Source organism: Pristis pectinata, chromosome 20 (assembly GCF_009764475.1).
Source record: "Pristis pectinata isolate sPriPec2 chromosome 20, sPriPec2.1.pri, whole genome shotgun sequence".
NCBI lineage: Eukaryota > Metazoa > Chordata > Chondrichthyes > Rhinopristiformes > Pristidae > Pristis > Pristis pectinata.
The window spans coordinates 2,922,603-3,066,781 of NC_067424.1; the positions used below are offsets into that span (position 1 = coordinate 2,922,603).

At 41.6% G+C, this 144,179-nt stretch overlaps 1 protein-coding gene and 1 long non-coding RNA gene across 4 annotated transcripts; one reads left to right on the forward strand and one right to left on the reverse strand.

Annotated features, from left to right (window-relative positions):
• Positions 1–21,868: 21,868 nt before the first annotated feature.
• Positions 21,869–111,854, reverse strand: rassf5 (Ras association domain family member 5). Of its 3 annotated transcripts, XR_007957883.1 has the most exons (7): positions 111,387–111,854; positions 86,562–86,683; positions 35,289–35,399; positions 32,514–32,811; positions 29,413–29,528; positions 23,930–24,056; positions 22,874–23,014 (listed from the first exon to the last, which is right to left on the reverse strand). XR_007957883.1 is itself a non-coding variant. In XM_052034773.1 (6 exons), the coding sequence occupies exons 1-6, from the start codon at positions 111,802–111,804 to the stop codon at positions 22,865–22,867; spliced, it is 1,215 nt and encodes a 404-aa protein (XP_051890733.1). In that variant the 5' UTR covers positions 111,805–111,854; the 3' UTR covers positions 21,869–22,864. The 3 variants fall into 3 exon arrangements, 2 of the variants coding, with proteins under 2 accessions (XP_051890733.1, XP_051890734.1); XM_052034773.1 differs by lacking the exon at positions 23,930–24,056 and having other exon boundaries at positions 21,869–23,014; XM_052034774.1 differs by lacking the exons at positions 23,930–24,056; positions 86,562–86,683; positions 111,387–111,854 and adding an exon at positions 70,210–70,739 and having other exon boundaries at positions 21,869–23,014.
• Positions 111,622–117,419, forward strand: LOC127580840 (uncharacterized). The gene is made up of 3 exons (XR_007957884.1): positions 111,622–111,756; positions 113,528–113,614; positions 117,277–117,419. It is a non-coding gene; the product is annotated as an uncharacterized LOC127580840 (long non-coding RNA).
• Positions 117,420–144,179: the final 26,760 nt, after the last annotated feature.

Genomic DNA, 144,179 nt, shown 5'->3' on the forward strand with positions numbered 1-144,179 from the left:
GGAGGGGGAAGGGGGAGGAGGGGAGGGGGGAGTGGGAGGGGGGAGGGGGGGAGGGGGAGGTGGGAGGGGGGAAGGGGAGGAGGGGGAGGGGGGAAGGGGAGGGGGAGGGGGGGAAGGGTAGGGGGAGGGGGGAAGTGGAGGGGAGGGGGGAAGGGGAGGGGGAGGGGAGGGGGGGAAGGGAGGGGGAGGGGAGGGGGGGGAGGGGAGGAGGGGGAGGGGAGGGGGAGGGGGGGAAGGGGAGGGGGAGGGGGGAAGGGGAGGAGGGGAAGGGGAGGGGAGGGGGAGGAGGGGAAGGGGAGGGGAGGGGGAGGGGGGGAAGGGGAGGGGAGGGGGAGGGGGGAAGGGGAGGAGGGGAAGGGGAGGGGAGGGGGAGGGGGGGAAGGGGAGGAGGGGAGGGGGGAAGGGGAGGAGGGGAGGGGGAGGGGGGGAAGGGAAGGAGGGGAGGGGGAGGGGGGGAAGGGGAGGAGGGGAAGGGGAGGGGGAGGGGGGAGTGGGGGGGAGGAGGGGAGGGGGAGGGGGGAGTGGGGGGGAGGAGGGGAGGGGGAGGGGGGAGTGGGGGGGGAGGAGGGGAGGGGGAGGGGGGAGGGGGAGGGGGGAGGTGGGGGGGAGGAGGGGAGGGGGAGGGGGAAGTGGGAGGGGGGAGGTGAGGGGGAGGGGGGGAATGGATTGGGGTAGGAGGGGGGAGTGGGTTGGGGTAGTAGGGGGGAGTGGGGGGGTGTGGGTGGGGGGGGGGTGGCAGCGGGCTCAGGTAACCACTGCAAAGCAAGATTAGAAATTAATCTTTTTCAGGAAAGTGGGCAGCTAAAAGCTGGCATCTGCCCTTTTAATCGCCTGGCCTTTGATTTTGTAGACGGTGACCCCTGCGGTCAGTGTCCCAGGTCATCCACCGTATCAATGATGTAAACACCAACACATTCCCCAATCTTTGGACTTTATTCCTTGGAGCTTAGGACAGTGAGGGGTGACCTTATAGAGGTGTATAAAACCACGAGGGGCAGCAATATGGTGAATGCACTCAGTCTTTCTCCCTGGGAAATGGAACCAAAAACTAGAGGGCAGAGGTTTAAGGTGAGGAGGGGAAGATTTAAAGGGGACCTCAGGGGCAACTTCTTTACCCAGAGGGTGGTCCGTATATAGAACGAGCTGCCAGAGGAAGTGGTTGAGGCAGGTACATTAACAACATTTAAAAGACAGTTGGACAGGTACCTGGATAGGAAAGGTTGCGAGGGACATGGGCCAAATGCAGGGAAATAGGACTGGCTCAGATGGATACCTTGGTCGGCATGGACCAGTTGGGCCGAAGGGCCACTATCTATGACTTACTCGATAAGCATCCTGAATTGTTGGATGTTTCCATACCAGCACCTCCCAAACCCACCAATACCCACAGATTCCCCTTGTAGTCCCACCACCCTGACTGAGAAATATCCCACCGTTCCTTCACCGTCGCTGGGTCTAAATCCCGACCAGCACGGCGGGAGCACCTTCACCAGAAGGACTGCACTGGGTTCATCCCCACCTTCCCCAGGGCAGTCAGGGTGTGTCTGAATGAGGAGCCCAGGGCTGGACATGGGAGCGTTGGTGAGATAACAAACTGGTGCAAATCATTCTTTCCAGTGAGTTGAATTACCACTTACCTGCGCAGTACACCAGCCTGTCCCCACCGCTCCTATATCAGTTACTCTCCTTGTTTTAAGATTAATATTAAGATCTTTATTAGTCACATGTACATCGAAACACACAGTGAAATGTATCTTTTGCGTAGAGTGTTCTGGGGGCAGCCCGCAAGTGTCGCCACGCTTCTGGTGCCAATATAGCACGCCCACAACTTCCTAACCCGTACGTCTTTGGAATGTGGGAGGAAACCGGAGCACCCGGAGGAAGCCCACGCAGACACGGGGAGAACGTAAAAACTCTTTATTGACAGTGGCCGGAATTGAACCCGGGTCGCTGGCACTGTAATAGTGTTACGCTAACCGCTACACTACCGTGCCTTGTTGTTTGCATATCTGGACGTTCTGTGTCACCTGTAAAATATTATCCCCCGTAAACACGTCCGACTCATTAACTGAACATCAAGAGCAGCAGTGTTCGAAGACCAGTCCTCGACCCCAACAACTAGTCCTCATCACCAGGGTCCCTTTAATCCCCTGGTCTTTAATCTTCCACATATCTGTTACGTGGTACTTTGATATTTTTTAACACAATCAGACACACTTCCTAATCACTGATCAAAGAGCTTGTTAAACCGAGTCAAACACCACTTGCCTTTGACTCCCTGCTGAGCTTTAGTTCTGTCCTTATCTTTCCAACTGCCAGTTAATTTTGTCCCCCATTACCGTTGCTTTAGAAGTCTGACTTGCAGTTACTGGCTTCATCCTCTCTCCTTTGAGCAGGCACACTCTTTTTTGTCCTCCAGTCTTGTCCCGCAGTCTAACCTGTCTATACCCCTCGTAATTTTATACACCTCAGTCATGTCTCCTCTTAACCTCCTCCACTCCAGGGAGGACAGACCCAGCCTCTCCTCAAAACTGAACTGCTCCATCCCAGGCAACATCCTGGCGAATCCTCTCTGCACCTTCTCCAGTGCAGTCACATCCTTCCCATAGTTAGATTAGATTTCTTTATTAGTCACATGTACATCGAAACACACAGTGAAATGTATCTTTTGCGTAGAGTGTTCTGGGGGCAGCCCGCAAGTGTCGCCACGCTTCCGGCGCCAATATAGCATGCCCACAACTTCCTAACCCGTACGTCTTTGGGACGTGGGAGGAAACCGGAGCACCCGGAGGAAACACGCAGACACGGGGAGAACGTACAAACTCCTTACAGACAGCGGCGGGAATTGAACCCCGGTGGCTGGTGCTGTAATAGTGTTACGTTAACCGCTACACTACCGTGCCTGCCGTGTGGTGACCAGAACTGCACGCAGTACTCCAGCTGCGGTCTGACCAAGGCTTTATAGAATATTGGGATCATTCTATAAAATTCTATATTGGGAGCAACAGAGGGGTGGAGCCAGCAGCTTTTTTTAAAAGTTGTTTCTGATTGGCTAAGTGTGTGGCAATTACAGCAGGTAGGGTAAACCAGAGTGGCCATTGTGTGAGTGGGCCAGTGTAAGGCTGGGGAGCTGAGGCTTTGGTGTGAAGAGGTGGAGGCTAAGGTTCTTTTTCTTTCTTTATTATTGCACAGGTAGAGCATTGGGAACGACACCCAGGGCAGTGGTGTGCTCCTCTTGCATGATGTGGGAAGTCAGGGAGACCTCCAGTGTCCCTGATGACTACACCTGCGAGAAGTGCATCCGGCTGCAGCTCCTTACAGACCGTGTTTGGGAACTGGAGCTGCAGCTGGATGACCTTTGGATCATTCGGGAGAATCAGGGGTTGGTAGACAGTAGTTACAGTCACACCTCAGTTGCAGGAGGCAGGTAGCTGGGTGACCGTCAGGAGAGAGAAAGGGAGTAGGCCGTCAGCGCAGGGTACCCTGTGGCCGTTCCCCTCAATAACAAGTATATCGTTTTAGTTACTGTTGGGGTGGGGGGGAAGGGGGGGGGGGAATTGACCTACCGGGGAAAGCCACAGTGGTCAGGTTTTGGGCACTGAGTCTGGCTCTTGTGGCTCAGAAGGGAAGGGGGGAGAACAGACAAGCGGTAGTGATAGGGGATTCAGGACAGCAGACAGGAGGTTCTGTGGATGAGAACAAGACTCTCGGATGGTATGTTGCCTCCCAGGTGCCAGGGTCAGAGGTGTCTTTGGATCGAGTCCACAGCATTCTTAAGGGGGATTGTGAGCAGCCAGAGGTCGTGGTACACATCGGTACCAATGACATAGTGATGAGGTCCTGCAAAGTGAGTTCAGGGAGTTAGGTGCTAAGTTAAAAGACAGGACCTCCAGGGTAGTGATCTCAGGACTGCTACCCGTGCTACGTGCCACTGAGGCAAGAAATAGGAAGACAGTGCAGTTTGACATGTGGGTAAGCAGATGGTGCAGGAGGGAGGGTTTCAGATTTTTAGATCATTGGGCTGTCTTCCAGGGCAGGTGGGACCTGTACAAACGGGGCGGTTTGCACCTGAGCTGGAGGCGGACCGATATCCTAGCGGGAAGGTTTGCTAGTGCTGCTCGGGGGAGGGGTTTTAAACTAGAGCTGCAGGGGGGTGGGAACCAGAGTGGCAGGGCAGCAGGTGGAGGGGCTGTGGGGAAAGTAGATGTTAAGCCTACAGGCAAAGATGGAAACCGAAAGGGTGAGTGTGGTGGGACTAATGTTCTGAGTTGCGTCTATTTCAATGCGAGGGGTATTGTAGGTAAGGCAGATAAACAGAGTGTGGATCCCTACGTGGAATTATGATGCTGTAGCCATTAGTGAGACTCGGTTGCAGGGGGGGCAGGACTGGCAGCTCAATGTTCTGGGGTTCTGTTGTTTTAGACATGATAGAGGGGGAGGGAGGACATTATTCATCAGGGAAACTGTCACAGCAGCGCTCAGAGAGGATATACTGGAGGGCTCGACTTGAGTGGAACTGAGGAATATAAAAGGGACGACCACGTTAATAGGACTATATTATAGACCTCCCAATAGTCAGCGGGATTTAGAGGAGCAAACTTGTAGAGAGATAGCAGACAGTTGCAGGAGATATAAAGCTGTGATAGTAGGTAATTTTAATTTTCCACATATTGACCGGGACTCCCATACTGTAAAAGGACTGGATGGGATCGAGTTTGTCAGATGTGTTCAGGAAAGTTTTCTTAATATGTAGAGGTCCCAACTAGAGAGAGCACGATACTGGATCTCCGAGGCAGGGCAGGTGACAGAAGTGTGTGTAGGGGAACACTTTGGATCTAGTGATTTAGTTTCAAGATAATTATGGAGAAGGATAGGACTGGTCCTAAAGATTCTAAACTGGAGGGGCGGCCAATTTTGAGGGCATCAGAAGGGATCCGGCAGGCGTGGATCGGGGTAGGCTCCTTTCCGGCAAAGAGATGCTTGGTAAGTGGGAGGCCTTCAAGAGTGAAATATTGAGAGCACAGAATCTGTATGTTCCTGTTAGGATAAAAGGCAAGGCTAACAGGTTTAGGGAACCTTGGTTATCGAGGGATATTGAGGGTCCTGGTAAAGAAAAGAGGCATCAGACATAGGCAGTTAGGATCAAATGAGGTGCTCGATAAGAAATGCAAGAGAACACTTAAGAGAGAAATCAGGAGGGCTAAAAGAGGACATGAGGTTGCTCTGGCAGACAGGGTGAAAGAGAATCCCAAGGGTTTCTATAGCTGTATTAAGAGCAAAAGGGTAGTAAGGGACAAATTGGGTCCTCTTGAAGATCAACGTAGTCATCTATGTGTGAAGCTGAAAAAGATGGGGGAGATTTTAAATGGATGTTTTGCATCTGTGTTTACTCTGGAGACAGACACAGAGTCTATAGAACTGAGGAAAAAGAGTAGTGAGGTCACGGACCGTATCCGGATTACGGAAGAGGAGGTGCTTGCTGTCTTGAGGTGAATTAAGGTGGATAAATCCCCAGGGCCTTACGAGGTGTCCCCACAGACCTTGTTGGAGGCTAGTGCAGAAATTGCAGAGGCCCTGACAGATACTTAAAACATCCTTAGCCACAGGTGAGGTGCTGGAGGACTGGAAGATAGCTAATGTTGTTCCATTGTTTAAGAAAGGCTCTAAGAATGTCGGGAAGTTATAGGCCGGTGAGCCTGACGTCAGTCGTGGGTAAATTATTGGAAGGTATTGTAATGGACAGGATATATAAATATTTGGATAGACAGGGCCTGATTAGGGATAGTCAACATGGCTTTGTGTTGTGGCAGGTCATGTCTTACCAATCTAATAGAGTTCTTTGAGGAGGTTACCAGGAAGGTTGATGAGGGAAGGGCAGTGGACATTGTCTACATGGACTTTAGCATGGGAGGCTGCTCCAGAAGTTTAAGTTGCTTGGAGTTCAGGATGAAGTAGTCAATTGGATTCAACGTTCGCTTAGTGAGAGAAGTCAGAGAGTGGTAGTAGATGGGTGTCTCTGTGACTGGAGGCCTGGAACTAATGGTGTGCCGCAGGGATCGGTGCTGGGTCCGTTGTTGTTTATCATCTATATTAACGATTTAGATGATAATGTGGCAAACTGGATCAGCAAATTTGTGGACAGTGAGGAAGGCTATCAAAGGTTGCAAAGTGATCTGGACCAGCTGGGAAAATGGGCTGAAAATGGCAGACAAGTGTGAGGTGTTGCACTTTGGGAGGACAAACCAGGGTAAGACTTACACAGTGAATGGTAGGGCACTGAGGTGTGCAGTAGAACAAAGGGACCTGGGAATACAGATCCATAGTTCCTTGAAAGTGGCTTCGCAGGTAGATAGGGTCGTAAAGAGAGCTTTGGCACATTGACCTTCATAAATCAGGGCACTGAGTTCAGGAGTTGGGATGTTATGTGAAGTTGTACAAGACATTGGTTGAGGCCAAATTTAGAATATTGTGTGCAGTTCTGGTCACCTACCTACTGGAAAGGTATCAATAAGCTTGAAAGAGTGCAGACAAAATTTACACGGATGTTGCTGGGACTTGAGGACCTGAGTTACAGGGATAGGTTGAATAGGTTAGGACTTTATTCCCTGGAGCGCTGGAGAATGAGGGGAGATCTTATAGAGGTATATAAAATTATGAGGGGTATAGACAGGGTGAATGCATGCAGGCTTTTTTCCCCTCAGGTTGGGTGAGACAAGAACTAGAGGTCATAGGTTTAGGGTGAAAGGTGAAATATTTAAGGGAATCTGATAGGGACTACTTCACTCAGAGGGTGGTGCGAGTGTGGAACGAGCTGCCAGCGGAAGTGGTGGATGTGGGTTCAATTGTAACATTTAAGGAAGTTTGGACAGGTACATGGATGAGAGAGATATGGAGGGCCATGGTCCAGGTGCAGGTAGATGGGACGAGGCAGAGAAAACCAGGCCGGCATGGACAAGATGGGCTGAAGGGCCTGTTTCTGTGCTGTTAGTGCTCTATGACTCTAATTGCATTCGCCTGAGTGAGCAGAGGTCCTCCGATTAATGTCTCATCTAAAGATAGCACCTCCAACAGTACAGCACTCCCTCAGCACCATTTTGAAAGGTCACCCTATATTTCCATACCCAAAGCTATCGGACTCGGAAGGAGAGACGTTCTATCATCTTGTTGCCATGTTCTGTGTTCAGAGCTGATCTCTGTTTCCGCCAGCTCAGTCCCCTGGTGTTGCCATCTGAGGTAGGAGATGATATTGTGCTTCTGAACAACAATGGTGATAGAATTCCCCCTGAATTAGCTGCCACATTTAGCTCACAGGGACGGTTCAACTAACAGATGGTTTTCCTGGTTCCCAAAAGCTGAATTGTACATTGAGAACCAAACCATATGGATCATCCACAAATCTTTTTACTCAAGAACGAATGTAAACTAAAACAAGGACTAAGATAAGATATCTTTATTAGTCACATGTACATCGAAACACACGGTTGAAATGCATCTTTTTGCATAGTGTTCTGGGGGCAGCCCGCAAGTGTCGCCACGCTTCCGGCGCCAACATAGCACGCCCACAGCTTCCTAACCCGTACGTCTTTGGAATGTGGGAGGAAACCGGAGCACCGGAGGAAACCCACGCAGACACGGGGAGAACATACAAACTCCTTACAGACAGCGGCGGGAATTGAACCCGGGTCGCTGGCGCTGTAATAGCGTTTATGCTAACCTCTACATTGAGATAAAGATTATTCAATTCTGTTTCCACATTTTCTAGGTACCTCTCTTACAATTAGACGGGAACCTGAAAACCTGAACGGAATGATGTTGTTAAATTCATTCATCACTGCCAGTGTCAAGTGGTCGTTGATCCTAGGTGTAGAAATCCACCTCATCAGATTAATCCCATCATATCAAATGGGAGGTACTATACTTCCCGGATTTTTTAATAGAAAAATTTCTTGTTTCTTATAAAAATACACACAGCACAGATGAAAACATAAATGAACCAAAGCACAGATTTCAGACCATGTGCTTGTTTTCTACCATCACACGTTAATGATACATAATATGATGGAGGAAATCTAGAGGATGAGTTCTATAAGATTCCAATCACAACAAAATAAAATTCTGGCGCACACTGTGACTATTTGTGTCTTATCTGATGTGGAGCAGAAACTTAAGTTATAGTACATAGAACATTACAGCACAGTACAGGCCCTTCGGCCCACAATGTTGTGCTGACATTTTATCCTGCTCTAAGATCTATCTCACCCTTCCCTCCCACATAGCCCGACATTCTCTGTCATTCATGTGGCTATCTAAGAGTGTCCTAAATGTCCCTAATGTATCTGCCCCCACAACCTCTGCTGGCAGTGCGTTCCACGCACCCACCACTCTCTGTGTAAAAAACTTACCCCTGACATCCCCCTTATACCTTCCTCCAATCACCTTAAAATTATGTCCCCTTGTGTTAGCCATTGTCACCCTGGGAGAGAGTCTCTGACTGTCCACTCGATCTATGCCTCTTATCATCTTGTACACCTCTATCAAGTCACCTCTCATTCTCCTTCTCTCCAAAGAGAAAAGTCCTAGCTCACTCAACCTATCCTCATAAGACCACATAAGACTCAAATTATCCTCATAGAAAAATATTTTTAGATCATTTTATCCTTTGGCAATTTAATATACAGGCCCAAAACCAGCCCACACTGCACCCACTTCTGGCCACTGGTTGTACTACAATGGCCCCAAAGAGGAGGGAGGGAGCATGTGGACATTCATGGCCAGAAATATTGGGAACAGAGGCTGACCCAGCCCCCAACCCGAGGTTGGTCCTTGACCTGCATGTCCTTCCTGACTCAGACCCATAGCTGCCTACTGTTCCATCCTGACCTTCCCACTGTGGAGTCGCCAACACCAATCAGCATGAGGGTGTGTCAGTGATGTTAAAATGAAGCACAGGGTCCAACATCTGGAGACACCCAGGCTTCCCAGGGTCCATGTGGAGAGACCCAAACCTCCAAGGGTCCAACATCTGGAGAGGACCCAGGCCTCCCCATTCAGAGCCGGTGGTGTGAGGTGTACACTCCTACCTATGGTGAGCCCAGTTGCCAGGCTGCATCCTGTCAAGTCAGGGATTGGACACATAATTCTGTCCACCAGAGGGTGTAAGATTCACACTCAGTCCCAGAGTCATCAGCATCAGGATGCTAAATAAACAGTGAAACCCTTGACATTTTGTCAATGAAAGGGTGAGTTATATGCTGCTGGGATATTTTATTTATCGATGGTTTGACCTTTTTTGGTGGTCACTGCTGGAATCTGATCAGGAAAAACAGAAGCTGTCTCAGGAAATGGATCTAATCCACCCATGGGCTCAGAAAGCCTTTTGTGTTCCTAGAGGCATACAGCATGGGAACAGGCCCTTCGGCCCACTGAGTCTGTGCTGACCATGGGGCCCATATTGACCCAAATCCTACACTAAGTCTGTTTGATTCTCCCCACATTCCTGTCAATACCTCCCAGATTTTACCACTCACCTGTGAACTAGGGGCAATTTACAGTGGCCAATTAATCAAGAAGTAAAGAGTCAACGTTTTAAAAAAACAAAGGTTGCCCATTTGTGAAAGAAATGAAGCATTTTTTTCTCTCGGGGGCCATGAGGAACTCTCTTCCTCAAAGGGCGCTGAGATAGTTGTTGAATATCTTTCAAGCATGGATTCTTGATAAGCGAGAGGTGAAAGGTTACGGGAGTGGACAGGGCAGCACAGTTGAGGTTACAGTCAAATCCAACATGATTTAGTTGAATAGTGGGCCAGTCTCAATGGGCCGAGTGGCCTCCCCCTTCTACTTCGCAAGGGTCACCAGTCGGTAATTTATCGCACTCTTCAGCGAAATCAGGCGTCAGAAATTTTAAACTACAGAAACTGCTGCAAATGAAGCACCTGCATGAGAGGTGACACCTCAGTAAAACGCTCTCTGTTCTCTGACACCCTCTTGGTGTTAATTACCCGGTCAGCGTTGTGTCAGTGGCAGGTTTGATACCCACTCTGGCGCTGTCCGTGTGGAGTTTGCACATTCTCCCTGTGACCGCGTGGGTTTCCCCCGGGTGCTCTGGTTTTCCCCCCACATCCCCAAAAACGTGCAGGTTGGTGGGTTAATGGTTACCCCTAATGTAGGTGGATGGTAGAATCAGGATGGTTGTTGGCCACGAGAGAGAGAATGACCTACAGGAAAATACGTGAGGAGATGGGATTGTGTTGGCACTCTGATTCTCTCTCCACAGATGCTGCCTGACCCTGCTGAGTGTTTCCAACATTTCCCAGTTTTGTTTCAGATTTCCACCATCCTGCAGCTTTTTTTTTTAAATTTTCTTGGGATTGATGGGAATGCTCTGAATGGATGGGCCTGAATGGCCATGCAAGGAACTGTGAAACCATCACACAACAAAAAATGTAATATTGGAAGGTATTAGAGACTCATCAAGGTATTTGAATATTTGTCTCTTTTTCATAAATTCTACATTACTAACAGTTTGACAGAGGAAGTAGGTAATGATTCCATTTGGGGATTTCAGCGTGCAGTGTGACGAGTTAGTGGCAATACTTGTCAGCAAACAAGGAAGTTGTGTGTTTTAGGTTTCTGCATTTTATTCACCGACACAGCCCACATTGTACTTTGGGTGCAATGTTCAGTCAGAATCCTCAGTGGTCCCTGAGACTGGTTGGTAAGTGACTCAGTCACTGTAGAACGAGAGGTGTCCCGGGGCAAATGGTTATCCTTGAACCTGGCATCACAAGAGAGAGATGATTCGGTCATTAACATGTGTCAGTTTGTGGGATCTTGCTGTGCACAGATTGACTGCCATGTTCCACCCATTTTTTTTTTACAAAATGTTTATTCACTAAAAGCACTACAAAAAACACCCAACATCAAATACAGTACATCAAATACAGAAAGAAACTAGGCAAAACTAATACCTGCGCAACACTACGCCCACCACCGCAACACTCAGTACTTCATACAAAATCGTATTGGAGTCGTCCATGACACACGCGATCCCGAGGGGCCCACCGAGCGCGGAACTCAGCCAGGGTCCCCTCGGAGACCGTGTGCTCCCTTTCCAAAGACACCGCGCGGCGCACGTAAGCATGGAAGACGGGCAGACAGGCCGACCAGCCGGAACCCTCGGCCGCCCGCCGCCGCGTCCTGTGGATGGCCTGCTTGGCCAGGCCCAGCAGCATGTTCCGCCCATTCTACAGTGTAAGGGCATTGGGGAAATTCTGAAAGGGGTGAGAAAATCATGGTAGGAATACCTCCTCGTCACATTGAGCAACTTCAAGATGCAGCTTCTGCTTTCTCCTTCTCCCCCTGCCCTCCTCCAGCCTCCACTGACCTGCCCATTGAAGCTGCTGGTGGAGAAAGGGATTGCGGAATTTCACCATATTAGAGTGTATGGCCGAGAAAACAGGCCCTTCGGCCATCACGTCTGTGATGACCTTTACGCCCATCTACAGTAATCCCATTTTGCCCGCATTAGGTCAGTATCCCTTCTGTGCCTTGCCTGTCTGTGTCTTTCTAAATGCCTCAAACACAGTGATTGTATCTGATCCCACCACATTCTCTGGCAGGGAGCTCCACGTATCAACCACTCCCTGTGGGTGTAACAAAAAACCTTTCCCTTGAATCCCCTTTAAACTCCTTCCTCTCACCTTAAACCCATACTCTCTATTTTTGATACCCCTACCATGGGGAAAAAGGTTTTAACTACCTTATCTATGCCTCATAATCTTATATAGTTCTGTCAGATCACCCCTCAGCCTCCTTCACTACAGGGAAAATAAACCCAATATCTCCCCATAACTGAAGTCCTCCCAATCCAGGCAACACCCTGCTGAACCTCCTCTGCACTCTCTCAGTGCAACCACATCCTCCTATAGTATAAATGTCACACAATGCTCCAAGTGCAGTCTAACAATGTTTTTTAAAGTTACAACATAACATTCCAACTCTTTTATTCTATGCCCCAACCTATGAAGGCAAGCATGCTGTATACCTTCTTTGACCTGTATTGCCACTCAAGGACTCCTTGATCTTTCAATTTATTGGTGTTCCTCAGTGCCTTACTATCTGCTGTGTATGTCGTACCAATACTTAACTTCTCGAAATGCATCACCTTGCACTTGTCGGGATTAAATTCCCACCTGCCGACTCTATTAATTTACTGTAGCCGCTCCATAGCTTCTTTTGGAGAAGTTTCTTCTCTCTTACCCTCTGCATGAGTGAGCTGGAGTTGCAAAATATTTCTCTGTTCAAACCGGTTTACACAATGCAACTCAGATGTGACTCAAACGTTGTGCCATTACAGCACATTGGTCAATATTTCCCCAACAAGGACACTGTGGTGAGTTATTAATCTCTGACCCAATAGAAATGGTGTTGGCAGAGTGAAGATGAGGGGTGATTAACTGTCCCAGGCCACAGTTAGGGTAATGGTCCCTGGACCAGCCCGACAGCCAATCCCCAATGAAAGGTTCGCTTGCAAAGCTTATCAGAGTTCTGCAATCCATGACTGATTGTCCACACTGTGGTTAATATTATACTGGAAGTAATTTCATGGTCACAGTCACAAATTCGGAAGTTAAATGTGCTCTGATGCGATGGAGAAAATTGAACCATTTTTTCATGAAGTTGCCCCTTTTGCTCAGCAAGATGCATTGCAGATAAAGCAACTGGGTTTGCAGAACATGTTTTGAAAGTGTTTTGTGAAACAACTTCTGCTTTTCAGCAAACTCAGTTGGAGCTTCCCACCTATACTGCTCAGTTTGTTTCCCTTTGTTCAACAGTGAGACCTGCTAGGCACATCCCACAGCCCTGTCACTAACCACACATGACACAGAGGAAAGAAGCTTCATCTGATCTCAGCCACCCATAGTAGATCACCGTCTCACCCTATCAGAGATATCCCCCTCCCTCACTTTCTCTGCTACCTAAACTGACCTGTTTCTCTCTTTCCCAGTTTTCATGAAGGGCCCCGGACCTGAAACTTGATCAGTTTCTCTCTCCACAGATATAGAGGTGTACAAAATTGTAAGGGGTATAGATAGGGTGCAGGCTTTTTCCCCTCAGGTTGGGTGAGACTAGAACTAGAGATCATAAGTTTAATGTGAAAGGTGAAATATTTAAGGGGAATCTGAGGGGAACTACTTCACTCAGAGGGTGGTGGTGCGAGTGTGGAACGAACTGCCAGCAGAACTGGTGGATGTGGGTTCAGTTGTAACATTTAAGAGAAGTTTGGATGGGGTTCACAGATGAGCGAGGAATGGAGGGCTGTGGTCCAGGTGCAGGAGATGGGACTAGGCAGAAACCAAGTCGGCATGGGACTAGATGGGCTGAAGGGCCTGTTTCTGTGCTGTAGTGCTATATGACTGTGATCCTTCTATAATTAATAAGGTAAACACTTGAGTTTACACAGATAATGTGCGACTGCGTGTGACAGTAGGAATATATTGAGAATATGGGTGTAAGGGTGCTGTGGAGATAGTTTATGGACTTGTATTGCAAATCTCAGCTGGATGTAGCAACTGAATTCTGAATATATTTTCGTTGCAGTTGGAGCTCAGCTGCAGATCAGGACGTTTGTAAAATGTCAGTGAGGACAGAAGTGGAATCCACAACAACTTTCAACACAGTTCCTTTCCTAGCACTTTCAACACTGACCTACTTGAATAGGAACAATCACTGGAACACGGAGACCAAAATACCCTTCAAAGGCAAAATCCTAGAGCAGGAAAATGTGCAATTCATCAACTTTGTGTCATTAAGATTTAGACGAGTAGAATCCCCACTTATATTCCAGATGTGTTAAAATATTCATTAAATATTAAATCTCATTTTAATTGTTAGTGTTTTATTTGCTTGAGAGTTTCTAAAGTTGTGTTATTACTGGTTGTTACAAAATAAATCATAATTTGTCAGGGTCTCGGGATAGAAATTGGTAGGAAAAAACACACATTTCTCATTTGATGTAATTTAATTAATTAAATAAACATCTTACAGCACATAAAACGCTCAAGGGAGATATGTGTTTTTTCTCTCCAGACGTGGAAAATCCTCCACTTTCTGATGGAGTTCTATAAGAAACTGTAACTAACTAATTACAGTGATGAATTTCCCTCACAGCAGCAGAATCAACATGTCACATGCAGCCCTCGTAGACAAATCCCTTTTTGTTGCTCTCCTGGAGTCGATTGAGCCATTCCAACTATAACTGGTTTGGGAAGGTTTGCATAGGGTAAATATTAATTTCCTGACCAGGAGAGTTTAAAAAAAGTGTAAAAAAATGTGGATTCTTTTCACCAGAACGGTCTACATTTTCTTTCAGCTTAAACATTAACTCCAAATGATACTGCCAGGAATCTTGTAACCTTTTATATAAAAAAAAAAGTCCCAGCAAGTTTCATGAACGTTTCCACATTTTGGCATTGAGCTTTGCTTGTTGCAAGGTAGCTGGAAAAAGCAACAGTGGAATCTGAATTAGTTGACTTTGGTCTGACTTACATTTGGAGCTGACTTGGAATTTCAACCCATGAAAATCTTCCACTCTTTAAAGGCCATTTTGCAACTCGACCTTCAGGACTGGAGGGTTTGAGGTATAACGAGAGGCTGGATAGACTGGGATTTTTATCCCTGGAGAGTAGGAGACTGAGGGATGACCTTATAGAGGTTTATAAACTTATGAGGTGCATAGCCACTGTCTTTTTCCTAGGGGAGTCCTAGGAAACTAAAGGAGACAGGTTTAAGGTGAGAGGAGAAAGATTTAAAAGGGACCTGAGGGGGAACATTTCCACAGAGATGGTGTCAGGTATACAGAACGAGCTGCCAGAGGCAGTGGTAGAGGTGAGAATGGGTATACATTCTCAGAGGCAGGTGCAATAACAACATTTAAAAGACATTTTGGCAGGTATGTGGATAGGAAAGGTTTAAAGGGATATGGACCAAATGGGACAAGTTCAGGTAGGCAACTTGGATGAGTAGGCATGAGTAGGGCCAAAGGGCCTGTTATATGGGCCTGTTGTATAGCTCTGACTTCTTTAAATGTTGCACATTGAGTTAGCCAAAAGTTTCGGGAAGTGATAACAATCAAACAAGAATAATTTATCTTGAAGATCTCTTCACCAGATCTGCACATTTTCAGAAAATGATCTGGTGTCAAAACTGACCGGAAAAGCTGTGGCAGCCCAGCTGGACGTTCACAGCACTGGAAAGAATTGGTAGAAGATGCAACTTGCGCCTAGATAAACCTTTGCAATACCTCTTAGGATCTCTTTCATATGATTTAATGTCCAATCTTCCCTCTCTCTTAATTTGAGACAATTTTTAAAGACTATGACATAGAAATTGGTGGCCAACGTCTGGCCCACCCAACTCCTGGCTGCAGTAACAGTAAAACTCTGATAATCTGGCACCCTGTGAACTGTTCGTGCTGGACTGGCAGATTTTCTGGACCATTGGATGTTACTTCTATTAATACCCCAATATACCTTCAATTCATTTTTTATAGACATTTGTGGTATAATAGATTTCCCAGTGAACCAGGGAGTGGGGGAAATGGCTCCCTTTAAGTTTACTGGGACCCTGTAGTGAGTTTTAAGGGAACAAAGGAAATGGTAGCTGTGAAAAAGGGAGCAGAGGAGCAGGAGCTGTCGAGGCAGGTGCTGAACATCAGGATTTCGAACACATTGTACAGTGGATTATTGGCATTTTACTGTACTGGTTTCAAGGTCTTTCCTTAATGACACTATTGGTACTGCTTCCAGGTTAGAGTTTAAATACAAATCCTGAGATCATGATGCTCAGTGGACCACTGCTACACAGAGAAAACTCCTTCCCACACTACTGCCAGATCCCATGCTGGAAGTAACTCACCTTCTCTTGACATCTTCCGTCCTTCCTCCTCGCTTTGCGTCCAGGATGACTTACTTCCACTCCAGTTCTGTGGGAGTGATGAGCACAACCAGGAATCCACAGACTCTGCCACAGGTTGGGCAGGAGGTGTTTGATGATGGGTTGGAGTTTGGAAGGTGTTGCTCTGCTACTGCTGGCTTCCCCTGCTCCTTATAAAAGGAGTTGAAGTGTTCAATGACATCCCAGGTGCTCCAAGCGAGCTAAGGATTATCAAAAGTTGATGCAGATGTTATATTTTTTCAAAGATGTTTACAACATCCTTGAAGTGTTTTGTCTCATCCTGTAATCTCTTGCCCTGACAGAGCTCAGAATTGAGTATATCTATCTCAGGAGTGATGTTGAGCATGGAAACCACACAACCTGTCCATTAGAGGCGGCTGAATGATCTTAGAGCCTCGGTGCTGGGGAGATTGGCCTAGGAGAAGATGCTGATGATTGAATCTATTGATGGTCAGAATCACACTAACTCTGGGAGTAGCTCTTCAGCTACTAGCTGGAGGCAATTGTGGCAGATACTGGTATCTTGTGGCAGAAAACAAGGAACCTCTCTGTAAATACAGTACTGCAATCGGATTTGCTTCTTTTCTGGAAGATGGTCATAATTTTGATATGAGTTTCCTTAGCATGTCTTTCTCTTCCCAAATGAGGATGAAGACAATGCGAATTCGTATCAGAGGTTCTCACTGGGGATACCACTTGCTCCCAAAGGTTCGTTTTTTCAGTTGGATATGGTCTTGTTGGTCTGGGGAGGCCGCAAGAATGGAGTGTATCGTGGGAAGTACTTTCATGTCAAGGAGTCTTGGTTGAAGAAGTTCTTCAGAGTGCTCTTCCAGCAGCCCCTGACTGTCTCTCTGTCCTTGATAAACTTGTGTGTATGGTCCATGGGTGGTGTTGACACTGCTGAAGAATCCACTGATGTAATCCACACATCCATAAATGGCAAATGTAAGGCTCTAACCACTTAGTAAGGTTGAAATCAGCCAATGCATCATTCCAGTACAGGATCTGCACAGAATTGCAGATGTAAACGTGTTTAGCACTAATTTTAAGGAAATGTATTTTTAACTTTTAAATGCTTGAGACCTTTTATTTTCCCAGGGTCTCCTGTGATACCACACCCCCTCTCCTTTGGACAATCAATGATTGAGCTCTCGATCACATCCCACCCTTTCGTGCCATCAGCAGCAGGACCTTTGCTTCTCCTTCCTATTTCCAGCTCAAGCGTGTGTGGGCACATTAACCATCTCGTTGGTGGAGAAACACTAATTCACCACAGACCAGGAACTGGTCCTGAGACTTGCTGGTGTACAGGGTGAATTTGGAGTTGGTGAGGATTGTGAGAAGGCATGTCCTTATAGCTAGATGGTGGACTCTTCCTCAAGACGATAAGAAAACTGCTGGGCCACTGTGTTAATAAATAAAACTCTACTGTAAACAAGCATTGAGAGTTCTAAAGGACTCTTGTTCAAAGTTTCAAATTTATTAAAAGAAAAAAGTCATCAAATATAATTCTTGTGTAATCTTCCAGTTTTTACAATTCTGTCAAATATATTTTGTGATGAAAAAGGACCTGATTCCATATACACTATTAGCACCTTGCCAGTAGTGATGTCTGAATCCTGCACAGTACAGAATTTTGTTGAGCATTGCTTTTTTAACATTTACAATGTGGTTTCCATTTCTTCCCATAGAGATTTATTGACAGCAGTATCCTCAGTGCTATGTTGCAGAGAGAAATGACTTGTCAATAATTCATACTCATTTATCTCCCCAACATATTCTACAGTATCAAATAATTAATAAAACAAAGCAAGTTCGTGGTCTTACTGGCCACTTGTTCCACTGGGGTCAAGTTCCTTTCTCTAGAGGTTATTTCATGTTGTAAAGGGTAATTATTATGCTGGTTTAGGCATTTGCTCCTAGCAGCAAAAAATCACAGTCTGTAAAATACATAAATTACAAAAAAGGTAGTAACGTAACATAACCACACCTTACAGTCTGCTTAAATCTGTGTAACGCTCCCAAGTTATGGTCATTTACAAGCTTTCCATGATGGGGGCAAGATTCATGCACAAAACGTAGAGCTTACTCTTCAGGCAAGAGCACAGAATCAGGCCCTTGCTTTCTGGAAGAACACTGTTTTGATTCATTTCATTCTGTACAAAAATATGTGAAAATAAATTCAACATGATTTGATGAATAAAACTTCCTGATTTCATCAAGTTGTTAAAAAATTAAATGGGCAGGTCTTATGCCTATCTGACACTCCTTAAGTTCTAACATCCTCTATATTTTATATTAGGAAACTAATTTATGTAACAAATAGTAAACAAAACGATTTTAAAAAAGCATATAAAATCTATTTCAAATATCTTTTGGAACATTCCTTATAATCTGAGTTTGTACGATTAAGACACTGCTAATAACAGGATTTTTTTTTTATATAGGATAATGTCAGTTTTTGCATAACTAAAGATCTGCCAATGAAATTTTCAGTTTGTATAGGCAGTAATTGCCAATTTCATTAATTGATCTCTTAAACCAGCAAAAATCAGACACTCTCCTACTAGTCACTGAATCAGATATTTTATGATCAATCATTCTTATGGGGTAGGTACAAATATCAGCAGAATTATTCAATAGTAGATTTGTTCCATTGTTCAAAGGTAAATTTATAAAATAAATTAAAATGCACAATATACACATTTGCATTTCCCGTCACCGAAGGCAAATGCTTTCATGCTGTAATTTTTACAATATGCAGTTACTGTAATCAAGCAGCACTGGCAAAGACATTTCCTACAGACAGATAGAACATTTCTCAAAATAATACTGAACATCACTGTCCGATCACCCAAGGACATGCCCCAGAAGCATTCTACTGTAATTTTGGTCAGGATACTGGCTGAATTCTCTGCTCATTTTCAAATGGTGCTGTGGATTTTATTTTTACTTCCACTTTATGTCCACAAATTATTTTCTAATGGTTTACTAATTTTCAATTGTTCTCTCACAGACTGGATCTGTTTACTCCTTTCATACAACAAGAAATATATATTTAGCTTATGATAGCCTTATAGTAGTCTTTAAATACACATTTAAATTAAAGAGGTCGCTTACAAATTTGATCATTCAGGTTCTTATTGCATCGGAAAATGTCTCAGCTGAATTGTTCAAAAGTTGGAAGTTAAGTAAATTTATTAAAAAAGGGAAAGATTTTAAAAAAGATTTGTTATGCATTTGCTCTGAAGAAAAGTTATGGGAGGAAGCTATGTACACAAGATGTTATTTCTTTCAGAAATCCTTATTTCCAAAATGTGATAATACAGGGTGAAACACTAGTCCGGCATCCTTGGGACCTGACTGGTGCAGGTCCACAGAAAATGCAGACCACAGAAATTGCCCCTGATCATCTTCCTCTGAGCAGGAGAACTTCTTTTTAAGTATCGACAAACCCACCCCCAGGTCATGTGGGGGTCCGAGAATTGCCTGTAACCCAAAGTTTATGTAAGTTGGAAATGCTATCAGCTGGGATTGCAAAAGTTGTACTGGTAGGTTAATTAGCGACAGAGTAATACAGATCTTAGTCATTTTTAGATCTTAGTTAGAATAGGTTAATTAGTACAGATCTTACTACAGATTCAAAACATGCCGGATCACGGGAGTTGCCGGACTACAGAATGACGGATTAGAGAGTTCCAACCTATAGTTGCAAGGGTGCTGAAGACTTCTGAACAGTCTCAAAGAGTACTAAAACATTTAATACGCTGAAAAGCTGACAAAAACAACATGCAGGAAATACTCAGCAAGTCAGACAGCATCTGTGGAGAGAGAGATAACTAATGTTTCATCGGATGAAGGTTTTGAGAAACATTCATCGACATGCAACATTAATCCTTTCTCAAAAAGCTCAAGCTTAAGGCAAAAGTTTTAATCAGTTAATCTCCCATTTTGTTGCCAACATAATTCAGAACCATCAGATAGATTCAAGCCTTGTATGCTAAAAATCATAGGAATATATTTTGGAAAAAAAAATTCTGCAAAGAACTACTTATTACACCAAGGATAATAATCCTTTATCATACTAAAACCAAGCCTGGAAGTTTGAAAGCTCAAAATTATTAAATCTGTTGTACTCTCAGATGGAATAGAAATGAATTAGTTTATGAACAGTACAGCCTAAACAACACAGCTATACTCACCACTTCATAATCTGAGGATATGATGAGCAAAGAAAAAAGCATTTTTGTTCTAACTATGCCAGCAAGGTGGGGAAATATAGTTAGGTTTTGGGAGTGGATATGCTTCAGTGTAATGTTTCATACCCAATATTGACACTTTTCACTCTGACAATGTAACATCAAAAGGGTAAAGTAAACAGGCATTTTGCTCTGCTAAATCCCTGTCCAGGTATTGAAATGTATCTGGAGAAGCACAAAGTGCATGATAATGCCCTGACACCATATCTGCCCGATTCTCTATGCTATTAACATCAACAGGCTGCCAACTCACAGCTGTCATTTTGCACCACTGCCCTGTATAAAAAAACAAAAACATCAACGTAAAACGCAGTTTCATTATGAACGCAATGGAAAATAACACACAATTGCATAATATGAATATTTTTGGTGAATATACTAGGGCAAGACATAAAAAAAATACTCAGGTTGCTTGGCAGTGATAACATTTATCAAGAAGCACCTCTCCAAAAGGCCTAAAAAAAAGGACTTAAATCTCCAAGTGTGGCCTCCTCTACATTGGCAAATCCAAACACAGACTAGGTGACTGTTTCACAGAACACCTGCGCTCTGTCCGTAACCGCGATCTGCATCTCCCCATTGCTGGTCACTTCAACTCTCCCTCCCACACTATCACTGATATGACAGTCCTCGGCCTCCTTCATACCTTTGACCCATCCCCTGGTGGATCTACTCTCCCCTCCTCCCCCGCACCTGCCTATCACTATCTCTTACCCGCACCTGCCTATCACCACCTTGTGCCCACCCCACCTCCCCTCTTTTGTCCACCTATCACTGCTATGCTTTTCCCTGATATATTGGGCTTCCCCTTTTCCTATCTTCAGTCCTGAAGAAGGGTCCTGACCTGAAACGTTGACCGCCTGCTTTTCTCCACGGATGCTGCCTGGCCTGCTGAGTTCCTCCAGCATCAGAGTGTTTTTCATCTAGATTCCAGCATCTGCAGAACTTTATTTCTCTTAAATTTCTTAAATTGTATCCAGAATTGAACCAGGTGCAGGTTCATGGGTGACATCACTGTTTACTGAATCAAGCCATGTAGCTGTAGACTGACTCACAGTTATCAAATTTAATATTCTTGTTTCAATCACAAGCTTCACCCTCCTGATTTTGTTAATCTCCTTCAGTCTCCTGAATTTTCTATTCCAATAAACTCCCCCCTTTATCACCCATCAATGGTGTTTCAGCCGCACAGAAGTTCCCTCCTTAAATCCTTCTGCCTCTCCACCTCTCTCTCCTGCTTCACTAGGCTCTAGGTTATCTCTTCTAATTATTACTTCTTTGGCCCAGTATCTGTTTGCCTTAGGCTTTTCTGAAGAACCTTGGGGAGCTTTATTGAGCCGAAGACATTATGTACATGCAGGCTCTGTTGAAATTAATTTTAACCAGCCAGTACCATTAAAACACCCAGACTAGATCTGCAGAATTATAGATAAAACTTCCTCTATCCTGTTCCTTAAAGGGTCTTGTGTGAGAATTGTACTTCCCACACAAATTATCCATTTGGCCTTTGAGAAAGGTTACAAAATTACTACCACACCCTAATTCAAGATCTTTGAATGCAAAAATAAAACCTTAAAATCCATAAGCAAGAGCTGAATTAAAATCTAGGTCCTAGAAGTAAAAGGGGGTGCTAAGTAATAGTATTAACCAAAAAGTGGCCTCTCAATAAAGTTTATTTTTAAATTAAACTGCAATGTAAGAAATACTACAGTACAGAAGAAGTTCAAATGCACACTACCCTATGCAGATTTCAGCAGATCACTTGAATAAAAAATGCCAAACTATCTCCTGATAATTAGAAATAGCAACTGTAACAAAAAATGGATTTATTCAAAAAGTTAAGGAAGATTTCTACCATTACATTTTTTAAAATTTATTTTCTGAATATTTAGGAATTTATTACTAATGGCAAACCATGTATGTCTTCCTTAAATGTTTCATGTAAAGAGGTATTTAGACACTTCTCTGTTAATAGAGATCATCACTATTTGGGTACTAATGAATGGTACAAGTCTCCTTAAATTATCCAGTTAAGGTGTACTCATTGAGACCAATGTGAATACAAGATGGGATTCTATCCAATTATAATGAGCACTCAGCATGCAACACTTGATTAAAGATTGATTTTTGTTTTAGAAAAGAACAAGAATAATTTTGGTATAACATGCAGAAAGAAACTACCAACATTGAGCACTCATGAAGATGCTCCAAATAGTGACTTGGTGCACAGCAGAACAGTCAGTACAACCCTTTCAGCACTGAGTATGCACTCTGCAGCCTCTGAATTCCATGACAATTTCTACCAGACCTAAATATACAGATAATTTCCTATGTTGAGCATTAAGATGCGAAGGTAGAGGTTTTCAAATTCACAGTAGACTTTAAAGATGACTCAAAAACATTTTGTCTTCAGTACTCTAAGGGTTATTTAAAATACATTAGGAAAAAGCGACAGTTCCTTTGGTTAGTCCAAAGTGGTAGCTCTGCACAGACAGCAATGTTCATAATCTGTCGCCAGGGCTGCAATTTTAGATCTACAGCAATGTTTGTTGATGCCTTGTTGCACTTGTCCCTTGAGATAATCCGCTCAAATGACCTGAGCAATATCAAAGATAGATTCATATTTATAGTTAGGTTTCTCTGTGATCCAGTTATCCAGGTTTTCCAGCTGCCTTCAAGGCTTGCTCCAGCTTTTGACGAAATGTGATGTACTTTTGCTGTGCCTGATGGATACGTTCCTTTTCTTCTTTCTCCAGTATAATGAGGAAATTTTGCAATTCGGGCACACTGAAAGCATCCCACTGCAGAATTGAAAAAGTTCCTCAAAGTTAATAGGATAATTCTAAAGCATTAATTGATTATATAACAATTATTAAAGCAACCTTGGATTAAAATACGCACAATTGAATGAGCAGCTTGTTCAACGTCCCAGTGAATGGGCATGATATGTAATGATGGCTGATTCAATATTGCCTATTTACAGTCTTGACCGACGTTAGACTGATAATGTAATAAATATACAGGGATCCACTTATGTAAACACCGAAGATACTGAAGTTTAGCAATCCGAAATGCATCAAAATAATTACTTTAAATATTTTCTCTAATGTTTCTTCCCTTTTCTGCTGAAAGTAGTAGAGCATGGTTACCATGATAACCCTTCAAATATAAGCTAACGAAGAATTTCATAGAACCTCACAAGCTCTGTTCCTACCAAGTACTCAGAGTAAGAATACTTGCTAATAGGTTATTAATCAGGAAAGAAAATAATGTTTTGATTTAAATTGCACTACACTACACTAGTACAGTCTGGACAATGAAGCTAAAGTTCAATTTGTTCTAACATAACTCCCTCATGTATTTGAAAACTTTGCATATTACAATACCGAGATAAACATGACTAGCAGAGCAGAAATCAACTTCTGCCATCTTTTCTGGGCCTTGTCAAAGCTTCGCACCTTGATGTTTACAACAATTTTTTAATGCTTAACTTGTTCAGAATGTGACAAAGTAAGCCAGCAAACTTGCAATGTTTTGAAATACATTATTCAGTTTAAAATAGTTGACATGTTGTAATAGAAACCTGTAATACCAAACAAGCCTCGAGATTAAACAGGATATTTGCAAATTTGTTTGACAAATTACCAGTGAAATTTAGAAAGACAAAAAAGTGGTTTTCCAGAGGGATTAGTAATGGATCATTACTGTTCACTTACACATTGAGAAACATCAAAACTTGCAGAGACCACATCGTGGATACGATAGATATGGTGAATTTTGTGAATGTGGAACTTGCTTCCATTATAAGTGCTTGATGCGGGTAATAGATGCATTTAAAGGGAACTACATAAGAAGAAAAAAAAATGTCAAAAGGAGTTGAAGTAAGGTGGCTGGCGGGGGCTGTTGTAGTGGAATGCTCATATGGAACATAAACACTGGCAAAGATCTGTTGGACAGTGATCTACTGCTGTGAAAACTTGCTACTGTGCTTGAACTCGTGATAACACATGCAAGAATAGGCAAACTAGAGAAGCTTAGAGAGGAAGCAAACAATATAGGCAAAGAAATTGAGAACATACTGACAACTGACATGAAAGGGAACCCCAACATGCTCTATAGGCATAGAATTAGAATTGGTTTATTATTGTCACATATACCAAGGTACAGTGAAAAACTTGTCTTGCATACCGATCGTACAGATCAATTCAGCACACAGTGCATTCAGGAGAATTTAGATTTAAGAGAGTAGAGTGATTATAATAGAAGTAATGAGTGGATCTGTGGAGAGCAGCTTGCAATGAGTCGCCATGCTCCAGTGATAGTAAGAGGACAGTAAGAGATGGATTGGGGCCTCGTACAGTCAAAATGGACACCTATTGATGAAGGCTGAGTCTAAGGCTGAGGTACTAAATGAGTAATTACATCTGTCTTCACAATTGTTAAAGTTATATAGTAAGTAGTGGAGGTATAGCAAAAACCACCTGTAGTTCAGTAAGTCACCAAGAGCAATGGAATGTTTCTTGAGTTACTGAGGGATGGGAGGAAATGGCCAAGATACTGCCCGTAACTCTCCACTCCTCCTTAGGTTTGGGGATGGTGAGACAGGAACAGAAAATTTCACAAGTTCCATCCTTGTTCAATATACATACACCTGGCAATTACAGAACCCCAGTCAGCATAACATAGTGATAGGATACTTTCAATAAAATAATAATGTGTAAAAGCAGTCACAAAAGAATATGAACTAACTAATGGAATGCAACATGGATTAATAAAAAGAAAATAGTACTTACTTCATATAATTTGAGCTTTTGAAGAGGTTACGAAAGGGTTAATAAGGGACCTTCAGTTGATAAGGTGGGTAGGGATTTCTAAAAGGGACTTGATAAAAGTTGTACTTAATAGAATTGTAAACAAGATTAAATGCCTTGAAATAAAAGGGGCAGTGGCGACGTGAATAAAAAAATGGGCCTCAGGACAGAAAACAAGTATTGTGGTTGTTTCTTAAACTGGAGAAAGTGATGTTGAAGGGGCGGAGTATGTGTGCCAGGTGTTGGGAGTGAGAGCTTGAAAAGGCTTCAGCGAGAAGGAACAGGTAAGAACAGGTAAGATTTTATTTTGTTGTTAGTCCTCAGTCCTTGATTCAGTGTAGGCAGGATGGTAGTTAGGGCAGTGGAATGCTCCTCCTACAAGATGTGGGAAGTCAGGGAACCTCACGATCTCACTGATGATTACATCTGTGGGAATTGCACCCAGCTGCAGCTCCTGACAGACCGGGTCAAGGAACTGGAGGTGCAGTTGGATGTACTCAGGGTCATCCGAGAGGTTGAGGGCTTCATAGATGAGAGTTTTAGTGAGGTGGTCACACCCAGGGTATAGGCTTCAGGTAGCTGGGTGACCACCAGGAGAAGTAAGGGCAGGAGGCAGTCAGTGCAGGGTTCCCCTGTGACCATTCCCCTCACTAACAGGTATACCTCTTTGGATACTGTAGAGGGGGATGTTCTTTCAGGGGCTAGCAGCAGCAGTCAAGTCTCTGGCACTGTGACCTGCTCTAAGGCTCAGAGTGAAAGGGTGCAGTCAGACAGAGAGATGGTGATAGGACACTCAATGGTGAGGGGGACAGAAAGGAGATTTTGTGCCCTCAGAAGAGATGCCAGGATGGTGCATTGCCTCCCAGGAGGCAAGGATGTCTCTGAGCAGCTGCAGAACATTCTTAAGGGGGAGGGCAAACCACCAGAGGTCATTGTACAGGTTAGTACAAATGACATAGGCAGAACAAGGGATGAGGTCCTGCAGAATGGGTATAGGGAATTAGGTAAGAAATTAAAATGCAGGACCTCGAGGGTAGTGATCTCCGGATTACTTCCGGTGCCACAGGCTAGCGAGTCCAGGATAGAAAGATAGCCCAGTTAAACGTGTGGCTGAAAAGCTGGTGCATGGGGCAGGGATTCAGGTTCTTGGAACATTGGGATCTCTTCTGGAGTAGAGGTAATCTGTACAAGAGGGACAAATTGCACTTGAACCAGAGGGGGACCAATATCATAGCGGGGAAATTTGCTTTTGCCACCAGGGAGTATTTAAACTAGATTGGCAGGGGGGTAGGACTCGAGAGAACGAAGTCAGTGAGAAGAAAGGGTAAGTGCAGCAACCAAAGAGTGTAAGCCCAGCAATCAGGATAGCCATGTTCACAGTAAAAGGGCAGATAGATGCAAACTTAAAGCAGTGGTCCTATTTCAATACACGTAGCTTAACAGGAAAGGCAGACGAACTGAGGGCGTGAATTGCCTCTGGGACTGGGATATTGTGGCCATAACAGAAATGTGGCTGAGAGAAGAGCAGGACCTGGCAGCTCAATGTTCCGGGATACCGATGCTTTAGGTGTGACAGAGGAACATGTAAAGGTGGAGGGTTGTGTGCCTTTTTGATGAGGGGTACATAACAGCAGTGCTCAGAGAGGATGTTTTTGAGGGATCATCTAATGAGGCCATTTGGGTAGAACTTAGAAATAAGAAGGGGATTGTCACCTTGGTAGGGCTATATTATAGACCCCCCAGTAGTCAGCGGGAACATGAGGAGCAGATGTGTCGAGAAATTGCACGTAGTTGTGAGAATTGTAGGATAGTGCCAGTGGGAGATTTCAGTTTTCCCGGTATCAACTGGGCCACCCAGAGTGCAGAGGGCCTGGATGGGGAGGAATTTGTGCAGTGCTTCCAAGACAGTTTCCTTACACAATATATCAGGAAGGAGCAATACTGGACCTCCTCCTAGGGAACAAGGCATGCCAAGTAACTGAAGTGGCAGCTGGGGAGCACTGAGTGCAGTGACCACAAGTCTATTAGTTTTAAAATAGTTATGGGAAAAGATAGAACAGGTCCACAGGTTAAAGTCCTGAACCGGGGCAGGGCCAACTTTGAGGGCATAAGGCAGGATCTAGCTGGGGTCAACTGGGTGACTCCATTTAAAGGCAAACAGTTGGCAAGTGGGAGGCTTTTAAAGGGGTCATATCAAGAGTCCAGGGGCAGCATGTTCCTGTTAGGGTGAAGGGTAGACATACCAAGTTCAGGGAACCTTGGCTGATGAGAGATATCGAGGCTCTTGTCGGGAAAAAGGAAGCGTACATCACGTTTCGGCAGCTGGGTACAAATGACTCCCTCAATGAATATAAAAAGTTTAAGACCAGGCTTAAAGGGAAATCAGGAGAGCAAAAAAGAGGGTATGAGATAGATTTGGCAGGCAGGGATAAAGATAATCCCAAGAGATTCTTCAGTTATGTTAACAGTAAAAGGGTGACTAGGGAGAGACTAGGTCCTCTTAAAGACCATCAGGGTACCTATGTATATCGCAGGAGATGGCTGAGATTTTTAATGTCTATTTCTCCTTGGTGTTTACTAAGAACAACATCATGGATGCCAAAAAAATGAGGGTAATAAGTAGTGAGGTCTTGGATCATATGCATATTACAAGGAAGGAGGTGTTTGCAGCCTTGAAGCATATTAAGATCGGCAAATCCCCAGGGCCTCACCAAGTGCACCCCCGGTCCTTATGAGAGGCCAGGGAAGAATTGCAGAGGCCCTTATAGAGATATTTGCTTCATTGTTTGCCACTGGCAAAGTTCCAGAAGACTGGAGGGTGGCTAATGTTGTTCCATTGTTCAAGAAGAGTAGCAAGGATAGGCCAGGGAACTCCAGCCGGTGAGACGGACTTCAGTTGTAGGGAAGTTACTGGAGGGAATTCTAAGGGATAAGGGATAGTCAAGGCCTGATCAGGAATAGTCAGCATGGTTTTGTGTGTGGGAGGTCATGTCTGATGAATCTTTTGGAATTTTTTGAAGAGGTGACTAAGGGGATAGATGAAGGTAGGGCAGTGGATATTGTCTATATGGACTTTAGTAAGGTCATTGACAAGGTCCCGCATGGCAGGCTGATCTGGAAGGTTAGGTCACATGGGATTCAGGGGGAGCTAGTGAGGTGGATTCAGAACTGGCTCGATGATAGGAAGCAGAAGGTGATGGTTGAAGGTATATTCTCCGACTGGAGGCCTGTGACCAGTGGGGTGCCCCAGGGGGTCAGTGTTGGGACCTCTGTCATTCATTACATATGTGTAAATGATTTGGATATGAATGTACATGGCACAATTAGCAAGTTTGCTGATGATACTAAATAAGGGGGGTCTTGTTGATAGTGAAGCAGGTTACAATGAATTGCAAAGAGATCTGAGAATTGCAGAGGTTTGTTATAAAAACCCACCTGGTTCACTAATACTCCTGATGTCCAGCAGAAAAGAAAATCCACCATCCTTATCTGTTCTGACCTTTATATGTGACTCCTGACCCACCAATATAATAGACTTCTAATTGCCTCGGGGGCAGTTAAATGGAAATTTGGAATAGACAATAAAGGCCACTTATGTTCCCATGCCATGAATGAATAAAACAAAAGGTGGAAGGTTTATGAACCAGAGGACACAGACTTCAGTTGAATGGCAAAAGAATCAAATGTGACTTGAGGAAACCCATTTTTACATTGCAAGTGGTTGGCATCCACAACGCACTGCCTGACAGAGTAGCAGAGGCAGAATCAAATCAGTGTTTTCAAAAGTAAATAGGATGAGTAATCGAAAGAAAAAAAAATACAGGTCTATGGGTAACTGCCAGGGAGTGGGACTCAAAGATTTGTGTGTTTTTTTTCCCCATACCAAGATTTTAAAATATGAATTCCTTGAAAAGTTAACTAGGTCTCAAGAAGGAAAGGAATATTGGGCATGTGCTTTTCCTGATCATTTGGATTTTGAGTAACAGTTTTTGTCAGTGTTTATGTGACTTTTCCGGTTAAAACCATCCCCGCTTCAACAACTAATTTCAAAGTTTGTTTGCTAATATCATCTTGCACAGGACACTCTGACTACATGCAGATTTCTTCCGAAGACATTCAGCTTATAATGTTGGCATCTTCCCAATAAGCACAGTCCAATAAATTATAGTTCTTCATGTTTTGGAATAACATGAAAAATGAATAGCTTCCGTCATACTTAAACGAGAAACTGGCAATTTCTAGAAGGATGACAGCAGTTCAAGATGGTGAATCATTGCCACCTTAAAGGCAATTAGTGATAAACTCTGTCATTGTCTGCAACAGCCCCGCTGTGGAAAAAGAATTAAAAAGAACACAACCTGAGCTACTCTTTTACTTCAAAAACATACCTCCACTTCCCCGGTTTCATTCTCCTTCAATGCAAAACTTGAGGCTTCGGTGTCCGGGCCAGCCAAAAGACGGATTAACAGGGGTTGTTCAGTTCCTTTGAGTTTCTGCAGATGCACTAGAAAAGAAATGTTTAAAAATCTGTCAGTTATTCAGCCCTTTGATTGAAAGTGAAACAAGCGACAAAGCAATCAATGGAATTCCTAACTTTACAAAGCAGGCTGCAGACATGCAAACAAACAGGGTTACTCCACCATTTAATAAGATCTTTAGTTGACCTGATTATATCCTCAGCTCTACATTCTCATTTATCCACAGTAACCTTTCACCCCCTTACTTATCAAAAATCTGTCTACCTCTACCTTAAAAATATTCAAAGACGCTGCTTCCTTCACCCTTTGAGGAAGAGAGTTCAAAGATTCAAGACCCTCAGTGGGAAAAAAATTCACCATCTCTGTCACAACTGGACAACCTCTTTTTTTTTAAAACAGTGATTCTTAGTTCTAGAGTCTCCCACATTCTCTCTTCAAGATCCTCAGGATCTTACATTTCCAATCAGGCAAATCAGTAAACCTTTATTGCATTACTTCCAAATGCATTAACACCATTCGTTATATAAGGTGACCAAGATGCTAAATATAACTCTATCTGCAGCCTCGTATCTGAAGCATAATTTCCCTACTTCTATATTTAGCTCCCCTAGCAATAAATGCTAACCTTCTATTGGCTTTCCTAATTACTTGCTGCACCTGTATACTGTCCTTTTGTAAATCATGCCCGAGGACACACAGATGCCTTAGCATCTCACAGCTCTGCACCATTTAGACAGTGTGCTAATATAAGAAATAGGAGCTGAAATAAGCCACATAACCCTTGAGCACATTACACCATTCAGTATGATCATGGCTTCTCCGATCTTAGCTCCACTTTCTTGCCTGATCTGCATGACCCTTGATTCCCCTGTAGCACAAAAATCAACAACTTAGTCACTGCAGATCTCTGGAGTATGTAATTCCAAAGATTCGAAGTCCCCTGGGACTTGGCCACTGTTCACTGGGTAGAAAATGCTAATAATTCATAATGAGAGATAAAATTCTTCCTCTACCCTGTCTTAAATGGGCAATCCCTTTTTCTGAAACTATGTCCCTGGTTCTAGACTACCCGCATCCCCTCCCCCCCCCCAATAAGGGGAAACATCTTCTCACCATCAAATGTCATTGGACATAGGCCTAACCTGCTCAATGGTTCCATACGAGAGAAGGAGGATGAGGGGAGATATGGTAGAGGTGTACAAAATATTAAGAGGAATAGATACAGTGGACAGCCAGCACCTCTTTCCCGGGGCACCAGTGCTCAATACAAGAGGGCATGGCTTTAAAGTAAGGGGTGGGAAGTTCAAGGGAGATATCAGAGGGAGGTTTTTTTACCCAGAGTGTGGTTGGGGCATGGAATGCGCTGCCTGGGGCAGTGGTGGAGGCAGGTACATTGGTCAAATTCAAGAGATTACTAGATAAGCATATGGAGGAATTTAAAATAGAGGGATATGTGGGAGGAAGGGGTTAGATATTCTCTGGCAAGGTTTAAAGGTCGGCACAACATTGTGGGCCGAAGAGCCTGTATTGTGCTGTACTGTTCTATGTTCTATACCAACAGCTGGTGTGAAATATCAAGGGGCTGAGTTTCCATTCTGGAGTTTCAGGAAATTGTGCTACAGTGTTCTTGAAATTGTGCTGATTAGGTTAAGTTTCAAGTTTCCATAAAAGCTATTTCAATAAACCAGCACAATCGAGCAATAGAAAGTAATAGTTTCAGTTTAAGTTTTTGGTAAAAAAAAATCCATTATAAGTTTAAGAGCAGGTGTAATTTCTACTGATATTGGGTTTATCACCAAAACTAAACATTTCTAGGAGGCTTGTCCAGTCCTCCACCTGTGAGTGATCTGATTTTAAGTTACTGAAACGTTTGTGTGACTTGGAGAGGAAATAGTGCATCATGTTCAAAATTGCAGGTCTGGGAGACAGAGTTGAAGAAGTCTTTGCAAGTTTCTGCAAGTCACTTTGTAAGTAGGACACACACTGCCACAATACAACAGCAGTTGAGAAGCTGAAGGTTTAAGGTGCAGGACTGGCTTCTAGTCAAATTGGTTGTTTTGACTCTGAAGGTGTTGAGCCTCTGACTCATGTGAAACCTATGGGGACTCAGAAGGTGAGTCATTTGCTGCAGGATACTCAGTTTTTGACCTTTTCTTGTGGTTACTCTGGTTAAGTTTCAAGTTACTGATGATTCCCAGTATGTTGATGGCAAGGAATTTACCAATGGCAGTGCCAATGAATCTCAAGGGTAGGTGGTTAAGACTTTTTCTTGTGAGCAATGGTTATTACTTAGCACTTGTGGAACACAAACGGCACTTACACTAATCACTCCATACCCAAATACTGCCAAAGTCTTGCTGGATGCAGACACTGACCACTTCATTTTTTTGAGATATTGTAAACAGAATTGAACACTGTGACAATCATCAGCAATCAACCTCATTCTAGTCTTAAAATGGAAGGAAGATCACCTCACCTCTGGAATTCAGGTATATACCAAGGGTATAAAGAAGTCTAGAGATGAGGTGTTCTCATGAAACTCACTGAGCATGGGTGAGCAGGTTACTTGTGAGTAAGTTCTACTTGATAAAGTCAACTTTACTGATAATTGACAGCAGACAAATAGGGTTTATCCTACTTTTTACTGACAGGGACATCTGGGCAATTTTCCACATTGTCAGATAAATGCAAGCATTGACTTTACTGTAACAGCTTGATTCAAGGCAGAGCTGATTCTGAACATCAGCCTTCAGCTCCATAGCCAGGATGCGGTCTGGCCACATAGCCTTTGCTGTATCCAAAACTCCTAGCCATTTCTTGAGATCATATGATGTGAATTGATTTGGCTGAGGACTTGCTGAGAACTTAAAAACAGACATAACATCTACTCAGCAGAGCTGGTTGAAGTTTAGAAACATTTCCAAGTTTGTTATAACTTTCCCCTGTACCTAAAAGTGAACTAATTCAACATTTCTAAACTATTATGGAAATAGAAAACAGATTTTAATTACCATCATTCCCTTTTTTTGTCTGGTAGAAGAGAGCAAATTTTTGAGGATTATCAATGACCATGAACTTCTTCAGCAGGCCTGTGATCACTTCACTAACCGTTGTGCCACTACTGATGTGAAGCTGTTTGATTGCATCCAGGGGCAGGTAAAATGATGTTCGTTTGTCTGTTATTTCTGCTGGATTCACTTCCTTCAGCACATCATAGATTGATTGTGGTCTGATGCCTGCAGGGACAGTGACAGGGCGCCGCAATTTCAGGTGGACTTTGATGAACCCTGTGTAACTACCATCTACGTTCTGAAAAATAAGATCATCCATTAGGATTAGAGTCATAGAGTGACACAACCCTTCGGCCCATCTCCTCCATGCCAACCAAGATGCCCATCTAAGCTAGTCCCATTTGTCTGAGTTTGACCCATATCCCTCCAAACCTTACCTGTCCAAATGTCTTTTAAATGTTGTTATTGTACCTGACTCAACCACTTCCTCTGACAGCTCATTCCATATACCCACCACCCTCTGCATGAAGGAATTGCCCCTCAGGCTCCTATTAAATCTTTCCCATCTCACTTAAACCTATGCCCTCTAGTTCTTAATTCTGCTAACCCTGGGAAAAAAGACTGAGTGCATTCACCCTAACTATGTCCCTCTTGATTTTATACACTTCTATAAGATCATCCCTCAGTCTCCTATGCCCCAAAGAATAAAGTCCTGGCCTGCCCAATTCAGAAAGAAAATTCCTGATTTGTAATTGTTGAACTCCAGATATCCTCTGACACTGAGACGCAATAAGACCTGAACTCTCTGACCTCTCAGTTCCCATGGTATTGATGAAGAGTGGGAGATCAAGATGCAAAGTTTAAAGGGCTGGAGATCAAGAGGTCAAGTAAATATGAATGAAGAGTGGTAGCTGAAGAGTCCCATATTGCCCTCTGACACTACAGTAAAGAACATCTTGGAAAAGATGCCACATATTCAGCTGTAGGAGGAGAACTGACTTCCAACAACCAGACTTTCAAGGGGGAAGCTAAAAGGTAGTATCTCGAAGGTAGAAATCTCTGGTTTATCAGAATCAGGTTTATTATCACTGACATATGTCATGAAACTTGTTGTTTTGTGGCAGCAGTAGTGCAAGACATAAAGACATAAAATTACTATAAGTTATAAAAATAAATAGCGCAAAAGAGGAATAATGAGGTAGTCTCCATGGGTTCATGGACCGTTCAGAAATCTGATGACAGAGGGGAAGAAGCTGTTCCTGAAATGTTGGGTGTGGGTCTTCAGGCTCCTGTACCTCCTTCCCGATGGTAGTAACGTGAAGAGGGCATGTCCTGGATGGTGAGGATCCTTAGTAATGGATGCCGCCTTCTTGAGGCACCACCTCTTGAAGATATCTTCGATGGTGGGGAGGGTTGTGCACGTGATGGAGCTGGCTGAGTCTACAACCCTCTGCAGCCTCGTTTGATCCTGCACATTGGAGCCTCCATACCAGGCGGTGATGCAAGGTGATGGTACGTGTCACTGGATGATTACTCCCAGTGACACATACTGCACCAATAGAAATAGGAAGGAATGGCATTTAATGTGCGATTAGATAATGGTCCAGGAGGGAGGGCTTCAGAACCATGGGATGTTGGAACTAGTCCTGGGGCAGCAGTGACATGTTCAATTTTTTTTCAAGATGGCCACGTTATATTTCAATAGGACTGGGACTAATGTCCTTGAGGGGACATTCACTTGTATGGCTGGGGAGCATTTAAAATAAAATGGCAGGAGAGTGGACATTAGCATGTGGCAATAGAAAATAGGGATAAAATGCTTGAAGGAGTAAGATGCTTAGATAACACTAGAGGAGGAAATAATACAACAGGATAAAGGACAAAGAAAGGGAGCAACTTCTGTAATTGTATGCAACAACATTTCTTAATTAGTATGCTTTTGGTCTAATGAGGAAGGAGGCATTGCTGGATTCAGTTTCTGGGGAATGAAACAGGCCAAATATCAGAGGGAGAACACTTGGTGAACAGTGATCATTATATCATAATGTTTAGATTGGTATGGCAAAAGGAAAAGAGCAACCTAACGTAAACAACTAAAAATACTTAAAAATATTCAGCGTCAAGGCAGCATCTGTGGACAGAGAAACAGTTAATGGCCCTTGATTGTAATAGTTGGGATGGATGGAGGGGAAAAAAAAAGAGGGATTACACTTCGAGTCTGAGACTGAGGTAAGCGAGATACATGAAGAGTTGGAGACAAAGGTCTCATTTTGTCCCCCAAATGGACCACAGGGTCGGGGCCTGGGATGATTGGTGGGATTATGATGGTAATCAATAGGAGGAGAGGGGACGCTCAAAGGATAAGAGATACATTGGGAATGTACCCAGAAGGAATGCCAGTCCAGCACTGTGCCGGGAAGAGCAGTTTGTCCCAGGAGAGTGGACATTGATGGGTGTTCCAGGGCACTACAGTTCAAGATTCTCTGCAATGTACCAAAAGGAGAGATGCATGAAGACTAATACCCCTTCAGCAGGCTGCAAGGATGACTCACACCAAGAAGTGCCTGAATTCCCTTAGTGACAATAAATGGTATGGAAATGGTCATTATCATGTTTCAGTCCAGAAAAAGAAATGACATTCATTTGCTTAAAACTGAAAAAACAGTGTAATGTGCTTGAATTTCTATGCACACTTCTGAACTTCATTACTGCATAAAAATCATTCATACTTTGACATCTATAGCAATTATTACATTTTCATTTAATTTTACTTACCAAGCGCATTCCCAAGCAGTTTTTAACTTTTCCATTGTATTCTTCAATTTTTTGTTTAATCTCCTTTTCTGTAAGGACCTTTGGTTTCTCTTCCTCTTTAATTGCCACATTCTTAAACAAAAAAAAAGTCACAATTCAAAAGGACTTTCATTTTCCTAAATCATCAAGATTTACTCAACCCACCTTATCCCAATAAAAATTTCAGTACATTTAAAATCATCCAAAACACAGATGAAAATCTACAATTATACAAAATGGAACTCCACAAGTATCATTTGTCAAGTTCACACTTACTTTGGCCAAATATTGCCAATATGTTGAGACAGGTTAGTCAAATAAACTGGTCCAATCCTTTCAAGTACAAACCTATACCAGTTTTCTGGTGACTTCCAAAAGCTGCTGTAAGGAAGCAGTTTAGTCGCATGGTATCCCTTGTTATTCTAAAAACAGCTGACTGGGCACTCACTGAATGCAGGACAATTCCATTTGGAAAATAGCTGAGGTCCTTCCTCAACAAATGGATATTATAGGTAACTGTCCAAAACATCTAAAATTGGACTGAAAGGCTGCAGGTATTTGGACCTAGGTCATGGAATGCTTTGTGCCCATTTAAAATCCAAAACAAATAGCTGCAATCCATCCAATTTCTTCTCCAGGGTACACAAGAAGAATGTTGTTATGGACCATTGTCTTCAAAGTAGATTGCAGAACAGTGCAGTCTATTTTGACTAGGGCTGCTTGTATATGCTTAAATAATATTACACTTCTATTTTTCAGGAAGCACCTGGGTGTCCATAAATAGTTGTGGAGGTTTCCAAGCAAGAAGTTCCCAGGGGATCAATCTTATAAGAAAAAAAAGCAGTACAAGGTGATGGGGACAATTTGCTTTGATTGTCACCTCAATGGTATTTTCAAAGTACCTAAACGGATTGTATATTGTAATTAATGAGATTTGAACAATGAATCTAAATCATAATTAAAGTAAACACAGTTGTTCTCTCACTGATCTTTCCAAGGCAAACTGTGCTATGAATGGCTATCTAACATTCCCAGTGTTCAGTTTAATATCTGGTGGCTTCACATTCTCGTATGGGTTGACAGACACAAGTAGCGAACTAAAATGATGAGGGAATATGAAGTAATTGAGTCCATTGGGGTATTATTAGACAGTTTCATACAGACAGCTAATTTCAACAGTACTGAAAAATGCCTCAGAAGCTCAGTGTCTACATCTATTAAACACCACTAAAAGCAATTTCCAACTTTTTCATTAAATGCACTGGCTTAAGACACTATGTGGTTAAGACTCCTACATATAGTTATGCTACAAAAGGCAAATGTTCACATACAGCATAATTCAAAAGGACTGAAATATTGCATTCAATTCCTTCATGATAAAATAACACCCCTCCCTCCCCAGTAAAACCATGGAAATACAAAGCTTGAGTAACACACAAAAAGCTGGAGGAACTTAGTGGGTCAGGCAGTATCTATGGAGGGAAGTGGACTGTCAACGTTTTGGGTCGAGACCTGTGTCTCTCTGAAATACAACACTAGATGGTCACTATCTGGGCTCCAGCCATTAAAGGGCACCTCACCAGAATACTACAGCACAACTGGAAATATCTGTGCAGTACTCTGCAGAAGTGGCTGTGCAGGGAAATCAGCCGGGAAGGAAGCAGCCTTGGACTTCAGAGACACGAGCATGTCCCATTCAAGGTTAATTGTAAACTCATAGTAAGTAATCCTCTGGGAAAATAGGGTAAAAAGTGAAGGTATGAGGGGTGCATTGGCTAAAGTAGATTTAAAGGCGACGGTAGATAAACAAGGCAAACTTGTAATGAAATATTTCAAAACTTTCAGCAAATAGGAAGGATGTAATTGCACTGGAGGGGGTGCAGAGGAGACTCACCAGGATGGGTTCTGGAATAAAATGTTTCAGCAATAGCCTGGGTTTATTTTCTTTACAGTGGAGGAGGCTAGAGAAACTCTTTCCCTTGGCCAAGGGAGTCTACAACCAGAGGGCATAGGTATAAGGTAAGAAGTAGGATATTTAGAGTGGATTTCAGGAAGAACGTTTTTTCATCTAGATGTGTTTAAAATTTGGAATGCACTGTCTGGGTGTGTTTCCATGACTGTATGTGTGTGTGTGTGGAGATGGAGGAGGATTTGTTGAGGCAGGTACTTTCATAACATTTAAAGAGTATTTAGAAAAGCACTGGAAATGCCACAGCATGGAAGGAAACTTACCAAGTGCTGGAAAATGGGATAAATATAGACAGGGCATGTTTCCATGCTATATGACTCTAGGCTTCTATAATTCTAAAGCATATTGCATTGAGCAATAAAATCTCCTTGAGAAAACTGATCCATCTGTGGCTAACCAAGATTAAAAATAGTTTTCGATTGAAAGAGGCTTCAAACTTTGCCAAGAAAAGTAATAAACTTGAGGACTGGAAGAGTTTTAGGGAGCCGGAATGCATCACTAAAAATTGAGATTGGAGGAGCCAGACTAAGAATGAACAAACAACAAGAATAGGAAACGATTGTAATAAATTCTATAACTACATAAAAAGGACTAGTTAGTTAGAATTGAGATGACAAGAAATTTCTTGAGGCAGTGAGTTGTAAATCTGCAGACGTGCAACCACAAAGTGCAGCTGGGAAGCTCGGTCAGTAAATATATTCATGCCCAAGATGAATAGATATTAGACAGTAAAGAATCAGATGCAGAGGAGATTGTACAGGAAAGCGGCTGAGGTACAAAACCAGCCATAATGTTATTGAATAGTGAACAGGCATAAAAGAGACATGTGGCATACCCAATTACTGTTTAAATATATTTTCATGCCAATCTTCTCCTATGGTGTCCTGTCGCTCCGGTTTGTATGGTACACTGTAGAGACCGAGTCATAGAGCCAAACAGTATGGAAACTGAGACCATGCTGACCATCAAGCACCCACTTACACTAATCTAAACTTTTCTTTTATTCTCCCAACTTTTCCCTCAATTCCCCCCAGATTCTACCCCTCATCTACACCCTGTTGGCAATTTACAGCGAGCAATTAACCTACCAAACTCAACATTGGTATTGGTTTATTATTGTTACTTGTATCGAGGTACAGTGAAAAACTTGTCTTGCATACCGATCGTACGGGTCAATTCATTACACAGTGCAGTTACATTGGGTTAGTACAGAGTACATTGATGTAGTACAGGTAAAAACAATAACAGTACAGAGAGGGAGGAAACCGGAGGACCTAGGGGAAACCCATGTAGTCACAGGGAGAATGTTCAAACTCCACACAGACAGAACTGGAGGGTTGGGATTGAAGCCAGGTTGTTGGAGCTGTGAAGAAGCGACTATTAGCTCTGCCACTACGCTGACCCTTAAGAGTCATCCTTAGCAAAGTGATAATGGAGCAAATTGTCTGCCAAGGTCTGCGAGGGTTCTTCCAGCAGATATGGCTATAGTTGTTAATTCCTGAGCAGAGGTGGGTGTGCAGCCATCTGCTCAGCACAGCGTTAGCTGCAGGACTTCAACATGGCCTGTCAGAACTCCTCAATGAATCTAATATCAGAATATGAACTTCCAGAGATTTCCCAGCTCTTGTGTGTATGAGTTTGCACTTCTACTTTTTTTAAATAAAATTACTTTTTAACATTATTTTTAAATTGTTGACAGGCCATAGGTATTTGTGAATAATTGTGAATGTCAAAGATGAAAAGGCAAGTTTGACTGCGAGTGAGCAGGGGTGGAGCAGGGTTGTTCTTTTGACTGCAGCCTTCCCACACTAGCAAGAGGCTCTGTGTTGCCATGTTGGCAGTCAGAAGAAACAGTGTGATCACGGTGCAGGTGGCAGGCAAAATCAGGGTACTAAAAGGTCTACCCTAATAACTAAAGAAATCAAAACACACCCTACCAGTGTAGACTGCAGTGGCCTCCCAAGTTTCTAGGTAACCTCCCAAAGTCTTCCACAATGCGAGGTATCTGACAAGCCCATAAAACATTACAGCCATTGCAAATGGAGCATTCCCTGTGAGTGTCCCACAACTCCTCCAAAGCAGGGTAATATGACACCATTTCACCTGTAAGTGTTGCAAAGTGAACATCATTCCCTGCTCGAAAACAGAAAATGCTGTAAAAGCTGAACAGGTCAGGCAGCATATTGACATTTGTTTTGAAATTTCCAGCATCTGCAATTATTTTGCTGATTATTCCCTCTATTCCTAAACACTAAGCAATGTGCACGTGCCAATGTGTAACTTGGACATGAGTGCTGGGATGAATTATGGGTGCAACAAGAACTGAGCAGAATAAATGCATTACCACAATTCATGCTTAAAGACAGAGAAATTCAATTCTGTTGTGCCAAAGGACCTTGAACAGAAATGAATTCCTAGGCTTCTCCAAAAAGTGAGCACCAAACATTATTCTGTCAATGTTCATATAAGAGCCACCAAAGTTTCTCTTGTTTCTTGAGTGACTATTACTGCCCTGGCTGAGTCCAGCACTAATCAAAAATAGTTCAAACAAAAAATATTGCAGTTGCTGGAAATCTGAAATTAAACAGAACATTAAATATTAATTATTCCCCTTTCCACAGATGCTGCGAGGTATGCTGAGCATCTACCAGATTTTTTTTCTGTATTATTTGAAACCAAAAATAGAATAGGGTGGATTCTGGTTACTGTAGCTCAGTTACATCCTGCCTCTACCAATGAAGGAGCCCATTCACTTTTGATCTTATATTTATAATGGAGTGCTTGCCAATATTCAATCTTGGTTGAACATCCTCTAGACATTCTATTCACAGATTATTAAAATGAAATATGCTCTTACATGATGACTTGTTTTCATCAATAATGCAGGATTTAAAATTAAGTAATTACACAGTTAAATCAATCTTCCTGCTCACTGGAGGATTCTTTATTAGATTTGTAATTAAGATAGCCCAAGTTGGATTTATTGCCCTTAATGCTGAAATGAATACAGTAAATGTGTCAGCTTTTTCTGCCTTTCAGTGTAATTACAGTAGAGTTCTTATGTTTACAAATAGCTATCCTGTTATAATTGCTTCTTACCTTAGAAAGCTATGACCTCATGATAAAATTTCCAAAGTATCAACTGCAATTAGTTTTTACTGCAAAAAATATTTTCAAAGTTCAAAATATTTTGTTCAGAGAGTTTAAATTTACAGCAGCTAATCATTAGTTTTGACATGATATGACGGTGACAATGTGACAATGTAATTTGAATTCTAAGAAAGATATTGTGCAGAATAAATAAATAATTCAAAGCAGAATAATGCCATTGCACTTGATAGATAGAAGATGATGTTATAATTTTTTCTGCTTTCATTCCGTCAACAGATAAATGGTCCCCCAGAAATAACTGTAAGGAACTGGTCCTACTCTAACATTTGAATTTAAACTCCACCTGAATTTTCACTCCAGAAATAGTAAATATATTGACATTTGTTTTGAAATGAATGCCAAGGGATATAATGAACATTTAGAATTATTGAATTGTTATATTACAAGAGACTATTCAGCTAGTTCTCTACAAGAACAATCCGTTCAATTCAATTCTCCACTTCTTCTTCCCAAAGCCTAACACTTTTTCCCCTCTAGAGTCTATCCCTGTCAGTGAGGTTGAGATCATGACTACTCATTGCATGAAAAAGTTTTCCTCAAATCACTCTTCTTTTATTTGTGTATTCTCTGATTCTTGACTCTTCTGCCAATGGAAAAGTTTTCCTTTATCCACGTTAATAAAAGTTCAAGGTGCTGCAGCAGCAAATAGAACCATATCCTGTTATCAGTTGCAACAGTCAGGTAAGGGAAAATAACTGGTGACTCAATGAAAAATATTGAGCTAGATAATGTACAGTAATAAACTTTATATTGCACCGTGAATTGGACACAGAATACAATTAATTGATTGCTTATTTCTTTTTCCTCTGAATATACTACCGAGTACTATTTAGGAAATTTCTAACCTTTGATTTCTATTAACAATTTTTTCTTAAATGTAACTGGTTACTGAAGACCATTATCAATAATAAATTGCAAACTGTATGATTTGCCATCCTATTGAATTTCTTCAAATTAATACCAATGTAGAGGACCCAGGACAAATCACATGCAAATTATACACTGGCAAATATTCAAGTCTTCTTGTACACACAGTGAAAGACAGCTGCATTTTGTTCTAATAAACAAAAAACAATAAATGGTGCTTAATAATTAATATATGGAAGTATTTCACAGATTGATTTTGATAGCTTTCTGTTTAGAAATTAGCAGAAAGTTATCAAAATCAATCTAAGAAATAATTCCTCATAAGAAACAAATTTCCACACCTCCTTCCAACATTTGAGATTCCAGTAACTATTAATCAAAGAAGCCCTTTCTATGTTCTCGATGTCCTTGTTCAAACATAAATTATTCCTTTCTCAAGTTCTGATGAGGAATGCCACTCAAAATGTTAACTTTTTTTATTTCCAGGTATTAATTGACCTGTTGTTCATGTACAATAATTGCTATTTTTATTTAGCAATACTTATGTTTTGAGTCATTAAAATTAATCAAAAGAAAAATGGAAGGGCCACAAATAAAGCATAGACCTCTACACTTGACTATCTGATAAGCCTCCAGTTGAGTAAGGTATGAGTGCAAACATAAATTTATCCCATCATAAAATGTTTGCTCTAACACATTGTCACACTCACCAATTTATTTAATCCCATAGTTGAATAAGCACAGCTAGAGTTTGCTAGAGGGAAGTCTTCTATCTTTGCTTCATTTAATGTACTTTGAATGGCTTCCTAAGCAGATAAACTGCATATTTTACAATACTACAGCAAAAGAAGTTTCACTATTTAAAGGTTGAAATGTACAGACAGCAGTTGTCAGATATTTATCCACCCCTTCTCTTCCCTTCCCCCAAATGCTATTCAGAGTAACTGATTTGGTTGGTTGAAACTAAATTGTATATCAAGACATCTCATAGGCATTTTTATCCTCTGGTCTGCTGACTGTGCAATAAAGACAGCTGCCTGTGGGTAATCTGTGAGGATTTATTTTGATCTACATTGGACTTCAGTGCCGTAGACCATGCAGAGCAGATTTGACATCCATTCTCTCTCAGAATTTCAATTTGCACATTCATGACTTGAAAGCAGAAATGGGCATTTGAAATATGGCATTTAATTATAACCAGCAAGCTGCTAGTTCATCTTCTCCCATTCGTGTTTACAGGCAGCATGGTTATTTGCTATAAAATGCAATCAGAGAAATTAAATTAACATTTCTTCATTGAAGAGCATAACAAGAAAAAGAACATCTGGAGAATAATTAACCCTAATTTAAAATGGATCTTTTGTTTTTTTTTCTAACAGCAAAACTTTTCTGGCTGCAGTACATGGCTCAGCAGTAAGGATTGCATGATGGTGAAAAAGTCTACCCAATTTTTATCCCAGTTAAATTAATGGATGGAGTATTGGTCAGTTTCTTCTAACATTATACAAAGGTCCCTACATAATATTACTCCATGAACACAAGGATTACATACAAGAGTAGGCATGTATCACCATTGATCAGATTCACAGCTGACCTCAGTACCATTTTCCTGTACTATCCCCATACCCCTTGATTCTCATAATATCCAGAAATCCACTGTTTTGAATGAACTCAGTAGGTGACCCTCCACTGCCTTCTGGGAGAAAGAATTCCAGAGATTCAGAGATTGAAGGAATTTCTCTTCATATGGGCTTTATCAAAAGTGGCATAGTGTATAGAAGCCATGATGATCCTTTATAAAACCGTGGCCTGGCCTTAACTGGCGTATTACAGTCAATTCTGGTCACCTCATTCATTATAGGACGGGTGCGAAGGCATTAGAGAGGGTCCAGAAAAGATTCAAAAGAACTTCCTGGGCTAAAGAACTATAGTTACAAGGATAGGTTAGAGAAGCTGAGACTGATTAGAGGAGCTGAGAGGAAGTAGATAGTTTTGAAAGATTAGGGAATTGAGGGGTATGGGGAACTGCACAGAAGAGGAGATGAAGTGTAGGCCTAGGGCAGATCAGTCATGATCATACTGAATCACTTGCCAAGCTTGAAGTGCCGAGTGGCTACTTCTGCTTTTACTTTATGTTTTTATGTTAACCAGATTAAATGCCCTCACATTTTTCCACATTATATTTCATTTGCAACATCTCATCCACTAACTTAGCTTGTCCATATCCTCTTGATGCCTATGTACATCCTTCTCATACAATCCCACCAAGTTTTGTATCATCAGAAAATTTGGAAATATGACTTTTAGTGTCCTCAGCTAAATCATTGATACAGATTGTGATTAGTTGGGTCCAAGCACCAATCCCAGTAGTACCTCGCCAGTCACAGCCTACCAATCTGCAAAAGAATTCCCACTCTTTGCTTTCTGTCAACCAATTCTCAGTCCACGGTAGCACATTATCCCTAATTCCATGTGCTCTAAACTAGATGACCCTGCATGGAAATTTACTGATTGCCTTCTGAAAGTCTAAATACACTTTATCTTTCTACTAGTCACATCCTCAAAGTTAGTCAAACATGATTTTCCTTTCATATATCATATTGACTCTGCTCAATCCTATTTTTCTTTTCTAGCTGTCCGTTATTTCATCCTTCCTTATTGATTCTAGCATTTCCCCTGAATCTAATGTTAGGTTATTTAGAGCAATAACACCTTCCTTACTAGATCGGTAACTTCCTTCATAGTTGTCAACAAAATTAAATTTAATAGCAAAATTGCTCTATCCAAGTAACTAATTTTCAATGGCACAGAACCTTCTTTTGGAGCTCTTGAACAAATTCCTAGTTTGCCATGATTACGCTTATGAAACTATACTCTTTAATCATTATTTTCTTCTAAAGAGAAGAGACAATATAGATTTTTTTAAAAAATTCATTACACAAGGTATGGTAGAAATATTCTAGTATTAAAACTAATTCTGCTTCCTGTTATCTCCTTGAAGTTTCAGCATCTGAAATAAAATTCCAGAGGGTATCATCAAGCTTCGCCAAGCCATATTAGTGATTATATTCAACCATGGCTTATCACCAGGACCCCAAACATACATCTCATCTATGGGTTTCCTATTTGATGGTTGATGGGTATCAGTAGGTAGCAATCATTTTTTTTCTCTTCCCTGGCCCAGGATGAGGTCAACGATAACACAGTTGTTTCACTCGCTGAGGGCATTCAACTCAGAACAAACCAGAATCAGAACCAGTTGTCAGTAACAGATCTTCAACCTAAGTAAATAACATTGCTTCTCTTCCCACAGATGCACTCTGACCTGCTGAGTATCTCCAGTTACTGCTTACTTAAGAACAAACCAGAAGCACAATCTCAGGATTTCCTAGTCAATGTGGATTATTTCTAGATTGTATCATGAATTCAAGAAACCAGCCATCAGAGGAGCCATTATTTGTCTTACAGGCGCTTAAAGTCTAGTTGTGTCATGTTCTTGCAGTCCTCAGGAATCAGGTCAAGCACATAGTTACGCATGTACTTTTGACCCTTTTGGTTTTGTTGCCACATAGGACATTGCTGCAGGAATGTGCTGAGCTCCAAAAGAATGATCACTCCCTTCTTCACAAGTAACCTGCCAGAACACCTGACCCATCTCTAGACTACAGCGATATTTCTTTACTTGGGCAAACAGAAATATACATATTTTAACCAGTGCATTTCAAATTCACAGTCATTTTTGAGCAGCACCATCCACTAGAAAATCAACAACCATTAACACATTACAATGGCATTCTGTTTCTATAAGAATTACCAGTGGAGTTCATTTAGCACCTTCTGTCAGCAATACAAAAAATACAACTTGCAATCTGTCATGGAAGATCTGAGTAAAAAATTAACTTTTCAAACATTAGTTTTATAATAACACTAAATGCCTCCATTCATTTGCTGCTTCAGTCTAAACTGAACCACTAAGCCCCAGGGTATTGCAGCAAATCTATTTCTGGAAGGACCAGTAACTCTCTTGACTCAATTTGTTTTTCTTTCACTTTGTCTTTCAACTTAATACCCACCAGTCTAATAGAAAGAAAAAGGCAATAAAAAAATAAATTTAATAAGATCTAAATTGACAAAATAAATGAGACCAGCAATATAAAGTAAATGTTCAGACTAATTTTTCTTCAGTTCTTCCTTTGGTTTTTAGAATCAACGAAATTGGATTACAAAAGCATCGATTGATTTGGTGCCAAATCAGGTCCCTCTCAAAAGAAGTGGCAAAATTGGTCAAAACAGGTAGGAAATAGCATTATGGTGAAAATCTGACAACATTTCTGACATAAGACCCTTGACCTGAAACATTAACTGTGTATCTCTTTCCACAATTGCTGCCTGACCTGTGAAGTGTTTCCAGCATTTTCTGTTTTTATAAAATAATTAGAATGTTGAATACTCAGACAGAAGCGTTAAAATTAGAGCTAGTACGTTCCCAACACGGCCAGGCTAAGCTCAGCGCCATTCCTGAAACTTTTCTGCATGGCAATCAGACAGAGCTCGGCCCTTAAAGGCACACTCCCCTGAGCAATCAGACAGCAGCAATGCATGTTATGGCTGCCATGGATGAGAGAGAAGCTACAAAGAGGGAAGGAAGTTTTCTGCAAAACACATTGAAGTGTTGGTGAATGAAATACGTGCTAGGAGGGAAGTCCTGACCATCATTAGCCAGGAGATTTGCCAAGTCACTAAAAGAGGCTGACTGGAGGTGGCTCAAGTTGTCTAATCTGGGAGCAATGATCCTTCAATACCCCTTTTAATGCCACAAGAAATTTCACAACCACACCACTCCCTCCAAAAGATATACTTACCCAGAGATAAAAAGACACAACACACACACACATCCATCCACACCCTAAACGTATCCTGCACCAGCCCCTACCATCACACCACCATTGACATTCTATCCCCTCCACCTCCAAAGAGATGTCAAGGCTCAAATGCAGGATAATAAAATAATCCAATGTTCCTCGTGCAGTTCATTTAGATTAAAAGAGCAAGGAATAGGAGGGAGATGGGTGGGAGTCCCTACAGAATGCAATGTCTCATTATTCTGGAGGACAATTCTCCTCCTCACAGGCATATCGCCCCTGGAGCACAGGCTATACAAGTTCTGCCAGGGGCTCATTGAAAGAGACACCTATGTATCTGCATTGTTCCAGAAAATTCATCCCAGAAATTGCTGCAAATCAGGAATCGGGACGAGTACTGGAAAATTGCAATCATTGGGGCACTGACATTGGGCAAATTGTTGGAACAGCAGGCTGGTAAGTCTCAGATCCTGATAGACTTCATGATAGGGTCTTTAAAAAAGTGAGCTAATTGACAATTCTCTTTTAGTTTTTCAAAAAATTCGGGGAATGTTCCATAGAAACACGTAGAAAAACTACAGCACAATTCAGGCCCTTCAGCCCACAAAGCTGTGCCAAACATGTCCCTACCCTAGAAATTACTAGGTTTACCCATAGCCCTCTATTTTTCTCAGCTCCATGTACCTATCCAACAGTCTCTTAAAAGACCCTATCGTATCCGCCTCCACCACCGTTGCCGGCAGCCCATTCCACGTACTGACCACTCTGAGTAAAAAACTTACCCCTGACATCTCCTCTATACCTACTCCCCAGCACCTTAAACCTATGTCCTCCTGTGGCTATTAAATAATAGCAACAGCATCTCCTTTAAAAAGGAAGGATAATGAATGATGTGCCACAGGGATGGGTGCTGGTGTCTCAACTTCATACAATTTATATAATTGACAGATGAAAGCACTGAAGTTATGACTGCTAAATTAGATGAAGGTTTAAGACTAATAACAGCATTGGGGCTTATGAAGAAAGGATGGACAAGCTAGGCTTGGATTTGCAGAAGTTTAGAAGAGGTGCCGTGATTGAACCGTATAAGACTGAGGAGTCTTGATGGGATGAGTGTGGAGATTGGGTTACTGGGGGTCACTGTTTAAAAATATTAGGTCACCCATTTAAAACTGAAATTAAACATTGTTTTTTGCTCTCAGTTGCTTGTGAGTCTGGAATATTTTATGGCAGAGTTAGATTCTTAATAAAGGGATGAAAGGTTCTGTGGGTAGATGGAATGCAGAGTTAAAGTTACAATCAGATCAGCTTTGATATTATTAAATGGCAGAGCAGACTTGAGGGGCCGAGTGGCCTACTCCTCCTCTTCCTAATTCATATGTTTGTACATTGTGTGTAGGACCACGATTGGAATGATTTAAATGAACATATCGTTAGGTCAAATGCGGGAAGAACAAGCAACATGCAAGAATCTATCTCCATGTTCCCTCCAGAACAAGAAGGGGAACTCCTGCATGTTGCTTGTTGTGTGGAGACTATAACCTCTACTCTGGAGGTGATATACAATTAGGGACTCCTCATTGGAAATTAGGGACCATCTTGTCACACAGTGCTGACTGGTTCAGGTGACAGCTGTTGTGGGAGCACAGATGGGCTCACACAATGTCTTTCTGCTTTTACGTAGTTCCACCCTGATCCAGCTAGAGGTCCAGTCTCCACTATACAGGAGCAGCATGCAGTTCTTCATGACAGTGATACACTACTGGGGAGCAAGAGTGCCATCACTAAGCTGAAAGATGCCATTCTTGAGCAGATTGCTGTTTTACACAGACACTACACCTGAACAGTTCAAGATCTCCAAGAGCAAAGGATGGAAATATGTGGTCAGTTTGCTGTTTATAAACAGAGAGATACTGCACGAGAGCAGATTTGCTTCTACGTGAGCAGAAGGCAGCCACGCTTGAGCAGATTACTCTCCTGGTTGAGCAAAACTCATTTCTCTTCTACAGGGGGAGAAACATGCAAGCCCACTTACTCCTCATGCCGAGCAGAATCCTGCTCTGATTGTAGACAGCCATGAATATATTTAATGGTTACACATATCATGCAAAACCACCATATTTCTGTAGTCCATAAGCAAAATCTGTGGAATTCACCCACATGATGGACTAAAACACTGCTCAAAACAAATGAATTTCTAGCCCAAAATACCTATGTTAGAGGAGATGCAACAAAAGTTTGAGAGAATCATATCTGGAATGAGGGGCCCATGCCAGGAAGGAGACATCAAGTAGAATACTCTATATTCTGCGGTGTTTAGGAGGATAAAAGATGATCTCATTGAAACCTACAAAATTCTGAGAAGTTTAAAAGGACAGAGCTGAGCATTTTCTCTGGCTGAAGAATGTAGAGCTGGGTTGTGAAACTTTGGATCCGTCTACCACAGACAACTGTGGATGTTCATTTGATGAATATAGCCACGCCGAGAGCAAAAAAAAATTCAGCAATGAGGGAATTAAGAAAAATTGGGACAAGGTGGTAACATGGAGTTAATGGAAAAGTTCCAGTATGATGTTACTGAATGTTGGAGAAGTCTCAATGGATCATTTGACCTAATCCTGCTGTTCTGGTCAAAAAGAACAAGGAAATGGCCCAGCCAGCATCCTAAGAAATTATTACAAAAATACTAAACTGCAGCATGCAATTACTCCCAAATTGGTGACTGGTAATTGGTTTATTATTGTCATATGTACCGAGATGCAGTGAAAATCTTTGTTTTGCATACCATCCATACAGATCATTCCAAACATAAGTATATTGAGGTAGTACAAAGGGAAAAGCAAAGGGAAAATTACTCCAATTTTTTTTTGCCCTGATCATTCTACTCGGAAGCATATTCCGTATATTGATCGAGTGAAACTTTTTGGGAAAATCGTTGTAATGTATTTCTGATATGATCTACTGATTGAGAATGTTGGGTCTCAAGAATCTGTTTTGTTTAGTTGGGCTATGTTCAATATTAATGACCAATAGAAAAAGACTTGCCTTCGAAATTGGATTCCACCTACTTGTGGTGTGAATGGCATCAAACTGTGTTCTCCATAAATCAGTAAAGGCTCATATGAAACAATAACACCTCCAAAACATGCATTAAAATGGGACTTGCATGGTTTTTCAATGGGCTTCACTCAGTTTAACACAGCTGCTGATGTTTTGATGTGCAGCTATCAAAGAAAGTCATTGACCTTAAAACTACATTCTCCTTGGCAACCAAACAGCGCCATATACACAATGGCTGCCATGAAAGGGGATAGAGTTTGCAGCAAAAAGAAAGCCACTCACAGATTCACTCACATGCAAGTCCTGGTCGACACGATACAGGCCAGGAGAAGGATTCTGTCTACTGTGCAGGCCAGGAGGCCAACCAGACTCAACAGAAGTGTCTGGCAGGAGGCAGCTACAGTGAGAAATCCCACACAATGGTACAATGCTGAAAGAATGTTCATATCCTCACCAGATACGTCAGGGTGATCTGCACATCACTGTTTATACCTGCAGCGTGGCGACCTTCACAGGGATGTATTTTAATGAGGTGGTCTGATTCTTTAAGTGGAGTGCTCTTCGTAAGGAACATAGATATTTGAGCCATTGTGTAAGCATTTCCAGTAACTGGAGCAGAGATTCATCATAATCAGAGCAGGCAGACCTGCAAAGCAGAACTTGAGAGATTTTTATACATCATCTGGGTTAAACAACTGACAACTGAGGTACTATGTTTATTTAGTTCTATTTATTCAAGATCTGGGCATCACTGGCACGACCAGGATATATTACCCATTCCTAACTACCCTACAACTGAGTAGCTTGCTAGGTCATTTCAGTGGGGTTTAAGAGTCAATCACATTGGGTAGATCTGGAGTCACATTTAGGCCAGACTGGATAGAGATCTCAGATTTCCTACCTTAATGGACATTAGTGAAACAGGTGAGCTTTTATGACAATCAGGTAGAATAACCTCAGCAGAAAGTGCATGATCATTTTAACTAGCACTTATTCCATTCTCATTGGAGAAGTAGGAGTTAGTAGTTAGTTAGGTATAAAATTGGGCTTTAGCTTTTACAAACAATGCAGAAAACAGAGAGAGTGTACAGTTACCCATCTAAGAGATAAGATACCTTTATTAGTCACACGTGCATCGAAACACACAGTGAAATACACCTTTTGCGTAGCGTTCTGGGGGCAGCCCACAAATGTCGCCACGCTTCCGGCGCCAACATAGCATGCCCACAACTTCCTAACCCATACGTCTTTTTGGAATGTGGGAGGAAACCGGAACACCTGGAAGAAACCCATGCAGACACGGGAAGAACGTATAGACTCCTTACAAACAGTGGCCGAATTTGAACCCAGGTTGCTGGCGCTGTAATAGCGTTACACTAACTGCTACACTACCGTGCCATTTATTGCTCAAGTTACTTTAACTTAAGGCACCCCCAGAGCTCCTAAATTAAATTATAGTCTTGAGAGAGTTTCACAGCATCCAATGTTCTTTATGCCTTTCATTAAAATGTGTGGTTTAGCATATTGCAGATGTCACCAGATGGTAAGGAGAATACTTGAAATGAAACTTATTCAGAAGATGAAAGTAGGTAAAGAAAATTGGATGGAATATCAGGCAGAGGGTTGCTTGGGGTAATATGTTGCATCTCATTTTGTGCTACTGGCTAAGCTGAAATGTACTACTAAGTTTCTAAAAGACTTTAGAAATTATATCATAAATCATAAATACAGAATCTTATTGTGAAAAAATTCACCTTATTTTATTTAGCAGCTGATCCAATCTAGTCCTTTTAAAGAGAAGTTGTGTCTGTGAATTATAAGCCTATCCTGAAGAATCATTTTTTTTAGCAATATGGTGACCTCAGAATGAATTTCAAAACTTCTGTATGTCGCTTCAGGGTATTACATTGCAGGAAAGGGGAAGTTAAGACTGTTGAAATATCTGAATATAACTGAGGTGTAGAAATCAAATAAAGAACCTGATAAAAGGTACTGTCATTGCAAAATCAGCCTGCACAGAGATGATTCTTCTCGGACCTCACTCCATTCTTTTGTGCCCACCTTCACACACTGCGCAAAACCAAGAAATCATCACATTATACACCAAGTTCCATTGCAGATGGGTAATACATTATGATTCTGCTTATGCTACTACTTCCACTTTTATCATATTTATGATTCAATCACATGTCTTAGATATGAATGCACTTCCCTTTAAGCAGTAGTTGCATTTCAAATTGTTTAAAACAACTCTAAAATTTCACATGGATCTTCAAACTGCTAAATACAAAACATAATAATACACCCCAAAGCAACAAAACTTCACACAATTAGGTCCCAATCTCCAAACTCACATAATATAATCAATACTTTTTTTGAAGTGAAAAATACTAATTTTATAAACCAGATAACAGATGTCAGTAAAATCTTATTTCTGACGTAACATATTTGATCTTTCCTACAAGATAGGCACAACAACAGGAACAAAACTGTTCAGACCACTGGCCTGCAGTGCAAAATTCGGTGTTGCCAAAGGCCTATTTCCTTGGAGTGCATATGAATGGGTGTTGCACAGTTGAGACCCAAAATATGCCATCTGATACTCTGTCATGAGGGTGGGTTCAGAACGACCACTGAACACAGACCGCATTGGGCTCCTGCAGTGGTCAGGATGAGTGCAATTGGAGCCCACCATTTACAAATGATTCTTAGGAGGTGTGAGGGTTGAGGACGGATACCAACAGAGCGACAGATACTTGAGGGGTGAGGGGGAAGAAAATCAGAATACTGTCAGAGTGATAAATGGTTTGGGATGGCTACTTGGGAAGACAGGGTGTATGGTCTTGGGTTCAGGAGATCACCAGACTGAATATAGAAATTAGAACATTACAGCACAGGCCTTTTGGCACACGATGTAGTGCCGACTTTTTAACCTACTCTCAGATCAATCTAACCCTTCCCTCCCACATATCCCTCCATTTTTCAATCATCCATGTGCCTATCTAAGAGTTTCTTAAATGTCCCTAACGTATCTGCCTCTCCCATCACCCCTGGCAGCGCATTCCACGCACCTACCACTCTCTGTGTAAAAAACTTACTGCTAATATCCCCCCGTACTTTCCTCCAATCACCTTAAAATTATGCCCCCTTGTGTTAGCCATTTCCACTCAGGAAAAAAAGTCTCTGATTGTCCACTTGACCTATGCCGCTTATCATCTTGTACACCTCTATCAGGTCACCTCTCATCCTCCTTTGCTCCAAAGATAAAAGCCCTAGCTTGCTCAACTTATCCTCAAGACATGCTCTCCAATCCAGGCAGCATCCTGGTAAATCTCCTCTGCACCCTTTCTAAAGCTTCCACATCCTTCCTATAGTGAGGTGACCAGAACTGAACACGATATTCTAAATGTGGTCTAACCTGGGTTTTATAGAGCTGCAACATTACCTCTCAGCTCTTGAACTCAATCTCCCGACTAATGAAGGCCAACACGCCATATGCCTTCTTAACAACCCTATCAACATACATGACAACTTTGAGGGGTCTATGGACGTAGACCCCAAGATCCCTCTTGTTCCTCCACACTGCTAAGAGTCCTGCCATTAACCTTGTATTCCCTTCAAATTTGACCTTCCAAAGTGAATCATTTCACACTTTTCCAGGTTGAACTCCATCTGCCACTTCTCAGCCCAGCTTTGCATCCTATGTCACATTGTAACCCTCGACAACTATCTACACTATCCACAACACCACCAACCTTTGTATCATCTACAAACTTACTAACCCACCCTTCCACTTCTTCATCCAAGTCATTTATAAAAATCACAAAGAGCAGAGATCCCAGAACAGATCCCTGCAGAATACCACTGGTCACCAACTTTCAGGCAGAATACACTCCATCTACAACCACCTTCTATGGACAAGCCAATTCCGAATCCACACAGCCAAGTTTCCCTGGATCCCATGCCTCCCAACTTTCTGAATGACCTATCGTGGGGAACCTTATCAAACGCCTTACTGAAGTCCATATACACCACATCCACTGCTCTACCCTCATCAATGTGTTTTGTCACATCCTCAAAGAATTCAATCAGGGTCGTGAGGCATGACCTGCCCCTCACAAAGCCATGTTGACTATCCCTAATCAGACTATGCTTCTCCAAATGCTCATAAATCCTATCTCTAAGAATCTTTTCCAATAATTTCCCCAGTACTGAAGAAAGACTCACTGGTCTATAATTCCCAGGGTTATCCCTACTCCTTTTCTTGAACAAAGAAATAACTTTTGCCACCCTCCAATCATCTGGTACTACTCCTGTGGCCAGTGAGGATGCAAAGATCATCGCCAAGGGATCAGAAATCTCTTCCCTCGCTTCCTGTAGTATCCTGGGATATATCCCGTCTGGCCTCAGGAACTTATCTATCCTAATGTTTTCCAAAAGTTCCAGCACATTCTCCTTAACATCGACATGTTCTAGCTTATCAGCATGTTTTATGCTGTCCTCACAAATGTCAAGGTCTCTGTCACAGGTGAACACTGAAGCAAGGTATTCATTAAGCACCTCCCCTACCTCCTCCGACTCCAACATATTTCATATTTTCCATACAAACATGAAGCCATTTGGTCCATCGTCTATGCTGGTTTGCAGAGCAATCCCATCAATTCCATTCCACAAATTACTTCCCTGTAATTTATTCTCTCTCACATGCCCCTCAACTTCCCTGTGATTCTCCTTTGCCCACTATATAAGGGGTAATTTACAGCACCCAAGTAACCCACTGACCAGCATGGGAGGAAACTGAAGTAGCCAGGAGAAACCCACATAGTCAGCACCCAAAGTCAGGATTGAACCTACATGGTAGGAGTTGTGAGGCAGCTGTGCTACCTGCTATATCACTGTGCTGCCCTCGAGGCCAAATGATCAGAGATGGTTGTATGTTGATGCAGTGTGTGGGAGAAGGGGCTGGGGATTCTGAAGGATGTAAACTAAGCGGCTTACCCGGCAGTTATCCCAGTACAGTCTGCTACCATGAAGACCAGGTAGTCCTGGGAGTGCCCGATGATGATCACTCCTGAGATATTTAAGTCCAGTTTCCCTCATAATGCTCCAAAATGAGCATTGCACAGGGAAATGGTAATATTCAGTATAGCCCTAATGTGAAAATTGCATCAGGTCGTGGGATACAAAATGACCCAGAAACAGTCATTATTGTGCTTCACCCCAGAAAAATTTCAATTCTATGATAATGGGTAAAATAGCACTACACAAGTGAACTTCTAACAAATAACATGGCTGCATCTATTAATTATGATTTGCTTTTACAACATACAATGGTACCACCTGGTTGAAGGTTGTTAAAATGTGTGAAAAAATTCGCTAGTTTCTCAAGTACTAGAATGGATTTAGTTAAGTCGTCAGACTGGTGGTTGTGATCCTAAACCTGGAATTTGGTAAGCGTGCATTAGAGATTTCCACTGCCTGGCAGCTGCTGTCTCTAGATCAGGTAACAAACACATCTTGTGGCATTGATTTTAACAAAGAGATTCAGGCAAATCAAGACAGGAATGTTTAAAGCTCAACCTTAAAATATAACTTTATATGAAATAAAAACATTTTTGGAAAATACTTTTTTTTCATAGGCGATAATGTCACCAAATCTCAACTCTAGAACTTCATATTCAATAGCATTATAGAAGTAACTTCTTAAGAAAGACTGCAGAACTTCAAGGAAATTATTCATCACTACATTCTAAGGGGAAAACAGGAATGGGCAAAAAAATTCTGAAGTTGCCAATATGCCCACATCCCACAATTGGGTTAATTTTTTTTTTAAATTCTGTGAAATATCTTGAAACATATTGTTCTGTTAAATGCATAAGAGAAAGATAGGTTGCTGGTGCCTTACTGCAGAGCTGGGTGGAAGGAGTTTTTCTCCTTGTGCTCTCTTCCTTATCCTCTCCCTCTATCCCAGTTAAAGTCTCCTCATGCCTTCACTGTTGAAGGCCCCCATCCCAAGGTCATTGAAAGGCCAATTTGCCTCTGGTATGCAAATTAAATGCAGCCTACTGATAATATTCCAGGTAATAAATTGCTATGGTCCTGTCCTCAGCTGCACTTGGACAGTCAGTTCATTTTATACATTACCAACTGAAATGTGGTATGATATAATAAGGATGGAAAACTGTGTACAGAGGCCATTTATAGAGAAGATTATCCCACTATGAACTGTGTCTACAGTTGGAGGTAGGAAATGAATGTTGAGATAACCGTTGGTCTGCTTCATCTTTTAGAAGCCCATGGATCACTTGCTATACCTTAGATGTACCTGAAAGGTCTAAAACTGTTTATAATTAGCTAGATAGCAACATTATTAAAGTGAAAATTCAGAATTTCCAATAGGTTTGTCTTGTCTTATTTGCTAGTCAGTATTTCATGACACTGTAGCAACAAAGTGAGGGGAGTTCACCCTGTGGTGCTGGCCTATATTTATCCTTAAACAAAATCACCCATTTTCTGGTGATCATATTGCTGCTTATGGAAATTTCTGTTCACACCCTTGACTCTGGGGAGTAACCGAGTAGAAAATTGTTCACAAATTTGCTGCTGTGGTTCTTACGCTGCAACAATGACTACAGTTCAAAGAAGTACTTTATCGGCTGCAAACCATTTTGCAACCCCAAGATCACAAAAAGCTGTATATAACTATATGCTATACATATAGATTAACATACAAGCACTTACATGCTCTTGAATTGTTAACTTTTTTGTTGCTATTGGCACAGTTTGGCACAATAATGTCAGCAGCCATGGGAGTTTAAGGCTGTGCAGAATTACTTTTGTATGACAATTACAGAAAAGAACTTAACAATCAAAGATCCAGAGCTAAAAGACAATGAAGACACTTTGTAGCGCAAATGTTCATTGAATTTTTATGAAAAAAAGATTTTATTAAAAGAGAATCCTTAGGATCAGGATGTGTGATTTTCTTTCTGGGTCCTTGTGCAACTGAACCATTAACCCACTAAGGTGGCGAGAAAAGTGTGGTGGCATCCAGCAGTATAAAACACATGCCTGGATGCTACTTCATGATTTTCATATGTGCATGTATGTTTTGCATTGGAGTGAGCTACTCATGTTGTGAAAGGTTATTTCTGCATATGTAAGCCCTGCTTAGTCATAATTTAAAGGGGATTGGCCTGAGAAAACTTCTGCTAAACTCACTACCTTAAAATGTTTCCCCTCATGGTAGATCTCCCTTATGTCCCCCTAACCATTGCCTCATCCACCAAGCCCAATTTTAACTTTTTGACCCACAACTATATTGTGACACTGATGCCCACCAGCCTGATCACAATCCCAAATGCAACACCACACTCACTCCCAACAGCTAATCCCAATTTATCCCTAATGCCCAGACTCAAACCTTGAGATTCTAATGCACACCCTCCCACTCATCCTCCAACTGACACTGAAGCCCTCTCAAAAAGCCTCCCTGTGCAGGGTGGATAAAAAGGCTTTGAGTGTACAAGGCCAGTTCCACTGGGGCAGGTTAGCTGGCACACACTGTGGATTTCATCCATTCTTCCAAGGAATGTCTGATGTACCAACTGGCTAAGCCCTGCTCAGTCCCTTGGCTGAATCATTACAAATGCATTCATTTGTAGACAATCCGTTGCTAACTGAAAATGAAACCTCAGCTGTGGTAAGAGAAGAATCCAGACAGCACAACAGAAGAAACAAATCCCACATGCAAAACTCAAACTGTGACCGTAAAAAATGTATAAACAGGTAAGGAGATCTGAACATAACATGGAGCAGATGATTACACTTTTTCCACTATTAATCTAGCTTGGTTTTGCATAACTAGAAACCCTCCTGGGTCAGAAGTTCTGCTCAGAACTGTCTCATTTGCTGCACCAGCTTTCTTTGTGGCCTAACTGTCCGGTCTTGGGAATTTACAAAAACAGAATGCTGGAAGAACTCAATGGGTTAAACAGCATCTGTGGAAGCAAAAGATGTAGGTTGATGTCAAAGATGACAGGAAGTTACAGTTAAGTTAACATTTAAAGCTCTATAGCTTACTGAAGGGGATTTCTATCAGTCTAAATGAAATTTTAATTGAATGTTACTAATTACTTACATAGAACACTACAGCACAGTACAGGCCTTTCGGCCCACAATGTTGTGCCGACATTCTATATACTTTGAGTATATAGAAGTCAAAACCTTAGCTACATAAATCCATTACTGTCTTGTTGCACACAAATAATGTGAATATTGTTAAATATAACAGTGAAGTACAGTTTGTACTATTAACAAGTGAGGAAAATTGTTTATTAATTAACCCATGACATTTAAAGTTATTGCACATCTGAGCTGGGAAAGGTTATAATCAATTTTTAAGCAAAAATGATACAATTTGTTCAGCTGAAAAAATCAAGTTCATTTTTTGTAGCTATGTCTTATACAAAACTGAAATCTATGATTGCACTGTTTTTCTTCACACATATTGAAAAAGGCAAAAAATGTTTCAAAACTAGAGCTCAAAGAAACTAGAATTCTTAGTGCTTTAAAATGATGATTTCAAGATGTAAAATTACAAACAAGACTGACACTAAAGCACAGCAACAATTGTGCCAGTAACAAAATTTGTTGTCGAAAGCTGACCACCATTTTACTAATATATGATTTAAACAAATACTATAATTATATACATAATTACCCTAGATTTAAAACAATACATCTGATGAAAAAGCTTCAAATAGATTTTATTCATTTTGCTGAAAGACGCATTAGCGAAGAAATACCAAAGTATGGCAAGTTATAGGAATCACAAATAAAACAGCACTGGAAAAACTCAGCAGGTCAGACAGTGCCTAATAGACATGCATTAAATAGCAATACATTCTCGTGCTTTTGAAATAACTCCAATTCAGTCAGATTGGGTTTTTCATCCTATCCTTTGGTAAAACATGCTCATTCATAATTCTCTTCTTCATCTTCACTGACCAACATCTATCCTAGACCCATGAAACACTAAATTCCTCACTTTACAATGAAGTGCATCAATTTCCCATCTTTTACCTCTGTGACCGACTTGGGATTACAGGCACCACATGGACACATGTGATGGCATCCATTAAACAGTTATTGAAATAATAATTGTAGAACAAAAGTACATTTTAATGTTTCATCATAATTTCAGTACAGACTGAATGACACAGTATGGTCCTTCTGCAAAATTCTATATTCCTCTACCGATCTTTTGTTTCTATACTTGTACCATTTCTCTTTCCACAGGCTCTATCTTACCTGTTGAGTATTTCCAAGACATTGCAATACAGCCCCACAGTCTCCTGCAGCTACCTTGACAACACCTTCTCACATCTTGATTGTTGTGAGGACCCCATTCCATTCTTGCAGTTTCTTCAGCTTCAGCGCAATGTTTCTGTCAGTAACACTTTCCACACCAGAACTTCTGAGATGGGTTCCTTGTTCCTTAACCTGCAGTACCCTCCATTGTTGATAAGGCTCTCAACGTCATCTGTTCCATTTCCCACTTTTCTGTTTTGACCTCCTCTCCTTATATCCAGAACAATAGAGTCCCCCTCATCCTCAGCTTCCATCCCATCAGTTCTGCATTCCACGTATCATCTGCTACAACTTTGTCACCTTCAATGAGATGGCAGCATTGGATACATCTTCCCCACCCCTCCCCTTTCAGCATTTACTCTATGACTCTCTGGTTCACGATTACATCTCCTCCATCACCCACTCCTATTCCCACAGCACCTTCCCATGAAAATACAGAAACTATAGCACCTGCTCTTTACTTCTACCACCATCCAGCAACCCAAACATTCCTATCAGGTGAAGGATAAATTCACTTGCACTTGCAAACCTGTGTACCACATTTGGTGCTTACTATGTGGTCTCCTCTACATTAGAGAAGCTAATGAGACCTACGAGACACCTCAATTTAGTCTACAAGGGTGATGTCGAGCTTCCAGTTGCCCGTCACTTGAATTCTCCATCCCCCTCTGACATCTGTAACCTTGTACACTGTCCCCAAGAACCCAACCTTAAGCTCATGGATCTCATCTTCCAAATGGGTACACTGCAGCCCTCAGAATCAACACCAAATTCAATAATTTCAGATAATTAGCCTTTCCAGTTTGTGACAGAACCGACAGGTCTGAGGTAAAGCCATCAACCTACTAACATTAACTTAGTTTATATCTATCCGTTACATTCTCTTTTATTTCAGATTCCAAACAACTGCTGTGTTCTGTATCTCACAGTTATAACATAGTTTTTGTTCCTTCCCTGTCCTCTCTCTACATACTCTTCCTTCAGACAAATAAGCTGCCATTAACAAGCCATACCCACCCTCTCACAACCAAGCTGTGACATCATCTTCTCTTGGTGTCCACTGTCACAGATATTTGCTTTATTCTCTCAACCCCTCTCTTCTCCACAACAGGCTTTTTTTTGAAAAGCTTTCCCAACTCTGATGAAAGGCTGTTGACCTGAAACACTAACTCTGCTTCTCTATCCATAGATGCTGCCTGATATGTTTCTAGCAGTTTATTTTTATTTATTTTCAGCACTTCTTTTTAAACCATATCTCAATCATTATTACATTACTGGCAATACTGGCAATTACAATCAAAATAGCCTGGAGAATAAGTTGAATGATAAATGGTTTTAGTGAATTAGGGAAGACCATGATAGCAGAATTAATCTTTCAAACAGCTGGGGCAGATACAACAGGCTAAATGGCCTCCTATGATACAACCCTGTCTGCAATAATATACTACAATATGTCACAAAAGCAGTTTATGAGGAAATCAAATTAGCAAAGCTGCACCGTGGATGTTCTGTTGACAGTCATTTCCTATTCACCATGAAATAGCAAAATGAAAGAAGTGATCTACTTGATGGTACAGGGATAACTATAAAATGCAAACTCTATTGAATTTTGTCGTCATCAACAGCGTTTTTCTACAAAAATTACAAAACAGCTAAGTAGCATTCCTAAATTGATGCTGTACAGGACTGTTGCTGAAACAAGGTTATACTATGCTCTTTTATCAGTAATACAACAAAGCCATTCAGCTCCTCATACCAGTTACACTATTCAATGAGATCATGACTGATCAATGAACCCAGGTTCATATATTTGTCTTCCAACTACTCCTTAATATCTTTGGTTAGCAAAAATCTGTTAACCTTAGATTTCAAATTAACCATTAACCTAGTATTGATTGCAGTTTATGGAAGGGTCTACCACTGTTTGCAAGTAAAAATGTTTCCTAACTTCATTCCTAATAGGTTCTGTTCTAATTCATGTCCTCTAGTATTAGACTCCTTGGCCAGCAGATGTATCTAGATACACTGGCAATTCCCCTTGCTATCCTGAAAACCGTGATAAAATCATCCCTTAGTTTTCTAAATTCCAGGGAATACTACTCTGCTTTATGCTCTCTTTCCTTATAATTTAAGCCTTCGAAGGGAAACATTTTAGCAAATGATGCACTCCTTCCAAGACTATTTTATCCTTCCTAAATTCAGATTTGCTTTCTGTAAGTTACCTCCTTGTATTCTAGTCCACAAGATACAATACAAGTGGTGATCATGATGAATACAGAAAGATCAAAGGGAGAATATCTTCTGGATGAGCCTACCATGACATTTGAAAAGGTCCCTCATGGTAGGCTCATCCAGAACATTAAGATGCAGGGCATCCACAGTGCATTTACCATTTGGATTCAGAATTGGCTTGCCTACAGAGGGTAGTGGTCGATGGGACTTATTCTGGCTGGAGGTCCATAACTAGTGGTATTCTGCAGGGATCTGTACTGGGATCTCTGCTGTCTGTGATATATAATTTATTTAGATGTGTATATATGTATAAAAATGACAGGTGAAAATGTGGATGGGTGGGTTAGTAAGTTCGCAGATGATACAAAGATTGGTGGCATTGTGGATAGTGTGGATGATTGCCAAAGGATACAGCAGGAGGAATATAGGGTAGCGAGGAAGGAACTTAAGAAAGGGCTGAGGAGAGCTAGAAGGGGACATGAAAAGGCTTTGGCTAGTAGGGTTAAGGAAAATCCCAAGGCCTTTTTCAAGTATGTGAAGGGTAGGAGGATGGCTAGGGTAAAGGTAGGTCCGATTAAGGACAAAGGTAGGAGAATTTGCCTGGAGGTGGCGGAAGTGGGAGAAGTTCTCAATGAGTACTTCTCTTCGGTATTCACCAGGGAGAGGGGTCTTGATGATGCGGAAGGGAGTGCTGGTAGGGGTAATGTTCTCGAGGTTGTAGATATCAAGAGAGAGGATGTGTTGAAGTTGTTAAATAATATTAAGACAGATAAATCTCTGGGGCCTGACGGGATTTTCCCCAGGCTGCTTCGAGAGGCTAGGGAGGAGATTGTTGAACCGCTGGTAAGGATCTTTGAGTCCTCGTTGTCCACAGGGATGGTGCCGGAGGGTTGCGAATGTTGTCCCCTTGTTCAAAAAAGGTAATAGGGATAGGCCAGGGAATTATAGACCGGTGAGTCTCACGTCTGTGGTGGGTAAGCTGTTAGAAAGGATTCTAAGGGATAGGATTTATGAACACCTAGAGAATCATGGACTGATTAGGGATAGCCAGCATGGCTTTGTGAAGGGAAGATCTTGCCTCACAAGCCTGATTGAGGAGGTGACCAGGAAGATTGATGAGGGCAGTGCGGTGGATGTGGTTTACATGGATTTTAGTAAGGCGTTTGATAAGGTTCCTCATGGTAGGCTTCTTCAGAAGGTCAGAGGCCAAGGGATCCAAGGAAGCTTGGCTGTGTGGATTAGGAATTGGCTTGCATGTAGAAAGCAGAGGGTTGTGGTGGAAGGAGTGCCCTCGGATTGGAAGGCAGTGACTAGTGGTGTCCCGCAGGGATCAGTTCTGGGACCTCTACTTTTTGTGATATTTATAGATGACTTAGATGAGGGGGTGGAGGGCTGGGTTAGTAAGTTTGCGGACGACACTAAGATAGGCGGTGTTGTGGATAGTGTGGAGGGCTGTCGAAGGGATATTGATAGGATACAGAGCTGGGCTGACAAGTGGCAGATGGAGTTCAATCTGGAGAAGTGTGAGGTGGTGCACTTTGGAAGGACAAACTCCAGGGCAGAGTACAGGGTAAATGGCAAGGTACTTGGCAGTGTGGAGGAGCAGAGGGATCTGGGGGTTCATATTCACAGTACATTGAAAGGAGGAAGAGAGACCAAGTAACCTGACATTGCTCGTAAGAAAAATGGTTTATTGCGGATATAATAGCAAAGTATTTGGAAATCAATGACAGGATTAGCCAAAGACAGCATGGATTTATGAAAGGGAAATCATACTTGACATTTTGTTTTGAGGATGTAATCAGTAGAGTGGATGGGGGAAAACCAGTGGATGTGGTGTATTTGGAATTTCAGAAAGCTTCCAGTAAAGTTCCACATTAGAAATGAGTGCACAAAATTGAAGTAGATGGGATTATGGATAGAGAACTGGTTGGCAGACAGGAAACAAGGAAAAGACCTATTTATTCTTTCTCTAAGTTGCAAGCAGTGATTTGTGAAATACTATAGGGTTCAGTGCTGGACCTTAGCTATTTAAATGAATGAACTATATGTAATATCACATTTACAAGCAACACAAAGGAGTGGGAGCGTGGGCTGTGAGGAGGGTTCTGAAAGACTTCACTGTGATTTGGACAGGTCAAGGGAATAGGCAAATACATGGCAGATGCAGTATAATGTAGATATTGTGAGCTTTCCAGTTTGGTAGCAAAACCAGAAAGACTGAGTATTTTCTGAATGGTGATAGATTAGAAAAGGGGGAAGTGCAACAAGACCTCTGTGTCCTTGTGCACCAGGCAATGAAAATAAGCATGCAGATGCAGCAGGTGGTTAAGAAGGCAAATGCTATGTTGGCCTTCATAGTGAAAGGATTTGAGTACAAGTGTGGGATGCTTTACTACATAGGAAGAATGTTCTTGCTAAGGACGGCAAGTAGCAAAGTTCCTGGGATGACAGGACTGTTCTGTGGAGAGAGATTGGGAAGATTAGGCCTACATTCACAAATTTAGCAGAATGCGAGTGACTTAAAGATACTGGCAGGAGTGGACAGGCAAGGCGTACGAAAGACGTTTCCAATCATGGGGAAGACCAACACCATAGTCACAGCCTAAGGATACGGGATAGGGCATTTAAGAGTGAACTACGGAGAAATTTCATCATCCAAAGACAGGTGAACCCGTAGAATTCTCCACTTCAGAAGGCAGTCGAGGCCAAATACATATTTTCAAGAAGGAATTAGATATTAAGGCTGAAAAGATCAAGGAATATGGGGAGACAGCAGGAAATGGAATTGGATATTCACCACGGTGAATGGTGCAGAAAGCTCAAAAGGGCCAAAGAGCCTACTCCTGATTTTCTATAAAGGCAGCACTTTTGAAAAAATAGCAAAACATGGGCATATTAATCATCATTATATTCTAGTAGGAATTGTTCAATGTAGAGGACATTGTATGTGTTTATCAGTTCAATAACTGGATTATTGTATCCAATCATATGTAGAAAGAATAGAGGTTACAAAAGATTTGAAAAAATCCATATCTTAATTTACAAAAAAAATTATTGAAATTCACCTTTAAAACACAGTTCCACTAAAGCCGCCTTTCATGACACTTGGAAAAAAACTTTCATTTATTTGTTAGTCATTTAAACGTTTGTATTGCTGGCATAAATGACCACATGACAAATACCATGTGATGCACTAACTCAGTTATTAAACGTTTAGCTTAACTAAAACTAAATTTAATACTTCAAAAAGGAAACTATATCAAACAGGTTGGTGCCAACCGAAGATGCATCAACATGAACTGCTTTGGTTTATGTGCATTTTTAGATATTAACTGATAAAAGCCAATTTAAAAAAAAGTCCTTTAAGTCCTAGCTGGAAAATCATAATTTAGGTTTTTTTCCCCCATAGATGTTAGCCATATAGAATTTAAGCTTTCATTCATTTTGCTTTAAAAGCGGCACATGGAGCTTTCAAATTTTTCGTATAGCTATTGACTAAAGCCATATGTTTGTGGGATGCACTGATAAGTGGTGACCATGATGAAAAAGGATAGAAGAGTGAAAGCGCAAGTAGAAATAAGATGAAAAACAGAATAATATTCATGATTACATGAAAATAATGATTTTCTCAAAGGATCACTCAACCACTTGGCAATTATTATTTGGTAAATTAAATTGGTAAATATGTTTATTATTGTCACATGTACTGAGGTACAGTGAAAAACTTTGTTTTGCATGCCATCCATACAAATCATTTAGTCACATCAGTATATCAAGGTAATACAAGGCAGAGCAATAACAGAATGCAGTGTCACAGTTACAGAGAAAGTTCAGTGCATGCAGACAATGAGGTGCAAGGCCATGACGAGGTTTTATTGATTTTAAGTAGTTGAGCTTTATAGGGATCAAAAGCTGCCCAATGCTTTTCTTCAAAGCATCAAAGATACCACACTTTTCCAAACATTAATACAAACCAAAAAAACAATTCTATGGTAACTGAAAATAAAAACAGTCAAACCCCATTTATCAGCACCATGGGTAGAAAATGGGTAGACACATGAAACTCAAAAAAAACTGTAGATGTTGAAGATCTGAAATAAAATCAGAAAATGCTGAAAACACACAACAGATCCAGTAGAATTTGTGGAAAGAGAAATAGAGATAAAGTTTCAGGTCAAAGACCCTTCATCAGTGGCTGGGAACAGGGTGTTTTCCATTGTGTTTGTAGAGAAATGAGAGAATCTGTAAAGAAATGCATACACTTTCAATAAATAAGTTCAAAATGAATCAATAAAAACAGAATGACTATATTTAAAAAACTTCCCAAGTGGTAATATCCCACTGAATGCAAGATGTTGAAGTTTCTGAACATTCTCTCAGATGAATGTTGTACAAGATGATAATCTGTCAATACAAGAACCGTTTTAACATCATCACAAGTACTTTAGTCTTGTAAATGATTTTAGATCAGAGTAAATGGATATAATTTACAAAACCCTTAGCACCATATAAATTAAAGGTAAAACTGCTCATAGTTTTCAATGCTTCATAATGATTTGTATTTCATGTGTAAAAACATTAAAAGTAGATTATGTGTAAAATAAAAATCAAACTAGGTAAAAGAACGTCAAAGAGTAACAAACAAATGCAACTGCCTTAGTAACTAATTAACTATAATTAACAAATGATAACATTTATACAAATTACACCTGCATTCAGTAAACAGAAAGCAAATGAAACATGCTATGACTTCAGTCAGTGCTTGTCACACCATTGCCAAGAAATTTATCACATAATGATGTTTCTTCACTGCCATGTGATTGAAAACTGATTTAGCACAGACTAAATCATTTTGCAACTACTTTCAGGCGAAATCATGCCAATCAGGCGATTCAACCAGGCCCTTCCTAACATGAGTAACTCGTTATTTTGATATGATTCCACATAACACTCCATGTGGAGCATCGCAGAGGAACTTGGATCATGATGTCCTAAGGGTGCCCATTGTTGGTCTAATTCCATCAGTGCCACTGTCTGCAGGGTAGGTAGCATATTTACTGTCACCCTTTGGCCTTCTCCAAATCACCCCCCCTCAATACCTCTAATCCCAATATCCTGTTGTAGAAATATATTTCATAATTTCCACAACATAGAAGAACAACATACTGCCCCTCTTAAAGTAATCCTGACAATCCCATTTCCCTGCCTATTTTCCCACAACCCATTCTCCCTTCTCTATAACACTGATTTCCCCATACCACCTACTCACACTAGGAATAATTAAAGCAGCTGCAATTAAAGCAGCAAGCCACCAACCAGCACATCGATGGGACCTGAGGAAATCGGAGCATTCAGAGGGAACTCACGGGGTCACAGGGAGACAGCACAGGAGGTCAGGATTCTCCCACTCCCCCAAATTTTTCATTAATGTGACTGGCCCTGTTCTTCTCTCCCCTCGCATATCTTCATTCCAATTCTGCTCTCGATCTCTCTGATACTACATGCTGACCTAGCGGATGCCTCAAGCAGAACATGCCAGTTTTCAGCCCTTCATTATCTCATACTCCACCCCCTGTCAAATGCTGAACTCAGATCTCTCCCCCATCCCAAATACTTGCCAGTTTGACCACATCCTTCATCTCACCTTTCACCACACACAGCCTGAGATGGTTACAGAGCTGCTGATTTTGTTAAGTCTCAGATCCGAAGCACCCATACCCCCTCCCACAGGCCCAGTTCAAAATGTGGCCAGCCTCCTGAACTTGGGAAGTGGAGCAAGAAGGCACACTTGAGTGCAAAGATGTGCAGTGCCTGATCTGGGCCTTGGGTGCAACTTAATTTTGATTTGGTGAGGTGACAACCAAAATGGTCATTGTCCCACTGCTCCTACTCCATTCTAGCAGGTTCATTCCAAAACTTGACCTGGTTGCAATTCTCCATTGCACGGCTGATGTAATTTCTGGGACAGTGCACATGGAATAACATGTTCCACAGAATGTTCTTTATGGAACAATACAGGGAAAATTAGACCAAGTTTTCTAGGAATGGTCATTGTTGCAACTCATCAAAACAACACCTAAAATCACCCCAAACCTTTGACCTCAGCCTGACCCTCCAATCAACCTCCTAATCCTCCTATCACACACACAACCCATTGACCAAGAGAAGACCAACAGTGGAGGCTGCAATCTCCAGTCCTCACCTTGGCTACTTAACTGACCTTCAGCCTTCACCTCCCCCCACCAACCTACTTTCCAACAAGTCCACATAAATGCCCCAGGCCCTTCACACTCCCACCTTGGCCAATTACCTAGATAATCTACCAATCTCAGGCCTCAATCTTCTGCCTACAGCTACCAGTTGCTGTGATCTAGTGCTTCCATTAAGGTGCATTAACATTTCTGAGCCTCTGAATGATTCACGTGAAGAAAAACTATCTTTATTCAGGTTCAAAAGATGAAACTATTTTTAGTGTGTTATTAAAATTGCATTGGTTTATCTCAGAGATCAAATGCTAAAGTTTCCTTTCACTCTGCGACTGTACGTTTCACATGAGCTTCTCTCTCTACACTGGTCGCTTATTTTTCTCTTAACCTGTTAGAGATTGCAGTTGCTTCAAGCATTAGTTTACAGAGAGTGTACTATGGAATTTGAAATCCATTTTGTTAATAATTTTTTTCCTCATCAAATTTCTTAAAATTTATAGCAAGTCACAAAAGAGCTAAAAAGATTACTGCTAAACAATCACTTTCTAGCACCCTGTGTTATAGTTTACGAAATATGGAAAAGCAGGCAATGTCAAGATAACACTAGCATAAAGCTGTCAACTAATGTCTGTATACCACTAAATTTTCTTAACAATTCCCATTCACTGATTGAAGCAGCTTCACTATATCCCAGAATAAGCATTTATACATATATAAATTATACATACATAAGAGTAAAATATTCTACTATTCTGAGAACGTCTGGAACATAGAAATGGAATTAGTACACTGATGTAACAGATATCTGTGGCAATGATTGAAAGAAAAAAGTCTCTGCAACAAATAATCTGTAATTTTACGCCATTTAGCAACTTAAATTGTAAAAGTTTTCTAGGAACGAGAAACATTATTTGTTAAAAAGGTACACATTTGCAAGGTTTTAGTCCATTGTTAGTTCAAAGGCAACAACCATTGCATGCTCCATACCACTTCATTTATTTTCATCCGTTTCATTATATTTGAGCCATTGCAGTTTGATGAGGTACACCCCTTATGTGTGGATGTTAGCAAAGCCAAGTTAATCCTTAAATTTCTTTCAGAGTGGAATCCCACAAACACACAAAATTCTTTTCTACAAACCTTTGCCTATTATCTGTTCAGATTTAAGGAAGGCTCATTTTTGGCAAGAACCTCTGATCTAGCACAATTGGACTGTTTGGGCCATTTCTCCATTAACAAGAAAATGCAGCTTTCATCTCATTTAAAATAAATGCCAATAAACATTCTTCCAATCTTAGAATACTATTAATTTTAATTGTAAACCTTTGATCTAGTAATGCTACCAGATTAACTCCTGGGGCTAACCTTCCAAAATCAATGATAATTCTGAATTAGTTATTGGAATCAGATCATTTTGATGCCCCCTTTGAGACTGACAGGATTTTGTGACATCACTTGGCCAGCTATGAAATTTATTATGTTGACAATGAAAAAGGAAAATAAAATATCAGAGTCAACTGAATTTCAAAAGCCAGAATGACAGCCTGAATCTGAACCTGAAGAAAATCCAATGCTTGTGCCCACTAATTCTTAAAACGTGATCACTCATTGAAATCAGCTATTCCTTCACTCATAATGGTACATTTGTCGTAGACACCGTCAATATATTTAATCTGTTGTGGAAAGCACATGGGTTCACAAGGCCACACTGAAGGCAATATTATGATCTATAAACAAAAATAGTCTACCAACACTGAAGAATAGTTTGCTGAATTCTCTGTCACAATGATGCTTGAATCGTATTTTATACAGATTTTATTTCCATGAACATCAGTTACAAAGTCCAGTACTAAAGCATAAGGTAATTAACTATTTGTGTCTTTGGATGTAGGAATTGAAATGTCATTATTTTATACAGATATGTTTTTTTTATTCTTAATACTGCCAAGCATCATATTCCTGGGTCTGACTCTTCAGTATCATTTGCACACTAGTCTTCTGCACTAGATACTCACATATGCTACATGAACAGGGACAAATAAGATCTCTGACAGGATGAGAATGATATTGTTCTACAGACGGGAGATTTGTCAGTCCCATGGCAGCAATTGTGGTATGGGAAGAGTCACAGAAGGCAAAGTGTTAAATTACAAAAAAGAATTGTAAGATGTTACCCATAAATGTTAACAGAGTGATCTCTGTTTTAGTATTAGATCTGAGTTTACAGCCAGGCAGGAGGGTATTCTAAATCCGGACCATGCTATTGATCTAATATTATCGAGTAAACCTATTCATTATTGGCAGCACTGTTACTTTTATACATTCTTCAGATGAAAATGTAAAATAAATTAACATTGCTGGGGTTTGCTGATGTTTAACACCTTCCTTGATAATCCAGAAAATCGTTTTTTAAATAACTGTAAAATGCCAATATCAATGGAGCAAGCTAGAGATAGTATACTTTGCATTTTGAAGTTTTGCATTCTTCTAAAAATGTTAATTATATTTAACAGTCAATGCTGAAAATGTTTTATTACTAAATATGCAAACAGAAATTCATTAAAAGCTAAATCATTCAAATCAATTAAACTTTCTTGTTAGTGGGTTTGGGGAGTCGTGGAATCAAAAATTGTAAGCCTTCAAGTAAAGGCTTTAATTACAGTACAGCACAATAAATGTATCTGCTTTAAAACAAAATATACATCAGAATTTTCTTTTGATAATTTAATTTTGCCTGAAAAAATGTTATGTCTCTATGTTTGCTTCTACGAGAAATCTAATTTTAACTTCTGCCGGTTGATTAAAACTCGACAAATGATATGAAAGGCTAGCTGGGATACAGATCCTTGCACTATAAATAGATTAAAAGAAGAGAGCATCAATTTGAATTTCACAAAATGCTGACACTTCCTCATACAAAATACTGTAATATAAGATACCAATTAGAGTAGTTCCATTTCAGTGCACTTTCTGAAAGTGCATACTGACAAATAGTCAAAGTTCCTACTTTTCTTTCGATGTTATTAACAATTTAACATGCCAAATAAAATAATTTATTTTAAAACATTTAAATAAAACCTTTCATTGCAAACAAGCAGTGGACAACTTACTATTTCATAGTTGACACAGCATGTCATTCAATTGAATATATAAAAAGTTACCTTTTCTAAAAGCTTGTTCTGAGGTTTCCTGAAGAAAGAAGTCTTGGCAGTAAAGAAACAATCTTCTAAGTCTTCATCTAAGCTGCAATATCCACTGCTCATACTTGTATTCCACGTCATCCAATGACTTAATTTTGTGATCAAAAATCATCAGAAAATCCTAGAGGATTTAGTGTGCCATAAAGCTTAAAGCACTACACCACTGCACTGCGATTTCCCAATACAGAAAGAAGTTGCCTTGCACAAGTCAGGAAAGGGGTATCATACAACACATACACGTAGATTCTTCACTATTCCTGGCCAGCTGCAGCTGTTTGTTTTTGCTTCAGTTGTTGTTAATGTTTTACAACTTAATCCTTGATACGTTTTATGTCTACACCTCTGACACAGAATTTCTGTATTTACACATGGGCTGTGTGCCTAGTTTTCACTGCCATTTAGAAAGTCACTCCTGGCAGCCAGCTTAACATGGTGTAGTTGAACGCCTTACTGTGGAGCTGTTGGCTGCTATGCTGCACACCATCTGTGGCTAATCAGCTATCTGCATACATACATGAGCTGAGTGAGGTCAGGTCCTTCCTGGCTTCTAGTTCTATGTATTTCAACAAGCAAAGCCACATCCTCTTCGAGATTTAAAATGCTAAGCTCACACATACATGTTGATTTACTATCACGGCCATTTTAACTGTCCCTGAAATTCACAAAGAATATATATAGCATTGCATTTATACTCAGCAATACCACTCTTAAACAATGCACCTAGCACTTAAACCCTCATACCTGTTAATTACGTTTCCATATACACTATCACTGATGTTCCATTAATCCAACAATTTAACTTCTCAATTCTCATGTATTTTTTTAAAGACATCGATTTCCTATGTCTCGACATCTTACATATTGCATAACTGCAGAATGTAATAAACAAGCCAACTCACAATGATAAAATCCTGTAAGTGAGCAGGCTAATCTGGTGCAATGTCATGTAGAATTTCTAAACCAGGAATGCATTGTGACATAGTAATATTGGCTGGATTGCTTGATGCATTTAAAAATAAGTGAAAATATACATTTCAAAAAATTGAAACCATCCTAACATCTGTTACCATGCAAATCTAGCTAACGGTTAACAGAATTAGTATTATGTGAATATAATACAACTGTGCTAGCAACCCAATCTTTCCAAAATTCCACAATGGAACAGCTCTTTAAAGAGGATTTTCCTTCACAAACCAATCTTAACGTCAAATAGAAAATATAAGAATGAAAATGCTTTAAGAAACAATCCTGCATTGTTCATTCTTAGTTAGTAGTTAATTTGCCTACCAATTAAGAACTAATTCAATGGTGGAAGTTATCCATCTTGTCTTGCTTAATTTATGGGTTCATAGCTCCAGTAAATTCCATTATGAAACGACATTGATCTTTGATTCCTTTTTGCTACTGAACAAAAAAAGCACTTAAATAGAGATACACTGGTACCATGGTTAGTACTCAGGATACATTCCAAGGAACGAGAGCATTATGGCCTCAGTGCTAAAAGGGGTTGTTATAGCTTTATATACAGTACTACTGTACAAGGTCCTGGCACAAATCCCTGTCTTTGCTGCTCCTGCATGTTACTGTGCCAGGAACCTGGTGCAAATCATAAAAATTATGGAAAATAGGAGCAAGGCAGCCATTCGGCCCTTCAAGCCTGTTCTACCATTCAACAAGATCATGGCTGATCATCCAAATTCAGTACCCTGTTTCTATTTTCTCCCCAAATCCCTTGCTCTCTTTAGCCCTAAGAACCATATTTAACTCCTCCTTGAATATTTAATGATTTGGCCTGAACTGCTTTCTGTGGTACAGAATTCCACAGATTTGACCCTTACCAAATCCACCCCCACTACTTTCATTCCTGAAAATGTGCAATAACCTCCAGTAGCAACCAAGGGCCTGGGTCTCAGGCACAATCAAAGCTTACATCCAACAACCTATGACTAAGGTCACCTTTTGGTGCACTAGAATTTCTAGCTATTCAATTTAGTAGATAAACTAAACAAAGGTATCTTTGACCACTGCAGCACTCTCTCAGTTTTAAACTTAAGTGCCTGCCTAGATTATGTGCTCAAACCTTTGGAGTGGATCATGAAATCCTAACTTCGTCTCCAGGATTCATAGGTAACTGAATAAATTTGAACCAGGGAGTAGCAAAAGGTAAGTGTTTGTACTAGCGTCTGAAAAAAGTTAACTCAGTGGTTCATAGGATTTGTCCATCTGGTAGCTAAGTCATGATAACCATACAACTCCAGGGCTGTTTCACATTGTCTGATATTAGTCCGTTATGCCATCCTAAACCCCTTTGGTTATGGAGGAAAACATCTAACCTCTGACAACGCTGACATTAACAGGTAGAAATTTAATAGCAAATCAATTATTTGCATTACACGATTACCTGTTGCCACAAACAACTACCAAACATGTATTTTGATGCTGGGTTTAAAAATGAGCCATTTAAAGTCCTTGTATAAAATGGTTATCAACTACCTTTGCAACCTTATAATGTAATTCAGATACCACGTACTCAGTAGAACAAATTAAAACATTTGTTTCATACATCTATTGCCCTCTCAGCAAATGATGCCAGTGCACATATCGATGCAGTTCTGAAGCAGCCAAGCACTATTAAAAATTATTAACCTCAAGTATTAGTTCTGCTTCTCCCTCCACAACTGCTGACAGATCTGCTGAATATTTCCAGCAGTTTGGTTTTTATTTCATATTTCCAGATGGCACAATATTTCCTTTTGTTTAAGTGTTATGGCCTATGGGGGCTAGTCATACAACAGCATGACAATCAGAAAATACGCTCCGCTTCTTTGAAAATGGTTATGGTATCTCACCCAGAAAATGGCACCTCCCACGGTATATACTTCTTCAGTAAAAGCACCGAAAAATCAACCTAGATTATGCATTCAAATTCTAAACTCAAAGCAGAAGTACTACCTACCATTAAAATGCTTTGTCTTAATGTCAGTTTAAATTTTGAATTGAGTCAAAAATACTGATGCATGTAATTATTGTCAAGAAATTAGAACATTTGTCACATATCAAAGACAACTAACTAATGAAGAAACAATATATGCATGCAAACAAAGTTTCTCACTTAAATATTCACGAATGCTAAAAATCGTCCATCCGTACATTTCACTGGTAAGATATTTTTTTTAAATTGTAGTCATGCATTCCTTGGATGCAAGACATCATTCCCCAATCTTTAACTGCTTCTGCACCTGCCAGCCACAAAGCAGACAAACCTGCTGCACATTTACTGCTCACTTCTAACCACAGACTACACAGTATGTTACAATCAGCAGAGCTAGTATTTATGGAAGTAGACCCACTAAACTATCATTTTGTAAAGGAGGCTCTATTTACAAATCTTTCAGAAACCTGGAGCAGAGTTAAAGTAGTGATAGAGCAACATTAGGATTTTTTATTTATTCACAGAATAGCTCATACATATTGCAATCCCTACTTGCCCATGAGTGACACGCTAGACCATTTCAGAGAAGAGTTAAAAGTTAACCACATTACTGTGTCTTTAGTCATAGACAAACCAGATAGGATGAGGACCACAGATTTCTTTTCCTGAATGACGTCACTGACTATTGAGTTTTTACAACAACCAAGTTTCATGGTCACCATTATTAACATTATATTTTTATCCTAGATTTATTTATTTGAATTTAAAGTTTAAACTACCATGATGAGATTGAATTTATTGATGATAGGAACCACCACTGCTTTCTGCTACCTGTATTTTATAGTTAGAACAAGGCCAAACTGTTTCAAAGAAAAATCTAGTAGTTCAGTGGCACCTACAAAGGGATATTAAATAGACATTGTAAAATGCACTAATGACTGTTCAGGGACTGGTGTTGGAGGCTATGGAATCAGCCTTAGACAAGGAAAAGCCTTCCCTTCATACACTATGTCAGTGCAACATATGGAAAGAAAAACAGGAATTTTCAGGGCGGGGTTGAGAGTGGGGAATCATGGATTCGGAACAAGGGTCAAATGCCAGCAAAGGCCTGAGATTGGCATCTGGAGAAAAATCACTGGAACAGGTAGTCAAAAAAGGGCCATGAGGTTGTGTCTCATTTTTTTTGTGGCTGGGAGAGTGCAAAGAAGGTTCACCAGATTTATTTCTGGATTGGAGGGTGGAGGTAGGGAAGAGACTGCAGTGAGATTGTCCTATTAGGAGAGATGGACCTATACGTTCTTGAGTTTAGAAGGTTTAGGGGGATGAGAGGCAATCTCTTTAAAAGATACAAAATTTATCCCAGGTTTAACAGGATAGATATAGGGTTTATATTTCCTGTCTTCAAAATAAGAGGTCAGCCGTAGAGGAATGAGATGAGAAGAAATTTCTTCACCCAGAGGGTGTGAATCTTTGGAACTCTATTCCAAAAAGGGTTGTGACTCAGTCTATGAATATACTCAAGACAGAAATCAATAGACTTTTGGATAATAATGGAAACAAGGGTTGTGGAGTTAATTAGAAAGTCTCATTGAGGTAGAACAACCATGATTTTTTTGAATGACACAGCAGGCACAAGAGCCTAAATAAGCCTTATATTCTCCTGACAGCCTCCATTTTGGAACATTTAAGCAAGCAGAGGCCTCTACCAGTAATGCAGCTATCCCAAAATTCAAAGTCTATTCACCAGGAATGTACTTAGGTACAGCAATCTTTTTTAAATGAAGCCCAGGGGACCAATATCAGACACTCCTTCAGGCCTACCTAGAACTGGGACTGTGCCCAGTTCGTACAATCAAGTTGATACAAGAATTCTCTAGCCCTGCATGCCCTCAGTATTTTGGTACTTTTTCCACAGTATTTCCATCTTATAAACTATAAGTGGCAGCAAATGCACCCCTATATTTGTAGTTAGCATCAAAGTAAATGCCCTGCACAGCAACTTGTTTCTCAAATCCACCTCTTTTTTTTGTTCCTTTTCCCATACACCTCCTCTAGCCCCCACCATCACTCATTTTCATCCCCCTCACCCTCCTAGTTTCATCCACCTACCAACTGTATCCCCTCCCCCATCTGGTTCCTTATGCCCTTCATCTTTCCCTTAATGGTTCCCATTATCACCTGCCTCAGTCTCCCAATTCCTCCCCTCCCTGGCTCCTTCCGCCCATCATCCTTCACCCCTCCTCAGTCCACATATCTCCCAGGCCCTGTCTCACCCCCGTCCCTCCTCTTTATACTGCTATCTTCTCTCTTCACCCTCAGTCCTGATAAAGGGTCTCGAACCGAAACATCAACAATTCTTCCCCACCCACAGATGCTGGTCGACCCACTAAGTTCCTCTAGCAGTTGGTTTTATGCTGTTAACTTTTATTGATGGACCAATTTATTTTCATAATTTTTTTTCTTTACCCTGAAGAACAATTCAATGAACAATATTCTCCTTGACTGAGCTCGCATTTAACAGCCTATTCCATCCATTGGAATACGGCTCTCTTCTCCTCACTCAATATCCAAACACCGTTTCCATTTTATACTCCCGGCATAGTGATCAGCATGGCTGACTTGCTCCCTTCCTTTCCCAGATCTACTTGAGACAAAACTCTATCATTGTCTCAACTGATATCAGTTAATGTAGCAGAGATTTCACAGTAAATCTAGAAACAGGTTGCTTGTTGCAAAAAAAACATTTCACAACATAAGTCAGTGATAATATACCTGATTCTGTGTTGGCTTTGGGGAAGCTCATAAATGTTTCTTTTATTAGATTATGGAAACATTTTTAAGAAATGCAAATCATTTATTAAGTATGTATATTTCAGTAGTTGTGCTATTATTGGGCATTTTGCCTAGTCTATTAGTTGCTAAATACTGCATGAACAGGGCTTCAAAGACAGTCAAATGATGACATTAGGAGTGGGCAGAGAAAAGTGCTGCTGGTGGTGAGAGATAACTCATGGCAGCTGCTGACTAATGTTTACATTCTTGGCTTGAATTGAAGTTTAGCAACTACAGCTCACCAACTATAATCAACATTCATGAAGGAAAGCCAGAACAACACATTAACTACTACCAGCTGATAATCTATGGTTTTGTTCAGTTAGCCAGTGATGGAAGTGCTTGCTTGAATATGTTATTTGATGGCTCTGGCTACATGAATAAAAACATCAGGACCTGTAATGATTGATAATCCAAGATTCAGGTTCACTGGACTAAAGTGAAGTAAATCAGGAGGCATTGATTTAATAAACTTTCTACAATGGTTGAAAAATGTCAAAATAACAGAAAAATAAACTACCAATTTATGCATTACTACTGTATTCTCCAATGAATTCTCACAGTAATTACCCAGAAAATGAACTGGTGGAGAGGAAGTGGAGAGGTTCGTTTCCTGTCTATAATAATGTGTGTGCATTTGTTATACTGCATGGTGCAACATGTTTTCACCTTGTGGGTTTTTGCAGATATACCCCTATTTAAATGTCTAGTTAAATAAATACTTATTTATCTAAACAAAAAGATTAATTTCATTCAGTTCAATAAGGTGCTTAAAAAATTTGTTTGCTCCCTGATAAAGGCCTCTACCCACATCCTGTTTTTCAGATTTAGAAGCTGAATCTCATTTTAAGGATGTATCAATAGTGAGGTGTATTTAAGAGATAATTTACTTTGTTTTCCTGTAGAAATGTACAATATTTATAACTAATGGCTGGATGAGAGAAAAGAGATAATAAAATTAGTTTATTTAGTATAATGGGCAAAAGAAAACAGGTCTAACAAGTAAACTTTGCACAATTTATAGTTATTGCTATCTATGTTTCTAATGCGCAAAACTTAAGCTTTTCAGGTTAATGTTTTAAAAAAACCAGTACAAACAAGTGCAATCAAGAACATAAACAAACCTGAAATGAAGCTCCATCAATTTTATATTTTTTAATCAATAACTACAGAAATTTTACTGGCTTAAAGGAATGCATGATGATCATAGCAACAGTACATTAATTCAATTTTGGCAGCTGCTGAGAGGGCATTACACTTTTTCATGGTTGAAACTGTGGTGCCTGGGACCGATCCTAGATCTGGGGAATGGGGGTTGAGGGAAAAAGGGAGTGGGGGGTAATGGGTGGTGGTTATAGGTCCAAACAGACCAGCAGGCAAGATCAGAACAAAGGGGCTGGTCTAGGGGAGTGGGGTAGGGGGATTGGAGACAGTAGGTACTGGACTTACTTTGGAAACATCCCAAATTAGCACTGTGCTGTGAAGACCTAGTCATCACCAGAGTGTCCACTGTAGTCTTTTCCAAGACAATTTAATTTTCCCTTCGGTTCTCCAAAAAGTGCATTCCAAGGGGAATGGTGACATCCTCTGACCATACTGGCCACACAAGGGTAAATCAAGACTAGAATGCCCAGCAGATCTGAAACATTGATTGTTCCTCTTTCCAAGGATCTGCCTGACCTGCAGAGCTTTTCCAGCATTTTCTGTTTTTATTTCAGCTTACCAGCATCTACCGTTTTTTTTTGATTTGCTGTCTGAATGATTTACTTAATTTCAATAAAAGCATTTGCTAGAGGAAAATATTCTTAAAACTATGTAACCAAATAAAATCACATGCTTATTTGAAAATAAAAATCCCAGTACGACGCTACACATGAACACATACAATTCCCTCCACTGGCCATGTCATGCTACTGCAGCAGTTCAAGTCACATTTATGGGACACCTCCCCAAACCCAGAAGGTGTTCAATATGTGTGCTATTTCTTTGAAAGCATTCTCTGAAAGGAACGTGCTTGACAGCATGAAAATAACAAGTTTCTATTAGCTCAGTGTAGAGGCCAACGTAAAGGCCAAGAAAGCTGTATACTGGAACTAGATACTGAAAAATAGGAGGGGAGGATAGCAATGGCTGACTTTAATCTGTGCCTACTACTGTAGTACAATTAGCACACCAAGTTTGTATTGCCTAGTTATTTAAATATTTGCTAACCACATCCAGTGATAACCCCAATATCTTTATAAAATATGGGTTGAGATCAGTAATTTGATTTGAAATGTTTGTTTTGCAAAACTATTATTCCAACAATGTGATTGTCAGTGATAGAGGTTTAAGTGTGGGATTGCTTTTGAGTGACGAATAATCATTCAGATCGGTGCTTTGTGGATAGCCGCAATACAAAGCATCTTCCAGACTGACCCCCCTTCCTCTTCCTCCTTACTTTCCAGTTGATCGCTTGCAAGGACTGACCCTCTATGATACAAAAATTCTGCAACATACACGCAATGCAATGATCAGGGCATTCATGTTCTCCAGAGCTCCACCTAAACAGTCCAAGCCATGGAAGTATTGTTTCAACATATCAGTAGACTGCTCAATTATATTGTGTGGCAGCACAGGGCTCATTGAACACATGCTGTGTTTGTGTGCATATGTACTGCACATCAGCTGTGAGACATTTTGTTAGCAGATAGCCCTCATTGTCCACAAAGTACTCTCTAGTTTGGTTGACAGCTCAATTATAACTGCAACAAGAGACTGCCTTCATTCTGAGACCCTCTTGGGAAGAGAGTAAAATGTAGTAAAATCTCTTCAAAGAGGGTCTTATTGAAGCAAACTTCAAGTAAGGCAGATTTCTTAATCATTGCCATAGTCACCTTTGAATCTATCGGTAATAGATTCTTTGACCTTCACCAAGAATTCAGTTACAGCTTCAGTGGTGACAGACTACAACAACAACATTTTTATTGAACTGGCAATGTCTCAAACATCGCTGCTCATTGATGGATAGGGGTCCTGTTGAAAGTCTATCTATTTCCTATAGCAGCTTGTCCTGCCCCTCTTACTGGTTCATTCTACCAGCCATGTTGCATTCCAAGTAAATGCTAGTGGGCCGTATAAAATATGGCTTCAATTGTGCAGCTGATTTTGTCTGACCATTAACAAGCTGACATTTGCTGTTCTGAAATCACTGGGTCACACTCCATGGAAGTTGTAGGGCAATTAGGAAATAATCAACAAAAACATGGGGTTGACATGAATAAATAATGTTCATAGTATGGAAACAGGCCCTTCAGCCCAACTCATCCATGCTGACAGAGATGCCCATCTATGCTAATCCCATTTGCCTGCATTTAGCCCATATCGCTCTAAACCTTTCCTATCCATGTATCTGTCCAAATACATTTTAAACGTTGTAATTGTATCTGCCTCTACCACCTCCTCTGGCAACTTGTTCTATGTACCCACCATCACCTGCGTGAAAAACTTACCCCTCCGATCCCCTTTTAACCTTTTCCCCTCTCACCTTACACCTATGCCCTCTAGTTTTAGACTCCCCTACCCTAGAAAAAAAAGTCTGCGATTATCTACCCTATCTATGCTCCTCAATGTTATAAACTCCTATTGTTAAGCCTAATACTATGTGAACCATTAAAAACATTCCCATACTGAAAAAAAAATCTCATCTGTGGTGCAGCAGGTCTGCAGTATCAGGTGATGTATATGATAGTGTTGGCTCAATGGTTGGAGTTCTTCTCTGCAGAGGATTAACAACTAGAAATGCTTCATGGAGATTGGGACGTTTAGGGTGATTACTTAAATCAAACAAAACACTGGGCAATTAACTAACCCTGAAGATTTCAGGCAGGCCTATCACTTGGTAGTGTGTGGTTAGCATAATGTTATTACAGCGCCACAACCCAGGTTCAACTCCCGCCACTGTCTGTAAGGAGTTTGTACGTTCTCCATGACTACATGGGTTTCCTCCAGGTGCTCTGGTTTCCTCCCACATTCCAAAGACGTACGGGTTAGGAAGTTGTGGGTATGCTATGTTGGTGCCAGAAGAGTGGTGACACTTGCAGGCTGCCCCCAGCACATTGTCAGTAATGCAAAAAGATGCATTTCACTGTGTGTTTCAATGTACATGTGACAAGTAAATATCTTATATTATCTATGGTCATATGAAACAGGAGCAGGAATAGGCCTTAAGATCCCCTCTCTGCCAGCTGTCATTCAATGCTAAAAGCTGGTCTGATCTTGGAGATACAGGAGACTGCAGATGCTGGAATCTGAAGCAACAAACAAGATGAACAGTTGATGCTTGGGGTCAAAACGCTTCATCTGGACAGAGTCAATTGTCCATTTCCCTCCACAGATGCTGCCTGACCCACTGAGTTCCTCTAGCATCTTGTTTGTTGATCTCGGTTCAACTCCACTTTGTTGCTGATGTCCACAAGTTGTGTGTTTCCTATGGTCCAAAATTCTGTCCATCTATGTCATACTTAAATACACTCAATAACTCAGCCTCCACTGCTCCCTAATGATTCACAACTCTCCAAAAGGTTGAACTTCCTCCTTATTGCTGTCTTAAATGGATGTCCCCTTACCCTGAAACAATACCTCTAGCCCTAGATTCACCCATGGAGGGAAGCACACTCTCAGGATTCACTCTTTCAAACTTCATAGAATTTTATTTTGTTTCTCCATCAGTAATGGAAAGATCTTGGCACTCACTCATCTGAGATGGATAGGGTAGAGAGGGAATGTTTGACTGGTACAAAATAAACAGATCAGATCAACTGCCAGCAAAATTGGCTCACACGTCTGCCTGATTCTGAGGCCATAATGACAGATCTGTACAGTGGTAGATTGATATTCTTTCCTTTTGGTAATGGCTGCTGGCTGATTGTCAAGTGGCCTAATGTTACATGCATGCAGTCTGTATAATTGTACTTGTGCAAAACCAGATTTTGTAATAAGACCCACAGCATGACTGCAGGTTTGTAGATCCTGCAGGGTGGGTAAAGTCTTGTACAAGCAGCAACCTCCCACTGTGTTCTCATGTGTGGTCTCTTTGAAACGCCAATTGTTGCTTTCAATGGAATCACAGCTCCTCATCCTACCTTCCTGCAAGAATAACTATGAGCCAAACTGTCATTTGTCATGTCATTCTGCAGGGTGTATAAGCAGAATAGTTGTTCAACGAAGGAATCCTCAAGCAAAAACCTCCTGTGGAAACTCTGCTTACAAATAGTAAGCAGACCCTTTAAATAGAGCTTCTGACTGTCATTTTAAAACAAATCCTGCTTTGCATTCAGCGCTGTTGCAGAGCAGTTAAAATAGATTCAGGGTCCAAATGAAATCACAGTACCTCAGCCCAGACATATAGAACATAGAACAATACAGCACAGGAACAGGCTCTTTGCCTATTATGTCCACGCTGACGCCAATCTAACTAATCCCATCCTCCTGTATATGGTCTGTATCCCTCTATTTTTTGCCTGTATGTGTCTGTCCAAATGCCTCTCAAACATTTCTATTGTATCTGCTTCTACCACCTCCCCTGGCAGCCCATTCCAGGCACCCACCACTGTGTAAAAAAAAAACTTGCTTCACACATTTATTTTAAACTCTCCCCCTCTTGCTGTAAAGCTATGAAGCTCTAGTATTTGACATTTCCGCAATGGGGGAAAAAGACTATCTACCTTATCTATGCTTTTCATAAATTTATATACTTCTGTCAGGTTATCCCTCAGTCTCTAACACTCCAGAGAAAACAATCCAAGTTTGTCCAATCTCTCCTTATAGCTAATATATTAACACAGTTCTGCTCATTTCAAACAGGTACCTTAGTTATGAGACACAATAAACTGCATATGCCAGAATCTGGAGCAAAAAACAATCTGCAGGAGGAACTCAGCGGGCTGAGCAGTAACTGTGGGGGGGGGGAAGGAATTGTCAGCATTTCTGGTTGAAACCCTGCATCAGGGCTGAGAGTGGAGTATATATTGGCTATCTCCCCTCTCCACTCCAGCAACCTTGCACACTTCCCTGAAAACCAATAAGTATGAATGTACAAGTAGGAGCAGGAGTAGGCCTCTCAACTCCTCAAACCTACTCTGCAAGTAGCAAGTTCATGGCTGGTCTGAGTCTCTCCTCAACCCTGTATTCCTGTCCACCCACGGTTACCTTTTACCTTCTTATTATCTACCTTGCTCTGCTTTGAAAATATTTGAAGATTCTGCTTCCATCATCCTTTGAGGAAGAGTTTTGAATATTCACGAATTCCTCAGGGAAAAATAATGCCTCCGCTTGATCTTAAGTGTGCAATTCCCTATTTTTTAAACCTCAAGTTTTAGATCCTCCCACAAGACGAAGCAGCCACTCCATATCCACCCTATCAAGACCCCCAAGGATTTAATGTGCTTCGTGTAGAAATGAATTATGCTACAAATAAAATTTGACTCATTACCAAATGCTAAAATTTGTTCAAAAATTGTTCAAACAAACAAAATAAATACCAATACAACTCTAAAAAGATTTTATCTATTTCCATAGCTACCTATGCATTCATCAGCAGGCACTTTAATACCAGTTTGAGATCTCTTTCAAGCACAACAAAATTTTGGATACCGATTACTCGCTTATAGAAACATCTTCTAAAGAATGATAAAAATACACATTGCAACACTTTAAATAGCCCTGATAACATACTAAAACTGAAAGGAATTTAACAAAAGACAAATATCAATGCAATTTTTTTAAACAAATTATTAATGATTTAAAATAAAAACAGGAAGATAGGTGGTGGATATATGAGAAAGATGGTCCAAAAGTTCTTCAGCTTTTAAAAAGTAACATTAAACCTGTGATGTGCAAGGGCCAAAGATGGTTTTTGGCAAAGCCTCCTGGCAGCAATATTCTATCCCCATACCAGGTCCAAGATATTGTTTATGATACAATCAGCCTTACACACAGAGGCTTTCTCTATCAGCTCTACTGTAGCAAGGAAAATCAGGAGGCTGCAGATCAGAGTTCAAAGAAGAGCTTTCATTCTGATGAGGGCAGGTGGGTGGGCCGAGATGATCACTGCATTCACAAACAACATGGTTAGGGCAAGGGCAGGGTGTAGGGAGCGAACATCAGCAATTCAAGACTACTTGCAGTGGCTTGACACCATGGACAGCCCAGGAATAGAACAGGTAAAGCTGATCCCTTTTAACTAATTGAGAAACAGGTCTCAACTCTGCAGTTAAGGTCTGCTTCTGTGGAAGAAGTCTACAGAATTGTCTACAGGTGGTAATAAAATAATTACATACATTATAACATCACTGCACATATCCAATAGTCCCCATGCAGAGTATACCAAGTGAATCAATTAGCCTGAGAATTTCCACTGTTCTCACTCCCCAACCAAATCAGTACCTGTGACTGAGGGAAGTTCTTTTTAAAGGAAACTCCTCCCGGCACAATGCTAGGGTTTATACTAGCACTTGTGCCAATCAATAAAATTAGCCAACTTTCTTAAACACCATGGATTCACATCCCTAACCATGAAAGTCTTGCAGTCTCAATTTAGGGGATTTCTTTCTCCAACCCCACCCTGTCCCAACATCTGCCTTAAAAGGTAGCATTATCACCATGTAGGCCTGAGATCTGGAAAAGTTCCTTTTACCCAGAAGATTGTAAATCTATGGCATTTTCTATCCCAGAGGACCCTAAGCTCAATCGCATAACACTATTACAGCGCCAGCGACCTGGGTTCAATTCCCGCCGCTGTCTGTAAGGGGTTTGTACGTTCTCCCCATGACTGCGTGGGTTTCCTCCAGGTGCTCCGGCTTCCTCCCACATTCCAAAGACGTATCGGTTGGGAAGTTGCGGGCATGCTATGTTGGCGCCAGAGGTGTGGCGACACTTGCGGGCTGCCCCCAGAACACTCTACGCAAAAGATTCATTTCACTGTGTGTTTCAATGTACATGTGACTAATAAAGATATCTTGTCTTGTCTTAATTAAATATGGGAATCAGAGAAAATGAGGACATTGGGTGAGAAAATGAACCTACAGTAAAGAATCCACCAGAGTCTAATTGATTGACGGAGCAAGCTTGAGGCCTATTCTTGCCTGCACTTCTTATATTTTTAACACTGAAACTCGCAGAAATGGCGGAGAACCAATGTAGCTGTGCCAGTAGCTGTGGAGAGGGTGGCACAGTGCATCACAGCCCCGGTACCCTGGTTTCAACCTTGACCTGCAGTACTGTCTGTATGACATTGCATTTTCTCCGTGACTGTGGATTTCCCCTGGGTGCTTCAGTTTCCTCCCACATCTCAAAAACATGAGTTGGTATGCTAATTGGCTACTGTAAATTGTCCCTAGTGCAGATGGGTACTAGGAGATTCAGTGGGGAGTTATTGGGCTTGAGGTTAATTCACATTAGTACAGGGATTAGGGTACAGTGAAGTAACTGGCAGAATAGGATTGGCTGGATTGCTCAGAGGGCCAGCACTGACCCAATGGGCTAAAAGGCCTCCTTTGACTTCATAAGGAAATACATTGAGACATAATTTGGGAGGTTCCAATTACCTCCAACTGAAAGATTCAAGCAAATAAACTTACTTTGCAGCAAAAAAAGGTAAGTTAGGTGTATGTTCAGAAATCATTCTACATGATTAATACTATATACAATTTCTGATAGCTTTTCACATTTGGTCCCCAAAGCCTGCTCTGCCATTCAACAAAAACATGGCTGATATTCTAGGTCATTTGCTGGCACCACACTCCTTGATCTCTCTAATTTCCAGAAATCTATCAGTCTCTGTTTTGAATGCAATCAATGACTGAACCTCCACAGCCCTCCAAGTAGTGCACTCCAAAGACAGCATCCTCAGAGTAAACAAATTTATCCTCATTTGAAACTACATGGTGTAGCCTTATTCTGAGACTGTGGCAATGGCCTCTACAACACAAGTCCTGCATGTTTCCTAAAACCGATCCTTTCTGGGAACAAGGCAATAGTGTTGTTTTTACTATGCATTCATTCCTAGAATGTGGATGATACTGACAAGGCAGTTTTATTGTCTGCAGATCATTCAGAATGGTCTAATAGTTCAGAACTAGAGTCACATAGACACTAAATAGGGATAGGTGGCTATTAATTTTTTTTTCCTTAAATGTTAACGAAACAGTGGATTTCTGCTTGTAGCCTTCCTTGTGACATCTGATAAATTACCATATCTAATGAATTTAATTCAATCAACCAGTGGGATTTGAACACTGGGTTATAACTCGTGCTATTACCTCTGGATGACTTACACATGCTTCTTAGCAACTAATTCTAAACATTTACAATCCTTTTTTCCCCTTTGCATAGTATATTATTTGTTTCATTATTTAAGCTGGCAAGATCAGATTTTAAGAAGAGCGAAGTTCATCAGTGTTTTGCCAATTAGGTCATAGGATGTGGTTTACATGTGACCTGATTTATCAAAATTAGCAAGAAAAAATAGCACTTACAACAATTTAGCCAACTATGTTACGAAATTATTCGAAAGAGACGGAGCGACAATGAATGTTAGAGGAGTTCCATTTTAAGCAAAGCTATTCAGTGGTTGTTTCAAAAGAAAATTATCATTAATTTGATGTTTGTTATTTATTATAAATACCTGTCTGTAATCATACAGGAGAATTGAGAACATAGAACACTAAGTACAGAAACAGGTCCTGCAGCCCATGATGTCTGTGCCTAACATGATACCAAATTAAACTAAATCTCTTCTGCCTGCACATGATCCATATCCTTCCACTCCCTGCAATAGTCATTTGTCTATCTAAAAGCCTCTTATACATCACTATGGTATCTGCTTCAACTATTACCCCTGGCAGCCATTCTAGGCACCTACCACTCTGTAAAAAAAAAACTTGTCCCCACACATCTTCTTTAAACTTTCAACCTCTCACCTTAAATCTATGTCCACTAGTATTTGACATTTCCACTCTGGGAAATACATTCTGACTGTCTACCCTATCTGTGCCTCTCATAACTTTATAAACTTCTATCAGGTCTCCACAGCCTCCAATGCTCCAGAGAAAACAACCAAAATTTGTCCACTCTCTCCTTATAGCACATACCCTCTAATCCAGGCAGCATCATGGTAAACCTCTTCTATGCTCTTTCCAAAACCTCCATATCCTTCCCTTTATGGGGTGACCAAAATTGTACACAGTATTCCAAGTGCAGCCTAACCAAAGTTTTATAACCAAGGTCCAAGTAGACAACATCCACTGCCCTACGCTCATCAATCACAGGTTTGTAAGACATGACCAGCCTCTCAAAGCCAATGCTGGCTGTCCCTATTCAGGCTATTTTTTCCCCAAATGCATGTAAATCCTGTCCCTAAGAATCCTCTCCAATAGCTTCCCTGACATGAATGTGAGGCTCACCAGTTTATAATTTCCTGGATTATCCCTATTTCCCTTCTTGAACAAAGGAACAACACTGGGAATTCATAGAAAATTGCTGTCCAGATGCAAATATTAACAAGTAGTACCTCATTTTCAGGCTGCACCATTTCAACTTCAACAGCGACTTTTTCTTCTGAAAGATGTTCCCCTTGCTGGCAATCAAGTTTGATGAAGTTCCTGCACACCTGATGGGCAGTGTAATTGCAATCTGTTTAGACAGAGGAATAAATTAAGAGGCATAGTCAAAATTAAATGAAATTCTGCTAGAAAATGTCAATTCTGTATATAATTTGTCCAGAAGAAATTAATTACGGTAGGCTAAGAAAGTGTACATGTTTTGAAGTATCTAAGGAGCATAGGAATTGTTGGATTAAAAAGAAAATGTCAAGTTCATTCTAAATTCACCCTCCTGCAAGCATTGGCCAAATCCTCTGGTTTTATTATTAAGGGGGAAATAAAATAGCTCAACGTGGAAATCACTATGTGGAGTTGTGAAAGGATAATATAAATTTGCAGAGGCCTTCAAACAGTTACAAGTTTGAATATCCTGAATCAAAAATGTCTACAACATTCTATCAACCAGATTGCTTCGGTAAGGTAAAAGGCAAAACTTTGTAAAACTCACTACATAAATTCCAGCCTTCACTGGTTCTGACTCTCAGTATATCCATTGCATCAATAAGTTTAAGAAAGGAGACATGACTGGCATATAAATATTAGCAAAATTCTTATTTTGTTGTTGTTGGGCTTGTCGTATTTATTATTACCACGTACACTTTACACCGTGAATTTCATTACACCTTGGTATTTATGACAATAAACTAATCTGAATCTAATCTGTATCTGTATTCAGCGGCTTCTAGTTAAGAATCTAGGGTTAACCATAACACCAATTAACTAGAATGGGTAATAGATTTAAGAAAAGATTACAGTTTTAGGAAAATGTACTCTTATTGGATAAGCTAATGGGCCAGATTGGGTTTAACCCGGTTTGCAGTTCAGATTTTCCTCCGGCGCAATTATTGCAGCTGCATTAACCTTTTGCAGCTCCATGGACATAACTGACCACAACCTTAATACCATGGCCATCCAGTAAATCAGAGGGGTCCGTGAGCAGTGACCAGGCCTCGGGCAATAAAACCTGACTGTCTCTGAACTGGCCTGCTGGAACTTTTCACAACTTATACTGTTTCAACTGTTGATAAAAAATTCTGATAATTAGAGAATTTAGAAACAGCTGAAATGCAGTTAAAGAATTTTAAAAATAAATGTATTTAAAAATACACTTAACTGATGTAGATTAATTAAATAACAAAAACACCTATTTATCTCCGATTACCTTTTCCATCCAAGTTAGTGACCTCAGTTTGGTGCCACATTCTATACACAAGCTGGCCTAACACTGAGAGGTCAGATATAAAGTGATCCAGCTCCCTCAGCTCAAGACATTGTGCTCCACCCCAGGATAATGCTGGGTCCAGCAGCAGAAAGGAGGTCAGATGTATTAACATATGCCCCTGGAGTTCCATACTTCTGTGCTGCAATATGTAGTCATGGAAACCAGGAATGTGGTGATTCATGAGGGTCACCTTGTTGGTGGTTCCATTCGCTCCAGTCCATGGGTTCTAAAGTGACTGGTGAACCACAGATTTTGCAGGAGGTGCTCAGCAAGGCAGGCAGGTGCATAGTTTGTGATGAGGTGTGATCCCTCTGTCACTTACACTGGGCTGCTGTGTACTCCCGACAAATGGATTCAAATATTCCCAGTGCAATCCTGGGTTGCCCTTGCCCACTTTGAGCAGTCGTGGGCCAGAGATTCCCAGGAGTCAGTTGGGATGTTACATTTTATCACAGAACTTTTGAGAACATCCATGGACCCTTTCCTCCATCTGCCTGGAAATCTCTTCCCTTGGCAGATCTCAGAACAGTGCAATTGTTATGCAGCTTGCCATCAGAGCCAACTGAGTGTAATTAGGGCCTCTGTGCTGAGTATATTAGACTGGGAGAGGACACTAACATTAGTCACTTATCCCGTCACTGGATTTAGAGAATTATTGATCTCTCCAATGCTTTGAAGTGTCTACCATTGGTATGTATCCTGAATTGTTAGCCAGAAGTGAAAACATGTTGTCATCATAAAAAGGTGGTGATGGAGGTAAACAAGATTAAATTATTGCTCAGAATAAACAACGCATCTCTTTGGCTTTCCCTTATCCTGGTGATTGTTTCATTACTACAGCTAGTCATTAAAGAGACCAGACCATGTGGCATGTTCAACCCACAGAGGGTGCAATTGAGTGGCTAAACAGTGCATAGGGAGAATTCTGCACTTTAGTTTTGCTTCTCTCCACAGATGACAAATGAATGTAGACTGTCTTTCCCATGTACAGCAAAGGGAAATGTCAGCTTAAGCGAGAACTAAAACTCTCATCTTCCACCTCATGGTCTAATTAACTATTTCCACTCTTTCATAATAGAGGTGATATGGGTCTTGGAGATTACAAGAGTCATATTGTGATTTTTTAAATTTTACTAGCTTCATAAATTTTGCTTTTGACATTTTAATCAAGTCTGATTCAATTAATTTTGAAGGATGTCATTTTGCTTTCTATATTAGAGGTGTAGTGTGAAATCAAAACCAAAGTTTTGAGAATGTGTCCAATTTTAACTTTTAAAAACAAAACAAAGCATTTATATAATACCCCAAATGCCCTTGGGATATTCCAATGCATTTCAACAGCCAACAAAGTATTCTTTCTGAAAGACGTGGTTGCTTATTATTTGGACAAACATTCATATTAAAATTGAAAACTTTTATAAATGGTTTTAAAATACATAAAATACTGAGCTAATACCCAGCTGCAGAATGGCAATCTTGGTTCAAGAAATTTATCTTGCTTAACAGCAACCACTCTCCCACGAGGTTTTTGCTTTCATTATGTTTGGTAGTTTCCCACAATGCTGTCAGTCATATCTATTTTCAATTGTAAAAATAAAGCCATCCAATGTCTTGAACGTAAAAACCCAGTGTGAGATGGAGGTGGAATGGAAGAAGTGCTGGATTTTTGAGATAAAACTAGAAATTTTCTTTCCCCCTTCCTTCCTGGTTTCCTTTTTGATAAGGACTCTTTTTTCCCATAAATATGAAGCATAAATCACTTCAATTTAGGAAAAGAGCCAATTCTGTCAGATGAAAATCAAATAACTTTAAACAGAAATGATTCAGCTGCCACAGTTGAGCACAAAAAAGTTTTCAGTAGCTCAAATCAGTCCAATCTGAATGTCCAGCTCTGCAACTTTAACCCATTGAAAACAGGCACACTTATTGTTTAGATGCACTATATGCAGTTTAGGGAGGTATCTAATCAGCTAACACGCCACCATAATATTTTATTGATGTTTAAGCAGCAAGCAGTATTGCCAAGTATGTGCCTTAAAACACCCATTTTAGTTTAAGTATGTTACTTTTATGCATCATAATTTGAAGGGCTTGGAAATTTCCCTTGCTCAGAATTGTAAGGTCTGGGAAATTTCTCTTGCTCAATAACAGATGATCCATTTGGTTTTTTTTGGTGTGGTGAAGTCACCTGACACTTGGGGCTACCCTTGGTTAAATGTATCTATAGAATAGTGTACAGAGCTGCAAACATATCACCAGTTGACATTACCCATTTGGTCTCTCAAGGGTAATGGGTAATTGTTTGTTCTGAGGCAATTATTTTTGTTGTAATTGAAAACTTAGTTTTGAGAAGCAGCTAAAAGGAAATAGGAAGGATAAAATTGTGACTGGCCACATAACCAAGATTTTCAGGGCTTACCCAAAAAAGCCATAACTGAGTGCAGACTTAGCATAGCATCATAGTGAGGTGTGAAGGAAATGGGAGGCACGTTGCTGAGCTCATGTCTTACTTTCATTTTCACCATAGAAGACCATTCTTATGATCATGACTCAGAAATGGAAATGCAGTATACAATGTAAATTCTGTTTTCCTGTGGTATTCTAGAGTTCAAATTGAACAACTTCAGTATACCAACACAGAATGGTGCTCAGATTTGATTGATATTTGGTGTCTGGTTTAAATAAAACCATAACAACAAGCCAGTGGATACCCAGGCTGATCACCAGCATCGCTTGTTAGATTGCAGATGGACTAGGTTATTCCTAAAGCAGGAGGCCTTATTCAAGTTGCATTCACAGCAGTACACCTTCAGGAGCAATTTTGCAAGTATTGTACTTGTAAAGAGTCTAACATTTGTTTCCTGAATATGTCCTGGCTGTTTATATTCAAGTTTTTACTAACACAGCAAGGTCGCATTTCTGGTATGGAATGTGGGCAGGCACTATTCCCATCACATTGAATGGCAATTTTGACATTGTTTTATACCATCAACAAATGGCTATGCCAGGATGTGTTCTGGCCCTTACTGGAAACCAGAGGGGAAAACTGGCATTGTTCTGTAAACTAATTTTATTATTAGAGGCCTTAATGATCAAATTCCTCTTTGACCGCTTTCAAACGGCTCATCCTCCAAGTAATTAACATGGTGTTTTATAAAAGTATTTCCATTTGTTACTTGTGGCAATTCAATTTAGAGTACATCTGCTGAACTTATTAGATTTGGTATTTAAAACTTGATTTGCTCCAGAGCCCCATTTTCTCCAGAGCCAAAATTCCATGATTCTGGAATGTCTCTTTGTACTTTACATATATTTATTCTATTGGGATGTATTTAAATCTGGGCTAAAAATCCTGTTAATAAAACTTTTCCAGAATACATAAATCCTAGAGGGAAGCTTTTCCATTTAATTCCAAATTTTCATTGTGTAATTCCTGAGCAGCTCAGGCATTTACAAAGACAGTGCTTACAATGCCTCACGTAATCATTTTATACTTTAATCCTCCATCTAAAATTAGATTTACATTTTAATAGTTTTTTTTTAAAACTGTAATCTGTTTAAACTTTTGAATGTATAGAACCAGGACAATGTGCGATTTGGTTCTTACACACCATGCAAAGTTATATTCATTCATCCCCTTTAGTCATGTGGGGTTTGAGAGTCCCGAAATTATTTGTGGGCTCAACATTTAGCTAGAATTCAGGCAGAACTCAAATCACCGAAAATGTTGTTCCTGAAATGAGGTCGATGTAAAGTGAGTGAAGGAATGTAAACTAGTTAAATTAGTGGGCAACAAGTTGTAACTGGAATATAATATAGGATAGTGAGAGATTTCCCACTTCACAACTATAGCAGAAAAACAGATCATTATCTAAATGATGTGAGACTATCAAATGTTGATGCAAACAATCCAGAATACAGAATTCCAGAGATTCACCATCCTCTGTAACAAGAAGTTCCTGCACACCTCAGTTTTAAATGACTGCCCCCCACCCCCAGTCTAGGTCCCATCATTTGAAATTTGCCCATTAGTGACATTTACCGTCATGTCCCCTAGGGATCTTGCATGTCTCAATAAGATCATTCCTCATTCTTCTAAGATCTAAAGAATATAGAGCTATTATTTTTAGCCAATGGTGATAGGACAACCCTCTCATCCCAGCAATTAGCCCAATGAATCTCTTATTGACTTGCTCCAATGCCAGTACTTTCTTAAGCAAGGGGACCAAAACTGTGTACAGTATTCCAGCTGTGACCTCATCTGTACCTTGTACAATTTAATGATAATTCCCCATTTCTAAACTCCAACCCACTTCCAATAATATGCCATTTACCTTAACCATTTGCAGCAACCTGCCTGCTGGCCTTTTGGTAAATCACGCGCAGGAAACCCAGATTTTGTTCTTTGCTCATCTGCAGTCTTACTCCATTCAGATAATAATTTGCCTATAGCTTCGGGCTTCATGCTTTTCCCATTTTAAACTCCATTTGTAGAGTTTCTACCCACTCACTCAACCCATATATATCCTCTTGCAACAAGCCCACCCACTATTTTGTGTCATTAGCAAATCTGGATACCTTACATCCTGCCTCCCCTACGTTAGGTCATTAATATAAGTCATAAATAACTGAGGGCTAAGAAATAATTCTTGGGGCACTCCCATTAATTATGTCCTTTCAGCCTAGAAAAGATCAGTTTATGATGACTTTGTCTTCTATACGATCTTCAATCCTGCTAACACACACTCCCAATTCCATGAGCTCTTATCTTGTGTCATAGAGCACAACAGCACAGAAACAGGCCCCTTGGCCCATCTAGTCCATGCCAGTCTGGATGTCTGCCCAATCCCACCTACCTGCACCTGGACCTTAGCCCTCCATACCTCTCTCGTTCATGCTCTTATCCAAACTTCTCTTAAATGTGACAATTGAATCCAGCTCATTCCACCCTCTGAGTGAAGTAGTCCTCCTCAGATTCCCCTTAAATATTTCATCTTTCACTCTAAACTTATGACCTCTAGTTCTAGTCTCAACGAACCTGAGGGGAAAAAGCCTGCATTCACCTGATCTATACCTCTTAATTTTGTATACTTCTGCAACATCTCCTCTCATTCTCCTGCACTTCAGGGAATTTAGTCCTAACCTATTCAACTTATCCCTGTAACTCAGGTCCTCAAGTCCCAGCAACATCTATGTAAATTTTCTCTGCATTCTTTCAGTTTATTGATATCTTTCCTGTAGTAGGTGACCAGAACTGCACATAATACTTAAAGTTGGCCTCACTACGTCTTATACAACTTCAACATAACATCCCAACTCCTGTACTCAATGCCCTGATTTATGAAAGCCAATGTGCCAAAGCTCTCTTCACGACCCTATCTACCTGCGAAGCCACTTTCAAGGAACTATGGATCTGTATTCCCAGGTCCCTTTGTTCTACTGCACACCTCAGTGCCCTACCATTCACTGTGTAAGTCTTACCCTGGTTTGTCCTCCCAAAGTGCGACACCTCACACTTGTCTGCCATTTTTCAGCCCATTTTCCCAGCTGGTCCAGATCACTTTGCAACCTTTGATAGCCTTCCTCACTGTCCACTGCACCCCCAATCTTGGTGTCATCCACAAATTTGCTGATCCAGTTTGCCACATTATCAGCTAACTCATTAATATAGATGATAAACAGTCTTGTGCACCAGCCTTTTGTGGCACCTTGTCAAATGCCTTCCGAAAATTCAAATACACCGCATCTACAGATTCCTCTCTATGAACTCTGCCTGTTACATCCTCAAAGAACTCCAGCAAACTTGTCAAACATGATTTACCTTTCATAAAATTGTGTTGACTTGATTTGAATACATTTAACTTCTCTAAATGACGAGCTATTTCTTCTTTGATTATAGCATCTTGCCGACAACAGTTGGTAAGCTAGGGATCTACAGTTACCTGCTTTTTGTCTTCCTCCTTGTTATTTTCCTCATTTGTTCTCAAAGTCTAATTTGAGTACACTTTCCAAATCAAGGGACAGAAAGTACTTAATATATTCTCCTGAAACAGATACATGTGGTCAATGTCTCTTCACTAATAAATCCTCTAACTTCTCACCGACAATTGATATTGTTCCCAGAGTTTTTGTAACCATCGTGGTTACCATTATGTAAAATTTTTTATTCCAGATTTAATTAATTACTACTATGGTAATTTTTAAACTCCTGTTTTTGGATTATTAATCTAGGCACCAATCTAATAACGATTATGCTATGGTATTACATTCTAAATTTTCTGGCAGGTGAACACTAAGTGATAGATGAACATGTGAAGTGAAATGATTTGAAACGATTACTACTCACATTAACCTAACTTCCTCTTTCGGGTGCTAGCTAACAATGTGTAACTAAGATCATATGATCTTTTTCTTAAAACGTTGTGGACATTGTCTATTGTTAACGTGTGACAGCACCATTTCAACATCTCTTTCAACTGAAAAGAGTGCATTGATGCTTTCAACGTACAAGGTCTTTAACAAATTATATTTATAGGCAGAAGTTAGTTGAAGTCAGTAAGAAAATGCTAGAACAGGTTATTACATGACAACTATGAAATTAACCATAGGAACCTGCACCAAAACACATCAGAATTAGGGAAATAACATGCAGAACTTTGTGTTGTGGAAAATCCCAGGCAAGTTTAAATATGTCCCAGCATAAACAGGAATTTAACTAAAAAACCAAAGGTTAAAAATGGCACCAGCTATTTCTGCTTTATTTCAGTTTCTTTGTGCTAGGAAATACAAATAACAAATTCCTATTGTGACGAAGGATGCCTGGTTTTCTGTAATACAGTTTCCTGAACAATAAAAAAAAATGTAGTGTTATTTCCGTCATGTTAATTTCTGATTTTAAAAATGTTCCTTCCCCTCTTTTTAGTCTACTGTTAAGGCTAAAAGATTTGAGATCTACTTGAGATATTAAAGGCAACATTTTAAAATGAAAAATATTGATTCATGGGCATAATTTTGTAAAATAACCTTTCTGCCAAATGGTACAAAGTAAAACAGAAACACTTTTGTTTTCACAGATAACCTAATTTTGGGAAACAGCTAAAATAACTGCAAAGAAATATTAGAACCCCACAATGAAATAGACAATCAATAATCAGTCACCTTTATTCTGAAATGCGATAATCCTAATGAACAAACAAGTTCCATTGATATGATGCCTTTAACATAAAAATGCTTCCCAAAGTATTTCAACGGTAAAGAAAAGTATACGGCCAGCTAAAGATGATAACGATTAAAAGCCCAGATAAGTAAGTAAAACTCTGACACCTTCATAAATCCGGCACCTTCTGGACTTTGGTACTATTGGACTAGCAGGTTTTTTCATACTATTGATTGTTACTCATTAGCCCAACACACTTATTTCACTTTTTTTTAATATGTTACAAAGTAGTATAATAAGTTTTCTACTGAAGCTGGTGAGTTTAAAGGAAGTGCAGAAAACTTCAACTCATATGTTGAAGCTCGGGCTACATACTTACTCATATTCCTGACCCTTGTTTACCCTAACCCGACTCTGACCCTGGCCCTGGAGCACGGCCGGCCCACACTCCCAATAATGCGCAGCTAACCTTATGAGTGTGCTGATCAACAGGTAGTAGGTCTACAGATAACAAGGACCAAGTGCGCTAATGAGCGAGCTAGATGCCAGACCATCAGGGTTTCCAAACTGGAAACCAGATTATCAGTGCTTTACTGTACAGAACTTCTAAGAAACACCTTCTAAGACAGGAAGATGGAATAACAGAGTGGTTTAATAGTGCACCATTGACAGATACACGATGGAAGTAAGGGACATGTAAAGAGAAATGAATCGAATGTTTAAGAGAATATTAGAGCTGCAGAAGGTAAGAAATATAGGGATTTCAACAAAAATATTATAATTTAACATTTTAGCTACTTAGGAACTAGAAGCCAATGTAGTTCAATGAGGATCGAGATGATAGTCAAGTGAATGATAAATGTTTGGTAAGATAAGTTTATCTTGGTTGGAAAAAGTGAAACTAGCCAGAACAAAAGTGGAATAATTAAATAATATAATAGTCAGTGAGGTTTTTAATAGCCAAACATATATTGCACCATTTGAAAGGAAAGATAATCACTTCAGCTCAGGGCTTGATTCAGCCCTAAACATTGGCCGTGGAAGAGGATGGAATTTATGATGCAAGCTGATGATAGCAGTTTTGCTTTTTTATGTGCAGCTAGAGAACATTGGAGATCAATCAACCATGAATCAGATAAAAAAAATAATGGAAAGATCCAGAGGTGAAAAGGTAAACCTTGTGTCATCAGCATGTAGGTAAGGAACAGATGGAACTAAGAACTGATCATTGGGGGATTCATGAACGTGGGATGCTGAGAGAAAGCATTCATTCCTCAAAGCTGGAAAACAGATGGCTCTGTGGATGAGAGTATTGCAACCAGTGTCTCACACTGCAGAGGTCAAGGAACAGAGATAATTTAGCACAGCTTCAGTCCAGTGATCTTGGTACATTTTTCCTCTCACCAACATAGTTCATGGTATTATTGAATCTAAGTGCTATCTAGAAATTTGGCAAAACTCAAATACTAAACCAGGACACCATGAGCTACTGGAGTTTGCTGGTTTTGGAAGTGAAGATTTAACATCCCTTTAAAAGTAGTTAAATCTTGACAAGGTGTAAAATTCTACACAGATAAAGCACACTAAAATTCTCAGTAAAATCCAGGCCTACACATATTTTTTCTAATTAGTTCACTAATTCTAAATAATCCCTCATGAAGAGATTGATTTATGAGAAAGCTGAGAAACTAAATTGTTGGAAGGCTCCTTGACGTTTTTTTGAAAAACAGACCATTTTAAAATATCCCTGGATTAAAAGCAAGCATTACAACTTTATTAAAGTAAACAGCATTGCCAAAGCAGTTTGTGGCCAACTGGCAGTTAAGCCCATAGAGAATATAATGACTTCAGCATACTATATATGCTGTGAGTATAGCAAAACTTAAGAGTTAGATAATTGCACTTTTCCCTATCCTGGTGTTGAAGTCACCCAGGGTGATCAGTATGTCTTCCTTTGAGATACAGGCCCAGATTTTTCAAAGTTGCTGTTGAAGTCAGAATGTATTATCTTTGGCTTCCAAGGCAGGGGCATTTGTGCTGATGACTGTAGTTTGCTGCTTCCCTGTTATGATCTGCTTATCCCACACTTGGAGTCATTAAGCAGCCAGAATAATTCATTCTTGATTGGCAATAACCACTTCATTGAAGGGCTTCTTCCAGTCATCCTTCAGGAGTGCCTACCAACTTGTTCTTTGAGATGGCTATCTCCTGCCCTTCAGAAAGACAACAGTTCTTAAGTATTTGAACTCCTAAGCTATATTAGCAGAACGATGTTCAGCTCTGTTGAGGTTGGGGCTGTCCACGAACGTCCAAACATTTCAGGTTCCGAACTTCATACTGAGGAGTGGAAGTTAGCTCTGCATGATTTCTTCTAATAAAGGATAGCTGTTGCGTACTAGCTACCACGTGAATGACATTTGGCTTCATACAGAAATTTACTTCCATATTGTTTCCTTTATGATGGCATGCATATTGTGATGCTAACCAACAGGTTCAATCTTGCTGCAAGGCTGTGTCACAGCCAAATTTGAAGGCACTATATCTAAATATATGCTACATCCACAAAAAGGTGGATGAATTAAGGACACAAATGGGTATAATCTAACTGCCATTACAGAAATATGGCTGCAGTGTAACTTAATATTCCACGGTTTTCAACATATAGACTCAAATTTGTACTAACAATGCAGAGAATGAATTCCTGGAATGTATAAGAGATGGATTTCTAGATCTGTATTTTGAAAGACTGGATAACTAATGTTCCTCCTTTATGTAAGAAGGGCAGCCGGGATTAGACAAGTAACTACTGGTCATTGGTAGAGAAATTATTAGAGAAAATTTGAAGGGATAATATCTATGTACATTTGGAAAAGCAAGGGCTGATCAGGGATAGTTAGAATGGCTTTGTTTGAGGGAAATCATATCTCACTAATTTGATTGAGTTTTTTGAGGAGACAACTCAGAAGAATGATGAAGCTGAGGCAGTAAGTGTTGTCTACGTGGACTTTAGTAAGGAATTTGACAAGGATAGGTTTACCCAGCAGGTAAAGGCACATGTGATCCAAGGCAAGCTGACTAATTGGATATAAAATTGGCTTGGTGATAGAAGGCAGAGAGTGGTGGTGGAAGGATATTTCTCTGATTGGGTCCATGATCAGTTGTGTATCATAGGGATTGGCATGGGACCCTTGTTATTTGTGATATGAATTGGATGTTAATGTAAGAGGTATGATGGAAAGCCTGGTGGAGCATTGGCAGATGGAATTTAATCTTAACAAGTGTGAGGAGATGCATTTTGAGTAGTCCAACAGCAGAAGGACATATGCAGTAAATGGTAGGGCACCAAGGAACGTTGGAGAACAGAGGGACCTTGGGGTTCAAGTCCATAGTTCCCCAAAAAATGGCAACACAGGTAGATAGAGTGATGCAGAAAGCATACAGCATGTTTGCCTTCAAAAGGTGGAGTACAGAATATAAAATTTGGGACATTATGTTGCAATTTACAAAACACTGCTTAGACTGCACTTAGTGTTGAGTGCAATTCTGGCTGCCACACTAAAGGAAGGATGTGGTTGCACTGGAGAGAATGCAGAGGAGGTTCACCAGATGTTGCGTGGATTGGAGGACTTCAGTTATGGGGTGAGAATGGAATGGCTGGACTTGTTTTCCCTGGAGTAAAGGAGACTGTGTATAACATTATAAGAGGCATTGATAGGGTAGATAGGCAGAATATTTCTCCCACAGTAGGGGTATCAAAAACAAGAGGGCATAGGTTTAAAATATTTCCACCTAGGAACTTGGAAGTTCTAAACCATCTGCACCTCAGCACCATTCATACAGACAGGTGACATAGGTTGAACAATTTCCAATTAGTCCTATAGATTAGTACCACTTGGGCTTGAAGCTTGTTGGAGGTGAGGCGCAGTATTGCTGCAAGAAAGATTGAAAAAAGTAATAATGTGAGAACATAGAAGCGTGAATAGGCCATTCAGCCCCTCAAGACTGCTCTGCCATTCAACAAGCCCAAAGCTGATTTTCTACTTCAAACATTATTTTCCTGCCATATCCCTCGATTCCTTTAACACCCAGAAATCTATCAATACTTGCTTTGAATGTGCCGAGCCCCAAATCTCTCTGGATAAGCATGTTCCAAAAATTCATTGCCTTCTGGGTGAAGAAATTTATTTTCTTCCCTAAATTGTCTACTGCTTATTCTGAGATTGTCACCCCTAGTTCCAGACTCCTTAGCCAGGGGAAACACACAGCGTTTGAGACTTGGACCACTTACAGTAGGCACCTCAGAGCACTGGAGAGATACCATCACCATTGCAAATTCCTCCAGATCCACTGGCTGGATAAGCATATCAACATCAGCATACTTTCCCAGACCAAGCATTGAGGCTGTAACTGTATTCAGTTCCACTGGGCAGATCACATTGTTCACATCCATTCCAAGCTCTGTCACTACAAGAGTTTACCAGTTGAACAGAGGAAAAGATTCAGAGATGTTCTCAAAACCTTCTTGAAAAGATTGCAATAACCCCACTGGCTTCTGGGAATCCCTGGCCCAAAGTGAAGAAGGGGCATTCTAAATGACATTGAGAACCTTGAATGCATGCATCAGAAACCCAGACCAGAACAGAAGGATGTCACCACCTCCCAAACTACCCAACCATCTGCCTCGTCCATGGCAGAGTCTGTGGGTCTCACACTGGGCTCCTCAGTCAACTTAGAACCCACAGAAGCAGCAAGACATCCTCAATCCTGAGGAACTGCTTAAGAATTATAAAAATCAAGGGTTAAAATAGGTTTAAACAATTTTAAGTATTAAATTAATTACAAAATATCTTAGATGCTATTGAGTAATCGTTCAATGCAAGGTCATTAAGTCTTTGCTATTAAACAGGGCCTTGGTGAGACCAGAGCTGGAGTACTATGTGCAGTTTTGATCTCCTCACCAAAGAACGGATGCATCTGCCACAGAAGCAATGCAATGAAGGTACACCAAACTGATTCCTGGGATAGCAGGATTGTTGTATGTGGAGGGGTTGGCTCAATGACCTGCATTCACTAGAATTTAGAAGAATGGGAGGGGATCTCAGTGAAAAATACTAATCTTTGACAGGGCTAGATAGACTGAATTCAGGTAGGATGTTTTGCCTGGCTGAGGAGGGGAGTCTAGAATGAGTGGGGTCACAAGTCTCAGAATATGGGCTAAGACATTTATAACTGAGATGAGAAGAAATTTCTTCATTCAGAATTCTCAACAACAAAAGACTGTGGAGGCCAAGTCACTGAATACATTTCAGAAAGTAGATAGCATCAAAGGGAACAAGGGGTGTGGTGAGAACACAGAAATGATGTTGAGTTGGAGGATCTGCATGATTAGACTGAATAGCATTGAAGGGCTGAATACCCAGCTTCTGATCTTATGTTCTATGTTTCACCTGCACAAGAATTTATCCTGCTTGTAGCAGAGATGAGCCATAACTTGAATGATGATCAACTGCAACTTGCCTTAACATGTTCAATAAGATATTCTACTCAAGGATTTTTTATGATGGAAATCCGACAGGAGTTTGCACAAAACCATAAATCCCACAAAGGGTCAAACTGCGCCTGAATCCAGAAAGCCTCTATAACTTCATAATGTTTTTGTAATTATATTTATTTTGCTCTGTATTTTATGCATACTAAATACAGAAAGTTTCAAAGTATGCATAAAATTGTACTTTCATCCCCCTTATAGGAGATGCCTGAGTTTTAATTACTGACTGTCTGCTGCTTATTACACGGACCACGGAACCATTTACAATGCTTCATTTGATTCAATTAAATCTCTAAGACCCCAGTGGAGACAAATCCTGTTATGGGATTCTATTTGGCCTCCTCACTTACAGTATTTGGCAGAGACAATGGCTTACTACAGATAGCATTTGACAGGTAAAATGATAAATGTATGCAGCACTCACAGCTGCTGCATCATTTCCATTCTTACTAATTAAAGAACCCACGGCAGCCTCAATGCAGCAGCAGTAAAGGTTGCTGTGAAGGTGAGCAAAATGCAGGGGAGGGGTGGGGGACACAATACTCTCCTTTGTGTCCTTGCACCCACCATATGAACATCTGGTCCAATCAACTCCATATCGCAAGTGGCCCTGAACTACAAAGTGCAGACTAATCAAGGGTTAGTAATCATAGTATGCAGCTTAGAAATGATCTGAACAAAAGATTGCAATCTGGATCTAAATTCATTGCCTGAAAGGACAGTGGATGAGCACTTGATGAGAGATAACCCATGGACCAAGAGTAGGTGAGAAGAATTAACCCAAGGTCCATATTTGGTTGACGCAGGCACAGAGGGTTGAATCCTTCTGTGCCTTAATTTCAGTGATCTTATAAATCTGATTGTCTACTTAGCCAACCTAATAACACCACTATTGCAAGCACCAGATCCCCTACTGATGGCACCAGTATGCAGATAAAATGATGCCACAGATTCCACTGAATTCCTAACATCAGTAGCAAGTGCAGTCAATTCTCTGTCTGAAAAACTAACAATGCATGTTGTATATAAATGTGAGAAGTTTAGAATGCAGTGTGTAGTAATGATCCCAAAGATAGTTAATTTGCTAGATTTGTCCACACACTCATTTTAAATGTTAGAGGACAGAAGTATTATCATAATGGTATAGCACAGTAAGTTACTAACGTGGCATGTTTCAGAGTGAAAGGATAAGGGCTCTCAGCCACAATTCCTCAAAGAGAGTTCTGCTCCCAGATCAAATATTCAAGTGTTTTTCATTCTTCTACATTTATCTGTTTCCTCCAGTATCATTGGAAAATATATTAATTTTCATTTTATATCTTCTTACACTGTTATTTGTTCAGGTTAGGTCAAATGAGCCAGCAAGGCATAGAAAATAATTTGACATCAACCACAGCCTCAAAGCACTCTCATTCCATCATGAACATAAGGAACTATTTATTCAAACTATTCAATAGGTACTGTGCACTCACTCAAAGCTCAATGGTCATAAATCTACTTTCCTGGGACTTTTTAATTCTTTCACAAGATGCAAGCATCACTGGAAAAGTCAGCATTTATTGCCAATCTCCAATTGCTCTTGAATATAGAGTTCCTTCCCTGAAGAACATGAACGAACCAGAATGCTTTTTATAATAATCTGGTAACTTCATTTACAACATCATTGATACCTAGATGAAAAAAGTGAGCATAGAATTTGTAAATACATTAATGTTTGGTACTGAATATAATATTTTAAACATGCCTATACTGCTAAACATTACAAAAATATATGTAGACCAATAATGAATTTTGATTATTAACTTAACCCTCAAAAGATATATTTTTTAAACTCACTTTTCCTTTGTATAATACATATAGCCATCATTGATTTAGTTTAGCCATCCCATATTGCTTCTAATACATCAATGCGATTTTCCAAATGCTGATATATCGAGCATCTTCTCAATTTAATTGCAACACGAGTACAGGAAGTAGAAGTACTCATTTAGGACCACACATCCTACTAAATGTTCAAAAGAAGATATTATGTATATTGCAAGTATTGAAATATCCAGTATTGAAACTTTCTCTTGTAAGCCTTGGGCTTTCATTGGCTTGATAGTTTGAGGTCTGGCCAACTTTAAACCAGATATACAAACTTGCATCATAAAAGAACCAAAGGCAAAACAAAATGTGTCTGATAAATATTATGATAACAGGAATATTTCTAAATTACTTTCCAGGACAAAAACAATACACTTGCCAATTTGCCTGGGTCAAATTAACGTGCAGCATTGCAAGCAGAAAGATGTTGGCAGCTTTCATCAAAATCAATCTGCTTATCTTCAATTTCTAACCTATTGTTCACTTTGCCCATTTAATCTTTTGTACCCGATTTTAGTGCTTCCCTATCTCATGGACCAGGACCAGTTCATTAGCAGTATTGAAAGTAAATGTTATTCATTTTGGGGTTTGTCTTCCTTCAAGTTTAAGTAACTGAAAAGCAACTGAGTGAAAACTAAATCTGGACAATTTAGTCTCGCATCAATGGCTTTTTGTATTGAGATGTTGAAGTCACTAAAAATGCCAGTACATCATCCATTCCCAATTACACCTGAACTGAGAAGCCAGGTAAAAGTTAAGCATATTACTGGATCTAGAGTCACATGTAGGACATACCAAGTAAGGTCAGCAAATTTCCTTCCTTGAACTACATTAGTGAACCAAATGGGTTTTTAGAAACAATCTGTTGGTTACCAAGATTACCTTTAATTCTCAGCTACCCTAGTGGGATTTGAACTCATGTCTCCGGACTAACGGTGCAGGTCCAGTAATTTAGCCACTTTGCTATCATACAAGTATTCATATTTTAATAATTATTCAGTATATCTTTATAAATGCTCTTCAACCAGACCATTGATTAAATGACATTGATTCAGAGATAACCAGTCCACAAGGATAATTATTGTGTAATCCAAATCTGCTATGTAAAAGGTAACAAATCTGTTTATTAAAAGATAACTATAAACAAACACCTTCACCAGATAATGGCTCAAGTGGCCATTATGAAAGATTTACCACTCTAGTGAGATAACATTTCAGTAAGTGGTTGTAACTGACCATTTTATAAAAAGCACAATGTACATGTTCTTCAGTACTAATAGGAATGATTACAGAAATGGCTCAAACCAGTTACTGATAACCAAAAAGGATTAGAATGACAATGTTGAAGTAAAATGGGACTACATCTTTTTGTGCTACATTGATAAAATAACTGGCTACAGTTAACCATGGCAGATAACCAATTAAAAAACAATCAAATCTACTTTCTCACTGATGCAAACACATAATAAATACTGTGCCAAATTTTTTTGAAAATACAAATAGTGAACTATGGCATCTGCCCATAAAATAACATTGACTTAACAAATGTAATTCACAACATACATGGACTCTTCTTAGACTATAAGACCACAAGACAGAAACAGAATTAGGCCATTCAGCCCATCGCGTCTGCTCTGACATTCAATCTGATTTATTTTTCCCTCTCAACCCCATTCTCCTGCCTTCTCCCCATAACCTTTGACACCCTAATCAAGAACCTATCAACCTCCACTTTAAGAATCCCCAATGACTTGGCCTCCACAGCCGTTTGAGGAAATGAATTCCACAAATTCACCCTCAAAGAAATTCTTCCTCATCTCTGTTCTAAAGGTATGTCCTTCTATTTCTGAGGCTGTGCCCTCTGGTCCGAGACTCTCCCACTACTGGAAACATCCTCTCCACGTCCACTCTATCCAGGCTTTTCAATATTTGGTAGGTTTCAATGAGATCCCCCCTCGTTCTTCTAACCTCCAGTGAGTACAGGCTCAGAGGCATCAAACGCTCCTCATACATTAACTCTTTCATTCCTGGGATCATTCTTGTAAACATTCTCTGGACCATCTCCAATGCCAGCACATCCTTCCTTAGATATGGGGGCCCAAAATTGCTCACAATACTCCAAATGCAGTCTGACCAATGCCTTATAAAGCCTCAGCATTACATTCTTGCTTTTATATTCTAGTCCTCTCCAATGAATGCTAACATTGCATTTGTCTTCCTTACTACTGACTCAACTACAAGTTAACCTTTTGGGAATTCTGCACTAGGACTCCCAAGTCCCTTTGCACCTCCGGTTTCTGATTTAGCTTCCTGTTTAGAAAATCGTCTATGCCTTAATTCCTCTACCAAAGTGCATGACCGTACACTTCCCTACGCTGTATTCCATCTGCCACTTCTTCGCCCATTCTCCCAACCTGTCCAAGTCCTTCTGCAGACTCCCTGCTTCCTCAACACTACCTGTCCCTCCACCTATCTTTGTATCATCCACAAACTTGGCCACAAAGCCATAAATTCTGTCATCCAGATCATTAACACAAGATAAGATTTCTTTATTAGTCACATGTACATCGAAACACAGTGAAATGTATCTTTTTGCGTAGTGTTCTGGGGGCAGCCCGCAAGTGTTGCCACGCATCCAGCGCCAACATAGCATGCCCACAACTTCCTAACCTGTACATCTTTGGAATGTGGGAGGAAACCAGAGTACCCGGAGGAAACCCACACAGACATGGGGAGAACGTATATTTGAACCCAGGTCACTGGCGCTGTAAAGAGTTACACTAACCGCTACACTACCGTGCCTGCCCAGTAACATGAAAAGTAACACACCCAACATCGACCCCTGCGGACCACCGCTAGTCACTGGCAGCCAACCAAAAAAGACCCCTTTTATTCCCACCCTTTGCCTTCTGCCAGTCAGCCAATTTTCTATCCATGATAGTACCTTTCCTGTAATATCATGGGCTCTTATCTTGTTTATCAGCCTCATGTGTGGCACCTTGTCAAAGGCCTTCTGAAAATCCAAGTAAACAACATCCACTGACTCTCCTTTGTCTATCCTGCCTGTTACTTCCTCAAAGAATTCCAACAGATCTGTCAGGTGTCACGAACCAGCAACAAAAGAAACACACTGAGCATGATTCAGTGTTAAAAACTATTTTATTAATCACTACTTATGATAATACGTAAAATAAAAGTTAAAAAAAATGTTAGTATGTTAGAATTCAAGAATGTTAAACCTCGAACGTTAACCCCAAAACTAAACTCTTCGTGTGTGTGTGTGACAAAGTCCAAAACTCCCAGTTCCTGAATGGTTCTTAAAGTTCAGTTCCGCAAGCCATAAGGTGAAACATGAGCAAGGGCTTCTTCAACAACCACCGTTGTCTGAAGATAAGATGTAGATGTAGAAAAACATAGAGAGAGTACATACGAAATCCAAATGTTCCACGATGGAACCCAAACGACACTTCAGTGTTTACTCGGTAGTGACTTCCTCACCCCGAAAAGCATCCGAACCGTGGTCGTCCACATACAAATACCTGTTTCCTTCTACAGGTCAACAACAAAGTGAACTCCACCGGATTACTTCCAACTTCCATACATGGATTTCAGTGGCAAACACAGTTATTGTTTCTCATCCATCGATAGAGAAAACAAGCAGGCTGGTGTCTCTCTCCCTTCTCTCTCTCTCTTCTTCTTCTTCTTACTCTAACCTCTTCAACAACGTCATTACGTCCTTTATCTTCTATTGACGTAAGCACGCCCCACACACACATACACACACACTCTCTATCTTAAAGGGACTTTCACTGAGTCCGTAACACAGGCAAGATCTCCCCTTAAGGAAACCAGGCTGACTGGCCTATTTTATCATGTGCTTCCAAGTACCCCAAAATCTCATCCTTAATAATGGACTCCGGCCTATAATCTATAACTGGCCTATAATCTCCTGTCTTTTGCCGCCCTCCTTTCTCAAAGAGTAGAGTGACATTTGCAATTTTCCAGTCCTCTAGGACTATTCCTGAATCTAGTAATTCTTGAAAGGTCACTACTAATGCCTCCACAATCTCTTCAGCTACCTCCTTCAGAACCCTGGGGTGTAGTCCATCCAGTCCAGGTGACTTATCCACCTTCAGACCTTTCAGCTTCCTTCTCCTTAGTAATAGCGACTACACTCACTTCTGCCCCCTGACTCTTGAATTTTTGGCATGTTGCTGGTGTCTTCCACAGTGAAGACCGATGCAAAATACTTACTCAGTTCTTCTGCCATTTCTTTGTTCCCTATTACCACCTCTCCAGCATCATTTTCCAGCGGTGCGATGTCCACCCTTGCCTCTCTTTTACTCTTTACATATCTGAAAAAACTTTTAGTATCCTCTTTTACATTATTGGCTAGCTTACGTTCATATTTCATCTTTTCTCCCCTTATTGTTCTTTTAGTTGCCTTCTGTTAACTTTTAAAAGCTTCCCAATCCTCTAGCTTCCCACTAATTTTTGCAATATTGTATGCCCTCTTTTGCTTTTATGCTGACTTTGACTTCCCTTGTCAGCCACGGTTGCCTCAACCTCCCTTTAGAGTGCTTCTTCTTTGGGATGAACTGGTCCTGCATCTTCCAAATGACTCCCAGAAACTCCTGACATTGCTGCTCGACCGTCATCCCTGCTAGGGACCCCTTTCAATCAACTTCGGCCAGCTCCTCCCTCATCCTCTGTAGCTATCTTTACTTAACTAACACCCATACATCCTATTTTAGCTTCTCCCTCTCAGGCTCCTCTACCTTAAGCTCCCTAATCAAATCTTCTTCAAGTTGCTAACTATATAAAATGACTATACTTAGTTTATGTTAAACCAAATGAAGTTCCATTCAAATGCAGCAAATGTAGTAGCACAATTATTCTCAATGCAAGCTGCATCCTCAGCCCTCTACTCTACTCCCCATGTACTCATGACTGCGTGGCCAGATTCTGCTCTAACTCCATCTACAAGTTTGCAGATGATACCACCATAGTGGGCCGTATCTCAAATAACGATGAGTCGGAGTACAGGAAGGAGATAGAGCTTAGTGACATGGTTTCATGACAATAACCTTTCCCTCAATGCCAGCAGAACAAAAGAGTTGGTCATTGACTTCAGGAAAGGGGGCAGTGCACATGCTCCTGTCTACGTCAATGGTGCTGAGGTCGAGAGAGTTCAAAGCTTCAAGTTCCTAGGAGTGAACATCACCAGTAGCCTGTCCAGGTGCAACCACATAGATGCCACAGCCAAGAAAGCTCACCAGCACCTCTACTTCCTCAGGAGGCTAAAGAAATTTGACATGTCCCCTTTGACACTCACCAACTTTTATCAATGCACCATAAAAAGCATCCTATCTGGATGCATCAGAGCTTGGTATGGCAACTGCTCTGTCCTGGACTGTAAGAAACTGCAGAGTTGTGAACACAGCACATCACAGAAACCAGTTTTCCCTCTATGGACTGTCTATACTTCTTGCTGCCTCAGCGAAGCAGCCAGCATTATCAAAGACCCCACCCACCCTGGACATTCTCTCTTCTCCCCTCTCCCATCAGGCTGAAGATACAGGAGCCTGAGGGCACATACCACCAGGCACAAGAACAGCTATCCTGCTGTTAGAAGACTATTAAACGATTCCCTTATACGATGAGATGGACTCTGGACCTCACAATCTACCTTATTATGACCTTGTACCTTATTGTCTACCTTCACTGCTGTAGCTGTGACAATTTACTCTATTCTGTTATTATTTTACCCTGTACTACCTCAATGCACTGTGTAATGAATTGATCTGTACGAGCTGTATGCAAGTTTTTCACTGCACCTTGGTACAAGTGATGAAAATAAACCAATACCGATGAAATGACCCCAAGCATAACATGCTCTTTGATTTATGAACAATAACATTTCAGTAAAAAGCTCCCCAAGCCTCAGAAACTAACTACAGTAGAACATCAACTCATTCAACTAGGGGAGAGCAGCAAACTTTCACTATAACAGTTCCACAGACAAAACTGGAATCCAATATTTTAAATATCAAACAATAGATTTCTCACATAGAATAGTTACTGACAGGCTGCTAAATGCTCCAAGGGAATTAAACATTTTATGTATTTGTAAAGTACCTTTTCTATCAGTGTACCTGCATGCTACAAACTAAAATATGCAGTGCGCTTGCCAAACTTGCACGTCCCACAGGACACATCTGGCAGACAGCTTGAGTCTTATCCCAGATGTAAGAGACCTGAAAACTCTACAAATCATACTTGTGCAAAGTAGGCTGCACATATGCTCCTCAAAAACTAATAATTTGTAACTTCCCAAATGGATTTCAGCTTGAGAAATGAGTAGTACCTTCTTTTCTCTATTCAAGTCACTTTTGAAAAGTGTATGCTGGAGCACCTATATGGTACACCACAATTACATTCTATGCAGGTTAAATAATCAATCAACACAGATCACCCCAATGCTTTCTTGGTCAGACTACACATTAGTTGGTACACAAACAAAACTCTGCTGCACACAACTTGCACAAGAGTTCTCACCATCCACCACTGACTTTCAGTCCAGGAACAACTCAAGTTTAAAGTCACCCTCATGTTCAAATTGCACCTTGCTCTCATAATTGCTGCTACCTTTTCCAACCCTCCAATGCTATAGGATGGCAGCACTTCTTCATCACTGGCCTCTTGTTCTGTCTAGATTTCCATCACTGTGCCATTGAAAACCATGCCTTCATCTATCCATGCTTCAGATTCAAGAATCTCTTCTCGGGGCTTCTACTTTTCCACTTCTTTCCACCTTTATGGTTCCCATTAATATTTATTCTAGTATCTCTTTATACAGCTTAGTATCAAATTTTGTTCAACAACAATCCAATGAAGCACCATGGGATGTTTTACTACACTGAAGGCACTATATAAATGCAAGTTATTATTGTTAGCTTCAGCAGTGTAATGGAAATTTGCAGTCACTGGACTCAGAAGGCATTCTTTTGAACAGTTGAAAATCCAAGAGGACTGCTATAATATACATTGATGCACGTTAACAGACTAGGGATATAATTACTGGCAATCACATCAAGATCAATGCTACACCAGATCAGTTACCATGTTTGGACATACATATACATTTGCCTAGATATTTGCCTGCACAAACCACAATCCACATGTTTAATCAGCATTTTCGCTCCCACCAATTATATACAGAGTAAATCTGAATAACATGGTGCATCATCACACACATTTTGTCACGTTTCCCCAATTTTGCCTTAAGGGGCATCATTTTCTGAAGCAGGACATTCAGCAGCTATTTGTCTTATCTGTGCATCTAGGCATAGCCAGCAAAGTGAGCATCTATTGCCCATTCCTAGTCATCCTTGACTTGAGTGGCCATTTCAGAATGCATCTCAGTCAACCACACAGGTGGGTCCAGATTCACAGACTGCCCTGACCAGCTAAGGATGACAGATTTCCTCTCCTGAAGGCCATTCATGAACTGGGCGAGTGATTACAAGCATCCAGTAGTTTCTCCGATGTCTTTTCTTTGAATGTTACTCTGGTGGCAGAGTGGTGCAGCCGGTGGAGCTACTGCCTCACTACAGCTCCAGTGACTTGGATTCAATCCCGACCTCCGGTGCTGTTAGTGCTGAATTTGCACGTTCTCCCTGTGACTGCACGGCTTTCCCAGATGCTCCTGTTTCCCCTCCCCTACCAAAAAATGTGCAAATGTGTGGGTTGGTAGGTTAACTGTCTACTGTATGTATAACCCCTAGTGTATAGTTGAGTGGCAAAATCTGTAAGTGCATATATATTACACACACACGGAGAATAGGTTGGAGCAGGATTAGTGTAAATGGGTGCTTGATGAGCACAAACTCGGTGGGCCAACTGGCCTGTTTCCTGCTGTATCTCTCCATCATCGAGGAAGATTCCGTTTATTATAACGTTGGTAAATATCACGCAGCGATTTAAAACGGTGCATGGTAACAGAAAAGCACGAGCAAAGACTGACAAAATACTCTCTTTAGTCGAAAGCTACATACCCAATATATTATTTCACTAACAAAACCAAACTGCTAGAGGAACTCAGCGGGTCGAGCAGCATCCGTGGGACGGGGTGGGGGGAGGAACTGTCGACGTTCTGTGTTGAGTACTGAATCCTCTGCCCCCACAGATGCTGCTCGACCCTGAGTTCCTCCAGCAGTTTGTTGCTCCAGACGCCGGTATTTGTGCCTCTCTAAGATTTCACCAACTATTGATGAGCAGAGCTCGGGGCGATCGCCAGAAACAAAACGCAACTCGGGGAAAGAGAAACAGAGTGGCAATGCAGGTTGCTCTGACACACAGGGCTGGATAACCTGCCGTTTTTAATTGTGCACGGTCGCTTATAGTGTGGATCTATGGTGCACTCGGGTCGTTGCATTCCGCTCTTGGGTGCAATGGATCCCCCCACCCCCGAGTACACTGTCACCCCCGCCCGGGTGCACTGCATCCCCCGCCCGGGTGCACTGTCACCCCCTCCCCCGCCCGGGTGCACTGGATCCCCCGCCCGGGTGCACTGTCACCCCCTCCCCCGCCCGGGTGCACTGCATTCCCCCCCCCCACGCCCGGGTGCACTGCATCCCCCGCCCGGGTGCACTGTCACCCCCTCCCCCGCCCGGGTGCACTGGATCCCCCGCCCGGGTGCACTGGATCCCGATCCCCCGCCCGGGTGCACTGGATCCCCCGCCCGGGTGCACTGTCACCCCCTCCCCCGCCCGGGTGCACTGTCACCCCCTCCCCCGCCCGGGTGCACTGCATTCCCCCCCTCGGGTGCACTGGATCCGGGCAGGAGTGGATGCAGAGGTGGGGTGATACCTCAGGATGCCCACCCACCCTCCCTCATGGAGAGCTCACAGCCCCATCCCACCGCTGTGACCCGGACTCACTGTGGCAGCGGACGCTCGGCCCGTCGGGGGTGATGACCCGGCCGCACAGGTCGCACCAGGTGCGCAGGACGCACGGTCCGAAGCGGTGGCCCTCGCCCCTCTCCTCCGGCACTCGCGGGTCCTCGGCCTGCTGGAAGATGGTGCGGACATCCCGCGGCCGCTGGGCTCCCACCTTCAGGCGGAGCCGCCGACCCTGGCCTCCGGCCCCCGCCGCTCCCCCTGCCCGGGCCGGGGGCGACCGGGGGCCGCAGCTGCCCAGCCTGAGGGCAGCGCAGCGGAGGATCAGCTGCTCGGGGGCCAGGTGCCCCAGCTCGGCCGCCGATCCCCCGGGTATCCTGGGCCTGGACCGCAGGCACCCAGGGTGGCGGAGGTGGGTGCTGACCAGAGGCGGTGACTGCGAGGCTGAGACGGTCGGCATTTGTTGTTGTTGTTGTTGTTGTAGCCGCCCGCCCGCAGCCGTTGGGCGCGCGCCGCGGCTGCAGCCCTTTTAAACGGCAGCGCGTGCCGCGGCCCCGCCCCCATCAGGCCTCGCCCCCCCCTCCCCGCCCCCACAGGGCCCGCCCCCCCCCCGCCCCAGCCATTCACGCGGCAGTCCCGCTGCCCGCGGTCCCGCCCACAGCCGCCCGTTGCCGCCAATCGCGGGCCGCTCCGAGCCCCCTCCCCCGCACGTCACTGCCCAGCCTCCCTCCGTCGCCCTCACTCTGCCTCAGTCCCAAGGACGCACCCTCACCTCCCTCCCTCCCTCCTCCCCTCCTCCCTCCTCCCTCCATTCCCACCCTCATCCCTCCACTTTCACCATCCACTCCTCCTCCCTCCACTCCACCCCTCCACTCCTCCCCTCCTCCCTCCACTCCACTCCTCCCCTCCTCCCTCCACTCCACCCCTCCACTCCCACCCTCCTCCCTCCATTCCCTCCCTCCCCACTTTCACCCTCCACACCACTCCCTCCACCCCCCACCCTCCACTCCTCCTCCTTCCACTCCTCCACTCCTCCCCTCCTCCCTCCACCTCCCCTCCACTCCTCCCCTCCTCCCTCCACTCCACCCCTCCACTCCCACCCTCCTCCCTCCATTCCCACATCCCTCCCCTCCACTTTCACCATCCACTCCTTCTCCCTCCACACCACCCACCTCCCTCCACCCCTCCCACCCTCCACTCCCACCCTCCACTCCCTCCCTCCACTCCTACCCTCAGAACACCCTCCTCATTCCCAATCACTCCTACCCTCCTCCCTCACAACCCTCATACCCTCACTCCCACAGACATACCCTCACCCTGCTCACTCACTCCATTCCTACCTTCCTCCCTCTACTCCTACCATCCTGTCTCCACATACCCTCCTCTCTCCACAGAACACTCACCCCTCACCCTGCTCATTCCCTCTATATTCCAATCACTCCTACTCTCCTCCCTCGCATTCCTCACTCTGCCTCATTCCTACAGACATACCCTCACCCTCCTCACTGACTCCATTCCACTCGCTCCTATCCTCCTCTCCCACACACACCTTCTCCCTCCTCACACACTTTATTCTAAATCACTCCTACCCTCCTCGCTCCCACAGACACACCCTCACCTTTCTCATTCCCTCCATTTCCACAAAGCACTCACCCCTCACCCCCTCCACTCCCACACACACTCACCCTCCTTATTCCTTTCGTTCTCTCAAAAAATCATTCCTACACACCTCCCTCCCACAAAACACCCATCCCTCAGCCTCCTCACTCCCTCCACCTCCACTAAACATTTACCCCACTCCCTTCACTCGCCCCCTCATTCCCCCACTCCCTCATCCCGTCCACTTTCCCTACCCTCATTCCTTTGCTTACACCCTATCGCCTACAGGCCTCTACTCTCCCTCACCCATTCCACCTCCCTAATCTTTCCTTCCTTGTTTCCACCCATCACCCACCTGTCTCAACTCTCCTTCCCGCTTCCCTCCTCAATCAGGCTCCTTCTGCCAATAACCCCCTCCCCCGTCACCTACCACCCTCACCCCTCATCCTTACCTCTTTATACTGGGTCTCTTCCCTCTACACTCTCAGTCCTGATGCAGGGTCTTGACCCTAACAAGTTGACCATCCCTTTGCCCCCATAGATGCTGCTCGACCCACTGAGTTTATTTTTATTTTTTGCTCCAGATTCCAGCATCTGCAGTGTCGTGTGTCTGCAGTGCCCAAGCTGTGAACGGCTTTGTTCAGAAACGTCACTTGGACCTCATTTAACAGGTACATTCCCTTCCAGCCTTCTGCCTTTCTCACACTGGGAAACCCCCATCTCATTGGTCATTCTTTTCATGAAAGTACTCCAGATTTATAGGAAACTGCTGTCAATTTGAAGGGAGTGGGGTATTTCCCCATCCACTATCTGCAAATCTCTCCAACCTCCTGTTTAAAAACAATGACTACTTTAGTGCCCATTAACTGTGGCCATCAGAGTGTGGCGAGAGGAGCTGAACTGACATTAGGAGTGTGAAGGAAAAGAGTGTGATGGATGATGGAGGGGTGGGAGGTTTAATGACATGAAGGAATGAGGGAAAGTGAAAGGGGTGGGAGGTGGGTAGGGTTGTGGTATTGATTATATGTCTTTCCTTTTGACTCTCTTTAAAAGGCACATTGTTATGTCACACAAAAAGAAAAGCATTCATATATTGCACTTACACAGGATGACCCAAAACATTGCACAGCTAATGAAGTACACTTTCAAGTGTATTCACTTTTCTAATGTAGGGAACACAGCAACGATTTTGTTCACAGAGAGGTCCCACAGACAGCAACGTGATAATGACCAGTAAAATAATTTCAATGGAGAGGAGAAACAAGAGATTGCTCCAAATCCAAGCATCTGCAAAAACCATGCAGCTTGTTTTTTGCAACAAATTTTAACTAGTTTAGTTTGTATATATTGGCCAGGACTGAGGACAGAACCTGTGATTCTATAAAACAGTGCTGTAGGATCTTTTCCATCCAAATGAGAAAGCAAACTGGGCTTTGGTTTCTCATTTTATCTGAAAACAACACCTCTGACAGTGAAGCATTCCCTCAGTGCTGAAGCATCAGCCTATATGTTAGAGCTCATGTCTCTGACAGTGACAGGACAGGGATTTGTGACTGCAGTAACTGTATAGTCTGGCTCAGAAAGTGCTGCTGTGAGGACTTTCATCACCATACATAATAATACACAAGGTATGTGGCATGGATTCAGAGAGCTCCAATCTAATGATGCTGCACTACTGATTTTGGGGATATTGTGCCTTACTGGTAGAAAAGGGTAGAAAATATGCACAGCATGAGTCAGGGAACATAGGGGAATTAAGAACTATAGAGGGAAAAAGGAATGAAAAACAAATGAAGAGAATGAATTAAGGGAGGTAAGGAATGTGAAACAGGAGAGAAATATAATAAGGTATTTCAAAAAAAAAAACAGCAGAAATGTGAGTTCTTGTAGCACTTATAGTCTGGTCCTCAGGCAACACCAGAGGCAGAGGGATCTGCTTCTTAATCAATAACTTGTGGTGTTTAATCAATAACTTGTGGAGCTCCTGCTCAGCCAGCCTGCAATATCTAACGGTGAAGTGTCGACCATACTACCTGCCACGGGAGTTCACTTCAGCTATCCTAATGGCATACCCCAGATGGACATGAATCCTGCACTCAATGAACTATACTCTGTGGTCAACAGCCTTGAAACAGGATACCCTGAGGCCCTCTTCATTGTTGCAGGTGACTTCAACCAGGGCAACCTCAAGAGTGTGTTACCAAAATACTACCAAGCACATCTCCTGTCCCACCAGGGACCCTAACACCCTTGACCATTGCCATACAACTATCAAAGGTGCCTTCCGAGCCACCCCTCGCCCTCACTTTGGTAAATCAGACCACCAGGCTGTGCTCCTCCTCCCCGCATACAAACAGAAACTGAAACGGGAGGATCCAGTACAGTGAGTCGTGCAGTGCTGGTCTGAGGAAATAGATGAGCTTCTACGTGACTGCTTTGACTGAGTGGACTGGTCCATGTTCGAAGACTCAGCTGCCAGCCTTGATGAGTATGTCACCACTGTCACAGACTTTATCAGCAAGTGAGGACTTTGTACCAAAGAGGACAATTAGGGGTGTTTCCAAACAGGAAACCATGGATGAACCGAGAGATTCACTCTACTGAAGTCAAGGACTTCTGCATTCCAATCAGGTGACCCTGACCTTTACAAGAAATTGAGATAGGGCCTCCATAAAGCTATCAGAGATGCCAAGAGACAATACCGGTTCATAATGGAGTCCCAGACCAGCCGTCAGTTGTGGCAGGGCTTACGTGCTATAAGGGGCTACAAAACGAAGTCAGGCAGCATCGTCAACAACAGCACATCCCTTCCTGAGAGCTTAACATATTCTATGCATGTTCTGAACAGAATGGCATTGGTTTGTCACCACCCACCCTAACAGCCTCCAATACAACTGAACCCGTGGTCACCGTTGAAGACGTAATATCAGTCTTCCAGAGAGTGAACCCAAGGAAAGCATCTGGCCCGGATGGTATCCCTGGCCGTGTCCTCAGATATTGTGCTGATCAGCTGGCGGAGGTATTTGCAGACATATTTAACCTCTGCCTGCTTTAAGAAGACCACTATCATCCTGGTACCTAAGAAAAACAAGGTAATGTGCCTGAATGACTACCAACCAGTGGCTCTGACATCCACCATCATGAAGTGCTTCGAGAGGCTGGTCATGGCACGCGTTAACTCCAGCCTCCCGGAAAACCTCGACCCACTGCAATTCGTCTACCGCCGAAACAGATCTACAGTGGATGCCATCTCTCTGGCCCTACACTCATCTCTGGAGCATCTGGACAGTCAAGACACCTACGTTACGCTATTGTTTATTAACTACAGCTCTGCCTTCAATACTATAATTCCAAGCAAACTCATCACCAGACTCCTAGACCTGGAACTCAACACCTCCCTCTGCAATTATCAGTGAGGATAGGCAGCAACACCTCCAGCATGATTATTCTCAACACTGGTGCCCCACAAGGCTGCGTCCTCTCTTCTCCCCTCTTCTATCAGGTAGAAGATACAGGAGCCTGAGGGCACGTGCCACCAGGCTCAAGGACAGCTTCTATCTCACTGTTATAAGATATTGAACAGTTCCCTTATACGATAAGATGGACTCATGACCTTGTACCTTATTGTCTACCTGCACTGCACTTCCTCTGTAGCTGTGACACTTCACTCTGTATTCTGTTATTGTTATTACCCTGTACTGCCTCAATGCTCTGTGTAATGAATTGACCTGTACGATCAGTTTGCAAGACAAGTTTTTCACTGTACCTCGGTACAAGTGACAATAATAAACCAACACCAAATACCCTCTGTACGTTGCAGCTAACACAATCCCTACAGCAGAGCTACCAGGAGTTCCCCTGGATCAGAAAGGAAAAGGAGGTGGGCAGTGCAAGCACCACTGGGGGCGAGATTCACAGCAGTGGAGGAAGAACTTCCACAACGTCACTCATCTTATCACAGTGCCCTGACCTTTATAAATGTGGCTGACATTCAGTCCTACAGCGGACAGAACCTACAGCAGTAGCACATGTACGTCACAACTGAACACACAGCCACATTCACATTCTCACAAACCCAGTCCTGTCACAGCTGACCTCACTCAGACACATACACACATTCAGTCACATCACAGGTCAACACCCTCTTTCTCATACACATACACAGTCACAACACAGCTCAGCTCTGACAGGCTGCCTCTTACGCTTCTCAACCACCACAACTCCTCAACAAATCATTCAACTCACAGCATACAGAGTCTCAGTCACAACAATGCAATTGAAGCAGGAATGTACCTTTAGCATTTTTATATAAATGTTCCCCTTTATTTTGCAGAATAAAGTGGCCCACAGCAGATACATGTCACATCAGATGGGAGAGGGATACTTGCTGTCTCACCAGACTCTCGAGGACCTGGATAGATGGTGCAGGGCTTCCCATGCACCTGCACTGTTGTGAGGCTTTCTTGGAAAGATGGATGTGGACAGTATGGAATGAAATAGAAATTAAAAACATATGAAATTGAATGAGGATTAGACCCCATTTGCCTGCTCCGTTATTCAGTAGTATCATTTTCTTCAACACCGTTTTCCTGCACTAACTCCATATTCCTTGATTCCCTTAATTTCTTAAAATCTATTGATAGTTGCCTTAGAAGATTCTTACAGAGTTTGATATGATTGAGACAACGATGATGTTTCTACTGGCTGGACAACCTAGAACCAGGGATCACAGTTTCTTCCTCACTGCTTTCAGACTTCTGAACTAATCACCTCGTTCACATCCCCTTCCTGGTGGTGCTGCCATGTTCTCGAACCCTTAATTTTACCTCCAACTGAGCCTCCACAGCCCTCTTGATTATAGCGTTCTAAAAATTCACCACCTTCTGACTGAAGAAACTTCTCATCTCTGCTCTGAATAACAAACCCATAATTAAGATAGATGTAGATAGATGGGTGGGTGGGTGGGTAGGTAGATAAATTAGTTTATTGTTATATACACCAGGGTGCAATGAAATTCCTTGCGTGAAGCTCAGAGTAAACAGTATATGTGGTAATAATAAATACAACAATAAATACAGCAATGAACGCAAAGACAACAGAATGGTGAAAAGTACAGTAGTGCAAACTCAAGTAATGCAAAAAGAAATGCTAAAGTGACAATAATGGAAGAGGTAAAATTAAGGGTTCGAGAACATGGCAGCACCACCAGGAAGGGGATGTGAAAGAGGTGATTAGTTCAGAAGTCTGATAGCAGTGATCCCTGGTTCTAGGCTATCCAGCCAGTAGAAACATCATCCTTGCCTCTATCCTATCAAACTCTGTAAGAATCTTCTACATTTCAATGAGATAATTTCTCATTCTCCTAATCTTAAGAAATTATATCCCCAGTTTGCTTAATCTCTCCTCTTCTGACAAAGCTACCATCCTAGGAATCAAATGAATGGCCTCTTCTGATTTCTAATGGCAGATCAATCAGCTATAAGTAGTAGAGTCGAAACAGTGGGATGAGTCCCCGCCCAGTCTCTAACTCATCGGCTAGCATTGCATTATCAATAGACAAATTCATATTTATTCATCTGCATTATGATGAGCATGCAAAGTTCACACTGTCTTCCAGGTAAAGGCTAAATATCCACTATAATTAGGAATGTAAATTCATTGTAAGTGATCCCACAACAGGCAGTCTTCTGAATTGGATCCACAGCTGGAGCTGCATTATCAAATAACATAGGTGAAGCTCAACCTACAGGTTAACTTATGCTTAGAAAATCGACACCAAAGATAACCAAGAGTGTCCAGTGGTTTGCTGTCTTCGTCACAACCATTTGACCAGCTCTTTTTTAGGCTTCAGATAAGCACCTGTGGAGTAAAAATGGTGATGGGGGAATTTGCAGCACCATTATTGAATGTCAGTTGCCACTATTAGATCTCGGAATTATCACAGGCAACACCTGGAATCAAATTATTGCTTTTCTGGGTCATTGCAGGAACACAGCATTGTCACATATCAGACACAATCTGGTCCTAATGGAATAATATGCAAAGAAATGTACACTAACGGCACACATGTTTGCAAGTTGACAACCACATTTAATACAATAAGAAAATGTGAAAGATATTTTGAAAATAAAATATCTGCAGAGCTACATGAAACTGAGCTTCTGAAAGCAGGTATTTTATTAAATGTTTCTGTCCCAGATGAAGAAGTATAAAGTTTAAAGCTGCTGACAATTTATTGTACATCCTGGCTCTTTGAGAGAGGAAGGAAGCTTTGTCAGGGTTTCTTTCCTGAAGAAATAAATATCCAGATGTTGCAGATATAGTAGAAGCTAAACCATTAAATTTTGCTGTCTTTTAAATTATTACTGTGTGGTTATAGTTCTTAAATGTTCACAGAAAAAAAGACAAGCTTCTGTCATTTTACCCAGTCACTAAGCGACAGTACACGTTATAATCTAAGTGGTTTCCACTGAAAAGCTACAGATTCCTCAACCCCTATTGTCCTCATCATCAGCCTGTTTCTCTCATGATTGATGTGCAGTTATGTGGACATGATAAGTACATGCTTCAAAGAAGGTCTTTACATAACTATAGAGAGGCAACATCTTATCTGACTGAACAGAAATGGTTCACGTGCTCCTTGCATCTTGAAGGCTAAACATCAGTCAGTCATTATCACTGTATGTTTAAAAACCTTCAGGATTTCAAATGGAGAAACAAAGGACTGCAGATGCTGGAATCTGGATGAAAAAACAACAAAATGCTGGAGGAACTCAGCAGGCCAGGCAGCATCCATGGAGAAAAGCAGACAGACAACGTTTCAGGTCAGGACCCTTCTTCAGGACTGAAGATGGGAAAAGGGGAAGCCCAATATATAGGGGGGGGAAACAGAGCAGTGATAGGTGGACAAAAGAGAGGAGACAGGGTGGACACAGGGTGGTGATAGGTAGATGCAGGGGAGGAGGGGAGATCAGATCCACCAGGAGATGGGTCAAAGGTATGGAGGCAGGTGCCCCATGGGGGGAGGGGAATAATAGGCGAGGAGAAAAAAAGAGGTAAGCTAGGAAAGGGAAGAAAAGAAGAAGCATGGTGGTGGGCTTGGTGGTTTGGGTTTACTTAAAGTGAGAGAATTCAATGTTCATGCCGTGAGGCTGTAAGGTCCCAAGGCAGAAAATGAGGTGCTGTTCCTCCAGTTTGTGTTTGGAATTCTCCTGGCAGTGGAGAAAGCCAAGGACTGACATATCAGTGATAGTGTGGGGGGGTGTGGAGTTGAAGTGACTGGCAACGGGGAGATGCAGATCGCGGTTACGGACGGAGCGCAGGTGTTCTATGAAACGGTCACCTCGTCTGCATTTAGTCTCACCAATATAGAGGCGGCCACACCTGGAGCACCAAACACAGTAGATGATATTAAGGGAGGTGCAGGTGAATCTCTGTCTCACCTGAAAGGACTGTTTGAGTCCCTGGATGGAGGTGGTGTAGGGGCAAGTGTTACACCTATGGCAGGGGGCAGTGGAAAGTCCCCAGGGTGGGAGCTGAGCAGAGGTGTGGGAAATGGCAGAGATGCGGGTGCGAGCTCTCTTGACCACAGTAGGGGGGAAGCCACAGTTAGAAAAGAAGTTGGACATCTCTGATGTCCTGGAATGGAAAGCCTCATCGTGCGAGCAGATGTGGCACAGGCAGAGAAATTGAGAGAAAGGGATCGTGTCCTTGCAAGAAACAGGGTGAGAGGAGCAGTAATCAAGCTAGCTGTGGGCATCAGTGGGTTTGTGGAAGATGTTGGTGGATAAAGCATCTCCTGAGATGGAGAGATCGAGAAAGGACAGAGAGGTATCAGAGATAGTCCAAGTGAATTGGAGAGCCGGGTGAAAATTAGCGGCTAAATTTATGAAACTGTGGAGTTCTGCACGGGTACAAGAGGTAGCATCAAAGAGGCAAGAGGTGGATATCAAATGTTCTCTGTACCAGTCAGCCTAATTTTATAAACAGTTGGAGCTCTTTCAATGAATAAAGTAACTGTGATGAGCACCATCCAGCTCAGTTCAGATGTCCCATTTCAATGAAATCTGGCTAAGCATGTGATATGCTATGTCTTGACATGGAAATCATCTCCCTAAATTCCATTATGCATTTGTACAGTTCTGAAAATTCAACAGAAATCACAAGGAAGAAGCTGAATTGGAATTGGTTTATTATTGTCACATGTTTTACCTTGTTTTATCTTGTGCTACCTCAATGCACTGTGTAATGAATTGATCTGTATGAACAGTATGCTAGACAGGTTTTTCACTGTACCTCAGTATGTGTGACAACAATAAACCAATACTTTGCCAGATTTCATTGAAATGGGACATCTCATGGTATGCCAGTCAATTTTGACCTTTTTGTATATGTTTAGGTTACAGGAACCTTGCAGCAGAGAAGCTGTGCATCTTGGTCCTGGGTGAACAGTAAGATAGACAGTGTATCACCTTAACCAACGGAATTCAGAGACTGAGAAATAGCCAGAGGAAGGACTAAGAAGGTAGCTATTAGGGTGGATGATGTCAAATCAAGTACAGAAAGAAATAAAAAGAAGGAAAGAAAGATTGGATTAACAGAGAGTAAAAGAAAAGTAAAAAAGTAACCATTTTAAATTTGATATGCAAAAATCTCTGTATTTCGTAACCTGAAAGATTAAAAGCCTACACTTACAATTGTTTATTTCCATTGTTAAAAGGGCATGCATTGATATGATGGGCAGTTAATGTGCAACTACAGTTACTTCAGAAAGTCATGAGGAGATTTTTCCAAAGTTGACTACAAAGCAACTCAGTGGGTGATCCAACTTTCAAAGGCTACCCATTCTTCACTACAGGTAGATGGCTCTCAATTGGTGCATTGATGATCAGAGTCACACAGCACAGAAACAGGCCCTTCAGCCCACCATGTCCATGCCAACCATCAAGTACCAGTCTACTCTAACAATGACATGGGTCTCTCAGATGCCATTAATTTTCTTTCTGGATATATGCTTCTGATAGTAGGATAATCCAAGTAACTTTAGAATATCTACAATCAAAGTTTTGATGCTGAATTTCAAACTAAAGTACATTTCTGGCAAATTTCAGTTTTCAAATATGAATCTGAATTGACCCTCAGATTTAGATTGTGACTCAGTTCTCTTCTCAGCAAACCTATTAACACTTGCGTGCATTCTGATGTCAACATGTTGATCACTTTTCTTTATAGATTCCTCTCTGTTTTCTATGATTAAAAGATGACAGATATTACTTAATGTGATTATATCACAATAATCCAAAAATACAAGAATCACTATAATGAGACCAATTCATTTATAACTCTAACAACAGTGACCAAGAATATACTATTAAATATCTTAAGCTTGCTGTTAAGTTGTGAATTTAAGGTGTTTCATTCAGTTTTATTTGTCAGACAACAGATTGTCATGTCCCAACAGTCAACCCACTTCCCCTTTCTTTTTTCAGCCAAACTCCCACGCTGTTTCCTACACTCATCTAATCTGAACTTGATATCAGGCCAATAATCTGAACTCAGAATGCTGTCTATAAACGGTGTATATTCATTTAGGTGTGTTGAAACACTACCAATAGCCATTTAGGTTAAACTGTGGTCACAGAAGAACGTCTAGATCTGTTAGTCCGTAATTATATTCTCCGATCTTAATTCTTCAATGATCCATTAATCACAACTATTTCGGGATATTCAAGTCACTACTCTTTTGAATTACATCATGAAACTATTTACTTTTACATACAGCTCTATGTAACAGTATAAAATGAGTGCCCTAGACATAACAATTCACTTGCTAAGCTTATCATTGTGCTGACAAGATTCTAATGAAGTCATCACTTGAGTCTAAGAATATTGTGCAAAATACTGTATTCATTGTAAGAAACAAACCAAACATCTACAGGTGGCACAAGTGATCTCTTAACCAACAGTCCTGTCTAATAACGGTTTACAGCCACGTCGGAGTTCATTAGAAGGCCGATCACACTTTTACCATCACAATATATTGATTATGTAATATTTCATTACCTAGAGTTCCCGAGTTGACTTTGTGCAAACCTGCCTATTTTTTTTCGTAATGCTTCCTTAACCACATTCTCATTTAAATTGTATGTAAATAATCTGTTCTATAAAGCAACTTGAGAACGTAATAATTGTGCTTCACACCTTGGTTCTTTTCATTTTATCCTCATCTTGTTTCTCACCTGATTTATTTCATTTTCATCTTCCATGTACTTATTTAGAAACATTTTGAAATGAAGAATAGAATAATGAATAATCAGCATGGCTTACCAAGGAAAAATCTTGGCATGGCCAATCGTATTGAATTTTTCAAAAAGGACACAGAAAGCTTGAACAATGAAGGTGTAGTAACTGTAATCTACCTGAATTTTTGGAAGGCCTTTGATGAGGTGCTCTTTGATAGTCTAATGAACAAGATCAGTGAATGTGGAATCCAAAGAGTAAAAGTGTAAAGAAGTCATGATGAACCTTTTTAATACACTGGTTCAGTCACAACTGGAGTATTGGGTCCAGATCTGGGCACCACACTTTAGGCTTTGAGTGATGCAGGAGAGGTTTACCAAAATGATTTTAGGGATGAGGTATTTTTGTTATGCAGATGGACTGGAGAAGCTGGGATTATACTCTTTGGCACAGAGGAGGTTGTGAGGGGATCTGATAGAGGGAATTAAATTCATGAAGGCTATGGACAGAGAGAACCTGCCCCCATTGGCAGAGAGGGCATGAACTAGTGGACACAGAATGAAGATATTGGCAAATAAATGACAGGAGGAACAACATTGTTACACAGTGAGTGGTTAGAGCATGGATAATATTGTCAATGTAGCAGTGAACGTGGATTCAATTGTAGTGTTGTAAAGGGAGCTGGATAGGTATCTGAAAGGAAAGAGTTTGCAGGACTGTGAGGAGAGGATGAGGGAGTGGACTGGCTGGATTGCTCAAATGGACTCAGCAGGCTGAATGGCCTCTGTGCTGTAACCGTTCTGTGCTTCTATAATAGGGGTTAATCAGCAGAATGGATTGCTAATTGGCTTCAGTGCAGAAAGTAGTGGCAGGTAATTATTCACAGTGAAATGTGGCAGGTAGGAGTTGCAGCACATTAGAAAGGACTTTTGGAAAATAAATCAAACAATAGGATTCATTTTCAGCAGAATAGACTTCAAGAGCAGGGAAGTTATGCCAAATCTGTATCAAACCACACTTAAGTTTACAGTTCCAGCCACCATCTTATAATAAGGATATAGAAATAAAGGAAGGGGGGGACAGAGAAGGGTTATAAGGATACCAGAAAGGTGAGGAAAGGGTGAATGGATTTGACCTCTTTTCTCTTTTGTTTGATAGATGATCTAGTAGAGGCTTTTGATTCAGTGGATGCAGCTAAAATGTTTCCATGTGGGGTAACACAGGACCAGATGCCATCAAAATAAGACGGTCACCAAGAAATACAATCAGGAATTCAGAAGAAACATTTACCCAAAGAACGATGAGAAAGAGGAACTCAGAGAATGATAGAATTGACGTATTTAAAGGGGACTGGACAAGTATAAGGGGTTAGAGGGTCACAGAAAGAAAGGAGGAAGCTTGGATAGTCTTATGGTTCTATGCCCTACATCCTATGCAATACTGTATATTTATTGATTGATTTCACCATTTTCCCTTTTGCTATACTCACATAACACACCGGTGTTTGTGAGATTTCGCTGCATATAAATCAGTTGTCACATCTCCAATATTAAACCATTACTATATTTAAAACCACACATCATTATTTGTGGGATGACCCTTGAGTTCCTCCAGCGGTTTATTTTTTGCTTTTAAAACAATCATTAGTCTTTCTATCTATAACAAATTAAAGCACACGTTCCCAAAACTTCTTACTGCAATCCATTTGAAAGATTGTTTTTCTTTGGAACCCCTCCCTCACACCATCCTTCACTGGTGATTTGTCTTTTTTCTTAATTTTACTTAATCTTAACATTAAATATTGAATAAAAGCCTATTTGTTGTTAATAATTTCATCCATTTATAACTTTGCCATCCCCCCAGCCTGAGGAATTGGGTTGGAAAGGACGTGATGCCTCCTCCCCATTTTTAAAAACCTAAGGTTTAGAGCACAAAAGAAAACTTCTTTTTATATCCATGTTAAATGTCACAGCAAGGTGCCTTTATAGTGTGTCAAAGTGGCACAGATTGTGCTGCTTCCCAGCCAGCAGTTCCATAGACAACTGTCTCTTATCTTCAGTGCCGAGATTATTTCCTTCCTGATTACGGTGCCTGTGCATTACAACATGGGCGTCAGGAACAAGCTGGAGATCTGGCCTTCTGCCGCATTGCTGGACTAGTCCAGGACAGATCACGGGCATCCTGACCCAAGGGCCAGATGCATTGGGATAGGATCCCAGACCTGGATTGAAAAAGTGAGTCGTTCTGTTTTTTTTTACCCTTTATTTACTTAATCTCAACATTTTAATTTATTTCTAAGACTTGTCTGTTCCAAGTAAATTTATTACTTTTTAATATATATTTTACTTTTAATTAATCCTTTTGTATTATGTCTGATCATCAGGACACTTCCACACAGTTCCAATGTATTTGACAGCAATGATCACCAGACGACCACTGGGGTGGTCTGGGACGGGGTTTTAGGATCATCACCTGAGGTCTAGTCATCACCCACTGACTTCATTACCTGTGGGACATCTGTAGAACATGTGAAACCATAGGATCCCAAAAAAGCAAGTCCAAATATGTAAATTCCTGTCCAATCAATCTACCCTCAGTTACCAATTCTATCCATCAACTCTCACGCACCATTAACCTGCTCAATGATGTTTAGTTTGTGTTATCCAGAATAGCCCAGCCCCTGAATTTAACACAGTCATTGTCCAAACTGACAAACGAACTGAATCTCAACCATCTTCAACTGCTTCATCACAACCTTCCTTCCATCATCATCATTTCCTCACACCCCAAGGACCATACATCATCTGCAAGCTACAAGTCAGGAGTGTGATTGAATAATCTCCATTTTCCTAGTGCAGCTCCCGAAATAGCCATCCACCACCCTAAATAGAGTCATAGATAGAACCATAGAGCAAGTCAGTACAGATACAGGCCCTTTGCCCAACCTGTCCATGCCGACCATGGTGCTCTAGTCCCAGTTTCCCGAGTTCAGCCAATATCCCTCGAAGTCCCCCCCTCCCCCAACTCCATGTACCTATCCAAGTGCTTCTTACATGATACTATTGTACCTGCCTCACCCACTTCCTCTGGCAGCTTATCCCAGCTCTGGCTGTTCAGGACCTATGACTTCCATTCTCTCTCAACTATCACATTGTTTCCACCAGTTTCAGGAAGCAAAATTAATGATGGCACTGTCTACAATGGCATCCTGATTCTTGATAGCTTTACATTTTGCTGTTAAACTGAAACTAACTTTTGATAATTTACTCTTTGTTGAGATCCTTATCATGGCCACGGAATTTCAAAGGCAAAGTCGAGTTTATTGTCATATGCACGTCCATGTATGCACAGGTGCAATGAAAAACTTACTTGCAGCAGCAGCATGGGCACATAGCATCAGATAAGCAGCATTCACAAGAAAAAACATAAATTATACACAATTTTTACAAGGAAGAACACAATTAGAACAAAAAAAGTCAATTTAGTGCAAAATGATCAAAGTGGTCATAAGTGACAAGGGAAAATCTCCACCTTATGCACATTCACTTGGATGTTCTTGTCAATGAAACTTGGTGTGGAATTTCACCATTACAAAGAAAACATGAACACTGACATAATATTTAGTGTAAAAAAACAAACTGCTGGATGAACTCAGGCAGCATCTGTAGAGGCAAGGAGATGGTCAGCGTTTTTGGTTGAGACCCTGCATCATCGCACAACATTTACATTAGGTGTCAAGATGTCCATTAATCTTGGCAGAAACACAATGGTCGGAAGTTTTCCACTGCCTGCTATGGGTTAGCAAATTGTACAGGTAGCAGGAAATATTATTTTGCTTGGATGTATTATTGAAGATCCGCTGCGGACTTTGTTCCTGAGGGAGCTGTCACTGGCACTACGGTAGTGCTCACTGCTGCCCAAACTACCCTCGCAATCCCTGCAGTGTGTTGCACCGTTCCCAATGTTAGCTGGTCATAGATTAAGTTCTGGGGGTCCCCCAATACATCAGCAAGCTTACTGATCAGCCATCTGTCCTGAATAATTCTCAGACACAGGAAGTAAAGAGCACGAATTTTAGCTGGAGCAAAGCAACAACAGATATTAGAAATACTAAACAAAAACATCAAATGCAGGGTGAACAGGCGGCATCTGTGGTGAAAGAAACAAGAGTCAATGTTCCATGACCTTTCACCAGAACTGGAGAGGTGAGAAAACAAGGGTGTTTAACGTTACAGAAGGGGAGGTGTATGGGATGGTGAGGACAGAGAGAGTGTCTGTGAAGCTATGCAGAGCAACTTTAACTAACCTATTAACCATTTTATAGATCATGGAATAAAGATTGGAACACACGCAGGCACGAGTGCAAAGATCATACACGAGCTCTAAGGTATTTTTGTTATTTTAAAATCCATTATACTTTGAAATATTTACATAATGGAATTCTGTTCCACACGTACTAGTTTGTTTCAGGGTCAGAGAGACTGTTGAGCAATGATTATAGAATCAGAGAATGTTAATGACATAGAAGGCCATTTGGCCCATCATATCTGTGCCAGATGCAAGCTCACCAACCTAATCCCACCTTCCCAGTACTAGGTCTATAGTCCTGTGCATCGCAGGTCATGGAGTACACATCCAGGCGCTGCGGAAAGGTGATAACGTTTCTGCATCTCCACAGGCAGTGAGTTCCAGCTCACTGCCCCCCCAACCCCCTCCATCTACAGGCAGTGAGTTCCAGCTCACTGCCCCCCCCAACCCCCTCCATCTACAGGCAGTGAGTTCCAGCTCACTGCCCCCCCCCCAACCCCCTCCACCTACAGGCAGTGAGTTCCAGCTCGCTGCCGCCCACCCCCATCTACAGGCAGTGAGTTCCAGCTCACTGTCCCCCCACCCCCCTCCATCTACAGGCAGGGTAGAACCCATGCTGGTTATCCTTGATTAATCTGTGCATTTCTGAATGAAGGTTTATATTTCCCTTTAGAACAGACTCCAATAATTTTCCGGTCATGATATTAAAACTAACTGGCCTGTACAAGACTAATGTGTATGACTTCGTATAATGTCAAAGCCCAACACTTTCAGGGTTTTTTTTACATTGAAAACAATGTATAAGTACTTGAGCCAGAGAGTCACACAGCACAGAAACGGGCCCTTCAGCCCACTGAGTCTGTGCCAACCATCAAGTACCCGTTGACACTAATCCTGCAATGCCATTTTGTTCTCCGCACATTCCTATTAACTCCCCCCAGACCATAGAAGAACCCTAGAACCATAGAACAATACAGCACAGTACAGGCCCTTTGGCCCACCATGTTGTGCCAACCTTCAAACCACACCTATGACTATCTAACCCCTTCCTCCCACATATCCCTCTAACTTAAATTCCTCCATATGCTGATCTAACAATCTCTTGAATTTGTCCAATGTATCAGCCTCCACCACCACCCCAGGCAGCGCATTCCATGCACCAACCACTCTCTGGGTGAAAAACCTCCCTCTGGCATCCCCCTTGAACTTCCCACCCAATACCTTAAAGCCATGTCCTCTTGTTTTGAGCATTGGTGCCCTGGGAAAGAGGCGCTGGCTGTCCACTCTATCTATTCCTCTCAATGTCTTGTATACCTCTATCGTGTCTCCCCTCATCCTCTTTCTCTCCAATGAGAACAGCCCTATCTCCTTTAATCTCTCCCCATAATCCATACTCTCCAATCCAGGCAGCATCCTGGTAAATCTCCTCTGCACCCTTTCCAACGCCTCCACATCCTTCCTATAATGAGGTGACCAGAACTGGACATAGTGCTCCAAGTGTGGCCTAACCAGAGTTTTGTAAAGCTGCATCATTACCTCGTGGCTCTTAAACTCGATCCCCCGACTTATGAAAGCTAACATCCCATAAGTTTTCTTAACTACCCTATCCACCTGCGAGGCAACTTTCAGTGATCTGTGGATATGAACCCCCAGATCCCTCTGCTCCTCCACACTACCCAGAATCCTGCTATTTACCCTTGTTATGGACTCAGTGAAAGTCCCTTTAAGATAGAGAGTGTGTGTGTATGTGTGTGTGGGGCGTGCTTACGTCAATAGAAGATAAAGGACGTAATGACGTGGTTGAAGAAGTAAGAAGAAGAAGGAGAGAGAGAGAAGGGAGAGAGACACCAGCCTGCTTGTTTTTCTCTATCGATGGATGAGAAACAATAACTGTGTTTGCCACTGAAATCCATGTATGGAAGTTGGAAGTAATCCGGTGGAGTTCACTTTGTTGCTGACCTGTAGAAGGAAACAGGTATTTGTATGTGGACGACCACGGTTCGGATGCTTTTCGGGGTGAGGAAGTCACTACCGAGTAAACACTGAAGTGTCGTTTGGGTTCCATCGTGGAACATTTGGATTTCGTATGTACTCTCTCTATGTTTTTCTACATCTACATCTTATCTTCAGACAACGGTGGTTGTTGAAGAAACCCTTGCTCATGTTTCACCTTATGGCTTGCGGAACTGAACTTTAAGAACCATTCAGGAACTGGGAGTTTTGGACTTTGTCACACACACACACACGAAGAGTTTAGTTTTGGGGTTAACGTTCGAGGTTTAACATTCTTGAATTCTAACATACTAACATTTTTACTTTTATTTTACGTATTATCATAAGTAGTGATTAATAAAATAGTTTTTAACACTGAATCATGCTCAGTGTGTTTCTTTTGTTGCTGGTTCGTGACAAAATTGGGGGCTCGTCCGGGATAGTTCCCAAGATTAACGAGTGTCGTCTGGGATCGTTCCCCAGATTGACAAGATTCGTCCGGGATTCAATCCAAAGATTTTTGAGGGAGGTCTGATAAATTCTTTTTAATTGGCTTGTGTGTGTGGAAACCAGCAGCAATGGATATTAAGGCATTTTTGGAGTCACCAACCCAAAAGGGATTGGAGGTGGTGAAAAAAGATGATTTGATAAAGATTGCTACAAGGCTAAACCTTACAGAAGTAAAGCAGTCTATGAGAAAGGCAGATATTCAGAGATTGATAGCTGGCCATTATGTGGAAAAGAAGGTGTTTGAGAAGGAAGTGTTAAAACAGTTTCCTGGCAGTGAAATAGCAATTTCTGAGGCACAGGTGCAGCTGGCAAAGATAGAAGCTGAACGACAGCAAACCCAGTTAAAGATAGAGGCTGAACGAGAGCAAAATAAATTAGAAGCTGAACGAGAGCAAAAGAGATTAGAGGCTGAACGAGAACAAACCCAGTTAAAGATAGAGGCCGAACGAGAGAAATTAGAGGCCGAACAAAAGAAATTAGAGACTGAACAAAAGATAACTCAAATGAAGATAGAGGCTGATCTAGCAATGAAGCAGATGGAATTGAAGAGGATGGAGCTGGATAACGAGGAGAAAAAGAGGCAGCATGAGTTACAAATGAAGCGTAGGAGTTCGGAATCTGATTCTGATGATGGTTTTTCAGCCAGCAGGGAGGTTCGATTAGTCCCTCCGTTTGAAGAAGATCAGGTTGATCAGTATTTCCAACATTTTGAAAAGGTTGCTGTGAGTTCAAACTGGCCAAGGAAAGGATGGGCTCTTATGGTACAGAGTGTGATTAAAGGTAAAGCTCAAAAAGCTTATTCTGCTTTGTCTGTTGAGGATGCAGCTGATTATACCAAGGTAAAACAAGCTATTTTGAAGGCTTATGAATTGGTCCCTGAGGCTTATAGACAAAAATTCAGAGACTTGAGGAAATCTGCAGATCAGACTTATATGGAATTTGCCAATGGAAAGAGAATATGTTTTGAACGATGGTGCCTGGCTAAAAATGTAGATGGGGATTATGATAAATTGACAGAATTGATACTGGTGGAAGACTTTAAAAGATGTGTTCCAGCTGAATTAACAACATATTTAAATGAAAAGGCAGTGGAAACTTTACAAGAAACTGCTAGGTTGGCAGATGATTATGCTTTAACCCATAAATCCAAATGGGGACAACCTAAAACCTTTCAAAAGAGTTACAAAGACAATCCAGGTAAACCGGAGATTAAATTGGGAGGTAATCAAAAAGGAAAAGATGAAAAGAAGCCAGGGCTGGAGAAACCTGTTGAGCGTACTTGTTATTACTGTAGGAAACCTGGCCACGTGATATCTAATTGTGCCCTTTTGAAGAAAAAGAAGGAAGCTGGGCCCAATGCTTGCTTTCAGGCAATTAAAAATCAAAAAGGTTCAGGAGATGCTGTTAAAGATCAGTCCTTGCAAGAGGGAAAAGCGGAAAAGTTGGAGGAGGTGAGAAAAGAATTCCGTTCGTATGTATCAGAGGGTTTTGTTTCACTGAATGATGAGTCACCCCAGGTGCCAGTGACAATTCTTAGAGATACTGGGGCTAGTCAATCTCTCTTGCTGGACAGTGTTTTAAATTTTGGTGAAGAAAGTGACACTGGTGAAGTAAATCTAGTACGAGGCGTTACAGGTGAGACCATGTCTGTCCCTTTTCACAGGGTGATTTTAAAGTCAAAGTTCGTAGAAGGACCAGTCGAGATAGGGATAAGACCTAGTTTGCCAGTGGAAGGAGTTTCTTTGTTATTGGGAAATGACCTTGCAGATGGAGAAAGTGATCCTGTGGTACGGTTAACAACCAAACCAAGGATTGATGAGTCTGAGAATGATCCAGATGTTTACCCATCATGTGCGGTGACTCGAGCTAGAGCTAGAGAATTAGCCAAGACAGACAGTCCGGTGCAGTCTGATGTGGTTCCTTGTGACAGTCCTAAACAGGAAGAAAATTTTGATGCCTTATCTGAGACTTTTCTGTCTTCACTGGAGGATCAACATCCTTATAGTGAGCCTGAATTTAAAGATTTGTCTTTGTCAAGGAAGGATTTTATGGTGGAACAGACAAAGGACCCTGAGTTGACAGAATTGAAAGAAAAAGCTCTCTCATGTGAGGAGATTGAAAAGGTGCCAACTGGATACTATGTCAAAAATGGAGTGTTAATGAGCAAATGGAGACCTCCTCATGTTCCTGTTACTGAGGAATGGGAAGTTATTCATCAGGTTGTTGTTCCAAAAGTTTATAGGGATGAGATTTTAAACCTGGCCCATAGTATGCCTTTGGGTGGTCATTTTGGTGTGAATAAAACTGTAGGGAAGATCTTGAAACAATTCTATTGGCCTGGTTTGAGAAAAGGTGTGGTGATGTTTTGTCGAACCTGCCACACATGTCAGATGGTAGGTAAACCAAATCAAAAACCCCCTGTGGCTCCTTTGAAACCAATTCCTGCTTTTGGTGAACCCTTTTCGAAGGTGATTGTGGACTGTGTTGGCCCCTTACCAAAGTCTAAGACTGGAAATCAGTATTTGTTAACCATCCTGTGTGCCACTTCTAGATTTCCAGAGGCAATACCCCTTAGAAATATTAAGGCCAAGACGGTGTCAAAGGCTCTTGTAAAATTTTTTACCTTGTTTGGTTTGCCAAAAGAAATCCAATCTGATCAAGGTAGTAATTTTATGTCAAAATTTTTTCAACAAATAGTCTATGAGCTGGGAGCAAAGCAGATTGTATCATCTGCATATCACCCAGAATCTCAAGGAGCTCTGGAGAGATTTCATTCTACTCTCAAAAATATGCTGAAGACTTATTGCTTTGAAAACACCAAGGATTGGGACGAAGGTATCCATTTACTTTTGTTTGCCGTTAGAGAATCGATCCAGGAGTCAATCGGATTTAGTCCGTTTGAGCTTGTGTTTGGACATAGGGTGAGAGGACCTTTGGAGTTGTTAAGAGAGCAATGGGTTAATGAGGAAGTTCACTTGAGTCTGTTGGACTATGTCCAAAAATTTAAAACTCGGTTGGAGAGAGTCTGCCAGCTAGCGAGAGAGAATCTGAAAACAAGCCAGATAAGAATGAAGACATATTTTGATAGACGTGCTCGGCCTAGGACATTCGCAGTGGGGCAAAAGGTGTTGGTATTTTTCCCTAGCCAAAATAATCCCTTGCAAGCTCGTTTTTCTGGACCCTATGTTATTGAATCTCGAGTGACTGATCTAACATATATAATCAAAACACCAGATAGACGCAAGAAAACACAACTCTGTCATGTAAACATGCTAAAACCTTATTATGAGAGGGATTCAGTTGTGGCCTTGGTGGATGGTGTAAAGGTTGTTTCTAGAATGCCTGATGTTGATGTTGAGGAAGGCCAATTTAGACCAAATATTGTTCCATCGAAACTGAAAAACCAAAATATCCTGGAGAACCTTGAAACGAAGTTGGACCATTTACAAGTTTCACAAAAACAACAGATGAGAGAATTAATTTTAAAATTTAAAAATCTGTTCCCAGATGTTCCAAACAGAACATCGATAATTACCCATGATGTTGATGTTGGGGATGCAAAACCAATCAAACAACACCCATATCGAATGAATGTGGAAAAAAGTAAACTTGTTGATCAGGAAATGAAATACATGTTGGAAAATGATATTATTAGACATTCTACTTCAAATTGGAGTTCGCCCTGTGTTATTGTACCTAAACCTGATGGAACTGTTAGATTTTGCACAGATTACAGGAAAGTGAATGCTGTAACAAAGTCAGATGCTTACCCTATTCCTAGGGTGGATGATTGCATAGACAGAGTGGGAAAGGCAAAATTTCTTACAAAGATTGACCTATTAAAAGGGTACTGGTGTGTTCCATTAACAGAAAGAGGAAGGGAAATTTCAGCCTTTGTAACCCCTTCTGGATTGTATGAATACAATGTTTTGCCATTTGGAATGAAAAATGCTCCGGCAACATTTCAAAGAATGATTAATTCAGTGATTCATGGGTTAAAACATACAGATGCCTACATTGACGACTTAGTGACTGGGAATGATACTTGGGAAGATCACATCTCTGCGTTAGAAAGGTTGTTTGAAAGACTTTCCAAGGCTAACCTTACAGTTAACTTGGCTAAAAGTGAATTTGGCCATGCCACTGTGACGTATCTTGGTTATGTTGTAGGTCAAGGCAAGCAAGCTCCTGTTCAGGCAAAAGTTCAAGCAATATCTGAGTTCCCTATTCCCACAGGTACGAGGACTGTTAGAAGATTTTTGGGAATGGTTGGATATTACCGAAAATTTTGTAAAAATTTTGCTGATATTGCTCTTCCCCTAACTAATCTTCTGAAGAAGGGAGTAAAGTTTGTTTGGACAGATTCTTGTCAAGAAGCATTTGAGAAGCTGAAAGCCATTTTATGCTACCATCCTGTGCTCAGAACACCTGACTTTGAAAAGCCATTTTCATTAGCAGTAGATGCCAGTGATGAAGCTGCAGGAGCTGTGTTGTTGCAGAAGGGTGACCTTGATGATATTGACCATCCTGTAGCTTACTTTTCAAAGAAATTTAATGAGCATCAAAAGAATTATTCCACCATAGAGAAAGAATTACTGTCGCTTGTTTTAGCCTTGCAACATTTCAGTGTATATGTTTGCACCGCTCAGAAACCATTGACTGTGTATACAGATCATAACCCATTGGTGTTTCTGAGCCGAGTCAAAAACAAGAACAGAAGGCTGTTAAACTGGAGTTTAATTTTGCAAGAGTTTGATCTCATGATAACTCACATTAAAGGCAAAGATAATGTGATTGCTGATTGTCTTTCCCGATGTTAAATGGGAAACATGTATCTGTACTAATCTGATAGTCTGTAGTTGTGTAGCATGATAATTATTAACATTACTAACTCTATGCGCGGTTAAAATTTTCTTGGGAAAATTTTTTTTTAGGTGGGAGGTGTTATGGACTCAGTGAAAGTCCCTTTAAGATAGAGAGTGTGTGTGTATGTGTGTGTGGGGCGTGCTTACGTCAATAGAAGATAAAGGACGTAATGACGTGGTTGAAGAAGTAAGAAGAAGAAGGAGAGAGAGAGAAGGGAGAGAGACACCAGCCTGCTTGTTTTCTCTATCGATGGATGAGAAACAATAACTGTGTTTGCCACTGAAATCCATGTATGGAAGTTGGAAGTAATCCGGTGGAGTTCACTTTGTTGTTGACCTGTAGAAGGAAACAGGTATTTGTATGTGGACGACCACGGTTCGGATGCTTTTCGGGGTGAGGAAGTCACTACCGAGTAAACACTGAAGTGTCGTTTGGGTTCCATCGTGGAACATTTGGATTTCGTATGTACTCTCTCTATGTTTTTCTACATCTACATCTTATCTTCAGACAACGGTGGTTGTTGAAGAAACCCTTGCTCATGTTTCACCTTATGGCTTGCGGAACTGAACTTTAAGAACCATTCAGGAACTGGGAGTTTTGGACTTTGTCACACACACACACACGAAGAGTTTAGTTTTGGGGTTAACGTTCGAGGTTTAACATTCTTGAATTCTAACATACTAACATTTTTACTTTTATTTTACGTATTATCATAAGTAGTGATTAATAAAATAGTTTTTAACACTGAATCATGCTCAGTGTGTTTCTTTTGTTGCTGGTTCGTGACACCCTGTACTCTGCCCTGGAGTTTGTCCTTCCAAAGTGTACCACCTCACACTTCTCTGGATTGAACTCCATCTGCCACTTGTCAGCCCAGCTCTGCATCCTATCAATATCCCTCTGCAAGCTTGTACAGCCCTCCACACTATCCACAACACCGCCGATCTTTGTGTCATCTGCAAACTTGCTAACCCACCCTTTCACCCCCTCATCTAAGTTGTCAATAAATATCACAAAAAGCAAAGACTCAGCCAATTTACAGTGGCTGATTCATCTCCTACATGGGATGTAGGAGGAAATCTACCCAGTCACAGGGAGAACATGCAAACTCCACACAGAAAGCACCTGATGTCAGGATCGAACCTGGGTCTCTGCTGTTGTGAGACAGCAGCTCTACTGACTGCACCACTGCACTGTTCATTTTGGTCCACTCACTGGTTTCTGCAGATTACACTGGAGGTGGCTGCAAGTGCAGCAGACCCTGTGCAGAAGCAGGGAATCACCATCGGCAGCCTCTGCATTTCCAGGAAGACTTGCACTCGTGCAGGCTCCAGGGCTTGCGTCAGACTCCCCTGACTGCAGCAGTGAATGCTGACAGTCCTAGCGTCACACTTACCACAAATCCCAGGCCCATGCACACCAAAATGGAAAACCAAACAGATTGTGATGGTTGGAGAATTAGAATCATTTTTTATTTGAAAATTATATTTCCAGCTGTTGATTTGGTGAATTCTAAGAGTAACATTGACTGAAGAGAGCATATCTAATTTTTGGGAGTTGTGCCAAGAAGCGCATAGTTCAGTTAAAGAGGCCAAAATATTTGTTGAGAAGCAAACCTTCCATCTTCCGGAATGGGAACAAGGCTTAGATAACCTTTGGTAGAAATAGCACAGACAAATATTGGTAAAACACCTGTTGGAAACAACAGTGTTCAGCAGTGTGGGAAATACTGTGTGGTGATGGCCGGAGTCAGAGTTATACAGCACAAAACAGGCCATTCGGCCCAGCTCCTCCATGCCAACCAAGATGTCTATCTGAGCCGGTCCCATTTGTCCGTGTTTGGCCCATATCCCTCTAAACCGTTCCTATCCATCTACCTGTCCAAATGCCTTTTAAATGTCGTAAGGTTCAGAAAGGTTCTGAAACTCACATTGAGCCTTTGTACTCTTGGAAATTCTCCAAAGTAAGGAACGTGAAGAGAGCAACATGGATTCTGTTCACCATCAATTAACCCATGAAGGTCAGGGACCTCATTCAGGAAGGTCACTCCGGTGAATGTGGGAAAAGGTGTTGAAAAGATGTTAAATAAAAGGCCATTGGGCCCAACCTGTCTCTGCTACCTGCACACAAGGCCCTGAATCCCACCATTTACACTAATCTCCATTCCTCTCAAACCCATATCCGGTCCATTCTTCAACAGTCGGTTTTGCTTCTGCACCAGCTTCCACTATAAGTGAAATCCACCCTCCCACAACTCGCTTTGTTCCTCTTCTGGCTTCAGCTGAGGCTTGGAAATCCCCAGAATAAATAAACCCCAAAACAAACTAGGAATTTCACATTAGTCCAGTTCGGAAGCAGGGAGTTCCCATGTGAATGTCACAGTCCCAAGCCATTACACGAGGAAATGAGTCAGCTTTCAATTCCATGAACCATTTGGCAGTTCTTCATGGCCTGGGCTTGAATTACTTCCCCTTTCATTCAACAGCAATGAACACAAAATGATTTCAAAATGCAGACACTGTCATTACCCATTGACCACTTGTCCATGGGAGGTGCTGATCAGTGACACGTTGAAGGGAGAGGAACACAAAGTATGTGCAATTGGGTGAAAGTAAATGACTTTCCACAGCACCTTTACCCACAACCACTTACCAAAAGTTGTCTGAAAATGACTGACAATGCATTGCAGGCAGGGCAAGTAATTAGACATTATCCACACCCTCTGTCTGATTTAAGCTCAATGTCAACTAGACTGAAAATGGGAGGAGCACTGTAATACCATTTGAGGCCACATGGACATTGTGGATATGTGCAATGCTCTCTCGCTGTAACACAGGCTGGAAAGTGTGTTGAAGACACAAGAGACTGCAGATGCTGCAAGCTGGAGCAACAAACAAACCCACTGAGTTCCTCCAGCAGATCGTTTGTTGCTGGAAAGTGTGTTGAAGAGACGTGCCTGTGCACTAAATCTGCACGTCAGTTCCCGAACTTGAAACTTGCTGACCCTGATGTTTTAGGAATGCCAACACTGGGCCCCAATACATGGTCAGAGAGAGCGATACAGCAGGGGAAACAGGCCCTTCGGCCCAGCTAGTCCGTCCTGACCATCAACCACCCATCTACACTAATCCTACCCCAACCCATCTCATTCTCCATTCATTCCCATCAACTGCCACTCCTCATCTACACACTAGGGGCAATTTACAGCAGCCAAATAACGTGCATTTTTGGGAGGTGGGAGGAAACCGGAGCATCCAGGGAAACCCAGAAGGTTCAAACCACGAGCTGGAGACACAAGAGACTGCAGATACTGGAAACTGGAGCAATAAAAACTGCTGAAGGTCGGGCAGCATCCGTGGAGGGAAATGGACAGTTGACGTTTCGGGTCGAGACCCTTCATCTGGACTGGTTGGCAACTTGGTCGGCATGGATGAGTTAGGCCAAAGGGCCTGTTTCTGTGCTGTATAACTCTACGACTCTCTGTGTAAAAGTTGTGACAGGACCTACAGCCAGTGAAAAGTGAAACATTCCTTCTCTCAGCTTTGTGTCAATGACCGCAGAGAAAGGTCAGGTTTCTGTAGACTTTAAATACACACCGTGATTTACTGCAAAATGTGGACAACTGTACCCTAACTCTGGGTTTTAATTTGACATAATTTACCTATTTGCTTAAGTATTATTTTAGTGGAATTTATAAGAGAATGGTGCCAGAGCACAAGAAATGAATTAAATAAACCTTAACGTTAATGTGCTCATGTTCTTATTATTTACTTCTGATTTCAATGTGGTTAAACTTTGACAGAGACAAGTTGATGCACCTTGACAATTTGTAATAATTGTAAACACCCCATTTTGCCAAATGCTGACAGAAGCTGAAGATCCACACTGAAAATTCAGTTTCTCGGCTGCAACTTGATGAGGAGGTACCTTGCGCCACTTGGTGGCAGCAGACAGAATTACAGAACTGAATTTAAACAAAACCACAAAATGAACCAACTTCAAATACGTGGTGTGTAAAATATTTCAAACAAGGTGAAATAGCAGGTGATATGAACACCAGGACAAATGTCACCTGCTGCACTGTAGCAGTACTGGAGAATTAAAGGGTGATGCGTTGCAGCAGGTGGTGCTGCTGAATCACGCCCCCAGTGACCAGGTTCAGTCCTGATCTCCAGTGGTGAGCGGGCTCTGCACGCACGTCTGATGGGTTTACCCCAGGTGCTCTGGTTTCCTCCCGCATCCCAAAGACTTTCAGGTTGGCAGGTTAATTGGCTGCTGTAAATTGCCCCCAGTGACAAAACAGGAGTTGATGGTTATGTGAAAGAGAATACACTTCAGGCCCATGGGTTAAAATACGAGTGGGGCAATGGGATCGTTCTGCTGTCTTCCTGTGTTGTGGTAAGTAGGAAACTGCTCCAGTGAGCTAATTCCCTGGGATGCAGTGTCCAGGGGAGTGCATGGCCAGAAGTGGATTCCAGGAGAGATTGGCAGGGTAGATTTTGAGAGGCTATTCCTTCCAGAATTATGGGACACAGTCTCAGAATTAGGAGCCATAGAGAGTGGTAAATCTTTGGAACTCTTGAGTGCAGAGGATTTGGGTGCTACAAACACCGATTATATTCAAGCTGAGATCAAGAGATCTGGGACATTAGGGAAATTCAGTTTGCCTTTGACCACAACAGGTCAACAGCAGTTGCTATTTCACTGGCTCCCCACTCTGTTCTGACAACAGCAAACACATACGGTGTTCAACACAATCAGCCCCTCCAAACTTACCACCAAGCTCAAGACCTGGCCCCTGTACCTCTCTTTGCAACTGGATCCTCAACTACCTTATCGACAGACCACCACCAGTGAGGATCGGTAACAAACATCTCGTCCTCGGACCACCAAACACAGGGCTGCCTGCTTTATTCTCTTTACACGCATGACTGTGTGGCTGGGCACAGCTCCAATGCCATCTACAGCCTCATCAACGACTTCACTGTTGTTGGCTGAATCATGGGTGGTTACGAGTCGGCGTACAGGAGTGAGGTAGAACACCTGGCTGAGCAGTGCCACAACAACAAACCTCTCGCTCAACGTCAGCAAACCAAGGAGCTAATTGTGGACTTCAGAGAGGGGAAGTTGGGAGACCACATGCCAGTTCCCATTGGCGAGGTGGAGTAACCAGACTCAAATTCCTTGGTGTTAACGTATCAGATGACCTGTCCTGGGCCCAGCACATAGATGCAATTACAAAGAAGGTGTGCCTCTACTTTCTTAGAACCATAAGGAGATTCGGCATGTCATGAAACACTCCAACTTCTACAGATGAACCGTTTAAAGTATCTTGATTCATTGCATCACGGCCTGGTATGGCAATTCCAATGCACCAGAACACAAGAGGTTGCAGAGAGTAGTGGACACAGCCTTATGGTATGTAAAGTGTCACAAACCAGCAACAAAAGAAACACACTGAGCATGATTCAGTGTTAAAAACTATTTTATTAATCACTACTTATGATAATACGTAAAATAAAAGTTAAAAAAAAATGTTAGTATGTTAGAATTCAAAAATGTTAAACCTCGAACGTTAACCCCAAAAACTAAACTCGTCGTGTGTGTGTGTGACAAAGTCCAAAACTCCCAGTTCCGGAATGGTTCTTAAAGTTCAGTTCCGCAAGCCATAAGGTGAAACATGAGCAAGGGCTTCTTCAACAACCACCGTTGTCTGAAGATAAGATGTAGATGTAGAAAAACATAGAGAGAGTACATACGAAATCCAAATGTTCCACGATGGAACCCAAACGACACTTCAGTGTTTACTCGGTAGTGACTTCCTCACCCCGAAAAGCATCCGAACCGTGGTCGTCCACACACAAATACCTGTTTCCTTCTACAGGTCAGCAACAAAGTGAACTCCACCGGATTACTTCCAACTTCCATACATGGATTTCAGTGGCAAACACAGTTATTGTTCTCATCCATCGATAGAGAAAACAAGCAGGCTGGTGTCTCTCTCCCTTCTCTCTCTCTCTCTTCTTCTTCTTCTAACTTCTTCAACCACGTCATTACTTCCTTTATCTTCTATTGACGTAAGCACGCCCCACACACACATACACACACACTCTCTATCTTAAAGGGACTTTCACTGAGTCCGTAACAAAAGGGAGCCAGAAAGAACTTAAACAAGGAATTAGGAGGCTAAAAGGGGCCATGAAATGTCCTTGGCAAGTAGGGTTAAGGAGAATCCCAGCATATATTAGGAGCAAGAGGGTAGCTCGGGAAAGCGTAGGTCCAACAAGGGCAGAGATGGGAATCTATGCCTGGAGCCACAGAAGTGGGGCGAGGTATTAACGAGTGCTTCGCATATGTATTCACCAAGGAGAAGAACATAGAACAGTACAGTCACAGTACGGGCCCCTTCAGCCCACAATGTTCTCCTACACAGCCCATAACCCTCCATTTTTCTCATATCCATGTGCCTATCCAAGAGTCTTCTAAATTTCCCTATTGTATCTGCCTTCACCACCACCACCGGCAGTGCGTTCCAGGCACCCACCACTCTCTGTGTAAACAACTACCTCTGACATCTCCCCTAAACTGGTATTGGCCATTGCCACCCTGGGGAAAAGGCTGTCCAGTCTATCTATGCCCCTCATAATCTTATACACCTCTATCGTCACTCTCATCCTGCGTCGCTCCAAAAAGAAAGCCGTAGCTTGTTCAACCTTTCCTCATAAGACGTGTCCTCTAATCCAGGCAGCATCCTGGTGAACCTCCTCCGCACTGCTCTACCTTCATCAATTTGTTTTGGCACCTCCTCAAAAAACTCAGGCTCATGAGGCACGACCTGCCCCTCACAAAGCCATGCTGACTATCCCTAATAAGTCTATGCTTTCCAAATGCTCGTAAATCCTGTCCCCAAGAATCCTCTTTGTAGCTTGCCCACCGACACAAGACACTGGTCTATAATTCCCAAGGTTATCCATCCTTATTACCTTTCTTGAACCAGGGAACAATATTAACCATCCTCCACACTCTGGTACAACTCCTGTGGGCCGGGAAGGACGCAAAGATCATCGTCAATGCCCCAGCAATCTCTTCCCTCACCTCCCAAATTAACCTGGGTATATCCCATCTGGTCCTGGGGACTTATCTATCCTAATGTCTTTCAGAAGCTCCAACACTGCCTCCTTCTTAACCTCAACGTGCTCCAGCACATTAGTCTGTTTCTACGCTGACCTCACATTCATCTGTCTCTCTCCCTGGTGAACACCGAAGCAAGGTGTTCATTAAGGACCTACCCTACTTCCAGGCACATGTTTCCCCCTTATCCCTGAGCAGTCCTACCCTCACTCTAGTCATCCTCCTGTCTTCACGTATGTTAGAACACCTTGGGGTTTTCCTTACTTCTACTCCCAAGGCCTTCTCATGTCCCCTTCTAGCTCTCCTAAGTCCCATCTTAAGCTCCTTCCTGGCTACCTTCTAGTTCTCAAGAGCCCTGTCTGATTTTTGCTTCTTAACCTTAAATATGCTTCCTTCTTCCTCTTGACTAAATATTTCACCTCTCTGTCAACCATGTTCTTTTACCCTACCATCCTTTCCCTGTCTCAGTGGGACAAACCTATCCAGAACCCATGCGTGTTCCCTAAGCAGCCTCCACATTCTGCTGTGCATTTCCCTGAGAGCGTCTGTTCCCAATTTATGGTCCCAAGTTCCTGCCTAATACCATTGTAATTAGCCTTCCCCCAATTAAAAACTATATCATCTGCTCCTATCCTTATCCATGGCTATGCTAAAGGTCAGGGAGTTGTGGTCACTGTCTACGAATGCTCGCCCACACGAGAGGTCCGTCACCTGACCAGGTTCATTGCCTAGTACTAGATCCAGTATGGCCTCTCCTCTAGTCGGCCTGTCCACAGACTGTCAGGAATCCTTCCTGGACACACCTAACAAATTCTGCCCCATCTAAACGTTTTGCACTAAAGAGGTGCCAATCAATATTAGGGAAGTTGAAGTCACCCATGACAGCACCTTTCCAAATCTCCCTCCCCATCTGCTCCTCGGTGTCCCAGTGGTTACTGGGGGTCTGTAGAATACTCCCCAATGGAGTGATCACTCCCTTTCTGTTTCTGACCTGTTACGGACTCAGTGAAAGTCCCTTTAAGATAGAGAGTGTGTGTGTATGTGTGTGTGGGGCGTGCTTACGTCAATAGAAGATAAGGACGTAATGACGTTGTTGAAGAAGTCAGAAGAAGAAGGAGAGAGAGAGAGAAGGGAGAGAGACACCAGCCTGCTTGTTTTCTCTATCGATGGATGAGAAACATAAACTGTGTTTGCCACTGAAATCCATGTATGGAAGTTGGAAGTAATCCGTGGAGTTCACTTTGTTGCTGACCTGTAGAAGGAAACAGGTATTTGTGTGTGGACGACCACGGTTCGGATGCTTTCGGGGTGAGGAAGTCACTACCGAGTAAACACTGGAGTGTCGTTTGGGTTCCATCGTGGAACATTTGGATTTCGTATGTACTCTCTCTATGTTTTTCTACATCTACATCTTATCTTCAGACAACGTGGTTGTTGAAGAAGCCCTTGCTCATGTTTTCACCTTATGGCTTGCGGAACTGAACTTTAAGAACCATTCCGGAACTGGGAGTTTTGGACTTTGTCACACACACACACGAAGAGTTTAGTTTTGGGGTTAACGTTCGAGGTTTAACATTTTTGAATTCTAACATACTAACATTTTTTTTTTAACTTTTATTTTACCGTATTATCATAAGTAGTGATTAATAAAATAGTTTTTAACACTGAATCATGCTCAGTGTGTTTCTTTTGTTGCTGGTTCGTGACAGACCTCCACCCACACTGCCTCAGTAGACGATCCCTCCTCAATGTCCCTCCTCCTTTCTGCTGTGACACCTTCCCTGATTAGCAATGCCACTCCCCCCTCCCTTCTTTTACCTTCTTCCCTATTCATTTGAAATATCTAAACCCTGGAACATCAGCAGCCATTCCTGCCGGTCATCGATTTGGCTCAGATTTCTTTTTCCATTTGTGAGGTCTGGGTGTCCAATCACATCCCAAAGTCCTGCTGCTGTCAGCACGCATCTCAGACAAGTGACGCATGCAATTCCGACTGCTTCTCTAACTGCTGCATGGACACATTTGGTCTCACCCCACCAGGGATATTCCCTTTGTTTTACCATCCACACCCACCTTCTCTGCCAATGCGAAATTAGCTTGTGTTCTCTCTTTGGAGACAAGAGACTGCAGATGCTGAGACCTGGAGCAAAATACAAACTGCAGGAGGAACTCTAGAGAAACAAAGGACTG

Coding starts and splice junctions, on each gene's coding strand:
- rassf5 (XM_052034773.1), bottom strand. CDS start 111,804: ATGCCGACCGTCTCAGCCTCGCAGTCACCGCCTCTGGTCAGCACCCAC. Junction 29,529..32,513: donor GACAAAAAAAGGGAATGATG/GTAATTAAAATC, acceptor TTTCTTTTCTAG/TGCATCTGCAGAAACTCAAA. Junction 23,015..29,412: donor ATGAAACCGGGGAAGTGGAG/GTATGTTTTTGA, acceptor TCAATTCTGCAG/TGGGATGCTTTCAGTGTGCC.